At 39.7% G+C, this 144,179-nt stretch overlaps 1 protein-coding gene and 1 pseudogene across 1 annotated transcript; one reads left to right on the top strand and one right to left on the bottom strand.

The window, feature by feature from the left end:
• Nucleotides 1-35,408: 35,408 nt before the first annotated feature.
• On the bottom strand, nucleotides 35,409-38,915 carry LOC149233909 (uncharacterized). The gene has a single exon (XM_089368097.1). It carries the CDS (start codon nucleotides 38,913-38,915, stop codon nucleotides 35,409-35,411), a length of 3,507 nt encoding a protein of 1,168 aa, XP_089224223.1.
• A 17,094-nt stretch (nucleotides 38,916-56,009) lies between these two features.
• On the top strand, nucleotides 56,010-97,524 carry LOC149233910 (boron transporter 1-like; annotated as a pseudogene).
• The last annotated feature ends 46,655 nt before the right edge of the window (nucleotides 97,525-144,179 follow it).

Consider the following 144,179-nt stretch of genomic DNA (forward strand, 5'->3'; position numbering starts at 1 on the left):
TCACCAATTCTTTAAATCATGAGACGATGGTAGAAGCCATCCTTTACATGGGTATCGTAGTTAGCACCTCACTGACATTTGTTGCCCATGCTGCTCCGATTTGAGTAGGCTCAGGAGTCCTCTATAGTCCCACCATGAATTATGCGATGAAGACTCATTACTCTTTGCTTCTTCGCTTCGTTCTGGCCTTATACCCTAGAGGCTCCTTTGTGTTGAGTTGTACTACTGCATTGCATTTTGACTATTTGCACCTTTTCGCCTAGAGCCGGCTTCACTTGGACTCGTGTTTAAGCCAACTTTTGACCATGACGACTGCAAAATCAACCTTGCATACCTTTGACTTCTGCAGCTTGACACGCCTTGACCCGTGGAAGGAACACACCTTTGAGTGTCATTGACCAGTTTTCACCTCCCTGCATTGAGCATAGGAACGTTCCATTCCTAGGAGCTAGATCATCTGTTTCACTGACACTCGTTCTTTCCATTGTACCATAGAATTCTTTTATTCTTTTTCCAGCTTAACAGAAAAAGACAAAAAAAATATATATTCCAAAAAAGAGCGGGAACGGAACAGTATTTCCATTTATTGTTGGTAGCTAGAGTCAGTCGTGTTTCCCTTGAACAAAGCACTCAAAACAAAGTCTCCTCCGTTACGGCGGGATTTAGTTTGACTTAGGTATGCCTTAACCTTATTATTGAGTCAGTTCTCCCCCGATTGGTTACCTCTTCCAATCATATGGAGGGTTCGTTCGTGCCTCCTACATGACGAACTTATATAGAGTCATCATATGCTGCCACATAGTCACATTGAGTCGTGCTTTTTGTTCAAGGGAAGTTAGCTTGAGTCGGCCTCTCTACCATGTCTCTTGACTCATTTTTCAGTCGGCCATCCCTGGTTGTCAGTATCATGTCTATCATCACATCAGTTATATTGGTCCTTTACTCATGCCAGTTTGAGAAGGTCTCCATTGACTTCTTGCTGGCAGGTCTTGTCCTTATCGACAACAACATCTTCCTCCGAGGATAGGCCTAGAGCTACACCTTGGCCCTATTTTCATTATTGATAGGTCACCTTGTGCTCAGCATCGATCAGTATCATGGGTCTTTGACTGAGTGGATTCCCTTGTGTTCAACGTTAGCTTACATTATCACACATTGGGATTCATGCAGTGCCTTGGTTTCCATTTGAACCTATTGGTGGATACCTCGCCTCTGTGTCAGCTTCCATTATTGGTTGGTTCAGAGGTTTTCTATTGTGCGCTAGCCACATCTTGTGTACGCCGGAAACGCACTTCGGTTGGGTTACTACATCTCTTTCATTCGATTCCTTCTACATTATTGGCCTACGGGTTACACTCGTGCTAGATTGATGAAGGATGCCTTAATGTCTTCCTTCTAGTGGATCTTTCCCTATCGACTCCGACTCATTGCTCTGGGGCAAAGATCTAGAGTCCATTTGGCAGTACCTTGGGGTTTGCAGTCATTAGTGGCAGATCCTTCACTATCAACAGTGGGAAACCATCATTGTCTCCTGATCGATAGATTCTTACAGGTGTTCGACTCCAGCTCATCTATTCACACTTGTTAGATTGTACTAGGTACCTTGACACTCATTATCATTATCAGTGAGTAGTCTCGCGTTTGTTAACGGTATACATCAATGACCGGTAATCAAACGATTTCTCACATGGTCGACTTTAGATCATTTATTCCCATGGTGTAGAAATGTACCACGGTGGTCAGTGAAGACCTCAGGTTGTATCAACATTCATTGGTTCACATGATAGTTGCTCCTGTTGCTGCTAGTTGATACCATTCCACCTTATATGTTGCAGTCAATCATGGCGACATTCTATATGCCGGCACCTGAGTTTGCATTGTAGTACCATCCTATTCCATCATGTTCAGTTGGTACCTTTTATGATCAATTCTTGATATTAGTGATCCGGTTCATCCTTCAGCATCATTGACATTCTTATAAGTGATATTCAGACATGTACTTGTTCGATCATGATCATATGATCCATTATGCATTTTCCAGTCATTTATACTTGTATACTTAGTGGATCCGCTTGTACATGATATGCGGACATGCTTTACTTTTTCTGAGCATGGGTATGCCTGCCTCAGATAGTGTTTCTCTCTGATCTCCTTTTGTGGCTTGGTAGGCTGAACTCTGGTGAAGTCCTTCTCATTTTTTGACAGATTGCCTTTCCATGTACTTGATTAATACATTTTGGCCATCATGTACCCCTTCTGACCTCATATATTAAGGGGCATCTGTTATAGCTCCAAATCTCACTCTTATGGTTTGTAATGCTGCACTCATGGCCTAGGGCAACCCCTCCTTCCAGACCTGGTCCAAAAATTTAAAAAACAGTGTTTTATCCCGTATACACGACATTACCCTGAGTTAAACGCGTGTATATGTGGGTAGGTGTATACCCAACCCGCATATATGTATTAAAACACTTAAAAAAATATAAAACTCCTTAATTTCGGGTGGAGATCACGGGTTTTACCTACTGATCACCTGTTAGTGCCTGTGGCCCAACTGTTCCCAACCAATTCCCAACTAAAAAACTACTTTTGGAGAAGTATAAAAAGGCTTCCATGGGAAGGCCTAAGGGGGGAGAGAAGAGAGAGAAAGGTTATTATGCTGAGATTTCCCTGACCAGGTTTGAATATCCTTGTGCCTCCTGCACTTCCCCCATTTTTACAGGAAACCCTTGTTTCCTTGTGTGATGATGTCCATTTGCTACTTGTGATATCATGGAGTAAGTCATGGAAGGAGTTTGTTAAAGGCTTGAGACTGGACGAATCCGGAGGACGGTTCCGCTTGGAGCCTGTGAAAGGACGACTCAGGTGAAATTATTCCTTTTTGTACTTTATTTGTCTATAATAAAAGAAACACATGTCTTTGTTCGTGATATAAATCTTCTTCATGTTTATGATATTCATGTTAGAATTCATATGTGAATGGTTGTTTAATTTCATAACTAACTACCTTTCTTCATAATATGAAGATGGTTTCTTTATAATGTTTGGTCCATATACTGCTGTACTTTCTTGAATTGGTTGTTTTACAGGTTAAAGGAGCAAAGGGAACTCCAAGAAGGGTTTGGACCCTGGAAGGACCTTCTCAAACGTAGGACCTCAGGTATGTCCCTTATCGTAGAATTTGCTTATATTATCATAATGGCTGTGTGGAATACGTGTTTCTCTGTATAGACAACTTTCAGTCTGCTAGCGTATCAGCCCAAGACCCTAAGGGGAATTTTCCCTCAACAACCTTGTAATTTAATCAGCTCACCATTAGGGTCATAGAGTACCCATGCTGTGGAAGAGAGGTTTTGTGTGCTATGATAAGCACCATTAGCAAAACCAACGTAATGACCTGATGACATCTGCAAATAGAGTGGAACACAGGGTAAGTAGAAAAACATATGTCTGCAAAGCAAACAAACACACCAAAAATAAAAAAACACACACTAATTAATTAACACACTAATGTACAAAAGTTATTACACAAATTTTATGCATAATAATTTTTGAGATACAACCCACTACAGGGTTGTGACAATGCATTTCCCTCATAATCACATATCTCATAGGCACCTTTATGTAAGACATGCTTGATGATGTAGGGCCCATGCCACACATGGGTTCAAACTTGCATGCCCCCAATTTATTGTTGGCTTGATCATAAAGAAGGGACAAGTCACCTTCAACAAAAGTACGAGGAGACACAGTTTGGTCAAAATGAGCTTTGACTCACTTCTTTTGAGCTTCGATGACCATAGTAGCAACGCAACAAGTCCTATCAAGTCTCTTAAGATACAGTAAACGCTCCTCTTCAAGCGAGGTATTCAAAAGAAGTTCAATAGCTATCTTAAGCAAAGGGATTTTGCATTCGATTAGAAGAGTTGCCTCTAAATTGTACACCAGCTGAAATGGAGTGAATCTAGGGGTTGTCATAGCAGAAGTTCTGTAAGCCCAAAGAGCTGAGAATAACATTAAATGTCAATCCTTTCTGTTCTTCCCAACGGTAGGCTGAAGCATAGTAATCAAAACTTTATTGATTACCTCAACCTAGCCATTGGCCTGTGGATAATAAGGAGTTGAGCTGTCATGTCGAAGGCCCAACTGCGTTGTTAGCTCTACCATCATCTGCTAACAAAAATGTGATCCATGGTTAGTCACGATAGCTTGAGGGACACCAAAAAGTGCTATGACATGGTTAAAAAGGAACTGAGAAGTAGTAATACTGTCAGCATTATGTGTAGGCATTGCCTTAACCCACTTTGTAAAATAGCCAACGACGATGATGATATAACCATGCCCCCCGGCTGAGCGAGGGTTACATGTCATGAAATCAATGCCCCATTTGGAAAATGGGCCAATGGTAATTACGGGCTGTAGGGCTGTTGGTAGGGTGCACTGCTTATGGTTGAAAATCTGGCATTCATGGCATTTTTGGACAACTAGAATGCAATCTTTGAAAATAGATGGCCAAAAATAATCAGTGTGAAGGATTTTCTGAGAAGTAGAAAATCCATACATATGAAAACCAAAGGCAGAAGAGTGGAAATCATTTAAGACCCACTCAGCCTTTACAAGGGTGAGACATCTGCGAAGAATAGATTCCACACGACCCGAGACAATGTATCACCAAGGATCTGATAGGGTTGGGACTGATGTAGGATGCGACGTCGGTTGGATTGGGAGAACTTAGATCGAAAAGTTTGGGTTTGGAGACAAAAAATAATGTCTCCATACAATAGGCCAAGAGTGCTGATCAAAAATAGAGTTTCACAGTAAAATCAGTTGAGGTGCTTGCAGACAGAAGAGCACAGATTAACTGAGAAAAGATGAGCGATTTCTTTGATTTGGCAGTAGTAAATTCCAAATCAAAATCCTGCAGGATCATGATACATTTGGAATATTTCCCCCCAATAATTTGTGAGTCAGAATATATGTCATGGGGTTGCAATCTGAAATCATGCTGGTTTTCCATAAAAGGATATAGTGTCAAAATCTTTGGATGTCATGAATTGTTGCCATTCCAAGCTTCTCAACATGAGCATATCGAGACTCAATATCAAGAATGTTTTAGCTTAGATTATATACCACATGCTCGTTGTTGTCGTCATCATCCTAAACTAACACAATAGAAATAGTGGTATCATTTGCAGCCAAATACAGGAAGTAATTGTGGTGGTAATTGGGGGGATGAAGTAAAGGATCACTAATCAATGCTTTATTTAAAGCATTGAAGGATTCTTGGGAAACTTCATCCCAAATAAAAGGGATCCCCTTCCTATGTAAGCGAGTAAAACCTTTGGAAATTTCGGCGTAATTAGGGACAAATCGACAGAGAAAATTAGCTTTTCCCTGCAAGCTTTGTAATTGCAGCAATGAAGTGGGGGGGGGGGGGTAGATTGACTATGTGTTACAGGGAAAAGTGTCTACATAGAACTGCTTATCCCACTAAGGTGTGATAGCTGCCTTAGAAACAAACAAAGTAAAGCTACTTTCGTTTTTCCTTTATGAAATATAGATGAGAGAAGAACAAGGAAGACCAACCTCTATCTTGTGCTAATCTCCTAGTTCGATTCCTCTCTCTCTTGATAGTCTTTCGCTACTTGTTCCCTTGCATGCCCGGTTTCACAGAGTACCTGTAAGATCACGGTAGCATAGCACTATACAAGATCATGGATCTATAATCATAAACAATCTAGGATCAGATGTAAATTGACCATACAAATGCATAAAACATAAATGACACAAGAGTATGGAGGAAAACTTGAATAGCTTTTATTGATAAACAAGAAAGAGCCGAGGGAGTTACAACCAGTTGTTCTGACCCAGCATCATCCTCTCAACAAGGAAGCCCCTCTTCACCTCATACAAAGCTTAGATCACCCAACAATTTGATGTTATCTCAAGAAACCAACAACAATTCCTTACAATATGCAAAATTCCAGCCCCTAACCCCCTGGATCTCTAGGATGAGAGATCTATATATAGATATTTTCAGAGGTGTGAGTCAGCTTTGGGTTTTTGATTAGTGTCTTCTCTCTGATAGTTCTTGCTTCCACTTGGAGATCTCATTGATCTCTTACTCATCCTAGGGCGTTTCTGAGAGGCAAGTGTCACAGGAGAAGTTTCTGGAAGATTCCATGATCATCCACCTCGCAAATTGTCTCCACCACTTGTCTTTTCTCATCCATCACACCCCATAGAAGGACTTTTTGAAATGCATCGCACTTCCCATGTGTACAAGGTGCGATGCATTGCACCGTGGCCATGGAGCAAGTGAGATGATCCAGTTTTGACCAGTTCTGAGTAGTTTTTCATGGAGAACTTCTGGGAGAAGCTGTAATCAGTTGACCTTGTTCCTTTAGGGGTTGGAACAACACTTTTAGGGACTTAGGAGCCCATGGTTTATGGACAAATTATGCTTGGGGTTGTAGTGCCCAAAAATTTCTATAACAGTTGCCCCCTAAAGCATGAGGTCGTTAATCTTTTTTGATGTCGGGTGAAATGCTTTATCATGAGGGTCCGAAGTTCTTTCAAGCTGGGAGGAGACTTGTAATAAGATACAATACAATACATTATCTTCATAATATTTTCATGATCTAGCTGAGGCGGGCATTCCCATGCTCAGCTTTATAAATCCATTTTCATGTACATAGGACAGAAAATCGTCTGAATGTAGACTGATGATTCTGGTAGAGCCATCATCCCTTTGATTGGATGATTATCTGTGCAGCAATGATGTACATTTGATGTATTTATTTCCCTGAATATATATCGCAGCTCGGATGGATGAAACTAGATCCAGGGTCTTCAATCTCGTTCGATCTTCACTCAAAGTACAAGTCGATCCATGTGAGAGATGTTCTGGAGTCGAACATGGAAAGACATCACCTGATTACCAGCCAATGATGTAAGCTGTTAACAGGCGCGAGAGGAATCACCGATAATGATAATGACCCTCAAGGTACTGTGGTACAAGTCACGTGGCATGAATAAAGGACTTGGCATCAAACACCACGCAAAATCTTTCGGTCGAAGGCCATTGATGTAAACCTGTCGCCGGAAGTGAGAAACTTGCCATTGAGGCATGCAAGCTTCAAAGTACTGAAAGGGGTGTCCCTAGATCGACTTCTTGGATAATGAGTTGATGTCGACAAGAAGCGATCCATCATAAGAGGGCCTTAATGAATCCCACATCAATGACACAGAATGGAGCAAATGATTTTAATGGAGGTGAAAACGATCTGATGATATAAGGTTCAGGGTGGCGGTCATGAAAGAATGGAGCGTAAATGTATTGCAGCGGGTGAGACATAGGTGAATTCTCTGAGTGAATTCTCTTGAAAATATCGGCGACACTGACGTGATGGATTGGTAGCATTAACCCCAAATGTGGATGGTGTGATGAGACCATGGTGATGTGACCGGTGAATGAAACAACCCAACCTGACTTGGATGCGGAGTGAAAGTGTCATGTTCAAGAGCGACTTGCTACCAACAAAGTTTCTTCAAGTTTTCTTCCCAATTTTCCCCAGTCATTGCTGACCAGTACCTCTTTATTTTGTCAAGATTGAGGAGGATAACATATGCTTGTTCTATAATTTTCCCTTCGGGCAAACCCATCGCTATGTTTTAACGAGCCTAGCGATAGTGAAACTCGTTCTTGTCTGCTATGGACAAGTTTGTCGCTATTAGGTTTTAACGAGTTTAACAACAAAGATAACTCAGTCCTTTTCAATTTTAGAGAGTCTGAAAAGGGACGTAAAGGAAACTCCAAAATTATTTTTCGTCATCTAATCCCTTAAGTATGAAAAAGTATAAAATAATACAGAAGGGATGAATTTTCGATACTTTTAACGAGCCGAACAAAACAAGCGCTCGATCTTTTTGTGTAATAATCCCTCAGGTCCAAAAAGATTTAAATCTAAAGGAGGGATAGCACTTCTGGCCCCTTTAACGAGCTGGAGAGGCCAATGGCTCGGCAATCTTTTCATATTTTACGAGTCAATCGAAAAGAGCTTAAAGGAGACTCATCTTTGAGGAACGAGTGATAAAATTGGGTAGCAGCTGATTCTAGGTAAGGTTTGGAATTTTCCAATCACGGCAGTGTTACAAGGATGGCTAATAGGATCACTCTTCGCAGCTGTTCCTCAAAAGGGGTAAACAATCAAATGGAGGTGAATGATCGGCCAATATAGAGTGGAGGTGATGATGGGAACACGACCAAGGCTTTAAAGGCTAAGGTACTACATTCGCGATGATTATTTACTGGGAATTGGTTAATTTTTTATTGAGCTTAAACATTGGGGGAAACATTTCCTCATTGCTTATGTTTATTTTTTAATGAGCATGAAGTCCACGTTAAAACTGCTCAATGCGGGTTTATTTTTTAATGAGCTTGAACCCTGCAGTAACACTGCTCGTGATAAGTTTGCATGCCCCCAGCATAATAACGCAAATCGAGGTGCATGGCCCCCAAGCTTCATTTCATTCAACTCGGTGGTTGGAATGAAGGTTTACCTTTGAGATTTGGAAAGGGGATTTGTTTCATTTTTTAATGAGGTTGACATAGTAAAAGAACTATCCTCATGACTCTTTGTTTCATTTTTTAACGAGGTCGACACGAGATAAGAACCATCCTCGAAATCCACCGTATTTACAGTATTTTATAGAAAATCAAAAACTGATGGATGATTAAGGTTGCTGGAATAATCTTCGTGGTAATCCGGAATATGGGAGCGATGGTGGTAATCTTCCCATGGTGCCTCTCCTATCATCATTGATTGAATGATTCCTTCATCTTTAGAATGTACATGAGACCAAGGATCTGAAGAGGTGCCATATTCGTTAGACCTATCTATCCAAACACTCGATGAGGGTTGATTTGGGTTTGCCCCCCAAGCCAAGAAAATTGATTGCTACAATATTTCTAAAATGACGATGATCCATGCTGACAAAATGTTTAGGAATCTTCTGAATCCATTAGATATAGAAGATTTCATATTGCAAGTTTCCACTGTGGCCACTTCCGCCAAATTACTCGTAGGCGGTAGGGCAAAAGTACCCATCAAGGTAGGGTCTTTTAGGAGGCCTACTCCAATATTTTGAAGTGAATGATTGCTTCCATGGATCATTGGAATGATTCCCGTAACTTGTGAACTGTTGGGGAGAAATTTTTGTTGGTCGACGATTGTAATTCCTCCTTGGAAGGGAAATGCAATCTTTCTTAAGTAGGTTGACACAACTACGGCCATGGCATATATCCAAGGCCTTCCCAGTAGGATGTTGTAATCGAGGTTTCCATCGATTACTTCAACATCAATTTCTACTGTTTTGCCCCCTAGTTCAACTCGCAAGTTACTTAAAATCCCGTATGGAGTGTATGATCGTCCATCAAATGCTTTTAACATTGTTGATGATCGCGGCAAGGGTGGTGAGCCTAAATTTTTCCAGCAACTCATCGACATAATACATGTAGATGCCCCCTCATCAATAATTGTTCGATGAACAGTTTTGTTGAGGGCTTTCACTTGAATAAGGAAAGCTAGTTGAGCTGGTAACTAAGGGTCATATCCTTTATGACCAAAGGCCATAAGATTGGAATCCATTGGATCAATCCCACCTATTGCTGATAATAAAGCTTGCTTTTGGGAGGGGCAATTTTGCGTTACCTCAAGTGTCGACATAGCGGACGGTGATTGGGCCAAGTCCCCTACTATATTATAATGCTGTGCTGCTTTGGCACGAGGATTAAATGTCGATTTGTGTACTACTCCCTTTGTCAGCTTTATCGTTAGTTCAGGAATGATGGGTGGCACAGCTTCGGTCGAAGTTGTTGTTGAACTACTAGGTTGATCTTTATCCTTGTCATTCGACAGCTGTGGATTCCCGTAATCTTTATTCCTTGTCAATGCATCATGTTGCTACTTTGAGATAGACAACATAAGCACTTGGGATCGGGAAGCATTTTGATTAGCAACCATTCTGGTTCTCGGGTTTGGAAATGGATCAGTCAATACCGCTGAGGTTTTTGAACTCTTAAAGAGTTTCTTAACTTCAGCTTTATGTGGACAATCTCTCGTCTGATGATCCTCATCGCATATTTGACACCCCACAGGGGTTTCCTTTGCCCAGAAAGGTTTGCAGAAGGTTTTTCAGGAGATGACTCATCCTGCTTCCTTTTTATCCCTTTCTTTTTCTTCTTTCCCCCTTGTTGCTTCAATTGTTTGCCCTTGTCAGTCGACACAACATTTACTTCCGAGGCAAGAAGTTCCTCATTTGCATTTTGACTAGAAATCTTATGGGCCTTTTTAGATGTAGCCTTTGTTGATTTCGTGTTTGTAGTACCAATCACGCCATTGCTGGCATGAGAATCATTGTTCGATTTAGGAGGAGGAGGAACGGAAAATTCTGGTCTGGGCGCGTCAGGTATTTTATCGTAGAGTGTGCCAGACTGAGTGTAAATCAAGTCCAAATATTGCGCACGAGCAATAACTTGCTCTTCGGTGACGACTCCCCCTTTTGCCACATCTTCTGTAATGGAAGGTAACAAAGACTTAATAAACCATTCAGCTAAAAGCTGATCAGGAACATACATTTTTACCATTCTACGATGACGTCGCCACTCATGTATATGATCAGATATGTAAGTGGCCGTTGTTTGCTTGAAATTGGTAAGAAGTTCTGTTCCCATTTTGTACCTTATCGGTAACTGAAAATGGGTTAAAAAGGTTGTGGCTAGGGTACTGAAGTTTTCAAATGAAGCTCTGGGTAACTCGATATACCATTTTGTTGCCGGACCAGTTAACGTCCTCTGAAAAACGCGAAGCCTAATCGAATCATCGTTTAGGGTGTTTGATGAACACCACAGATGAAATGTCATCACATGATTCGACGGGTCTTCACCCGGATTTCCATTAAATTTAGGAATATCTGAAGGAAGTTTATGCGGAATCGCTGGCCACCAAGGGGCATAAGCAATTGGATCATTCGTCAGCCGGTATAGATCTGGTAATTCTAGAGTTGCTACAAAGGGAAACTGTTGATTCAGGTTAGACGAAGCATACCTAGGATAAGATGGAATCGCCTGAGCAGTGGGTCTTTGCATACCAGCATAATGTATTTGATGCTGGCAACTTTGACAAGGTTGATGGGCATAACCATTATAATATGGTTGTTGATAACCGCTTTGGAAATGCGGTTGCCCATTACTTGCAAAGACTTGTTTCTCAGTTCCTTGATATGATTGCTGGAATGGCGGTTGTTGAGATTGAATCAGCCATGGTTGTTGTACCATTTGCTATTGCCCAATACTGGATGATTGACCAAGATGAGAAATCATAGTACTTGTTTGAGCCTGAGTCGCTTCGGATAAGGAGGTACTAACCTGAGGTTGTGATTGAGTCGTTGAGACAAGAGGATGTTGTATTGCAACTTGAGAAACTTGGGGTTGACATACAACAGGTAGCGCTTGTACTTGCGACACCGTCACCATAGCAGGTATAGTGGGAATATTCGACACAGGGTGGACTGGTTGCATTGAATATACAACCCTTGGTTGTTGAGGCAGTATTGGTACCCAACTGCTGGATGTAATTCCAGTTTGACCTGAAATTTGTTGTAAACTCCCATATGGTTGTTCTCCGGGAGGGAACAAGGAAAAGGCATACTGTCCTCCATATGGTGGCAATCCAGTACTTAAAGGGTAGATTGGCCTTTGAAGACACATTGGATCAATTTTTTGAGTTTCAACATAAGAAATACTAGATGATAATCCAGATGAAGAAATAGGAACTGACCATGTCGTCGAAACAGTCCCTAATTGGACTCCAGCTTGTTGTTGATAACTTGCCGGGTCTGATGGTATACCAACGAACATCGTTGGAGTAGCAGCAGGAGGCTCTGCCACTGCTGCGTGAGATGACACAGTCCTGGATGTCGACGGTTGTTCAGACATATCTAGTCTATCCAAAATATTTTCTAGCGATTTCGATTGACTTTCTTCCACGATTGTGGATTACTCGATCAACTCAAAATAAAGGGGAAATATGTTTCCGAATTAGATGAATTCTAGACGCTTTGACACAACTTGTTTTTTCAGTTTTAAAGAGTCGAGAAAAAACAAAAGATGACTCTCGTCGCCTTCAATTTTTAATGAGCCTGAAGTGACAAGTGCTCAGATGGACCTTTTCCGTTAAGGAGTCTGAAAAGGAATGAAAGGGACTACTCTGGAAATCTAGGTAGAGGGATTACCAAACCAATCGCAAAACTGCAAAATACTTTTTACAGTAAGGCAGTCAATCTTCCCGAATGCTGTGTTCAATGCATTGCGATCGATAGGGCGGCATACATGGCTTCCTATGGATAAAGGATTAAGCCTATTGTGGTCTCCCAAAATATACTCGACGGTACGTGGGAGCACAAGTCCATACTGGCACTTATCGTCTCAAAGTGGAGGAATCACCCAACCATCAGTGACAACAACAGTTACCAGGCTTTATGACGCCAGAATACGTCTCTAGCCTAGACTTCTAAATGTTGTGCATTAGGTTCCAAAGCGTTGTTAGATTCATTGAATTTATTTTATAGTTGATCTTGTTTAAGAAATTTGCCTTTCAGGTTCACCGCGAGATGTAGATGTATAATTCCTAAAATGCAATCTAAGATGATAAACAGTCTTTTATCTTCTTTGTGCAATGAAAATCCTAGCTACTAAGGAAAGAGAGACAGTATTCTTTCACAAAGAGAAAAGAGCACACACTAAATGCACAATCCTAAATCAAACCAATCAAACAGTCTAAATGCAAATGCACATGCATGTATTTGTTTTCGGCTTTCTTAGTATGTGAATGGTAAGAAAGCTAATGCACAAATCTGAATTATTTTCCAAGCGACAATTACTAACAAAATTCTTTTCGAAATCAAAAATGGAGACAATCACAACACTTTACGATTTGGAAATGAATACTTGCTTTCGACACTAGAAAAATTACAAATTCAAACCAAATACAATAGTAACAGGATAATCGACTATCTACAGCAACCAAATTCTTTCCTATGACTGAAAACGACACTTGCGACACTTTCAAATCAAAGGACGACAGTACGATTACGTTACTTTTTGCAAAGGAGAACTGAAAATGACTCAACAAATACACAAAAACATTTACAGCTCTTTTGCACAAAGGAGGTGGAATAACAGCAAGGAAAAGGGGTTTGAAACAGAGATATACTGATTACAGGCAGCAAAATTCATGAATATAACTGAAAAGAATGAATCACAGAAACCAAAACTGAAAAATGCCTAGTCTGATCAGCGCACCTGTAACACAGGGAATTTGAAATGCAGCGCACCTACTACACTCGGGAAGTGCACTGAATTTCAGATTCACAGAACAGTACCTGTGTTGGGCCAGAGACTAGACTTTGCTTGGGTTCTGGGTCACAGTTGGCAGTTCAGTTCATGGGTTTTGTCTGAGCAAATGGTAATCAGTAATGAAACAATCAGGGGTAGATCTAAGGAGGTTATAAGAGCTACCACAAGGGGTAATCAGAGAGTTTGTCAATCAGTTGTTTAATTTATAAACAAATCCTGGAGATTGACTGAAGCGGCATTTATCTACTTTACATTTGCATAGCAAATGCAGTTCGAAAGCTACCTGGCTCGACTTCAGACTCCGTCTGTAAGTTTATAAAATAAGCAACAAGGAAGATAAACAAACAAACTAATTCGTCCCCAGCGGAGTCGCCATTTTGTTACAGGGAAAAGTGTCTACACAGAATTGCTTATCCCACTAAGGTGTGATAGTTGCCTTAGAAACAAACAAAGTAAAGCTACTTTCGTTTTTCCTTTATGAAATATAGATGAGAGAAGAACAAAGAAGACCAACCTCTGTCTTGTGCTAATCTCCTAGTTCAATTCCTCTCTCTCTTGATAGTCTTTCGCTACTTGTTCCCTTGCACGCCCAGCTTAACAGAGTACCTCTAAGATCACGGTAGCATAGCACTATACAAGAACATGGATCTATAATCATAAAAAATCTAGGATCAGATGTAAATTGACCATACAAATGCATAAAACATAAATGACACAAGAGTATGGAGGAAAACTTGAATAGCTTTTATTGATAAACAAGAAAGAGCCAAGGGAGTTACAACCAGTTGTTCTGACCCAACATCATCCTCTCAGCAAGGAAGCCCCTCTTCACCTCATACAAAGCTTAGATCACCCAACAATCTGATGTTATCTCAAGAAACCAACAACAATTCCTTACAATATGCAAAATTCCAGCCCCTAACCCCCTGGATCTCTAGGATGAGAGATCTATATATAGATATTTTCAGAGGTGTGAGTCAGCTCTGGGTTTTTGATTAGTGTCTTCTCTCTGATAGTTCTTGCTTCCACTTGGAGATCTCATTGATCTCTTACTCATCCTCGGGCGTTTCTGAGAGGCAAGTGTCAGAGGAGAAGTTTCTGGAAGATTCCATGATCATCCACCTCGCAAACTGTCTCCGCCACTTGTCTTTTCTCATCCATCGCACCCCATAGAAGGGCTTTTTGAAATGCATCACACTTCCCGTGTGTACAAGGTGTGATGCATCACACCCTGGCCATGGAGCAAGTGAGATGATCCAGTTTTGACCAGTTCTAAGTAGTTTTTCATGGAGAACTTCTAGGAGAAGCTGTAATCAGTTGACCTTGTTCCTTTAGGGGTTGGAACAACACTTTTAGGGACTTAGGAGCCCTTGGTGTATGGACATTTTATGCTTGGGGTTGCAGTGCCCAAAAATGTCTATAACACTTGGCCTCAATTTTCAAAGGATCAATCCTGATACCTTCATGAGACACCACAAAACCTAAGAGCCAGCCAGAATCGATGCAAAACACACAATTGTTTGGATTGAGATGGATATTGTAATGCCGACATCGTAAAAAGGCGGCCCTTAATTGGTCTGGATGGTCACGACGTTTAGATCAATGAGCTAGTAAGTTATCAAGTTATGGCTGAAAAATGTGTCAAATGTCATGAAATGCATAAGAAATTGCTCGTTGGAAGGTGTTGGGTGCTAATAGGTGTCTTTTAAAACTCCTAATTGCTTCACCTTAATTATCAACCTGGGTAAGTCTTTTTGTTTCAAGAGTGTAACCAATATGTGCAAGCTATAAATATAGAGAGTAATGCTTTTTAAGTTGAACTATAAAACATGATACAAGAGTAAACAGATGCATTTATAAAACTCAAGATGCAATTGTTAGTGGAAATATTACATCCAAGCATCAAGACTTAATCTTCAACTGAAATCATAATCAAATCTGAAGGAAGCAATTCAATTGAAAATAGCATCAACCGAGAGCATAGTAGCATTAACCAATCTATTTGAGTTGATTCTATATGAATCACACTCTATCTCAATTAAGCAATTCGAATGGAAATGATGTCAACCGAGAGTTTAGTAGTATTAACCAATCTCTTTCAGCTGATTCTATACTAACCACACTCTTATCGCAATCAACCAAAAATCAATGTCTTAATTGATAATTGATTCAACCTGCAGTGAGCATAAATGAAATCAAATGGCAAAGTTGCGAAGTACATGAGATCTAAATAAAGGAAAGTAAACTAACTGCAATGTAAACTCATAGGAAATCAGAGGATATCAAATAGGGTAAACTTAGCAAAAAATGGAAAAAACATCAAACCAATTAGACTCGCATGAATTAGAAAGATATAACGCAGAGGATAGAAATTTGATCCACTAGAGTCCGAGCCCTCGCCACCAGTGAATACTGCTGAGATACTTCAAAGAATACGAATGAACAACAATGTAGATTATGTATTAACCATTGAATTCAATCCTCATTACAATACGGTCGTGGTCTTCAAAAGCACAATTTTGTAAATTAAAATTAAAATTTGAGATAAACAATGATTGATCCCCTTTCTTCCTATAGTTTTCACTTTTATAGTGGAAAGGTAAAAGATAAATGTGATCCCTCAAGATCGAAAGGTCCCGAGGGATTCACAACTAAATGCTATCTTCTGACATTCTTCTTATTTAGTGTTGATCCTCCTGATTCGTTCTCCAACCTGACTGCACCCGACGCACCTCATTCTCCTTTGTTGGTTTATGTTGTTCCGTCTCTAGAGGACAGAAGTTATTCCTTTTATCATTTTTCTGCATAACAAGGAATTAGAGTTAGTTAGGATGGCTAAATCTTAATCGAGAGTAGTTCATTCATTTCTTATCACAATCCATCAATATGTTAGCATATCAAGGTACGAAAGAGATAAGAAAAGAGGAAAAAGGCAATGTAATTGAGAGTAAATACATACCCATTGCATAACTCAACATACTACCCTGCTTACCTTGTTTCATGTCCTCATGAAAAATGAATGGTTCCTATGCAATATAGTTAAAGAGTAAGCTGGAGAGAAAGCTTCGAAAATTGGCCTAAAGCCATGATGTTGAGCCAGGAGTGCAAAGGCAGCCTTTTCTTGCCCTTCAGGCAACTCATAGTCAGCCTGATACCCTTCAGGAGGATACCAAATAATGGGACTCCGAAACTGGCATCCAATCCAATAAGGCCCTTCCCTCAAAATAAGATTGTTGTATGTGATCATCCGGGTTGCAACAACTTTAAAATTCCTATAATTAAATGGTTCCCTTTCCTTCACACTGTTAGTGGAGATCATCCATCTGAGCTTAGATGCAGTCAGGGATCTTTCTTGGATGGAGAGGAAATATGATATTCCTTTCTGCACAATCTCCCTATGTATGGGCCCTAAAGTTTTAATCACACCCTCTTGTGTCATCAGCTTTTTATGTTTGGAAAATAGTTGCAAAGGGTGTTTAGGCTCACTCCTCACCCAGAGATCCAATCCATGTTCCTGTTTTTGGAATGCATTATAAGCTTTAAACCACTTGAGTTGGTTAACTGCAAAAGAGATAAAAGCCTGGAATTGAATGTCTCCAACAAAAGGATTAGGATTCTTTTCCACCTCGTTTTCTAATATGAAATTATGCAGATAGAATTCACAAAGAAGCCGCTGGACCTTTGCCCCATGTTCCTTACAACAATTTATAAAATCTTCAATTGTCTTTAATTCGATTGGTTTACCAGCTCTTACGGCCTTGATTTTTAATAACAGGTACCGTTCTAATAAGAACAAGGCATAATTGGTGGCGGGAGACCTACATGTCAGGACATCTAAATATAGCGAGTAGAGGGTGTTTATCTGACTCATGACTCTGTCTAGCTTGAGTTTCACCTTCTCCAACTTTTCTTCCTCCTTTCTAAACCTGTCAAAGGTCTCATTCTCCGTTATAGTTAGTTCCCTAAACTGTTTTTGCAGCTCTTGATATTTCTGCAGGGGAACTGTCTCATGTTCATACCATTCTAAAGTGAGTCGGGCTTGTGTCAATTCCTCCTGAAGATTTAGTAAAATAGGGTCATGGTGTGTCAGGATGTCCTTGGCTTGTATGTCTGTTTGAGTACCTGTGCTACAAGAGGGGATATCCTCTGTCTGCACTTCTTTATTGTGGGAGGTCCAACCCTCCGTCTGAGCAGATACATCTACTAAGTCTGCATGCAATATTTCCTGAGTGGCTATTGTTCGAGTAGGTATGAGCTCAGTTTGGGTCCCTGTAGCCTTACTCTCACATAATTCTATTTGCACGACCACAGTGGCTACCTCAGGGGTAGTGCTCGGAGCTTTCCCCATTGTAATTTCCTTCATCTTTTATTGGAGCCTTGTGACTGTCTTACGAAGCTTTTGATGTTCTTTTCTTAGCTTCCTTAATTTCATTCTGGCTCCATGCCTCTTCTGAGGAGTAACTTTTCTGCTAATGGTCTCGTTAATAGCCTCTGTTTCTAAAGAGCCTGGTTGTTCATCCTGGCTTTGCTCCAATAGGACTGTGTCTCCAGATTGGTTGTCAGATTCATGAATAACCTCTGTGTCTACTTCCGCTTCTTGGCCTTCTTGCTATTGATCATGACTATTTTCCAATGGGAGCGTGTCACCAGATTGGTTACCTGATTCCTGAATAGCCTCTGTATCTACTTCCTCTTCTCGGTTTGTATCTTTTGGGGAAGGCAGAATTCTGGTCTGGCCAGAATTCCCTGGAGATTGGGCTTCTCCTAAGTTAGGGTTAAATGGTTCTTCAGGCTGCATGTAGATGTTCATATTGGCCAGGACCTAGGCCATCCTTGCCTCGAAATCCTACAAAATATCGTCTTGAGAGCTCATATTTGGTGTTGGAGGAGGCCCTACTTTGTTTTCCCGTTCATCATCGTAATGTCATGCTCCTTCCTACACTGAGTTTGGTCTGTCTCCTCCCTCAGGTTCTGACTCAGGATTGCCTTGTCCTTCTATCTCTAGTTCCGAGTCCTGTATATTTACTGGGCTGGATGATTCTGTTGGTTGATTAGTGCTGCCTTGAGGATTCTCAGGCGTCCCATGGACTGAATTCAACCTTGTAGACCGTCTAAGCTTGTGAGGTCTGCTTCCTGAAGGGGAATTCCTTTTTATTTTTGGAATAGGGTTAGGTGTTGGAAGGTTTTCACCTCTTGCAAGGGCCGTTATGAGATCATCCCATGTTAAATGTTGTTGAGCAAGGTTATGAATAACTATTAACCTGATCAAACAATGGTGGCTAACTATAGTGTCTGGATGTTGAGCCCGTCTCAGCCTATCGGCAGTGTCATGCAATAATAAATTCAAAAGTGCAGGAAAATTAACAGAGCATTTTTATTTTAAGACTGCTAAAAGTTTGAGTTGACGCAGCCTTACCACGTCTCGATGACCATCACAGGTAATATAGTTCTGGACAATTCTTTCCAATTCTCCCCATGGCTCTCTGAGAGAGGATGGTTGAATGCCTTTGCCCTTCTTGATTAGTTCTTGTCCTTCGTCCCTAAAAATCTCCATGGCATTGTGCAACATTACTTGCTTGTCAGACCATATTGCTCCTTCTACTGGCAGCCCAGACACCTCTACTATCACAACATCTGATACTGTGATTTTTCTACCTCTCACCAAGGATTTCCCATTTTGTAGATGTTGTAGAAATTCAATGGCGATTTCCTCATTGGGAGGCTGAAATCTTGTAAAATATGTTGTCCATCCTGCGTGGGCTAGAATTTCCCTGGCTCCATCGGAGACAACCAATATTAAAGGTTCTCGGCACACTGTTTTACCTCCCATGATGCTTGAGTTCTTCCTACTCTTGCAAACGATTAGTGCAGTGGAGGAAATGCAGCAATGAGCAACAGCCGAGAGATAGAACAATGAGCAGTTGTAACAACACTGTCAGGTGATATTCTATGAAAATTAATACAGTTAACTCGGGGATTGTTATAATGCCACACGCTGCGTGATTATGGGATGTCATATTAACCTATAAAATCCAATAAAATGATGACAACGCATGCATGGGTGTACTGGAGGTCCCCGCCCCCTCTCGAAATGAGAGGTCACCTATGACCGAGTGGACGGAAAGATGACGTTCTGGCGGCAAAGTATAGGGGTGATAGATTGGGTAGTAAAGGCAGCAAAGTACGTATATTAATGAAAGGATCGTAAAAAGGTATGGGAGTAATGAAAGTGAGGCGTGTAATGATAATTATTAATAAGTGATAAGATGCCATGAGGTGATGCGATAAGTAAAAAAAACAGGACAATAATACGTAAGAAATGATACCTTACCGCCGTTATTCCATTTGAAAATGATATGATTGATTTAGAGAACATTAACTCATGCATAAAGGTTCAAAGTAAGGTAAGTTAGGGAAATAATTTCTCCGTAGAAAAACAGAAAAATAAGAAGAGGGTATTGTAATAATTATTGATGTAGAAAATAAAACTTCAATACCATAAGCAGAGCTTCTACTGCTAGCAGGCGTCCATAGCCTCGACAGAGTTGCTTTCGAACCCTTGTGAGCCAGTATCCTCTATTTATAGTTGGGGAAGTGCATTATGATGTCCATAGTAGAGATCAATGTGTTGGCATGGTAACCAGATGAACACACTGCCATTCACTGGGAAGTAGCGAAAGTGGTCAAGCTGGCTCGTGATGAGACGTCCCGTTCCAAGGATTTTCTTTCTTGAGGCATCCATTGGATCATAACCTTGGTGTGGTGGCCATAGTGGGAATGCCACTTCGCTACATCCCCATGAACATGGTAGGCTGGCTCGTGATGAGACCCCCTATCCTCCATCTGTAGATCAAAAAATTGTTAGTAAGAAAAATTATATATATATATATATATATATATATATATATATATATATATATATCTATATATATATATATATATATATATATATATATATATATATATATATATATTTTTTTTTTTTTTTTTTTTTTTTGAACACTCCCTGTTTTATATATAGAGGGTGGCTCAGTACTCCTTAAGAGTAGGGATGGCGGAAGAAGTTTGAACATATCAATAGAAAAAATATACCCATAATCTTATTTATAATAGGAAGAGAGAATTATAACTAAAGGGAGTAGAACCAGCATGGTGAAGATAATCAATCAATATCATCTACAGTAGAAATGAGGACAGTAAAGTGATATAGATAATTGTGTCCCTTTTTTTTTTCATCACAAAGCAGTCTTGTTAACGATAATAATGTTAAGGATATTTGCTCGCTTCAATAGACTCCATACTTGTTGTCCTTATAGATGTATTGTACTTTATGCCATAAAGGGAATTAGAGAAATGGGATGGGATTGGCTAGGGATGATTGTGCAAGGGGAAGAAACTATTGTTCTTGAAAATACTCACAAAGTGTTGTTCCCTTGAGGGAACAACAAAAAAAATTACAGAGAGAAAAAAACACGGACAAGCAATCATCCTTACTGCTCTAAACAACAGAAGCGAAATCATAAAAGAAAGAAAAGCAATAGAGAAAAATAGTTAAAAAAACAATTGTATTTACAATTCTCAAAAAAATATCTTTTTACAGAATTGGGGTTGCTGAAGAGTTGCCTTCTAGAGCAAGAATTTGTATCGTAGAATCTTCACGTATCTATTGGTAAAAGGATTCCCTTGTAAGCAGTTTGTGGTAGAGGTGTACCTGATGCCCATTTGCTTTAAAGGAATAGCCAGACCCATCAATGGTGTCCAATGTGAGGGTGCCATTATCGTGCATTTCTTTTATCTCGTAGGGACCTAACCACCTAGTTTGGAGTTTGCCCGGGAAGTCTTGGAACCTGGAATCATAGAGAAGTTCCAATTTTCCCTCATGGAATTTCTTTTTCTTGATGAGGGTGTCATGCCATTTTTCTCTTTGTTGTTGAATAATTGTCGTATCCTGAAGAGCCAATAGCCGGATTTCATCTAATTCATTTATTTGTTGTAGTATGTTAATCTGTGCTTCATTCAAATCTAGCCCCACTTCTTGGGCTATCCTTAATGTATGAATTTCAAATTCTATGGGAAATATAGGTTCCTTACCAAGCACCAGCTGATATGGGGAGTATCTTGTTGTATTCCTCCAAATCATGCGATATGCCCACAGTGGTTCCAGCAGTCAGGTAGCCTAGTCTTGTCTGTGTGAGGCGAATGTCTTCATTAGAATGGATTCGATTACTTAGTTGGCACTCTCTACCTAGCCATTTGCTTGTGAGTGGTATGGCGAGGTGATTCTGTGAAAAATGTGATGATTTTTTATTGTAATAGCAATCTTATGGCCTACAAATTGTGGCCCCCCATCCATAATTATTTCTCTAGGTAAACCATATTGCACGAAAATTTCAAAGATGATGGATTTATTGGGTTGACGAAATCTAACGCCCAACATTCAAAGGGTTCGATGACTAGCTGTGGATGTAGGGGCATCTCATCAGACTAGCCAGGGCGGTGCATTCTTTAGTGGCTATCACATGCCTGGATGAATTTCTTAGCATCCTTAAAAATTGTGGGTCAAAAATAGCCCATTTGTAAAATTTTATGTCCACTACAAGGTCCATCTTAGTAGGCTTTTAAGATATCATAAATTTGGTCTTGCCTGACACACCTGCGGATATGCATATAGTCCCATGTGTGAAAGAGGTATCCTCCGATCCAGGAGAACCGAGTTCTATGCTACACTATCAATTTCCTTCCTCTGGGTGTCAGAAGTTTGGGTAGTTTTCACACTGCTAAATAATTCGCCACATCCGCATACCACAGTGTTTTCACAATCACAATGAATAGGTGTTCATCGGGGAATTGGTCTTCTACTGCCACTGCATCGTCTGTTCTTGGCACTCAGGAGAGGAAGTCTGCCACTATATTTTCCTTTCTTAGTCAATCCTTTATCATTATGTCAAATTCCTGCAAAAGTATTAACCAACGTGCCACTCTTCCATTCATAATGGGCCTATTAGCTAAATAGTCGATAGCAGAGTGATCTGTATATAGAACTATAGGGTATCCCGTTATATAGTGTCGAAATTTATTAATAGCATAAACCAAGGCTAGAAACTCCTTCTTTCTTTTTGTATAATTCAATTCAGCAGGAGTTAAATTTTTGTTGATGTAGTATATAGCATAGGGTTTCTTATCTTCCTCTTGGCCAAGAATTTCTCCAGTGGTTGTATCTAATGCATCTGATGAAATTTGAAATGGTATATCCCAATTCGGGCCTCATAATACTGGTGTTGTTGATACCAGTCGTTTTAATTCTGCAAAGGCAATGTCACACTTGTCAGTCCATATAAAATCAATATTTCTTGTCAAAGCATATAACAGTGTAGCAATTTGTGAATTTTTTTTATAAATCTTCGATAATATCCAGAAATCCCAAAAAACTACGTACCTCTGTTTGAGTGCAAGGGGTAGCTAGTAAGAGAATTACCTGTATTTTTGCTAGATCTACCTGAATTCCAGCTGCTGAGATTTAATGGCCTAGGATCAGGCCTTCTGTCATCATCATATGCCATTTCTTATGGCTCAAACAAAGCCTAGTAGTAATGTATCTTTCCAGGACTTTCTCCAATGTCTTTAATGCTTGCTCGAAGTCATCTCCATATGGTGCGAATTTGTCCATGTATACCTCTAATCCATCATTTATCAAGTCTGAAAAAATACTGAGTATGGCTCTTTGGAATGTAGCGGGTGCATTGCACAATCCAAAATGCAATACCCTGTAAGCAAACATCCCCCAGGGGTAGGTGAAAGTAGTATTATCTTGGTCTTCGAGGGTTATTTGGATTCGGTTGTAGCCACTGAAGGCATCTAGGAAAGAGAAGATTTTTTTCCTGCCAATGTATCTAGAACCTAATCGATAAACGGAAGGGGAAAGTGGTCTTTTTGCATTTATTTATTGAGCTCTCTGTAATCGATGCATATACGCCATTTCCCATTCTTTTTGGGAACCACAACTAATGGAGAGACCCATTTACTATCAAATATAAGATAGATAAATTCACATCTAACAGTTTCTGCAATTCGTCTTTAACAATATCTTTTATGTGAGGGTTTAATCTATGCTGAGGTTGTCGAATGGGTCTTGCATATTTTTTAGTGTAGATGTGGTGCATAAATAGTTGAGGGTCAATCCCTTTCATATCTAGGTAATCCCAAGTGAAAGCCCCTTTATATTTCCTAAGGATTTGAATAAGCTTCTGCTGCTGGTCATCACTTAGGTTTTTGTTAATGTTGAGGACTTTCCCTGGCTCAATTTCAATAGGTTTGCTATTATAGACAATGGTCATTGGTATTGTTTGGTCATTGATATCTCTTAAAGGATCTTCTTCAGTTTCATTATCAAGGACTACTTCAATCATGTGACATTTTAGATTAGATACTGTAGCAGGGTGGTTAATGTAAGTGTTAATAATATCATCTTCTGTTTGGTTTTTAAATTCAAGAGCATCTGCCACAGTCAATGGTGATCGAATATTTTTTGTTAAATATGTTACAGGCTACTTCCTAGTTCTTATTACGGCTAGTCTTGGCTGAGCCGGAGGGTATAAAACTAGGTTCTTTACATCATTCCCTCTAGTTATGGTCATATTTCCTGTTCAGAAGCTTATGTAAGCATCTGCTGTCGCTAGCCAAGGTCTTCCTAATATTAAAGGATGTCCATCTAGCCAGTTTCTAGGATTAATAATCAAAAAATCTGTCAGATATTCCCAAGAGTCTACAGACACCATCACATCCTGTAATGTTCCTTCTGGCTTAATAACTGAATGGTCGGCAAGTTCCAGCAAGGTCGTAGTTGGATCTAAGGTTGTGATGCCAAGCCTTTCGCAGGTTGTTGTTGTGAGAATATTAATGGCTACCCCTAAATCGACTAACGCATTGGGAAAGGAGCATCCATTTATTTGTACTGTGACAATGGGGTTTCCCGGATCTTCATATTTCACAGGTTTCTCTTTGCCTAATAATAGATCAGACAAAGTTCCGACTACATGGACAGTTGGTGTTATCTTTATTTTCCTCGTAGACTTTTTGGCACACAATTCCTTAATGGTTTTTGCATAGATTGGAATGTCTTGAATAGCCTGGAGGAGGGGTATTTTTATGCAAAGATTTTTTAGTTCACCCAGTAGATCGAAGTCGGGATATTCAATTGGGCGAGGTATCATCAATCTTTCTGGGAATGGTGGGGAAGAGGTAATGATCTGGTCGTGACTTTTCTGCTTGACTGTATTTTCCCCTTGTGGTGTTTGTTCATCATCTATAGTCAACGGCTTATTTGGATATGGTTCTTCAAGTTGCATATTTTTATCATCCTCTGGGGTGATTATTCATCCAGACCTCAATTTGAGTTCATTACATTCTCTCAACTTAGTTTCTGGGTCCAGACCCTCAATGATTTGTACCGACTGGACTGGTCTGTTGTTAGGATTTGGGTTGGGTTGGGCTGGGAGTTGCGGTCGTATATTGGATTGAGGATTCTGCTGCAACGTATAAGGTGCTGGTAGCATGGGTTGAGGTAGGGGGACTGTCCCTACTGGCTAGTTTGTGGGTCTTTTCTAGCCTGATTGCCAGTTTTGATTTTGTGAGGTGGAGGGGGACCATTGAGATGAATATGGGTTGTTCTGCCAGAATGATGGAAGGTAAGAGGGATTTGGCCAACTATTGTTCGGATTTGACTGGTTGGACCAAGGTGGCATAGAGAATGCTTGTGGTGGCCAATTAGGAAAAGGTGGCTGGTTCTGCCATGCTGCTCCTGAATATTGTTGGGAATTATATTGCGAAGGCTGAAAGAATGAAGATGGGTCGGTAGGCATACCTATTTTCCGTGCTTGCCATTAACAACACTAGTTCAACAGATATACTAGTTCTACTTCTTCCTCTGCCTCCTTGAAGACTGCTTTTAATCTTGGGAGCGATGGGAAATTTTCTGTGGTATGTTCCTTGGTGCGTATAGCACAGGTTTTTACCATATCCGGTGGGCATTCTTTATGGCTATGTTTTCTTCTACATTGAGGGCAAAAAATAACTAGGTTCTGCTATGCTTCGACCTACTTCTGCTTGGCTTGCATGATATCTAACTGTGTTGTAAGGGTCCCTAGGATACCCATCTTGAAATCCTCTAGCAGATTGCCAATTTTAGCATGAGTAACGCTTCCTCCTGAGACTTTGTTGTCCCTAGTGATCACATCACGTCTGGCTAGTTTCAGTCTTGTACTGCCCCTCGAGCACTTGATGCACAAATCAATAATATTTTCATAGTCTTCTTGATAAATATCACCTTTACCCATTATATTTAGTGTTTCTATCCATTGATCTTTCATAGCTTTGATCATCGTGGTTTTTAGAACATTATCAGTTAGATTTTCATAAGGAGACCTTTGGAGATTATATTGGAAACACTCCACATATTCTTCCAGAGTCTCACTAGGCTTTGCTACCATTTGGAATATCTCATCTTTTAGTTCTCTAGATCTGCAATAATCTTGATATTTTTTAAGGAAGGATGTTTTCATTTGGTCCCAACTGTTGATGGTACCTCCACCAAGTCCCATAAACCAACGCAGGGCTGCTCCCTTTAAAGTGGAGGGAAACAATTTTAGTTTCTGGGGGTCACTAGTGTAATCATAACCCCTACATAGGACATCGAATTCAAACAGAAATGCATTTGGATCTTCTGAAGTGAGCCCATGAAAGGTGGGAATGTTTTTTAATGGGATGGATTTCATGGGGGCATTGAAAGTTGTGTCAACAATACGATATTGTAGTGTATAAGTCTGGGGTGGTGGTGGATTATTGGCCATTTGGTCAAAAATATGCTAGTATCCATCTAGGATCTCCGGAGCTAGAGAGTTGTTGCTAGGATGTCCAGAAGAGGTGGGGATGATTCTAACAACACTACCTTGATCTGGGACACTAGGTGTCCTCTGCTCAATCACTACCTCAGGAGATCTTGGTTCTATTGATTTAATCTCAGATTTACCTATTTCTCCTTCTCCTTCACAGAGGTTGCAAGAATTCCCTTCTTGTGAGGGACGTGATTGTGAATTTTCAATATCTTGAAAACTTTTTTTACTCCCCTCAGTTTTACTATGAACCTCAATAAGCTACAGATGGTGATCCCGTGGCGCGAAGGGAGATAGTAGGGTGTCTAGAAGCAATGGTTTAGGTTCCTACTGATGTCTGAGACTTAGTGATTTCATCGATAAAGGTTGATCGTCCAAGGGTCACCGGTCCCTTAGACTTTTCAAGTTTGGGATGTGGGATTATATCATTTTCTGGTCTTTTCTTCTTAATCATTCATGCAAAAATACCAATGTTTATTTCTATCTCAAATTCCTAGCAATTCTGCTGGAGAGCGGGTGGGGGAGAAAGCATTTTACTTGCTCCTTACGCAGGTTCTTACCTCTCATTTTTAATACTCAGTTCTCCCTTAGCAGACAAACATCAAACACCTACTTCAACTTTTATGCAATTGTGCTAAAAAGCGGGCGGGGGAGCAAGCACTTTACTTGCTCGTTACGCAGGTTCTTACCTCTAGTTTTTAATACCCAATTCTTTTCCAATAGCAAATATCAATCATACATCACTCTTTATGAAATGGCAACACTCTCCCCAAAAATGACGCCAAAATTTTGGGTGCTAATAGGTGTCTTTTAAAACTCCTAATTTCCTCACATTAATTAACAACCTAGTTAATTCTTTTTGTTTCAAGAGTGTACACAATATGTGCAAGCTATAAATCTAGAGAGTAATGATTTTTAAGTTGAACTATAAAAATTGATACAAGAGTAAACGGATGCATTTATAAAACTCAAGCTGCAATTGTTAATGGAAATATTACATTCAAGCATCAAGACTTAATCTTCTACTAAAATCATAATCAAATATGAAGCAAGCAATTCAATTGAAAATAACATCAACTGAGAGCATAGTAGCATTAACCAATCTCTTTGAGCTGATTCTATATGAATCACACTCTATCTCAATTAAGAAATTCGAATGGAAATGATGTCACCGAGATTTTAGTAGTATTAACCAATCTCTTTCAGTTGATTCTAACCACACTCTTATCATAATCAACCAAAAATAAATGTCTTAACTGATAATTGATTCAACTTGCAGTGAGCATAAGTGAATTCAAATGGCAAAGTTGCGAAGTACATGAGATCAGGATAAAGGAAAGTAAACTAACTGCATTGTAAACTCACAGGAAATCAGAAGATATCAAATAGTTTAAACTTAGCAGAAAATGGAAAAACATCAAACCAATTAGACTTGCGTGAAATAGAAAGATATAACACAGAGGATAGCAGTTTGATCCATCAGAGGTCGGGTGCTAGCCACCAGTGAATACTGCTAAGATACTTTAGAGAATACTAATGAACAACAACGTAGATTATGTATTAACCATTGAATTCAATCCTCATTAAAATACGGTTGTGGTCTTCAAAAGCACAATTCTGTAAATTAATATTACAATTTGAGATAAATAGTGATCGATCGCCTTTCTTCCTATAGTTTTCACTTATATAGTCAAAAGGTAAAAGATAAATGTGTTCCCTCAGGATCGGAAGATCCTGAGGGATTCACAACTAAATGCTATCTTCTAACATTCTTCTTATTTAGCGTTGATCCTCTTGATTCGTTCTCCAACCTGACCGCACCTGATGCACCTCATTCTCCTTCGTTGGTTTATGATGTTCCATCTCTACGGGACATCAGTTGTTCCTTTCATCATTTTTTTGCATAAAAAGGAGAAAGAGTTCGTTAGGATGGCTAAATCTTAATCGAGAGTAGTTCATTCATTTCTTATCACGATCCATCAAATATGTTAGCATATCAAGGTATGAAAGAGATAAGAAAAGAGGAAAAAGGCAATATAATTGAGAGTAGATACATACCCATTGCATAACTCAGCAGAAGGTAGTGCCAACATTCTTCAAACTGAAAGGAATATTTTTGTAAGTGAAAGTAACATAGGGACAGATAAAGGTCATTTTATGCTGGTCGGTGGGTGAAATGTTAATCTGGTTATAGCCAGAAAAACTGTCCATGAACGAAGAAGTCTCACTCCTAGCACATTCGTCGATGGTTTGGTCAATAAAGGGAGTAGGATAATTTTCCTTAGGACATGCGCATGGTCTTTGAATTAAGTTTAGAACAAATTGTAACTAAAAAACCCAAATCAGACTTTGGATTAACGCTGAACTGTTGGTGGTCAGATAAAAGCACGGAGGAGTTAAATTGTTAGCATGTGAACAGTTAGGGTTTAACCACTGTCATACACCTGGTGGCTATCCTTAATGGCGCGGTAATCATGCTACTCACATGGCACATCATCCACTCATCAGTTTTGTTCCCTGCGTAGTTTAGTTGCTACGGTTACCACCCTCCCTATTCACATGTCACAACCAGACATGATTACAACTGTTAGCTATTGCGGTCAAAACTGCAAACTCTGCCCGGTTAACGTTAACCTTTTGCCTGCTCACATGACTATAGTCCCCACTGTCTTCTCCCCGTGCGGTTCACTGCGGTTAGGACTGTGGGTTGTAATTATAATTTTTTTTCAATGTATTACATAGGTCGAGAGGGGTATAACATAGAGTTTACGTATTTTAATACATTTTTGAATAATGGGTTTAGGTTTGTAGTTTTAGGTGTCAATAGGTATTTTAATACAATGTTTTTAATACAAGTTTTCCATGACTTGGAACATCAAGTTACCAAAACCCTTTTACAACAAATTGTCACTATGTGACATCAAACCCAACGACCACATCACTGGCCCACACATTACTGACGACGACAGAACGATGCTGACGATGAACTGAACTTGTGCAACTGATCTGACAAGATCCTCTTGGATCAATTGTAGCAGTAATGTTTCCCATATTACCCTCTGACAAGAATTCATGCACTTGGATAGGTGTCTGAAGTAGAGGTGTAAGAAAATGAGTAACAAACGCTTCAAGACAGGAAGGCATCTCATCGAGGCTAGGAAGAAAAGAAGAACAGTGATGTAGACCATTCCATGGAATTTCATCAGAGACATGACCTCAACGATACTCTAGTCGGTGGGGAATGTCTTGTTCAGAGGATCCAGGGAATCCCAATAACGAAGCCAAGGAGATGGAATGTAAGTGTACAGGTCCATACTAAAGACAGTATGACTTTCTGAAGCGACCATCGAACCTAGGACAATTTATTAATAATTTATCTCTAATGGAATTAAAGGCATAAAATCGAAAAAATGAGTCAATTTGATCGTCAGAAGGGATAATCCAAGGATTTGTATAATCCAAGATCATATTGATCGAATGAACATTTGGGGGTGGGAGAGAAAAAGTACCCATTAAAGTAGAGTCTTTAAAGAGACATGCTCCCACACTTTCGTAAGGAATATCAATATTTCCCACGTAAGGAACATTGTCATTCGATGAACCGGAACAAAAGAAGGACATTTGATCAACTATGACAATTTTTCCTTCATGAGGAAAACAAAGTACGTGGAACAAAGAAGACACCACATAAAACATGGCATGCATCTTCTCCCACAAAAAAGGTTGTATTTGAGATTGGCATATACAACTTCTACTTCTAATTCAACAGTATTTCCTTCTAATGTAATCAGAAATTTTGTGAGAATACTGTATGGTTGTGAACCTCTGCCATCAAAGGCTTCCAAGGTGTTCGTAGAAAGGTTAAGAGGAGGAGAGCCAATGGCTTTCCAACAAGAAACTGACATGATGTAGGTCGAGGCACCTTCATCAACAACCATTTGATGGATCATCTTTCCTTTGATAAGGACCTATATTAGAAATTCAATCTGATGAGGAAGACGAGGCACATGATTCTCTAGATCGAAAGTAATCAGACTCAAATAAGAAGGATCGATAGCACCTATAGCAGAAAATAGTGACTTCTACTACGTTGGACAAGATTGAAGAACCTCCAAGGCAGACATTGCTGAAGGTGCCTGAGCTAAATCCTCAACAATATTGTAATGTTGTGCAGCTCTAGCATTCAAATTAAAAGATTCCTTCCGAAGAACACCTTTCGGAGGTGGCCGAATGACGGACTCACTGTTAAGGTACTCGATATGGAGCGGACTAGAACTAGATGGAGTAGAAGTAGGAGTATTAGTGGCTTCTTTCTCCATCATCTTCTTAGACGTAGCTTGATAGTCCTTAGTTCGAGTAGCAATCGAGATAGGTGATGAAACTTACATCGTGAACACTTGGGAACCTGAGGAAGAAGAAGACTGAGGTTGGTCTACCAACTGGGTCTTCTGTGATGGAAAGGGTTCTTTTAAGATAGTCAGAGTCCCTTTCAACAAGCGAATAACTTCAGATCGTTGGGGACAATCCTTCGTGTAACGATCCTCCTCACAAATGAGGCAAGGATATTTCATCTTTCTTCGAGAAGTATCATCAGAAGAAGATTTAGGAGGGTCATGTTTTGGGGCATCGAATTTGGCCTTACCTTTGCCCTTATTTTTACCTTTAGAGGTATTACCTGTTGTGGTAGACTAGACAACATGAACCTCATAAGTTTTACCAGGACTGGAAAAGTTTTTGGAGGGATTATTGGAACCATTGTTTGAGACAGATTTCTACTTCGAAGAAGCTTTTGTGGGAGACTGAGATACAGAACCAATCACACCATCAATAGGTTGTGTACCTGGGGAATTCGATGCTATCAGATACCATGATGGTCTGGGAGCATCAGGTAAGATCTCATACAATGTGCCAGATTGTGAATAAACTAAGTCTAAATACTGGGCATGAGAGATAACTTGCTCTTCAATAACAAATCCACCCATTTCTACATCCTTAGCAATTTTTTTGACGAATGATTTTGTGAACCATTCTGTCAACAACTCATATACAATCTCAAACTTGATGAGGCAATGCCGATATCTCCATTCATGGATATGTTCAGAAATGCGGGTCACGATGTCTTGCTTAAGTGATGTAATAAAATGAGTGCAAGTTTCATAGCGAACTGACAGTTGGAAATGAGTGAGGAAAGCCATAGCGAGAGAGCTGAAGTCACCGTAGGTACCTTAAGGCAATTCGATGTACCATTTAGTGGCAAAACCTATGAGATTTCTTTGAAAGAGTCGAAGATGGATAGAATCATCAACATATGAATTGCAAGAACACCAAAGGTGATATGCCATCACGTGGGCTTGTGGATCCTCCTTTGCTTTTCCTTCGAATTTAGGGCAATGGCTTGGAATTTTCATTGGAACTGGAGGCTAGTAAGGCAAATGAAGAATGGGATCATTCGTAAGCCACGAGACATCAGGAAACTCCAAAGTAGCTAAGAAAGGAAATTTCATGTTAAACGACATATAGGGCCTTTGAGGAGACCCAAACTACGGAGTCCATCCTTGTTGGTAAGGATTTTTCCCCCATAGTGGAGGATTTTTTCCATATGGAATCTAATTTTGTCCCCACTAAGGCTTACCTTCATAAGTAGGATTCGGTCCAAGGTAGGTTTGATACTAACCTACTATAGGTCACTGATAAGCATTGTATGTGGTATATGGGTTATAAGGTTAATGAACCTATTGACCCTGGACGTAAGGAGATTGACTAGGTTGATGCAGGGGTTGAACTTGGCCTTGTAAAGGTTGACCCTACTAATACGGATATAAAGCTTGATGCTACCAAAATTGACCTTGTTGCTACAAAGGTTGAATTTGCTGCTGTAAAGGTTGACCTTACTGCTGCAAAGGTTGGCCTTGCAAGGACAAAGGTTGGGAGGACTTCTAAACAAACTGAGTTTGCGGTTGCAAAGTTTGTTGCGACTGTGGCAAAGGTTGCCCTTGCTGTTGTAGCAGTTGTCCTTGTTGCTGCAATGCTTGCCCTTGCTGCTGCAAAGAGCACCTTTGCTATTGTGAAGGTTTCCCTTGCTGTTGAAAAGGTTGTCCTTGTTGCTGCAAGGGTAGCTAGATAGTTCCTGGGGTTATACCCTGAGGGTATTGATAGTTCCCGAATTGGATATGGCCATATCCACCAGGAATAGCGAATTGACCAGGCTGAACATAAGGTCCAGCTTGAGGAATGTAAGGCGGATTAACCAAGGCTTGTGAACCATATGGGACATAAGCCTATTGGAATGGGACCTGAGCCATATATGGCTACTGGTATTGGATGTTACCTGACCCAGATGGACCAGAAGGGTTAGGAATAACACCATAAAAAGGTTGATTCATTCCAACCATGTGAGTTTGTAATCCACTCACATTGGTTTCGCCTGAAATAAGAGGAATAATTAGATATTTCCCCCCATGCCATGGCACAGTCTATCCACTCGATGGAGGGATAGAAGAACTTATTGAGACTTGACCAAAGATAGTAGGTTGAACCAGAAGAGTTGGTTGAAACGATGAAATAGGTTGAGACGGAATGGTAGGTTGAACCAAAACTGAAGTGATTGTAGTTTGTACAATGGTTCGAGAGGTCGTGTTCAGAATGAATGGACCTGATGTGGGCATAGCATTGGAAGACCAGATGGGGTTTTGATACAATGATGAGGCACTAGGAGTGCCTGAAACTAACTGAGCCAAAGTAGTATAGACATGTGGTAACCTGTTGCACAAAATATTGTCACCATAACATTATGTAATTAGTGTGAGTCTATCACCACTCATGCTTTCCTCCTTTGCAAGTCTTAAACCTCAGCTCTTCATGTCAAGCCTTGAAAAATGAGAGAAAGCCCTTAAAAATCTCTAAAACTTTGGTTCCACACTTTCTCTTAGCATTACCTACGGTCCTGCACCTATTGGTCATGTCTCATGCATACCTGATCACTCTGTTTCTGTGTAATGGGTGTGGACCCCTATAAAAGCCAAAAAGGCGCAAGCACATTCTTCAAAACTCACTTTGGGTTATTTCTGGAAGCTTTTAGAGGGAATCTTGAGGTGGCAAGTTCACTCCTTTAAGGTTCATGCATCCCATACCTTAAGGAGATAACCCCTTGATGTGAGGAGCTTATCCCTTGAAGGAGGACTCTATCCCTTCATAGGTGGACCTATAACCTCCTTCCTTTGCACTATAAAATGAGGCATTGGGCTGGTTACTGTAGAGGTTGAAAACTAAATATTTTTGAGGTGAAATGCTGTTGGAATTTAGTCTTCCTAATTGAGCTTGAGAGGAGAGATTACATACCTTTTTGATCTTAGTAGGAAGAGTGTGATGCTTGTCAAAGTAGAGGAGATTCTTGCTTGGACCCTGGAAGGATCTTGTACAACATCAAGGCACCAAAGGTTGTAAAGTTTTTCTATTCTTAAAGTTAATACAATCATGTTTATTTTTCTCAATAAGCTGTGTTTTATGGTTTATTTCATGGATTCCTTGATCACCATGATGAATATGATTTATTTTATTAGCTATGCAAGTGTTATTTGATGTGTGCTTGTTTGTGATTGCAGGTTCTTAAAAGGAAACTCGTTCGGACGGTAGAAGCGTGGCTGCCACAAAATAGCATTGGACTTAAGGTAGGGTCTAAAATACCTCTTGGTTTTTATTTATAAATCGCAATATATTTAGAGAAAGGTAGATTTGCTTGTTCTTCTTGTTGCTAGATATCTATTGATACTAGGGAGATTGGTCTTGCCCGCAAGAACGATTTATCCGACCGCCAAATTGGCAACTCCGCTGGGGACTTGAATTTTGTTTTTTTTGCCTTTCCTTTTACTTTGACTTGAGAAACTTTTTCTTGTTTCTAGTTTTTGCTTGATGTGTGTGGAATTGGGTAGTTTTTTAGGATTTGGAGAATATTTTGTTTTTCTTGAAATTTTGAAGAGGACCACACGTTTTGTTTGTAACACAGTGTGGACATCCCCACACTGTTACTTTACTACACAGAGCAGTACCGCATCTGGTTGTACCGGAAGCCTGCGGACCCTGTCAAACTTTTTGAAAAACCTAAATTGTTTTCATCTAGTTAACCTTAGGATTTATTTATGCTTTTTAGTCTCTGCCCAGATTTGCATGTGTCCTGTCAGAAATTTCTTGTAAGTGAGTTCCATTGGCATTTTGGTTTTAGGTGATTTTCTAGAAGTTTTGCGTGCCTGGTTTGATTTTCGCTTGGTCTTTGTAGTAACTCAGAGATTAGAAGCCTAAGAAACCTCATATTACCCTGGTCTTTTTGGTCTTCTTGATGAGTCTGACTGATTTGTGAAATCTCCCCTTGGTGAGAAATAGATCTCGTTTTCTCTTAGCAAAGCTTTGAATGAACTTGTTGGAAAGTTTTGAATTTCATTTTTAAAAAAGAAAACATAGCTCGATGTTTTTTGATTAATTTGTTATTCTGAACGAATTAGTCCTTAGTTTGTTGAATAATTAAGTAAAATGTCCTCAAAAAGAATTTTTTAAAGCTTTTACTTCAATTAGGTTTTTAGAAACTTTTAGATCTCAAGCTTAGTTTTTTATAGTTTTGAGTTTTTTCTAGAAATTGTAGAATCTCTTTTGAAAGAAATTGTTTTCTATAGTTTTTTTTTTTTGTGTAAATTTGACTACTACTATTATATTATACAAAAATTGTTACAAAAGAGTACATCCGCCATGCTAAGATGGCCGCCACTGAACATTTGAGCGCGCTATGACTGAACATAAACCTGAAAACTGTGGAGCTAAGGAGCTGTCCACTGACTCTAGACCCGGACACATGACAAACTAGTTACACGCAGATAACAAACTAGTTACACGCAGATTGCTTTCTGTCCCTGCCAAAACGACACGGAACTTCCCAACGATCCAAAGACAAGACACGTAACAGACATTGAGCTATCCTACCCACTCCCATTAAAGACTCAGAGCTACCATTCATACCCGTCCCAAGACACTTGACCGACATTACATACGATGATAAGTATCGTGCAAAAACCATGAAGCCACCATTCTGGAACTGAAAGCACAGCCAAGCAGAGGACTTACTCATCCATGGAGGTGGACGGTTGTTCCTCCACCACTCGGCAGGCGTAGGGATCAGAGGCGCTCGAATCCGTGTGGGGAGGTTCATTGCGTGCAGGCTCGCTTGTTCCAGCCGTTGCTCCCGCAGCCGCACCCGAGGCCTCCGCAGCCGGGGGTAGAAGGTCCTGATTTGCCAGAGAAAGGCAATCCTGTTGAAGTTGAGTGTCCTTTGATTCATTGAGATGACCTGAGAAGGGTGAGCTATTCAGATTAACTCCTTGGTTGGCCAGGCGATCTGCTACCTTGTTGGCGGATCTCTTAACATGTTGGAAGATAATGCTATTGGGGCTCCTGAGCCTATCCTCCAGTGCTTCAAGTCTGCTGTGCAATCTCCAACTGGAAGCTACTTTGGCAGCAGGTGATCCTGCCTGAATTCGAATGGCTGCGTTGATGAGGATCAATGAGTCGCCTTCAGCTACCAGCGGATAGTATCCTTGTTGATTGGCTATACATATGCCTTTCCATAGGCCTTCCAGTTCTGCAACATTGTTGGTGTCATTGCCTATGGAGCCAAAGATAATGTGCTGAATGATACCTTGATCGTTTCGAATGACACTTCCGTATCCAGTTGGTCCTGGATTTCCTTTTGCTGCACCGTCGAAATTAAGTTTGAAGACTGATGATACTAGGGGTGTCCAATGAACAGGGGAGCCAATCTTGGGAGGGGATGAAGAGGGGGCAGAAGGTGGGCAAGCAATGTGGAGATCCCATAATTTCCAGACATGTAGCTCTTGTGGAGAAGAGGGCCAGTCTGTTTCTTGCCATGTTCTTATCACCAAAGTTTCTTGGATACTTTGTTTGAATAGTAGCCAAAGGATGTCAGGAGGGGGCTTTTTATTGTTGAATACTCTGTTATTCCGTTCCTTCCATAGGTACCAATAGAGGAATCCTGGGATGAGAGCCCATAAAGAGTTTAACAGCGGACTTTTATATGGCGATTTGTGCCAGGTTCTCAACAGGTTTGCGATATCTCCCTGACGGTGTACTCTTCGATGATTATATCGTTCTATTTGATTCCAGAGATGGGCTGCGAGGGGGCATGTATCCATGAGGTGCAGTATGGTTTTCGACTGGAGAGCGCAATTTGGACATATTGATGGCCCAATGAATCCTCTTCTCTGCAAGTTGTCCCAAGTAAGGATGCGTTTTTTGCTCAACAACCATAGGAAGGTTGAAACTTTGGGCCAAAGTTTGGGCTGCCATATATTATTCCATAGCGGATCTCTGTTGTTTTGACTTGGAGCATATCGCAGTATATAAGCCTCCTTCGTGGTGAAGGTTCCCTTTGTTGTGTTCCCCCATCTCAGCTTATCCTGCTTATTTGACTGCTTGATTTTCCTATGGTTTAATTCTTCCTCAATATCTGCATGGGTCTCTTCTTCCCATCCCGGTTGCCATGAGCAAGCTGGCTTCCATTGTTGGTAATCGTTGTTTGCCTGTTGTTTCCAGAATTGGGAGATGCGAACCAAACTGTGGCTTTGCATGTAAGTCTGCCAAAGTGGTTTGTGGAAAATCGTGGCAAGCTTTGGAAGTTGTTGCCACGAATCTTCCCAGAAACGCGCTGAGTTACCGGAATGAACTTCCCAAAAACTGTACTCCTGTATGAATGCACTGTGTAGCTTAGCCGCATTCCAGATCATGGAGCCAGAGATGCTTGGACTTATTCTGATGAGATCCTCCCATTGACTGCCAGGTGCATACTTGGCTTGCCAGAGTTTTGCCCATGGAATTAGAGGTTTGACCAGCCAGTTCCACCAAACTTTCGCGCCCATGGTATGATTACTTTGCATTGGATCCCGCAGGCCTAATCCTCCTTTTGATTTAAGTTGGCATACTTCTGACCATTTAACAAGGGCCCATTTCCTGTTGAGACCTGTGGATCCCCATAGAAAGTTCCGCTGAAGATTTCGAATGGCTTTGAGTACCCACTTGGGAGCAGCTAATATGGAAAAGAGGTAAAGAGGCATAGCCTGGAGCACGGACTTGATCATTACAAGTCGACTGGCTGTGTTTAGCGATCGGTATGTCCAGGATGAGAGTCTAACTTCCAGCTTGTCCAGGAGCGTGCGCCAGGATGCATGCTTGAGAGCAGAGACCATAAGAGGAGCACCCAAGTATTTGGACGGGAGCACTGCAATGGTGAAGCCAAGGATGCGCGCTATATTCCTTTGAATGGAGACAGGGGTATTGAAAAAGAAGAGCTGAGATTTAGAAGCATTGATGGAGGTCCCTGAGGCTTCAGAGAACAGCTCGAGCAAGGCTTTGAAGGATTTAGCTTCAGAAGAAGAAGGATGGCCAAAGAGCATGGTATCGTCGACAAACTGTTGATGAGATAAGGGGGAGAGGCCATGAAGCGTTATGCCTCTGATTTCTTGAGAGGAGATAGCATGGTGTATAAGGCGGCTGAGCCCTTCCGCCATCAGAACGAAAATGAAAGGCGAGAGGGGGTCCCCTTGCCGGATGCCTCGTGAGGAGCGGAAAGGCAAAGATGGGGAGCCATTGAGAAGAACCGAGAAACAGGGAGATGAGATAAGGCTCATGATCCATCTAGTCCATGTTGCATTAAAGCCAAAGGCTAGCAGCATCTTCTGAATATACTCCCAACTAAGCTTGTCAAAGGCTTTAGATAGATCAAGCTTCATAATCATAACAGGTTTCTTTAGGATTTTTAGGGAGTGGAGCACCTCATTAGAAAGGATGATGCCATCCATGATTTGGCGACCTTCGACATAACCCGTTTGTTCCGGAAGGACAAGAAGGGGCAGGAGGAGTTTGAGCCGATTGGCCACTACCTTGGAGATGAGTTTATAAATAACATTACAGAGGGCTATGGGCCTGAATTTGTCAGGCGTATTGGCTTCTTCCCCCTTGGGAACCAGAGCAATGAATGTGGAGTTGAGAGAGGGGAGGAGCCAGTGCATGGAGCGAGATTCTTCCACTAGTTCCCAGACCTCTGCGTGTATTAGTTCCCAGAAATCATGAAAAAAATTTGCAGTAAAGCCATCAGGTCCAGGAGCCTTACCATCTTTTAACTGCGCCATTGCTTCCTCTACCTCTTGCTTTGTGACTGGTTGCAGCAAATTTTTGTTGTGTTCTTCTGTGATGAGCTTGGGGATGTGCCTAGTGACCTCTTGTATTGCTGCTGTTCTGCTTCTGGTTTGTTCCTTGAGTGCTTCCTGAAAGTAATCCCTTAGCTCTTTTTCCATATCTTCATGCGTTTCTAATTTCTCCCCTTGGTTATTGTTGATGAAGGTAATGTTATTGTGCATTCGCCGTTGAATGGTAGATCGATGAAAGAATTTTGTATTTTTCTCACCTTCTTTTAACCATTTTATTCTGGATTTTTGGCGCCAGAGGATTTCCTCTTGAGATCTCCGAGCTTCTAACGCTGTCCATGTGGCTTGCTCCTTGTCTGCCAATTCCTCTGTTCTGCCTTCTAGGATGATTGTTTGCTGTATTATGCTCATTTCCTGTTCCAGTTTTTGCCTGGATTCCGTGATGTTCCCGAATTGAGGTTTTCTATAGTTTTTGAGTGTTGAAAAAGAAAAGGAATTTTTCGTGAGCATAATTAGTAGTCTCATTTTGAGTTTATTGAAAAAGACAAAAAATATTTTCTTTTCATTTATATGTTGAAGAAAAGATTTGTTTTTCAAAGAATTACATTCTTAACTCTTTATTTAGCTAGAAATTCATTGAAGAAAAGAATTGTTTATCATCTTATTTGCATTTTTAGTGTTTTGGAGTCGAATCTTCACACCATAAAGTTTCATCTCCATACCTTCTGACTTAAGAAACAACCTATAAAAATAACGCTTAAAATAAAATTGATCTAGCAATCTTTCTAGGGCTCTTATCATCAACATAGCTTAGGCTAGTATCTTGGAGTAGGGAGTAATTAACTCTCCAAGATAGTTAAAACAAACAAGTAGCTATATCTTGCAGTAGGAAATAAATTCCAATTGTTACATGTATGCTCTGGGAAGCTAATCTTGAAGGAGTAAATCACAAGATCATATCTGAACCAGTGAGGTAATCAATCCTTCCTCATTGGGAACGATAGCAAATATACACGTATTAAAAACGGGAAACCTTGGACTGACCATTGTCGAGGAGCCTGGGGTCACTTGTTGGTAAACCTTGGATTATGTCAAGGAGCCTTCAAGAGGATTGAGCTTTGTTACTCTACCCTTGCGTGTGTATCGGATCGTAGACTATTCCCCCAGGTATATTTGTTTCTGTTGGTAACCATAGTGACCATAATCTATAGGATTCTTTCCTAAGGTGATAGTGGAGAGAAGATCCCACTGTACCTGGAGCAGACGTCGACTAGCTCACTTGGACTCTCTGGGGGGTTCTCTTAAATCGAGACGGTTTTGTGAAGAAACTTGTGTCAGTCTATTTCATTAAGCAAGTTGTTGGGGTAACTGTTCCAACCACCCTTTCTATATTGAATTCTGCGACGTTGGATTTCATCACCAACTAGTGTTTTTGGTACGGAAAGTGACTATTTGTGTGTGGTTTGAACTCCTAGATTTTTTAGGCGTGTGATTCAATTGTTTGTTTCTTTAGATACTTTAGGTGGTTTTATTGAGATTTTCTTTGTTTGCGTGTAAAGTAATTAAAATATTTAATCATGGTTGAATTACCGAGACAATTCCGTAGACTTCAAGGGCAACCTCTCGAGTATTCATCAAGCCAGCTTGAAGGGCTACAAGCTCTTGTAACTCTTAGTGATAGTAGAGTTGGGTCACCAGAAGATAGAGAATCTTCTTTAGTTGTTCATCCTGATTATCAAGTTCAAGCAACAGAGTATATTTCTGAACCAATTTCATTTTCTGAAGTTACTGGTAGTATATCTTCTACTAGTGAATTAGCCGAAGAACCTGAAATTTTTGAGCCTGAAACTGAACCTGTTGCTACTCCATCCTCAGGATTTGCTTCTCCAACTTCCAGTGGTCCTGGTTCACCCAGGGTAGGAAGAATCATTACCCAAAATATTTCTTCGAGACTTATTTCTATCGAAGAACTTGTTAGTCGAGAAGAAGATATAAGTATCCCTGAAAATCAACCAACTTTAGAACTTAGGGAGCGTGAATCAATTTTCGACAGTCCACCTAGGAGGGACGCTTGGTACCTCTCATTGACCAACTTTTTAGAAAATCGGGGTATTAGTTTTTCACCACCTCGAATTCCTTTTCATCCAACACCTAGAGGTTATTATCCTCCTTTGAATATGTTGAGACAGTGATCCATGTTTTCCCAATCACCGGAAACATTTTTATATGGCGGTCCTTCTGTTCCTTCTAGGTATCAGTCACTCATTGGTACTTTTTAAGGAGCATCTCCTCAACCCATTGAACATGGGATAACAACTGGTAATAACGGAACTCAACCGTTGAGCGTGTTAGTGCTCAAATCTGCCTCAGGTTGAGGAAGGAAAAACTCGAGGCAACATCATACTACGCTCAGCCTCATTGCTAGCCCTACGAGGACAGGAGAGGGCTCTCTCCGGGTCTATCTCGGAAAAAGGTTTTCAAAGGGGTTGAGATGACCAATAAGGAATACTGATCTTAGGCTAGGTATTAAGTACAGAGGTTTAAGGGTGATTTTTGGGGTTTTTGTCGAATCAAAGGAAAAGGAAATTTTGGGTACGGGGATGAGACACAGTTTCTGCAAAGGTCTGATTGGAGCAAGGTAGGCAGTTGTTTTGATGCTTTTAAAGTGATGAGGTGAATAGATCAGACAGGTGAGGAGCTAAGGAGAGCAAGGAAGTCTCAAGGATTCTCCTTAAACTGAAGAAAACATGGAAAATTAAACAAATTTAAAGGCAGAGCATAGCAAATTTATGGATTCTACCTTAACACTTCATTTGTTCAATTGTAGAAGATGAGAGAGGGAAAATGATACACATAAAAAACTTAAAAGTACTGAAAGAAGCACACCATAAAGACATAAAGCCACAAGAATTCCAAATAGTGCTGCAAATCCCTGGTCTTCCCTTTGCCAAAATGCTGAAGTGAAATGTACAATAAAGTCTCAAAGCCTCTTCCCAAAGAGTCAAACCCTAAAAATGACTAAGAAAATACATAATATAGGCAAGCTAACCCATTCCCTTGCCTCTAGGGGTCGATCTCATCATCCTAGGAGCTGTTTCAACCAATTCTAAACAAAGCACTACAATCTAGGCAGCCAAAACAACTTGCCTCTATAAGCTAGGACACCAATTCATTCATTAAATTTTTGCTATTTTATGAATGAATCATCTAGAATAGGTAAATAAGTGTCAATTCAACATAAAGTTACATTAATTACATCAATGAGGGTGAAAAATCCCATCACAAGTCAAAACTGGGCGAATTCCTTAGCTGGAAGGTGAAAAATGTGCAAAAAATCCTGATGCGTAGCGCGCATGAGCCCTACGCGTAGCGCGTCTTTCCACCTGCTTTTGGGGCACTTACTGATATCCAAATTGAGCTCAGGTTGGCTTGTTGGAAAGCCCTGGATGTCTACTTTCCAACCCAAGTAGAATTTTCCAATTTGATGTCCATTTGCACCTCCAAACGTGCATTCTCCCAAGGCTGCTACCTGTGTGTCCAAAAAGGGGCAGTGAGGTCATTTTTTGCATGTTTTTTGACCTTTTGGGGACCCAAACCTTGATGAAATGCCTTGGCAGTGGCTGGGCAAGTGTATTTCATCATAGCAAATCCAAAAATGCAAACCTTTTGTGATTTGGACCTCCCAATTTTAAGGGTAGTGCGCGGCGCGCTACGCGTTGAGGCCCAAAACCTGTTTTTTACACAAAAATTTCAAAATTGACAAAATTTTCCCCAAAATTATTGAAATTTGGGCTGGGGGTCCCCAAGCAAGTACTATGATTAGTCAAAGAGGCTTCAGCAAAAATTTGGAGTGGATCGGGCCTTTTCTACCGTTTTAGTGCCTTGCTCAATCGCCTCTTAAGGATCTTCATTTTCGCTTTGCAAACATGCATGCGGGCCCAGTAATGATTCTTCATGTGACGAAGCAAGTCTTTGTCTCTATTGGCTTTCGCCAAAAACCCCTCCAAGTGTCGGTTGACCTTCTCAAGCACAAATTTCCGCGCAACAGGTTTCGAATCACCCGGTCTTTTACGGGCCAACCTACGGTCTTCACAGATTCGTTGCAGCTCTATAAGTGTGTGCTCGTCCTCTAACTGTTTATTGCACTGCTCTAGATACCTGATATATGAAGCTGTCTCATCATGACTAGTAACAAAACCTGATGGCTCACCTGAAGGCCTCTCCTCATGCTTGGGCTTCTTGCCCTTATCCTGTACCTGCGGTGCTGCTGTCGAAAAAGAGGCCCCTTCCACACGAGGTGGAGATAACACTCGCTGTGCTGATGAAGTCAACGAGACCCCTTCCACCCTGGGTGGAGATAGTACTCGTCGTGTAGATGCAAATAAGGCCCTGTGTCCTCGCTGATATGTCACACATGCTGGAGCGCTGACATGCTCTATCTTAGGAATTTCAAACTGATGTGAAGGCCCTCCCTCATCATGAACAATCTCAGGAGGTGGCTGTGGCGCTGTGAAAAGGTCACGAGAAATAAAATCCTCCCAAGTAATGCCCTGCTGTGCCAACTGATGCATCACTATGATTTTGATCAATGCATAATGATAGATGCTTTTATGCTGATGTGCTGGGCTCTTCCTTTGTACTAAAGGAACCATCCTCTCTATGTTGCGACACATGAAAAATGGAATGTTCATCATACGTACCCTTGTAAAATGCATCAACAAATGGACATGGTACGCGTAGAGACGTGAGAATCTGCCCTCGCAACTGAAATATCGAATGATTAGTTTCATCAATGGTGCATACTCATCCCTTAGGAATCTGAAAGGAAGAACTGCAGTCAAGTGTCTTACACATCCGGGCTTAATATATGGCTCATAGTGAAATCTGTCTAACTGCTGGTGTTTACTCCATTCCTCCCCTACATTTGGTATCCCAGTGGCCTGAGAAATAGTCTCAGGTGACAAGGTGAAATTCACTCCGGCAAGGTTTACATGACCATCCTGCAAATGTAGAACAAATAAACGGACTAGTTCCCGATGATGCTGGATTTGTGAGATCCGCTCACAGTATTCAAAACATGATTGATACCGAAAACAGTTCATTGCAAGTGGACAAGCTTGCAATCGAGCCAAAGAGGTAGGCTCCTCCCTGACATGCCGACCACCTTTGCCACCTTTGTGATACCTCCTTGGCACACTTACCTCTGGTGTAGAATCACTATCATAATCCTGCTCATAAGCTGACTTGGTCTATGACATGTTATATATGCTGATATACAACTGTGTGCAAAATTTGACTGTAGACTTTTTCTTTTTCTCGAAATGCTGTGACCAAGGGAACACAAATATACAAGGGAAATGTTAGGAAAGGGGAAACATTAGGGAAATGGGGACAATGGAAATAAAACAAGGAATTTAGGGAAGGGAAGGGACATGAAAATCTTGAAGTTTTAGGGTTTGGGATGAGGTAGGGTAGGAAAAATATGTTTGTAGTAGAAGGGAGGGGTTAGGATTTGAGGGAGAATAGTGTAGGGTTTTATGAGGAATTATTGGGGAAAATATTGGTGAATATAGGGGATAGGGAATCAAAAGGAAATAGGAAAATGAGAACCTTGGTTAAAATTTATTTTTGAAACCCTACAGCAATCTTGGCATTTGAATCCTTACAGCAAATTAATGGACAAGGAGGGTTTTTACACTTGGTTTTCCATGGAAAATATATCATAATCTCTTACATAAACCATCCAAAAACCAAGAACAAGCCGTGAATGTAAGCCTACCTGTGATTTGATGCTTGAGAAGAGGCGTTTTAGTGATTTCTGGCAAAGTTCTGGGCATAAACTTCAATGCGTAGCGCGCCTCACCCAACGCACCGCGCGCTCCTGATGCGTAGCGCCCGTGCAAAATTACACTGAAAATTGCGGCCTGATGCATAGCGCGCCATCGATTCGTAGTGCACCCAACTTGATGCGTAGCGCACCCTGGAAACGGCCTGATTTTCCCACAAACTCACAAAATCACCTTAACACAATGCTCTTTGCTTTTGGAATGTAGAATGGGTTGCAAATGAGGAGAAATATCTTCATATAGACTCCTTGTTGATTTTTGCTTAACCCAAAACCCATTTTCTTATGTTCGGCTGTTGACACTTTTTGAAAATTAATAGGCTTTGACCTTTTTGGTTTCCCCTTTAAAATTGGTTGAAATAATGATTTTCTCTGATAATTTTTTGCAGGGGTAACTCTGATATGCTCTGGCAAAGGAGACCAAGGCTGCACTTGAACGATTGAAGAACTGAAAATTTTGACAATTTTTACAAAAATGAGATGGCGACTTATCTTCAAAACAGAGTTTTGAAGAGAAGTCCTAATTCAGCTGTACAATGATGAAAATTATTGAAGTGATGATCTATCAAAGTCATCCCTCTGGCCTGCTGGTCTTCTAGGACTTTTCAAGACAAAATTGACTCAACCCTAGACCTAAGACCTCAAAATTTAAAACATGATTGTAAATGTCCTTTGAAGACTTATTTTAATAAACAGGCCTGAACCAGCAGTGCCAAGCACGAGGGGAATGAATGACACAACCCACTTCATCAGAGTATTGGCATGCCTAACGAAATGCAACTGACTAAAACTGATGGGACACCTAATCATGAAATGCAAAAGAGCTTTGATCTCTGACGGAGGGATAACTAGACCGACTCTAACATTGGCTCCAATGGGGATGGTAGCTCCTTGGAGATGCCAAGAACCACAGATATCTATAAGAGCTAGACAGTGCCTTCATCCATTGGGCGATGGAGTCATTATTTGAAACGGATAACACAAAACCTTTGACACATTTATTGAATGAAAACTTGACTGAAAACTGACTGAAACTTGACTCAAACCGACTTGATGGCAAACTGAAATAACTTGAAAAAACTGACTCAACAGACTCATGACTGACTTAAAACAAGACTTTACAAATCTTATTGAAGGGCAGCAGTCCATCAAGATTTGAAATCATGATGACAACCACCTGTGTTTCTTACAAGACAATATACCATCAAACTATATCAAAATGCCAATGCAACCAATCAAGAAGATGGCTTCTTGACTGATTCTTCTTATCAGATCTTCTGGTCAACAATGAATACTGGTAATTGGGCATCCAAAAATATAGTCGACCATAATCTCCTTCATCACTGAATATTGCAATAATCACCTTCACTGCTGACTGCAACAGATCTGCCATTGGATCCTGAAAAACATGAAGTCTTTCCTCCTGCCAGAAGAGCAAGGTGTCTTTTTCTCTTGATTCTGATCTTCCTTCATCATGTACTCCAGAAAGAGTATGTTCCTGGTCCTCAAAAAATTCTGAACAAGTAGATGAGCAGATCTCCTCTTGAAATAACATTTCAAAACATGAGACATATGAGGAAGAATCTGAAATGAAATCCTGAATGGTCTGATATTTTGTAGTTTGAATATATGGTAGGTCATCCTCATATGATATGACAGCCAGATTCTCATTACATTCATCAATCATGAGAAAAGAAATTTCAGATGTTTCGTGAAACCCAACACTAACATTTCTATCAGCTACCATAGATTCATCCAGAGAAACCTTTTCACTTACTTGAACGAAGATCTTGTCTTGTTTTTCACAGAGGAAATGAACTACCTCATCATGAAGATCTAGTGCTGGTGAGATGAGAGCATTTAAGTCTGCTACTCCGTTTTCTTCATTGGAGGCAGCCGCGACAATACAACTCTCTTTTATGAGATCCGGAACAACATGTTTTGCCTCATCACAATTTATCTCTCGATCTGATTTATCATCATCACTTTCTGAGATTGGAACATTACTTTCCTGCGTTACCTGCATGTTGTCTTCTTCTATGGACAGATCTGAAACGATATTTTCTCTTTCATTATTTTCAGCCATATGACCATCTTCAGCCTGCTGATCTTGATTCTGCTACAAAATGTCTTGATCATTTTGACAAGTATCCTCTAAGTTTTCTTTATGCTGCTGAAACGGATTTTCGTACAGGGCCTCCATGATTTCATCATCCATAAAATTATCATCTTCATAATATTTCTCAAGGCTTTCAATAAAAGTAGAAGCATGTTTGCAACAGTCATGAACCAAATTCAATGATGGATAAGATGCTTGATATCTTTCAATAAACAAGGCATGAAAATCCTTTAAACAGTAAATATAGGCCAACAGCAAATTTTCATACCAAGATTGGGCTTTACCTTCCAGAGTGGCCAAGAATATCTTCATCAAGCAATCTTCAGGAAAATCAATCTTCAACTTGCGAATATGCATGTGAAATCTAACTAGATGTAAAGCAGCATCCTTCTTACCATCATCATTAAATATAGGCAGCTTCCTTGACCAATCTACCTTGGGCATCTTATTTGGAAAACTTGGAATGTGATCTCGGCTCAAGAGAGCATAACTTCTTGCAACCCGATCCATCTTGAAAAGCTCAAAGCTACTAATCTTCCTGCAGTGAAGTCACCATGAAGCATTGATCTCTAGATTTTCCAATGAATGAAGTCGCCAGGTGAATGATTTCAGCGTTCTTATGCCTGATCATTGTCCACCATCAACAATCAGATCTGAACTTGATGCAGGTACTGGGGTAATAAACAAGTTAAATGTCATGGTTACAAGCTAGAGCGGAGATTGACTGAAGCAACGTTTATCTACTTCTGCTAATGCAAAACAAAAGTGTTTCGAAGGCTACTTGGCATAACTTCAGGCTCCGTCTATAGCTTATAAAACAAATGACATCAACAAGTCAACCATTTTTTCTATCCCCAGTATGGTCGCCACTATGTTAGCGCTCAAATCTGCCTCAGGCTGAGGAAGGCAAAACTCGAGGCAACATCATACCACACTCAGCCTCGTAGCTAGCCCTACGAGGACAGGAGAGGGCTCTCTCCAGGTCTATCTCGGCAAAAGGTTTTCAAAGGGGCTGAGATGACCAATAAGGAATATTGATCTTAGGCTAGGTATTAATTACAGAGGTTTAAGGGTGATTTTTTTGGGTTTTTGTCGAATCAAAGGAAAAGGCAATTTTGAGTGCAGGGATGAGACACAGTTTCTGCAGAGGTCTGATTAGATCAAGGTAGGCAGTTGTTTTGATGCTTTTAAAGTGATGAGGTGAATAAATCAGATAGGTGAGGAGCTAAGGAGAGCAAGTAAGTCTCAAGGATTCTCCTTAAACTGAAGAAAACATGGAAAATTAAACAAATTTAAAGGCAGAGCATAGCAAATTTATGGATTCTACCTTAACACTTCATTTGTTTAATTGCAGAAGATGAGAGAGGGAAAATGATACACATAAAAAACTTACAAGTACTGAAAGAAGCACACCATCAAGACATAAAGCCACAAGAATTCCAAATAGTGCTGCAAATCACTGGTCTTCCCTTTGCCAAAATGCTGAAGTGAAATGTACAATAAAGTCTCAAAGCCTCTTCCCAAAGAGTCCAACCCTGAAAATGAATAAAAAATACATAATATAGGCAATCTAACCCATTCCATTACCTCTAGGGGTCGAGATCATCATCCTAGGAGCTATTTCAACCAATTCTGAACAAAGCACTACAATCTAGGTAGTCAAAACAACTTGCCTCTATAAGCTAGGAAACCAATTCATTCATTAAATTTTTGCTATTTTATGAATGAATCATCTAGAATAGGTAAATAAGTGTTAATTCAACATAAATTTACATTAATTACATCAAGGAGGGTGAAAAATCCCATCACAAGTCAAAATTGGTCAAAACTTGGCGAATTCCTGAGCTGGAAGGTGAAAAATGTGCAAAAAATCCTAATGCGTAGCGCGCCTTTCCACCTGCTTTTGGGGCACTTCCGGGTATCCAAATTGAGCTCAGGTTGGCTTGTTGGAAAGCCCTGGATGTCAAATTTCCAACCCAAGTGGAATTTTCCAATTTGATGTTCATTTACCCCTCCAAAAGTGCATTCTCCCAAGGCTGCTACCTGTGTGTCCAAAAAGGGGCAGTGAGGTCATTGTTTGCATGTTTTTTGACCTTTTGGGGACCCAAACCTTGATGAAATGCCTTGGCAGTGGCTGAGCAGGTGTATTTCATCATAAAAAATCCAAAAATGTAAACCTTTCGTGATTTGGACCTCCAAAGTTTAAGGGTAGCACGCGGCGCGCTACCCGTTGAGGCCAAAAACCTGTTTTTTACACAAAAATTTCAAAATTGACAAAATTTTCCCCAAACTTGTTGAAATTTGGGCCGGGGGTCCCCAATCAAGTACTATGCTCAGTCAAAAGAGGCTTCGGCCAAAATTTGGAGTGGATTGGGCCTTTTCTGCCGTTTTAGTGCCTTGCTCAATCGCCTCTTAAGGATCTTCATTTTCGCTTTGCAAACATGCATGCGGGCCCAGTAATGATTCTTCATGTCACGAAGCAAGTCTTTGTCTCTATTGGCTTTCACCAACAACCCCTCCAAGTGTCGGTTGACCTTCTCAAGCACAAATTTCCGCACAACAGGTGTCAAATCACCCGGTCTTTTACGGGCCAACCTACGGTCTTCACATATTCGTTGCAACTCTATAAGTGTGTGCTCGTCCTCTAACTGTTTATTGCGCTGCTCTAGATACCTGATATATGAAGCTATCTCATCATGACTAGTAACAAAACTTGATGGCTCACCTGAAGGCCTCTCCTCATGCTTGGGCTTCTTTCCCTTATCCTGTACCTGTGGTGCTGCTGTCGAAAGCGAGGCCCCTTCCACACGAGGTGGAGATAACACTCGCTGTGCTGATGAAGTCAACGAGACCCCTTCCACCCCGGGTGGAGATAGTACTCGTCGTGTAGATGCAAATAAGGCCCTGTGTCCTCACTGATATGTCACACATGCTGGAGCACTGACATGCTCTATCTCAGGAATGTCAAACTGATGTGAAGGCCCTCCCTCATCATGAACAATCTCAGGAGGTGGCTGTGGCCCTGTGAAAAGGTCACGAGAAATAAAATCCTCCCAAGTAATGCCCTGCTGTGCCAACTGATGCATCACTATGATTTTGATCAATGCATAATGATAGATGCTTTTATGCTAATGTGCTGGGCTCTTCCTTTGTACTAAAGGCACCATCCTCTCTATGTTGTGACACATGAAAAAGGGAATGTTCATCATACGTACCCTTGTTAAATGCATCAACAAACGGACATGGTACGCATAGAGATGTGAGAATATACCCTCACAACTGAAATATCGAATGATGAGTTTCATCAATGGTGCATACTCATCCCTTAGGAATCTGAAAGGAAAAACTGCAGTCAAGTGTCTTACACATCTAGGCTTAATATATGGCTCATAGTGAAATCTGTCTAACTGCTGGCGTTTACTCCATTCCTCCCCTACATTTGGTAACCCAGTGGCCTGAGAAATAGTCTCAGGTGACAAGGTGAAATTCACTCCAACAAGGTTTACCTGACCATCCTGCAAATGTAGAACAAATAAACGGACTAGTTCCCGATGATGCTGGATTTGTGAGATCCGCTCACAGTATTCAAAACATGATTGATACCGAAAACAATCCATTGCAAGTGGACAAGCTTGCAATTGAGCCAAAGAGGTAGGCTCCTCCCTGACATGCCGACCACCTTTGCCACCTTTGTGATACCTCCTTGGCACACTTACCTCTGGTGTAGAATCACTATCATAATCCTGCTCATAAGCTGACTCGGTCTCTGACATGTTATATATGCTGATATACAACTGTGTGCAAAATTTGACTGTAGACTTTTTCTTTTTCTCAAAATGCTGTGACCAAGGGGACACAAATATACAAGGGAAATGTTAGGAAAGGGGAAACATTAGGGAAATGGGGACAATGGAAATAAAACAAGGAATTTAGGGAAGGGAAGGGACATGAAAATCTTGAAGTTTTAGGGTTTGGGATGAGGTAGGGTAGGAAAAATATGTTTGTAGTAGAAGGGAGGGGTTAGGATTTGAGGGAGAATAGTGTAGGGTTTTATGAGGAATTATTGGGGAAAATATTGGTGAATATAGGGGATAGGGAATCAAAAGGAAATAGGAAAATGAGAACCTTGGTTAACATTTATTTTTGAAACCCTACAACAATCTTGGCATTTAAATCCTTACAGCAAATTAATGGACAAGGAGGGTTTTTACACTTGGTTTTCCATGGCAAATATATCATAATCTCTTACATAAACCATCCAAAAACCAAGAACAAGCCGTGAATGTAAGCCTACCTGTGATTTGATGCTTGAGAAGAGGCGTTTTAGTGATTTCTGGCAAAGTTCTGGGCATAAACTTCAATGCGTAGCGCGCCTCACCCAACGCGCCGCGCGCTCCTGATGCGTAGCGCCCGTGCAAAATTACACTGAAAATTGCGGCCTGATGCGTAGCGCGCCACCGATGCGTAGCGCGCCCAACCTGATGCGTAGCGCGCCCTGGAAACGGCCCGATTTTCCCACAAACTCACAAAATCGCCTTAACACAATGCTCTTTGCTTTTGGAATGTAGAATGGGTTGCAAATGAGGAGAAATATCTTCATATAGACTCCTTGTTGATTTTTGCTTAACCCAAAACCCATTTTCTTATGTTCGGCTGTTGACACTTTTTGAAAATTAATAGGCTTTGACCTTTTTGGTTTCCCCTTTAAAATTGGTTGAAATAATGATTTTCTCTGATAATTTTTTGCAGGGATAGCTCTGATATGCTCTGGCAAAGGAGACCAAGGCTGCACTTGAACGATTGAAGAACTGAAAATTTTGACAATTTTTACAAAAATGAGATGGCGACTTATCTTCAAAACAGAGTTTTGAAGAGAAGTCCTAATTCAGCTGTACAATGATGAAAATTATTGAAGTGATGATCTATCAAAGTCATCCCTCTGGCCTGCTGGTCTTCTAGGACTTTTCAAGACAAAATTGACTCAACCCTAGACCTAAGACCTCAAAATTTAAAACATGATTGTAAATGTCCTTTGAAGACTTATTTTAATAAACAGGCCTGAACCAGTAGTGCCAAGCACGAGGGGATTGAATTACACAACCCACTTCATCAGAGTATTGGCATGCCTAACGAAATGCAACTGACTAAAACTGATGGGACACCTAATCATGAAATGCAAAAGAGCTTTGATCTCTGACGGAGGGATAACTAGACCGACTCTAACAGAGCGTAGAAGAAATTTTTATGATGTCTGGTACTACTCTAAATCTGCAACCTCAAGGTAGTCAGTTACCGCCTGGGGGGCAACCTCAAGGTACTCAATTATCGCCTGGGGGGCAACCTTAAGGTAGTTAGTTACTGCCTGGGGGGAAACCTCAAGGACAGTACATTCATTCGGGACAATACATTCCTCAAGGTCAACCCTAGACTCAGTACATACCTCAAGGTCAACCCTAGTATCAATATATACCTCAAGGTCAACCCCAGTTTCAGTACATGCCTCAAGGTTATCAACCTCAAGTTCAGTACCCAACCCAAGGTTTCCAACCACCTTCTGGTCAATCATTTGTACAAGGAGCTGGAAATGTACCTTTGAATTATCAGCCCTATGCTCAACCCGGTTATGGCCCTCAATATGATCAACCTTCTATGGGTCCATACCCCGGAATGAACATGGTGTGGGATCCATCTCAATCTCAACAGATCTTGCAACCTAATGTACAGTTGTCATCTCAATCTGGACAGCCTTTGGTTTCTGGTTCAACCCAGCAACCTGTCCAGCCTACTATTCAAACTTCTGCATCTGGTGTAGCTCATCAGTGTGGGCCTAGTTCACCTCGAACTCCGCCTCAAATGACTGCTGCAACTACTGCAGCTTCTGTTCAATCTACCCCACCTACTTCTGGAGTATCAATGGCTCCGGTTTCTACTGTTCCTGCATCAACTCCTCAAGCCTCTTTACCTCAGTCCAGACCTACAATTCAGACTTCAGTTCAGATGCCTATAGGACAACCTGGTCCAAGTACGGTTGTCACAAGTCAACCACAGTTCACTTATCAACCGTAATAGGGATAGTACCAATTCGGTCCTGCTGTTCAAAGCCCAGTTTACCAGTATTAACTGTACCTTGGATATACTTATTAGCAACCTCATAAACCCTAGTTTGGTCCAGTTAATCCTGGTTTTTCGGGAGGATATAATATTCCAAATGTGATTTCAATTCCACGTTATCCTAGATATCCTCCTCCTGGGGCTGGTCTTATGACCCAGGGTTTTTGTGACCCTAAATATCAGTTACCGTTTATTGCAACTTTGGACTTGCCTGATTTGTCGCGCCTTACGAACGATCTGATTAATTATCTTCCATTTTGACCGCCAATGCCGAATAAGTTGCCCAATGATATCCCAAAGTTTGAAGGTAAATCAAGAGAGGATCTGTCAAACCATGTGATGACTTATCATCTCTGGTGCCCATCTAATTCCATTATAGATGATTCAATTTGCTTACGTCTTCTTCAACGTACTCTGATTGGTCTTGCGGCCAAGTGGTACATTGAGTTACCACGAGCCTCTTTTTATAATTTTAGTCAGTTAGCCACTTTGTTCTTAACTCATTTTCAGTTGCCTATTAGATATGACAATGGCAAGGAATTATTAACTTCATTAAAATAGTCAACGTCCACATATATTTCAAATCATATTCATGAATGGCGATGTCGACGACATTTAGTGAAGGTTTTTATTCCAGATCAAATTTTAGCAGAATGGTTTGTTAAATCATTATTACCTAAACTCACTGAGGATGTAGCTAAGGCAGGAGTTGTTACCAAAGAGCAAGTAATTTCTCAAGCTCAGTACCTTGACCCCGTTTATACGCAGTTGGGTACTTTACACGAAAAAATCCCCGACCTTCTGAAACAAAATCAAATAACTACAACTCTTTTAGGGTCTCATGCCACTGATGGTATGATTGGTTCAGTTAACACCAAAAGTAAGAAGAAATCTTCAAAGAATTCTTCTCCTATTATAACTTCACTAGATTCCCCGACAGGAGACTCTTCCGCTGAAATTCCTGTTGATATTCATGTCGTAGAATCATCTACGGCCAAATCAAAATCCGACTGTAAAAATAAAGGGAAGAAGAAAAATAAACAAAATTCGAAAGAGAAATCAGATAAAACTGAATCTACTTACGAGAAACGTAAACCTCGCTATCCTTATCTCATTTGTGACGAATAGCATTTTACAAGAGACTTCCCAAATCGTGCAGAGGTTGCAAAAATCATCAAAGGTTCTCAAACGCCTGTTGTCTTGAAGGATATTTTTCCTAGTCAAGATAATAATATGATCGGTTCTTCCTCAAATGCCTCACAAGAACCCATAATGATGATGTCCCATGTTAGGATTGCGACGCGATTGCAAGATTATGGCAATAAAAGTCCTATTGGTGGTAAGGAAGCAGAATCTTCTAATTCAAACCCCTCAAATTCAACTCCTTCTGGTTCTGATCCGCTACAGATCAAGAAACCTAACCCAGAATTAGTAATGAAACCACCTGCTAAAGGTATACTTCGGAATTCAGCTTTCAATCTGCATGCGAGAGCTGCTCAAAATTATAACATTGTTGAAGATTTAGCTATTTCCCCTTCAGCAATGTCGGCTTTGGAGGTTCTACAATCATGGTTAGCACAGCGTAAATTACTTTTGTCGGCTATAGGATCTATTGATATTCAGGACTCGAACCTTATAATCTTCGATTTAGAGAATAGTACACCTCGCTTACCTCATCAAATGGCTTTCCAGATTCCAGTGTTAGTAAAAAACATACCTTGCTTTAGGACTGTAATTTATGAGGGAGCTTCTACGTGTATTATGTTGATCCAGTGTTGGAGATCGCTTGGTTTTCCTACACTCAATCAATCCCCAACGATTCTAAATGCTTTTCATAGTCGTGGGTTCCATCCTTTTAGCATTCTACAGGATTTACCTATAGGGGTTGAAGGCAAAACTATTAATCTAGATGTGGAAGTGGTTGATGCCCCTCTAGATTACAACCTTCTTTTGGGTCGCAGCTGGTTGTACACTATGACTGTTGTTGTTTCATTAGTCTTTCGACTTATAAAGTTTCTTCATAATGGAAAGATCGTCACAATAGACCAGCTGACTTATTTTTCATCCAACCCAACCTCTTTTGAAAGTATCCAGCATGTCGGTAAAACAACTATCCCTTACGAGGATGTTGGGGTAGGATTGGTTAAAGATTCTGGTTTACTAGGAACTTTTTCCTTTCCTCCTCCTAACGTATTGCCCTCTACTGCAACCATTCATATGATTTCATCAAACACTATTGTTTTGGATGATCCTTGGATTGTACCTTCCGAATCTGAGGTGGATTCATTTGGTGATGCGATGCCTTTGAGTCCCTATGAAATTGCATATCAGGCTGTACAGTCGTTTTCTGACCCTTCTTCAACCGAAATTGATCTAATGAATGTGGTCCATGGAGAATCACTTTCAATATCAACCTCAAATTCAACAACTTTTTTGAGCTTGTTCATACGGATGAGCAGATTCGTGAAATTTTGTCTGTTGATGATTTACCATGGGAAGATCTTCATCATCGATCTTTGTTCTTACTTGAGCTTGATCATTTTGAAAATGATTTTTCATCTATTTTTGCTACTGAATATGTCAAAGAACCACAGAATCCATTGCAACATCCAGATTCTGAGTTAAAATTGTGAAATATTTCTCGAACAATTCCTCTTAACATTTCAGTTAAACCTGGAATTGTTGAAAACATTCATATAGGTGCTTCCTATATGGACAATGAACTCCAAACTTATAAAGCCCTATTTCAAGAATTCTGTGACGTGTTTGCCTGGTCATATGAAGAAATGCTAGGAATCGATCCAGAAATTGTTGTTCATGAAATCAAAACTTACCCAGATGCTAAACCTGTCTGGCAACATTTGCGTCAGATACATCCGTGAAAAGCTGCTGTTATTAAAGCAGAAGTTGAGAAATTACTTCGAGTAGGTTTCATTTATCCAATTCCCTTAACGGATTGGGTATCGAATATTGTTCCTGTTAACAAAAAGCAAGGGATGATAAGAATATGTATCGATTATAGGGATATTAATCAAGCTTGTCCCAAATACAATTATCCAACCCCTATATCGATCAAATCATTGATGGTTGTGCCGACAGTGAAATTTTCTCCTTTATGGATGGCTTTTCCGGTTATAATCAAATCAACATACTCCCTGCTGATCAACCAAAAATGGCTTTCATTTGCCCATGGGGTACTTTTTCTTATTGCAAATTACCTTTTGGATTAAAGAACGTCGGAGCAACTTTTCAAAGAGCTATGTCTTACGCGTTTCATGACATCAAGCACATTGTGTAACCTTATCTCGATGATTTACCTACCCATTCATTACGTAGAGCCGATCATCTCACTCATTTACGAGCAATCTTTATGAGATGTAGGCATTATTGAATTAGGCTAAATCCACACAAATGTGTTTTCTGTATAGAAATGGGTCGTTTACTAGGATTCGTTGTTTCAAAAGCTGACATTTGTGTTGATCCCTCGAAGGTTGAAGCTATTGTCAAATTACCTCCTCCTTCGAATCTTCGCCAACTCCAAAGTTTGCAAGGGAAAGCAAACTTTTTATGTCATTTCATTCCTAACTATGCCGAGATAACAGAGGGTTTCACCAGGCTGTTGAAACAGAATACTCCATTCTTTTGGGATGAGATAGTTGACAAATATTTTGATGCACTTAAACACGCGTTGACCCATGCATCGTTATTGCATCCTCCCAATTACAACTAGGATTACTTCTTGTACCTCGCCGCTTCTCATTCCACCATTGGGATGGTTTTAGTTCAGGAAAATGAATTCAATAGTGAACATGTGATTTACTATCTTAGTCAAACTTTGAATCTGACTAAACTTAAATATTCGCATGTGGAGAAATTTGCCTTGGCAGCTGTTCACACTGTCCGAAGATTTCGTCATTACATCTTACTACGCAAAACTACCGTAATTTCTGACTGTAACCCTATGATCTATATTTTGACCAAACAATTGCTAGGGGGCAAGTATTCCAAATGGATTGTTATCTTGTAGGATTTTGACTTGGAATTTGAAAAATCCAAGGCAAAGAAATCTTGGTATTTGTGGAACTGATGTGTGATTTCCCGCGTGCTGATACTGAAACTGTGGCGGAAGAGCCCATTGTGGACAAATCCTTGTTTCTTATCAATACTCTTGATCCATGGTATGGAGATATCATTGTTTATCTCCAAACCCAATCTTTTGGGCCTGAAATTTCACGATCTCAGTGATGGAAAATACGTTTCCAATCCCAAAAATACAAAATGATTAGAGATACACTCTATCGTCGTGGGGCGGATTCTATTTTCCGACGTTGTTTAACTCATGAAGAAGCTGAAAAGTGTTGAAAATAATACTGAGAGGGGGGGGTGAATCAGTATTATCAATTTTTTTTCAATATACCTTCCAGATTTATAATTTAATTTATTCTTCAGATGTTGACCATTAATTTGTATTTCAGTACCATATAATAATGAACAAGAACAAGAAAAATAGACAGTCACACCAAAGAACACCAGATATAAGGTGGAAATCCAATGTGGGTGAAAACCACCTGCTGCAATATGTCTTTATCTTCTTTCAATTAGAAATTTCTTTTTACAATGATTCTGTACTAGTGCAGTCCTTTACCAGTACGCAGGGTGCAACCTGCAGAGAGCTACAACCCTCTCTCATTTTCCAGACTCTCCTGGAAGGGAGCTACAACCCACTTAGCTCTTGTACTAGCTGAGCTACTAGTACGTAGGTGTTCACCTACTGAAGGCTTCAACCTTCTCTTTTCTTCCAGGGACCATGTTTCATAAATTTTTAGACTAGATCCATGAACATCAAACAAACATCAAGTACATGTGTATCAACCGATCTCCTTTCCACAATCAACTACTGAATCAACCACTTATCTTCTCAGAATGTAGTAACCAAAAAATAATACCAGTAACAAGACACCTATTCTAAACCTAGAACACTGCAGTAATAGACAAAAGCAGCTAAAATAAGTTTCAAGAAAAGTCCGCAACTTCACCAATATAAACCTGTGGATATCCGCACATTGTCTGTGTCTATCCTGCGGACCTCTGCACCTGCACCTGCTACTAAACTGCGCACCGTCGCACTTGAACTGTGGTTCGCCTGCGGACCTCCACACTTGTACCCGTCGCTGAACTGTGCACCGCCGCACCTAAACCCGTGTCTAAACTACGCACCTAGGCACTAAACCCATGTCTGAACTGCGTACCTCTGCACCTGCACTGTGGTTGACCTGCGGACCTCTGAATAGAGCCAAATTATCAGTCCTCCAATATGCCCCAGACTGTTAGATCCATAGATCTGATCATGCGTCAAAGTAGATCTTCCTTCTAATGCTCAGGTCTCTCCTTGATTTAGCTATCACTCTCCAAACGATTACCTGAATTTCAGATCTTGATTTTCTTTAGATATTTCACATGCAAGAGTACCCAACCAAATGATCTCCTTTAATTTTTATAGACTAGCCCTTACTCAAACCATGGACCAAAACCATAGAATTCCAATACAAGGGACCAAAAACCCGGGTTCAATACTTTAGAAGCAAAAACCAGGGACCAAAACCATAGGATCAAAAGCATCGGACTAAATACTATGGATCACCCATAAGATTTCCCACGTGCGTGCACTTTTCTCCACATGGAGTCTGTGAGCTTTAGGTCCGCACCTTTTGTTTGGAAAACCTATGAACGTGTCCTCACCTTTTGAACGGCGCGCTTGCGGACCCAGCCTAAGGCCGCATCTTTGTGAATAGGAACCTGCGGGCCTTTCATTTTCTACATTCTTTGTAGTCTGATCATCAACCTTTTGCTACTGCCCTGCTGCACTATGATCTGTTATCTGTGTGAGTTGCCATCAAGGACAATACTTGTATCATAATGCCAACAATCTCAAGGAAAATACTTGTATCATAATGCCAACAATCTCAAGGAAAATACTTGTATCATAATGCCAACAATCTCAAGGACAATACTTGTATCATAATGCCAACAATTTCCCCCTTTGGACTTGATGGCAACAACACCAAATCACTCTCTGTTGTGGGGAAAAATGCCTATGCAGGACGATCCTATCCACCTAAGGTGTGACAGTGCCTTAGCAAGAAACAGAGACAGCTATTCTAGTATTCTTCCTTTATGAATTAAGAATGAAGAGAGATCGAAGGACTAACCGGTGTCTTCCGTTTGTCCCTCGATTTAGTTTCTCTTATCTTTGGGAGTTCCCAGCTACTTGCCTTCTCGCTCGCCCGGCTTCAAGAGGTTTCTGCAAGATCACAAGAAGAGAACACTACACAAAGACATAGATTCATATTCATAACTAGTTCAGGATTAGAAATAAACTAAACATACTAATGCAATCATACATCAAAGATACACCAGTATATAGGAGAAATCAAGATAGCTTCATTGATGAATAACAAGGTTCAGGAAGATATACAACCCAGAGGGCTCCAATCCAGCATCTCCTTCCCAGCAAATGAAATTCCTATCTTCACCTTCCCTCAAAGCATTAAGCACCCAATGATTCCAGTCTCAAACCAAAAACAATTCTTTGCAATAACAAAATTCCAGCCCCCAGATCTCATGGAGGAGAGATCCATATATAGATGTTTGGAGAGAGGATGAGTCAGCTTGAGATATGACTAGTGTCCTCTCCCTCTGTCAGTTCTTGCTTCCACTTGGAGGTTCTTGCTTCCACTTGGAGATTGAGAACCTCTTACTCATCACTAGTCGAATTCACTGAGGCAAGTGTCATTGAGGAAGATTCTGGAAGCTTCCAGGGTCTTGACACCTTGTTGAATGAACTTGCCATTTGTCAATTCCCGCTCAGCGCACCCTAGTAGTGCTTCTACCTGCGTTGCAGTGTAGGTAGCCAGTGCAGACTTTGCATTTCAGCGCAGACAACTAGTGGAGCCTTTGAATTGATCCTGAATTGACTTGTTTTCGAGCAGTTTCTGGTGGAGAACTTCTGTGAATTGCTGTGGTTTGTTAGCCATGTTCCTCTAGGGGTAGGAACAACATGTTTAGGGACTTTGGATCCCTTAGATTATGGACATTTCATGCTTATAGCTGTAAGGCACAAAAATGTCTATAACAGTTGCCCCCTAAAGTATGAGGCCGTTTATCGGGTGAAATGCTTTATCAGGAGGATCAGAAGTTCATTCATTGCTGGGAGGAGACCTGTAATACAATACATTATTTTTCATACTGCTTTCATGATCTAGCTGAGGCGGGCATTCCCATGCTCAGCTTTATAAATTCATTTTTCTGTACATAGAACAGACAATCGTCTGATGGTAGACTGATAATTTTGATGAAATTATCATCCTTTGGATAGGATGATTATCGGCTGCAATGATGTACATGTTAATGTATTTATCTTTCCTGAATATATATCGCAGCCCGGATGGATGAAACTAGATCCGGGGTCTTCAAACTCGTTCGATCTTCACTCTAAATACAAGTCGATCCATGTGAGAAATGTTCTGAAGTCGAACATGGAAAGACATCGCTTGATTACCGGTCAATGAGGTAAACCGTTAACAAGCGCGAGAGGAATCACCGATAATGATAATGACCCTCAAGGTACTGCAGTACAATTCACGTGGTGTGAATAAAGGACTTGGCGTCGAACACCACGCAAAATCTTTCGGTCGAAGGTCATTGATGTATACCTGTCGCCGGAAGTGAGAAACTTGCCATTGAGGCATGCAAGCTTCAAAGTACTGAAGGGGTTGTTCCTAGATCAACTTCTTGGATAATGAGCTGATGTCGACAAGAAGCGATCCATCAAAGGAGGGCCTTAATGAATCCCACATCAGTGACACAGAACGGAGCAAATGATTTTGATGGAGGTGAAAACGATCTGATGACATATGATTCAGGGTGGCGGTCATGAAAGAATGAAGGATAATGTATAGCAGTGGATGGGACACGGTTGACTTCTTTGAACGACTTCTCTTGAACATATGGCGACACTTATGCGATGGATCGGTAGCATTACCCGAAATATGGATGGTATGGCGAGACCATGGTGATGTGACTGGTGAATGAAACAACCCAACCCGATTGTGGTACAGAGGAAAAGTGTCATGTTCAAGAGCGACTTGCTACCATCAAAGTTTTCTTGAGTTTCTCCCAATTTTTCCCCAGTCATTGCTGACCAGTACCTCTTTATTTTTGTCAAGCTTGAGGATGATAACATATGCTTGTTCTATAACTTGCCCTTCGGGCAAGCCCATCGCTATGTTTTAACGAGCCTAGCGATAGTGAAACTCGTTCTCATCTAAAGACAAGTTTGTCGCTATTTAATGATTTTAATGAGTCTAGCGACAAAGATAACTCGGTCCTTTTCATTTTTAGAGAGTTTGAAAAGGTACGTAAATTCAACTCCGAAAGTCCTTTTTCGTCATCTAATCCCTTAAGTCCGAAAAAGTATAAAACAATACAGAAGGGATGAGTTTTCGATAGTTTTAACGAGCTGAACAAAACAAGCGCTCGATCTTTTTGTGCAATAATCCCTCAGGTCCAAAAAGATTAAAATCTAGAGGAGGGATAGCACTTCCGGTCGCTTTAACGAGCTGGAAGGCCAAAACTTGGCAATCTTTTCATATTTTACGAGTCAGATGAAAAGAGCTTAAAGAAGACTCGTCTTTTGAGGAACGAGTGATGAAACGGGCTAGCAGCTGATTCCAGGTACGGGTTGGAATTTTCCAATCACAGCAGTGTCACAAGGATGGCTAGTGAAATCACTCTTCGCAGCTGTTCCTCAAAATGGGTAAACAATCATATGGAGGTGAATGATCGGCCAATGGAAAAGTGGAGGTGACGGTGCAAACACGACCAAGGCTTTAGTGGCTGATGATATTACATTCACTGTGGTTATTTACCGGGTAGTTCATTTTTTAACGAGCTTAAACGCGGATTGAAACACTTGCTCGATCTTATGTTTATTTTTTAACGAGCATGAACTGTGTGCTAAAACTACTCGATTAATCCAGTCATATGATAAGAATGTCTCATTAAGATTCTATTTTTTATGGAGCTTCATCTCACAAACCTTTGCTCCGGATCCTTTCGTTATGCAAGCTCGGAAATGACCAATCCTACGAGTTTAAAGGGTTAGACCTACAGGTTTAAAGGGAAGGACCTAAAAATTCAAAAAATAAATAGCCGCCCCTTGCTTGCACTCCAAAAGGTTTGCATGCCCCCAGGCATAAAGTACGATTTCAAGGTTACCCCTTCTTAGTCCAATAAAACATTTGTTTTACCGGGAGAGGTCTACCTCTTTCAGGCTACCCAAAGATTGTTTTGTTATTCTTTCAACAAAACATTTCTTCGGCGGTGTCTACCGAGATAGACAAAGGTGAAGGACCTCAGTGCCAAACACGTAACTTTGACAAGAGAATCTTATTCCAGAACAACCCCTCTTCCAACCACGGATGGGGTACGGACTAGTCATATTCTCCCGCGGAAACCTACCCTATACCCAAAGTTTTCCTGCCGAAGCAGACCAGGATACATGCCCCCTGGGTTCCAGTCACATCCTCCTGGATTACTCGCGCTCATCAGGAGGACGGACCGTGGGTTGAGACATTTCTTGCGTGAAGAGACCATTTAGGGATGGTATATGACTATTTGCGATGCGTGATCCGGGAAATGAAAGCTGGTCCACGAGCTTGACCACTCTTCCTTCGTGCGGAAAACACATTACTCTAAAGAGTGAGGAGACGATGGCTCCCATGAAATATATATAGTCTCGTCCAAGGGGAAGGTTATAATCCAAGGGTCCTTGAACGACCATCACGTTCATTTGAACGGTCTTCCCTTTCAATGTGATAGGCACATTGGGGAGGATCCCTAAAGGTCGACTGGTTCCTTTATCAAAGCCTGTCAGATTTCTCATTTCAGGCAAAAGCGCTGGTGAACCAAGCACTTTCCAAGCAATAGAGGAAAGGATACTCACAGATGCCCCCTCATCAAAGATGGTGCCAGCCATTACCATTCTGTATATTTGAACGATAATTCTGAATGGTATGCTTACTGGCAAACGGGGTCTGCCTAGTTGGTTCCAGTCGAATGAGACAACTAGGTTGCTTGGTGGTGGGACCGAATAGACGGCCGGGTATGACTCTGACGAAGTTCCTTCCTGCGATAAAGGAATGGGAAAATCGCCCCCTTGTTCGTCGGAGTCTGTGTTGATGAAGAGAATTTGGACGGTGTTGTCTTTATTCTCCTCTATGATGGTATCATTCGAAGATAGAGCCTCTGAAGGCAAAACCGGGTCAACTGCCACCTCAACCTTTTGACTTTCGTCAGGTATGGATTCAGACGGTTCGTCCTCAATGATAGGTGCTTCGGTTGACCACCTGAGCGGGCCAGCCAGGTTCTCAACTGGTGAAGGACTTGGCAGGAGTTTTTGATATCCAGGAGGAAGTTGCACTCGTAAAATCGGGCGATCTTCCAAAACTCTTTTAGCCTCGTCTAAGAAGGGACAACGGTGAATGGCATGGTCGCCTTCACACAGTTTGCAGGGAAATCTAGCTTTCCCTCTCTGTCCTGTGACTTCACTTTCACTAGTTGACGGTGAGCTGTCAACATGGCTATCAGAGGTTGACGCCACCGAATTGTGAAAACGGGGAGACCAGTCCCTTAGTATCCGAGGGATGCAGGGACAATCTCTGTGGAAGTGGTCTCCCTTGCATATGACACATGGCGATTTAGGCCTAGTCAGTGCTGTGTGTGGATTTTTTTCAGACGCCACTTGTTTGCCCCCAGTCGCTTTTGGCTCCTTCTTCTTCTTCTCTTTCTTCTTCTTTTCCTTCTTCTCCTTAGGAACTTGGTTTTTTGTTTTACCAGTTCCGTCAAGCGAAGAGGAAGGAGGAGAGGGAGAATTAGATGAAGTAGAAGGCTGGTGGGTAACTCTGGTCTGGTCTAACTGTTGATTCGACTGTTCAGGAATAGTGGTGTTCTGAACGACATTGGTTGAAAAGAGCCAGACCGGCAGGCCAATTGTCAGTCCTGGAAGCGACAATGTGGCCATATGGGGCGCACCAACATCTCCCCAAGAGGAGAAGGGACTAGGATTTCCACCAAGGGGAATTCCTTGGTTGGTGTGCTCCATTGTCTCAACCTAAAGATCAACGCAGGAATAGGGGTGATTGTTCCGTTTAAAATAAATTTTAACGACGCTTTAGACACAACTTGCTTTTTCACTTTTAAAGAGTCGAGAAAAAGCTAAAGATGACTCTAGTCTCCTTCGATGTTTTAATGAGCCCGAAGTGACAAATTCTCGGATGGACTTTTTCCGTTATAGAGTCTGAAAAAGGCTAAAAGGAACTGCTCTGGAGTTCTAGGTAGAGGGTGTTCCAAACTTTTCGCAAAACCGCAGAATACCTTTTAGGGTACGGGCGGTCGATCTTCCTGAATGCTGTGTTCAGTGGATTGCGATCAGTAGGGCGGCCGACACAGCTTCCTAAGGATAAAGGTTTTATGCCTATAGGGGTCTCCCAATATATACGCGACGGTACGTGGGAGCACAATCCGTACTGGCGCTATCGTCCCTCAGGAGGAATCACCCACCATCAGCGAGATCGACAGTCACCAGGCTTTACGACGCCGGAACACGTCTCTAGCCTAGACCTCTATGTTGTGCGTTATGTTGCAAAGCGTTGTTAAGTGCATTCAATTTATTTTAGGTTAATCTTTTTAGAAGTTTGCCTTTTGAGGTTCACCACGAGATGTATGATACAATTCCTAAATGCAGTCTAAAGATGATAAGCAAGATTTTTATATCTTTTCAACCATGAAAATCCTAGCTACAAAGGGAAAAGAAAGACGCCATCTTTTCTCAAAGAGCAATCAACACACTCTAATGCACTTTCCTTAAATCAAGCATGCAAACTATCAAGATGCAAATGCACAATGCAGGTGTTTGTTTTCCGCTTTCTTAGTATTGATGCCTAAAAAGAAATCTTTTTGTACAACTTTGAATTTGCTTTTAAATGACAAATACAAACAAGTTTACTTTTTCGAAACCAGAAAGGGTAGAAGAGAATACAACACTTTACGACTTTCGAAATGAACACTTGTTTCGACACTTAAAAGAGACAAACTCAAACCAAAAGCAAAAGTAAATGTATAATCAACTGTAAACAGCCAATGAACTCTCTCCTAAGATCACAATCAATAGATCTGAATCAAGGGCTACATGATGACTATTTCACTCTTGCAAAGGAAAACTGTAAATGACGCCACAAACACATAAAAACACTCACAGTATTTTTGTACAAAAGGAGGCGGAATTTAAGCAGAGAAAAGGAGTTATCAGACAGGTACCTATCCTGGTTATAGGCTGCAAAAAATCAGAGATCAAAACAAGGAAAAACAGAGCAGAGAACCCCAGCTGCACAAGGCCTAACTGGATCAGCGCACCCTCAACACAGGGGTTTTGACATTCAGCGTAGGTAGCCTTCACGGGACCTGCGTTGAAATGCAGAACCTCTTCACAGGGTTTGCACTGAAGGAGAAACGAGAGTTTCTCACTGGGTTCTGGGTCACAGTTTGCTATTTAATCTACAATTTCAGGCCAAATCAAAGCAACAAGCAAGGTACAATCAAAGGGATGCTTTGAGGAAGGGCTAAGATCTATCACAAAGGATCATCAAATCATTTGTGAATCCATTGTTCAGATCATAGACAAATCCAGTGATTGGATCAAAGCAGCAGCTGTCTACTTTGCATCTGAGAATAACAGATGCAGTTCGATTGTTGCTGTTGAGTCTATGAAACAAACAATGATGGAAACACAAATAAAATGACTAAAAAGATCTCCCCAGTGGAGTCACCAATTTGTTGTGGGGAAAAATGCCTATGCAGGACGATCCTATCCACCTAAGGTGTGACAGTGCCTTAGCAACAAATAGAGAAAGCTATTCTAGTATTCTTCCTTTATGAATTAAGAATGAAGAGAGATGGAAGGACTAACCGGTGTCTTCCGTTTATCCCTCGATTTAGTTTCTCTTCTCTTTGGGAGTTCCCAGTTACTTGCCTTCTCGCTCACCCAGCTTCAAGAGGTTTCTGCAAGATCACAAGAAGAGAACACTACACAAAGACATAGATTCATATTCATAACTAGTTCAAGATTAGAAATAAACTAAACATACTAATGCAATCATACATCAAAGATACACCAGTATATAGGAGAAATCAAGATAGCTTCATTGATGAATAACAAGGTTCAGGAAGAGATACAACCCAGAGGGCTCCAATCCAGCATCTCCTTCCCAGCAAATGAAATTCATATCTTCACCTTCCCTCAAAGCATTAAGCACCCAATGATTCCAGTCTCAAACCAACAGCAATTCTTTGCAATAACAAAATTCCAGCCCCCAGGTCTCATGGAGGAGAGATCCATATATAGATGTTTAGAGAGAGGATGAGTCAACTTGAGATCTGACTAGTGTCCTCTTCCTCTGTCAGTTCTTGCTTCCACTTGGAGGTTCTTGCTTCCACTTGGAGATTGAGAACCTCTTACTCATCACTAGTCGAATTCACTGAGGCAAGTGTCATTGAGGAAGATTCTGGAAGCTTCCAGGGTCTTGACACCTTGTCGAATGAACTTGCCATTTGTCAATTCCCGCTCAGCGCACCTTGGTAGTGCTTCTACCTGCGTTGCAGTGCAGGTAGCCAGTGCAGACTTTGCATTTCAGCGCAGACAGCTAGTGGAGCCTTTGAATTGATCCTGAATTGACTTGTTTTTGAGCAGTTTCTGGTGGAGAACTTGTTTGAATTGCTGTGGTTTGTTAGCCATGTTCCTCTAGGGGTAGGAACAACATGTTTAGGGACTTTGGATCCCTTAGATTATGGACATTTCATGATTATAGCTGTAAGGCACAAAAATGTCTATAACACTCTCCCCCTTTGGCATCAAGGGCAAAGGGCAGACCAAGATATTCTCTTTCCTTGATAACCATCCCATTGACCATACTCCCTCTGAGAACCTGTTGATACCTCTTCTTCTACTGAAGTGTGCTGAACATGCTCCCCCTGACTGTAAGCAAGGTCTGCAAAAAGATTCTCTACAAGAAAGAACATGACTTCATACATGATAAGAGACCTTCCTATCACCCAAGACTTGTACATACAATTCCCAATCAAGTAGGAATACATAATAAGCACATTACATTATCCATCCCAGGCATAGTGGGGCAACCAAGATAAGCCATTACATAACCTTGACAAAAGAAATATAAGACAAAGAGACAAAACATTAGCAACATTATTCAGATCAACATCCATGTTCTTCTTCTGTACTTGCTCCTCCAAGATCTTCTACCATAATGCCAACAATGCATATTTAGAAGAATATATGCTCCCCCTGAACCTGTGCCAGCTGATCTCTGACCAATCCATGTACGCAAATTCACATACAACAGATAAGATTCAACAGGAATATGATGCATCAACTACTCCCAGTTTTTGTTTGAGGTATTCAAATGTTTCCTTGGGCAGTGGTTTGGTGAGTATATCAGCAACTTGTTCCTTAGAGGGAACATACTCCAACTTGACCTTTTGTTTAAGCACTTGTTCCTGAAGAAAATGATATTTGATAGGTATATGCTTGGTCTTTGAATGCATGACTGGGTTCTTTGAAATGCTGATTGCACTTGTATTATCACATAGGATGGAGATAGGTGGAGCACAAGTGATTTTAAAATCCTGCAAAGTTTTCATCATCCAAAGAATTTGTGTGCAACAAGATGCAGCAGCCACATACTCTGTTTCAGCTGTAGATAATGCTATTGAACTCTGTTTCTCACTGAACCAAGATACTAATCTAGAACCCATAAAGAATGCACCACCACTAGTGCTTTTTCTGTCATCCACGCTTCTGGCCCAATCTGCATCTGTATAAGCATGAAGTGTGAGATTTCTATCTCTAGGATACAATAAGCCACAGTTTTGAGTTCCTTGAAGATACTTGAAGATTCTCTTAACTGCCTGAAGATGAGTTTCCTTTGGATTTGCCTGAAATCTTCCAACTATTCCCACTGCATGCATGATGTCTGGTCGGGTACCTGTCAAATAAAGCAGACTTCCAATCATGGATCTATAGGTTGGTTGATGCACTACTGCTGATTAATAATTTGCACTGAGGCTGCATCCTGTAACCATAAGGGTACATACTGGTTTCGAATCTTCCATGCCATATTTCTTCAAGATCTGCCTGAGGTACTTGGTTTGAGATAAAAAGATATCGCCTTCATTTTGTTGGATTTGTAGTCCAAGAAAATATGTCAGTTCTCCAAGCAATGAAATTTCAAATTCTTTCTGCATTACCAAGGCAAAGTTTTGACTCATAGCTTCTTCATTGCTGCCAAAGATAATATCATCTACATACACAACAAGTATTAGCAATTTGTCATTTTCAACTTTTATATAAAGATTTCTATCTGCTAATCCTTTTGAAAAACCTTGTTGATGAAGGTATTTGTCCAAACGATAGTACCAAGCCCTTGGAGCCTGTTTAAGACCATAGAGAGCCTTTTTTAGTCTGCATACAAGATTTGGATCATTCCCAAGGATGAAACCATCTGGTTGCTCAATGTACACTTCTTCTTCTAAGTCTCCATTCAGAAAGGCTGATTTCACATCCATTTGAAATACTTTGAATTTTTGGAAGCTAGAGAGAGCAAGGAACATTCTGATGGCCTCAAGTCTAGCAACGGGAGCAAACATTTCTTCAAAGTCAATTCCTTCTTGTTGAGCATACCCTTTACAAACCAGTCTGGCTTTATTTCTAATAACTTCCCCATTTTCATTCAACTTGTTTTTGAATATCCATTTTGTCCCTATGACATTCTTATCTTTTGGTCTATGAACCAACTCCCAAGTGTTATTTTTCTCGATCTGCTCAAGTTCTTCATCCATTTCCTTGACCCAACATTCATCTTTGCATGCCTCTCTTACATTTTGTGGCTCAGTGGAGGAGAGTAATGCCAAGTAGCTTGAAGCTTCTGCAATTGTTCTTCTTGTTTGTATACCAGCCTCTTTCTGCCCCAAAATTTGAGATTCTGGATTATTCTTCTGAACGTACCTGGATGGAATATTTTCTTCTATCCTTATCTGTTCTTCTGGCGTCTCATGGGTTTCTTCTTCATCATGAATCTGATTTAATGTTGATGGATAGTCCTCATCATCTTTGAAATATTCAAATCTTACCTGCCTAGGAGTGCTTTCTTCTTCATCAACCACTACATCAATACTTTCAACAATTTTTCCAAGCCTTTTATTGTAACACTTGCATGCTTTGCTCTGGGGAGAGTAACAAAGGAGAATGCCTTCATCTGCTCTAGGTTCAAACTTGCCAAGATTTTCATCAGTATTTTTGATGTAGAATTCACTTCCAAAAATTTTGAAGTATTTTACCTAAGGAGTCTTACCATACCATAGTTCGTGAGGCGTCTAAGTGTTGTTCACCTGGACATTTGTCTTGTTGAGAATAACAACTGCAGCAAATGCAGCTTCCCCCTAGAAAGTTGCAGGAGTTCTAGACTCATCCGTCATAGCATGAGCCATTTGTTGAACTGTTCTGTTCATCCTTTCCACTACTCCATTTTGTTGAGGAGTCCTTGCAGTAGAGAATTCTCTTCTTATTCCATGTTCTTCACAAAAATCGAAATATTCATCTGAGGTAAACTCCCCACCTCTACTAGACCTGATGCATTTAATTTTCTGATCTGATTCGTTTTCAACCAAGGCTTTAAAAGATTTGAACTTTTCGAAGGCTTCATCTTTGTGCTTCATAAGTCTTGTCCAACACATCCTGGAAAAGTCGTCAATGATTAATATAAAGTATTCTTCTCCTCAAGGTGACATTTTCCTAGATGGACCACATACATCAATATGGACTAGTTCAAGCGGCCTACTATCTGATCCTTCCTTCTCAGGGAAGTTAGTTCTGGTTTGCTTACCAAACTGACATGATTTGCATATTGTATTGTCTGCAATTTTGATGTACAGAAGACCATGAACTGCCTGGTATTTGCATGCTTTCCTTATCTGTGAGAATCTTAGATGCCCCAATCTTCTGTGCCATAGCCAATGTTCATCATTCTTGCTTAGATAGCATTGATGTTGAACTTCTTTGAATATGTATAAATTATTTGGAGTTCTTATGCCTTTGATCACTATTTTTCCTGTATCAAGATCACGAACATTACATCCATTTGATTGAAATATTACCTCAGTTCCTTGATCGCACATCTGACTGACACTCAATAGATTATGCTTTAAGCCATCAACATACATGACATTTCCAGCTTTGACCTTTTCCTTTAACTGAACAGAACCTTTACCTTTTATGAGAGCAGAGGTGTCATTTCCAAAAGAGACCTTCTTCTCCTTCTCTAAGGCACTATATGACTGAAGTTTTTCTTTATCACCCATCATATGTTTCAAACATCCACTATCGATGTACCATTGATTTTCTTGCCCTTCCGCATATAAAGCTATAGCACATCTCTCTAGTTGTGGTTCCTTCATTCTCCATGTTTTGGCACTTGAGGCTTGCTCCTTTTGAGTTGTCTACCGAAACCTGCTCCTGCATTCAGAATCTTCATGACCGAAATTGTTACAAATAGAACATTCTATTTCATTTTCAAGAGCAGAAAAGTTATTGTAGGTTATTTTCGTGACCCCATTCATACTCCTCTGTTTTTGAGCTTCTCTAGTCATGATTGTGTTATAGGCAACACATTGAGCTACTTTGTGACCAAAGTTATGACAAGAGAAACATTGGCCATTGAAGAAACTCCTGCGATTATAAAATCTACGAACCAACTGATTATAGTTTCTACTGACATCCATTCTTGAGGCAAATTGGGAAGGTTTTACCTTGTGGCTGGTTGTAGCTTCTGTTCATCCTTAAGGTGGATTGTCCCTGATTTACCTGGTATTCTTTGTTCATTCTTGAGGTAAATTGTCCCTGATTTACCTGGTGATTTCCATTGGACCTTTGCTCACTCCTCCTTGCTGCATCAAGATAAATTTTGGAGGTGGATGGTTTCTGCACTTGAGATGCTTCTTCATTATATCCCAGAACTGTCTTGATTAGTGGAGAACGCTGCACATTGATAATCTCATCTAGAGTTTCAGATCCTTTAAGAAATCTAAGATTAAGAGCTTTTGTTTTCTAAATCTCTTTTCTAAGACCCACAATTTCACATTCTAACTTTTCATGAAGTTTTTCTTTTTCTGCCAGTTGGAATTGCAGAGTATCAATAATCATATTTTTCTCTTCTAAACAAATTTTTAGTTTAGAAATCTATTCATACATACCTTCTTCATCTATAGCATCCATGAAATCATCATCTTCAAAAGCCATTAAAAGTCTATAATTGTTACCTTGTTCATCTTCATCACTATTTGAAAGTCCATCATTGTCTTCATGAGTGTAATAGCTTTTCTTATTTACATTCTATTTCTTGTTCCATCTAACAGGTTCCTTACCTTTGTCAAGCTTATCTTTATGAGGACACTTGGCAGCATAGTGACTGACTCTTCCACAAGCAAAGCATTTGAAAGGCAACTTACCTCTGAATCTTCCAGCACCCCATTGAAGGTTCTTAACAAAATTTGATTCTTCCTCTTCTTCTGACATATGTCCTGACTCATAGTAATCTCCTTTCCCTGAAGCCTTGAATGCAGCTTCTCTCCTGTTTGATGGTACTCCTTTCCTCATTTCGTAAGCAGTTAGAATTTCGTGCAGCTGTGACATGGTAAGGTTTTGTAGATTCTGTTTTTCTTCTATTACAAAATTTTTTGATTCAAACTTAAAGGACAAAGATCTTAAAACCTTTTCAACCACAACAGTCTCTTTTATTTCTTCACCCAAGTTTTTCAGACAATTAACAATCTTGTCTATACGTAGGAAATAGTTAGCCACACTTTCATCATTGTACATTCTGAGATTTTCATACTGAATTCTGAGGGTTTGAAGTTTTTCTCGTTTTACCTGCTCATCTCCTTCGTAGCTCAGAACGATCTTATCCCATATTTCTTTTGCGGATTTGTACTACATAACCTTGATGAATTCTGATTGAGATAGAGATCCTAATAGAGTATTGATAGCCTTTGCATTTGTTTAATATTGATTCTTACCAGTCGGATCTGTAGGAGTTGCTGAAGGAAAAGTGTACCCTGTATCTATGATATCCCAGACTTCTGTACCAAGAGATTGAAGATAGGCTGTTGTTATAGGGAAAAGTGTCTACTCAGAACTGCTTATCCCACTAAGGTGTGATAGCTGCCTTAGAAACAAACAGAGTAAAGCTACTTTCGTTTTTCCTTTATGAATTATAGATAGAGAGGAACAGAAAGACCAACCTCTGTCTTGCGCTAATCTCCTGATTTGATTCCTCTCTTCCTCGATAGTCTTTCGCTACTTGTTCCCTTGCACGCCCAGCTTCACAAAGTACCTGTAAGATCACAGTAGCATAGCACTATACAAAGACATGGATCTATAATCATAAACAATCTAAGATCAGATGTAAATTGACCATACAAATGTAACAAATATCAATGGCACAAGAATATGGAGGAAAACTTGAATAGCTTTTATTGATAAACAAGAAAGAGCCGAGAGGAGTTACAACCTGTTGTTCTGACCCAGCATCAACCTCTCAGCAAGGAAGCCCCTCTTCACCTCATACAAAGCTTAGATCACCCAACAATCTGATGTTTGTCTCAAGAAACCAACAACAATTCCTTACAATATGCAAAATTCCAGCCTCTGGATCTCTGGGATGAGGGATCCATATATAGATATCTGTAATGGAGATGAGTCAGCTTATAATTTGATTAGTGTCTTCCCTCTGATATTTATTTCTTCCACTTGGATATTGATGATCTCTTACTCATCCTTGATCGAATTCATAGAGGCAAGTGTCACAGGAGAAGTTTATGGAAGCTTCCATTGCCTCTCCACCTCGCGAAATGACCCTGCCATTTGTCATTTCTCGCCCATCGCACCCCATAGAAGGGATTTTTGAAATGCAACACACCCACACAGTGTACTTAGGTGAGATGCAATGCACTTGGCCAGTGGAGCAGTTGAAATGATCTTGTTTTGACCAATTATGAGTAGTTTTTCATGGAGAACTTCTGGGAGAAGCTGTAATCTGTTGACCTTGTTCCTTTAGGGGTTAGAACATCACTTTTAGGGACTTAGGAGCCCTTGGTTTATGGACATTTCATGATTTGGGTTGTAGTGCCCAAAAATGTCTATAACAGTTGCCCCCTAAAGCATGAGGTCGTTAATCTTTTAATGTCGGGTGAAATGCTTTATTATGAGGATCTGAAGTTCTTTCAAGCTGGGAGGAGACCTGTAATAAGATACAATACAATACATTATCTTCATAATATTTTCATGATCTAGCTGAGGTGGGAATTCCCATGCTTAGCTTTATAAATTCATTTTTATGTACATAGGACAGACAATCATCTGAGTGTAGACTGATGATTCTGATAGAGCCATCATCCCTTTGATTAGATGATTATCTGTGTAGAAATGATGTACATTTGATGTTTTTATTTTCCTGAATGTATATCGCAGCTCGGATGGATGAAACTAGATCCGGGGTCTTCAATCTCGTTCGATCTTTACTCGAAGTACAAGTCTATCCATGTGAGAAATGTTCTGAAGTCGAACATGGAAAGACATCGCTTGATTACCAGCCAATGATGTAAGCTATTAACAAGCACGAGAGGAATCACCGATAATGATAATGACCCTCAAGGTATTGCAGTACAATTCACATGGTGTGAATAAAGGACTTGGCGTCGAACACCATGCAAAATATTTAAGTCGAAGGTCATTGATGTAAACATGTCGCCGGAAGTGAGAAACTTGCCATTGAGGCATGCAAGCTTCAAAGTACTGAATGTGGTGTTCCTAGATCACCTTCTTGGATAATGAGCTGATGTCGACAAGAAGTGATCTGTCATAGGAGGGCCTTAATGAATCCCACATCAATGACACAGAATGGAGCAAATGACTTTAATGGAGGTGAAAACGATTTGGTGATATAAGGTTCAGGGTGGCGGTCATGAAAGAATGGAGTATAAATGTATTGTAGTGGGTGAGACACAGGTGAATTCTCTGAATGACTTCTCTTGAAAATATCGGCGACACTGACGTGATGGATTGGTAGCATTAACCCCAAATTTGGATGGTATGATGGGACCATGGTGATGTGACCAGTGAATGAAACAACCCAACCTGACTTGGATGCAGAGTGAAAGTGTCATGTTCAAGAGCGACTTGCTACCAACAAAGTTTCTTCAAGTTTTCTTCCCAAATTTTCCCCAGTCATTGCTGACCAGTACCTCTTTATTTTTATCAAGCTTGAGGAGGATAACATATGCTTGTTCTATAATTTTCTCTTCAGGCAAACCCATCGCTATGTTTTAACGAGCCTAGCGATAGTGAAACTCATTCTCGTCTATAGACAAGTTTGTCGCTATTAAAATTTTAACGAGTTTAGCGACAAAGATAACTCAGTCCTTTTCAATTTTAGAGAGTCTGAAAAGGAACGTAAAGGAAAATCCAAAATTCCTTTTTCGTCATCTAATCCCTTAAGTCCGAAAAAGTATAAAACAATACAAAAGGGTTGAATTTTCGATACTTTTAACGAGCCGAACAAAACAAGCGCTCGATCTTTTTGTGTAATGATCCCTCAGGTCCAAAAAGATTAAAATATAAAGGAGGGATAGCACTTCCGGTCCCTTTAACGAGCTGGAGAGGCCAATGGCTTGGCAATCTTTTCATATTTTATGAGTCAGTTGAAAAGAGCTTAAAGGAGACTCGTCTTTTGACGAACGAGTGATGAAATGGGTAGCAACTGATTCCAGGTAAGGTTTGGAATTTTCCAATAACGGCAGTGTTACAAGGATGGCTAGTGAGATCACTCTTCACAGCTGTTCCTCAAAATGGGTAAAAAATCAAATGAAGGTGAATGATCGGCCAATGCAAAAGTGGAGGTGACGGTACAAACACGACCAAGGATTTAATGGCTGAAGTACTACATTCACGATGGTTATTTACCGGGGAATAGTTCATTTTTTAATGAGCATAAATGCGGGGGGAAACATTTGCTCATGTCTTATGTTTATTTTTTAACGAGCTTGAACTATGCGCTAAAATTGCTCGATTAATCCAGTCATGTGATAAGAATGTCTCATATAAAAACGACAATTTTTAGAGTTTTGCCCCACATCCTTTCTTTATGTAAGTTAGGAAATGACCAATCCAGAAAACATATAAATGATTGCTCTTTGCTTGCATGCCAAAAGGTTTGCATGCCCCCAGGTATAAAATAGAGTTTCAAGGTTACCTCTTCTTCTTTCCTTTAAAACATTTATTTTACCGGGAGAGGTCTACCTCTTATAGGTTACTAAAGATTGTTCTATTCACGGCGTAAACAAAACACTTCTTCGACGATGTCTACTGAAATAGACAAAGGTGAGTGGAGGAGGCTACTTCACTCACATAACTTTGACAAGAGAATCTTGTTCCAGAATAACTCCCTCTTCCAATCACGAACGGGAGTACAGACTAGTCATATTCTCTCGCTGAAACCTACTCTATACCCGAAGTTTTCCTGCCAAAGCAGACCAAGGTGCATGCCCCCTTGGTTTCAGTGATGTCCCCCGAATCACTCGTGCTCATCGGGTGGGCGGACTGGAGATTGAGACATTTCTTGCATGAAAATACCATTCAGGGATGGTATATGACTATTTGCTATGCGTGATCTGGGAAATGAAAGCTGGTCCACGAGCTTGACCACTCTTCCTTCATGCGGAAAACACATTACTCTAAAGAGTGAGGAGACAATGGCTCCCATGCAATAAATATAGTCTTGTCCAAGGAGTAGATTATAATCTAGAGGTCCTTGAACTACCATTACGTTCATTTGAACAATTTTTCCTCTCAATGTTATGGGCACATTGGGAAGGATCCCTGACGGTCGACTGGTTCCATTGTCAAAGCCTGTTAGATTTCTCATCTCAGGCAAAAGCGATGGCAAACCAAGCGCTTTCCAAGCAGTCGAGGAAAGGATACTCACAGAAGCCCCTTCATCTATGATGGTACCAGCCATAACCATTCTATATATTTGAACAATGATTCGGAATGGTATACTAGCTGGTAAATGGGGTATGCCTAGTTGATTCCAATCAAAGGAGACAACCAGGTTGCTTGGAGGTGGGACCGAATAGACAACCGGGTATGACTCTGACAAACTTCCTTCCTGCGGTAAAGGAATGGGTAAATTTCCCCCATGTTCATTGGAGTTTGTGCTTATGAAAAGAATTTGGACGGTGTCATCCTTGTTCTCTTCGGTGGCTGTATCATCTGAAGATGGAACCTCTGAAAGCAAGACTAGGTCAGCTGCCGCCTCGACCTTTTGACTTTCGTCTGGTATGGGTTCAGATGGTTTAGCTTCAATTATAGATGCTTCAGCCGACCACCTGAGCGGGCCAGCCAGATTTTCAACTAGTGACGGACTTGGAAAGAGTTTTTTATATCCAGGAGGAAGTCGTAACGGTGAAACCAGACGATCATCCAAAACTCTTTTAGCGTCGTCTAAGAAGGGACAACGGTGGACTGCATGATCGCCTTTGCATAGTTTACAAGGAAATCTATATTTTCCTTTTTGTCCTGGGGCTTCACTTTCACTATTCGACGGTGCGTTTTCAACATGATCACCAGAGGTTGACGTCACTTGGTTGTGCAAGCGAGGAGATCAGTCCCTTAAGATCCGAGGGATGCAAGGACAATCTCTATGATAGTGGTCTCCTTTGCAAATGACACATGGCGATTTAGGCCTGGTCGGTGCAGTGTGTGGATTTTAGCTAGACGACGCTCGTTTGCCCCCATTCACTTTTGGCTCCTTCTTCTTCTCTTTCTTCTTCTTTTCCTTCTTCTTATCGGGTACTTGACTTTTGGCTTTACCAGCCCCATCAAGCGAAGAGGAGGGAAGAGAGGAAGAATTAGAGGAAGTAGAAGGTTGGTGGGTAACTCTGGACTTGTCTAGTTGCTGATTCGATTGTTCAGGAATTGTGGTGTTCTGAACGAAAAAGGTTGAGAAGAGCCATACAGGCAAGCCGATTGTCAGTCCTGGAAGTGACAATGTGGCCATATGGGGTGCACCAACATCTCCCCAAGAGGAGAAGGGACTAGGATTTCCTCCAAGGGGAATTCCTTAGTTGGCGGATTCCATTTTCTAACCCCAAGATCAACGTAGGAAAGGGTAATGAATGTTCCGTTTAAAATAAATTTTAGACGCTTTGACACAACTTGTTTCTTCAATTTTTAAGAGTCGAGAAAAAACAAAAGATGACTCTAGTCTCCTTTGATTTTTAATGAGCCTGAAGTGACAAGTGCTCAGATGGACCTTTTCTGTTATAGAGTCTTAAAAGGAACGAAAGGGACTGCTCTGGAAATCTAGGTAGAGGGATTACCAAACCAATCGCAAAACTGCAGAATACTTTTTACGGTACGGCAGTCAATCTTCCCGAATGTTGTGTTTAGTGCATTGCGATCGATAGGGCAGCAGACACGGCTTCCTATGGATAAAGGATTAAGCCTATTGGGGTCTCCCAAAATATACTCGACGGTACGTGGGAGCACAAGTTCATACTGGCACTTATTGTCTCAAAGTGGAGGAATCACCCAACCATCAGTGAGAACAACAGTTACCAGGCTTTACGATGCCAGAATACGTCTCTAGCCTAGACTTCTAAATGTTGTGCTTTAAGTTCCAAAGCGTTGTTAGCTTCATTGAATTTATTTTATAGTTGATCTTGTTTATGAAGTTTTCCTTTCAGGTTCACCGCGATATGTAGATGTAATTCCTAAAATGCAATCTAAGATGATAAACAATCTTTTCATCTTCTTTGTGCAATGAAAATCCTAGCTACTAAGGAAAGAAAGACAAAATCTTTTCACAAAGAGCAAAGAGAACACTCTAAATGCACTTTCCTAAATCAAACCAATCAGACTGTCTATATGCAAATGCACATGCATGTATTTGTTTTCGACTTTCTTAGTATATGAATGATAAAAAGAAATTTGATGCACAAATCTGAATTTCTTCTCAAGCGACAGATATCAACAAGTTTCTTTTCGAAATCAAAAATGGAGACGATCACAACACCTTACGATTTTGAAATGAATACTTGTTTTTGACACTAGAAAATTACAAATTTAGACCAAAAACAATAGTAACAGGATAATCGACTATCAACAGCAATCAAACTCTTTCCTATGATCGAAATCGACACTTGCGACAGTTTCAAATCAAAGGATGACAGTATTATTACGCTACTTTTGCAAAGGAGAACTGAAAATGACTCAACAAACACACAAAAACATTTACAGTTCTTTTGTACAAAGGAGGCGGAATAACAGCAAGGAAAAGGGGTTTCAAACAGACATATACTGATCACAGGCAGCAAAATTCAGGAATAGAACTGGAAAGAATGAATCACAGAAACCAAAAATGCACAAAGCCTAGTCTGATCAGTGCACCTGTAACACAGGGAATTTGAAATGCAACACACTTTATCCACTCAGGAAGTGCGCTGAAGTTCAGATTCTCTGAACAGTACCTGCGTTGGGCCAGAAACGAGACTCTGTTTGGGTTCTGGATCACAATTTGCAGTTCAGTTCATGGGTTTTGGCCGAGCAGAAGGTAATCAGTAACTCAACAATCAGGGGTAGATCTAAGGAGGATCTAAGAGCTATCACAAGGGCAATCAGAGAGTTTGTGAATCAGTTGTTTAAATCATAAACAGTTCCCATAGATGGACTGAAGTAGCATTTATCTACTTTGCATTTGCTATGGCAAATGCAGTTCGAATGCTACCTGTAATTTTATGGAATAGACAACAAGGAAGATAAACAAACAAACTAATTTGTCCCCAGCGGAGTCGCCATTTCGTTACAGGGAAAAGTGTCTACTCAGAACTGCTTATCCCACTAAGGTGTGACAACTGCCTTAGAAACAAACAGAGTAAAGCTACTTTCGTTTTCCCTTTATGAATTATAGATAGAGAGGAACAGAAAGACCAACCTTTGTCTTGCGCTAATCTCCTGATTTGATTCTTCTCTTCCTCGATAGTCTTTCACTACTTGTTCCCTTGCACGCCCAGCTTCACAAAGTACCGGTAAGATCACAATAGCATAGAACTATACAAAGACATGGATCTGTAATCATAAACAATCTAGGATCAGATGTAAATTGACCATACAAATGTAACAAATATCAATGACACAAGAATATGGAGGAAAACTTGAATAGCTTTTATTGATAAACAAGAAAGAGCCAAGAGGAGTTACAACCAGTTGTTCTGACCCAACATCAACCTCTCAGCAAGGAAGCCCCTCTTCACCTCATACAAAGCTTAGATCACCCAACAATCTGATGTTTGTCTCAAGAAACCAACAGTAATTCCTTATAATATGCAAAATTCCAGCCTCTAGATCTCTGGGATGAGGGATCCATATATAGATATATGTAATGGAGATGAGTCAGCTTATGATTTGATTAGTGTCTTCCCTCTGATAGTTCTTGCTTCCACTTGGAGATTGATGATCTCTTACTCATCCTTGATCGAATTCAGAGAGGCAAGTGTCACAGGAGAAGTTTCTGGAAGCTTCCATTGCCTCTCCACCTCGCGGAATGACCCTGCCATTTGTCATTTCTCGCCCATCGCACCCCATAGAAGGGATTTTTGAAATGAAACGCACCCACACAGTGTACTTAGGTGAAATGCAACGCACTTGGCCAGTGGAGCAGCTGAAATGATCCTATTTTGACCAATTCTGAGTAGTTTTTCATGGAGAACTTCTGGGAGAAGCTGTAATTTTTTGACCTTGTTCCTTTAGGGGTTAGAACAACACTTTTAGGGACTTAGGAGCCCTTGGTTTATGGACATTTCATGCTTGGGGTTGTAGTGCCCAAAAATGTCTATAACAGCTGTGACTCTTACCTTCGAATAGATGAAGTTGGTCCCATCAAAAATTGGTGGCCTGATCGATGCTTCTCTCTCGTAGTTGCTCATGATGATAGATCTTCCTTCAAGTAATCAAGCTTCTTCTGAAGGACCTACTCTGATACCAATTGTTGAAAATAATACTAAGAGGGGGGGGGTGAATCAGTATTATCAAATTCTTTTCAATATACCTTCCAGATTTATAATTTAATTTATTCTTCAGATGTTGGCCATTAATTTGTATGTCAGTACCATATAATAATGAATAGGAACAAGAAAAACAGACAGTCACACCAAAGAACACCAAATATAAGGTGGAAACCTAATGTGGGTGAAAAACACCTGCTGCAATATGTCTCTATCTTCTTTCAATTAGAAACTTCTTTTTACAATGATTCTGTACTGGTGCAGTCCTTTACCAGTATGCAGGCTGCAACTTGTAGAGAGCTACAACCCTCTCTTGTTTTCCAGACTCTCCTAGAAGGGAGCTACAACCCCCTTAGCTCTTGTACTAGATGAGCTACTAGTACGTAGGTGTTCACCTACTGAAGGCTTCAACCTTCTCTTTTCTTCCAAGAACCACGTTTCATAAATTTTCAGACTGGATCCATGAACATCAAACAAACATCAAGTACATGTGTATCAACCAATCTCCTTTCCACAATCAACTACTGAATCAACCACTTATCTTCTCAAATACCAGTAACCAGACACCTATTCTAAACCCAGAACACTGGAGTAATAGACAAAAGCAGCTAAAATAAGTTTCAAGAAAAGTCTGCAACGTCACCAATATAAACCTGCGGATATCCGCGAATTGTCTGTGTCTATCCTGCGGACCTCCCCACCTGCACCTGTTGCTGGACTGCGCACTGTCGCACATGAAATGTGGTTCGCCTGTGGACCTATGCACTTGCACCTGTCATTGAATTGCGCACCGCCGCACCTGAATCCCTGTCTGAACTGCGCACCTCGACACTGAACTCATGTCTGAACTGCGTACCTCCGCACCTGCACTGTGGTTCGCCTACGGACCTCCGAATAGAGCCAAATTATCAATCCTCCAATATGCCCCAGACTGTCAGATCCACAGATCTGATCATTCGTCAAAGTAGATCTTCCTTCTAATGCTCAGGTCTCTCCTTGATTTAGCTATCACTCTCCAAACGATTACCAGAATTTCAGATCTTGATTTTCTTTAGATATTTCACATGCAAGAGTACCCAGCCAAATGATCTCCTTTCCTTTATATAGACTAGCCCTTACTAAAACCATGGACCAAAACCATAGAATTCCAATACAAGGGACCCAAAACCTGGGTTCAATACTTTAGAAGAAAAAACCACAGACCAAAACCATAGGATCAAAAGCATCGGACTAAATACTATGGATCACCCATAAGATTTCCCACATGCGTGCGCTTTTCTCTGCATGGAAGTCTGTGAACTTTAGGTTCGCACCTTTTGTTCAGAAAACCTGCGAACATGTCCACACCTTTTGAATGGTGCGCTTGCAGACTCAGCCTAAGGCCGTATCTTTGTGAACAAGAACCTGTGAGCCTTTCATTTTCTACATTCTTTTTAGTCTGATCATCAACTTTTTGCTATTTCCCTACTGCACTATGATCTATTATCTGTGTGATTTGCCATCAAGGACAATACTTGTATCATAATGCCAACAATCTCAAGGATAATACTTGTATCATAATGCCAACAAAAAGGTTCTAAATGACTATCACTCTGGGGCATGTGGCAGTCATATGTCTGGTTTTGCCACAGCCCAAAAGATATTGCGCGCTAGTTATTTCTAGCCATCTTTATTTAAAGATTGTACCTACGCGGTCCGAAAATGCCACAATTGTCAAATTTTTGATCGAAAGATGCATGCTCCACCTGCTCCTCTCCACCCTATAATTTTTGTCGGCCCTTTTGCAAAGTGGGGTATCGACTTTATTACATGTAAGCCTCACTCGGCTGGGGGGCATGCGTATATCATCCTTGCAGTAGATTATTTTACTAAGTGGGTTGAGGCGATGCCTACATTTTTGGTAGACGGCAAAAATTCTGCAATTTTCGTTTCAATCATATAATTAGTAGATTCAGTGTTCCTCAAGCGATTATCACTGATCATGGGAGTCATTTTCGAAACATCATGATGACTGAACTAACAGATCAACTTGGCTTGCGTCACAATAGTTCTACTCCATATTACCCACAGGCTAATGGTCTGGTTGAAGCCATCAACAAAGTTCTATTCATTATGATCCGATGAATCATTGGTATTCATAGGTCGAATTGGCATAACATGTTATTTTCAGTGCTTTGGGCGTATCGAACCTCAGTAAAAACATCAACTGGTTTCACTCCTTTTCAACTAGTTTACGGTTTGGAAGCTGTGTTACCCATTAAATGCGAAATCCTGTCATTGCAAATAGCCATAGAGTTACTCCCAACCACTTCCGAAGAGGAAAAATGTTTTTTGTACTTAGCTCAGCTAGATGAGAATCGACGTGATGCTACATTAGCAATCGAAACTCATGCCAAACAAATTAAAGCTCAGTACGATCAAAATGTTACACCTCGTAGTTTTTCGGAAGGAGGCCTAGTCTTACTATACGATCAAGCAAACGATAAGCTAGGGGCTAGAAAATTTGTACCTATGTGGCATGGTCCTTATGTTGTTAAGTGAAAGCTGGCAAAAGGGGCATATGAATTGGTAGATTTTGACGGTGTCTCTTTGGGTAAACCCAGAAATGGTCTTTATCTGAAGAGATATTATGCTTAAATCTGGGTGTGGAGATTTTAGTTAGATTAGTTTCTTTCTAGCTGGTGTGTTTTAGATTAGAAAAGTGTCCTTAGTTTAGAGAGTGTTTTTTATCATTATTCCTGCTTCTCTTGATTTTACCCTTGATATTGCAGATGTCGACGTCTCTTCAAACATACATTGGTTTCACTGATGGTGCTTGTCGTAATACACGGAACATTTCTTCCGCAGCTTGGGTTATCTATTCACCTTCTGATGAGTTGGTATCTATGCATGGGGTAAGTCTCGGTCAAACAACGAACAACATTGCAGAATATAGTGCAGTGATTGAGTTATTATTTGAATCCATCTCATTCGGGATTCGGATTTTGATTGTTAGGTTAGATTCTGAACTCATTGTATTACAGCTTAATAGTGTTTATGCCATTATAAATCCAGTGTTATTAAGGTTTTTTGAGAGTTCGTCTCTTAGAACGTGAATTTGACTATATTGAATATCAGCATATTCCAAGATATTTAAATACATTAGTAGATGCAATTGCTTCTCGAATGCTAAATAGACATTTGCAATAATCAAATAGTAAATTTAAAAACATTTCATAACATGTTATACAAGATAGCTAGTAATAGTGATATAGCATAGCATAGAAGTGTGTCAAATATACATCGTCTTCAATCATAGGTTGAAAAACACCTTATGATCGGAAAAAATGATAGTACAAAAAGAAAAAATTTCATATGGGTCTACAAAGGCGATCATCCTTCACTGGTGATGATCACGATAAGAAACCACTGCTCGGGCCACCCTACAAAGGAACCTCCTGAAAGGTCCTGGGACCCCAATCACATAGCGCTGTAACCTAAGTGGAATATCATCTATACTAGTCTTTGGAATATCTATTGTCAAATGCTCTAGATGATTTTCCAATTCAGTCAGGGTCTCTGTAGATTCGTCCCATGGGGTCGGTACTGCTGCAGCTGGGTGTCTCCTCTCATAGGCTCGGAGAGTGGCTGGTCGCCGTGGACCCACATCTACATGTGAAACTTTTTACTATCAGTTTTGGACGATTTAAAAACAAAAAAAAATAAAACTTAGAAAATGTTGAAAATGATTTTACCTGAATCATCCTACTACTCTCCTGGTGGAAGAGTCATGTCTAGATCACCACGATAATCCATCCTAGCATAAGGAAAATCCTGAATCATGAAAAGTTGGTTCTCCAACCAACGAAAATACTCAGGTGGAAATCGAACAACCTCTGAACCCTCCTCAGGATGATGGGCTATAACTGTAACCCAGCGCATTAGCTTAGGTTCTCGGGGAAGTCCAACTCCAACGGAAAGATGCTGTGGGACCAACATCAGGACCCTCTCTAGACCAAAGCTCACAACTAAGAAACCATATCCAAAGTTTTCTAATTGTCCATTCTTTGCTCTAGTTAGCTGGCATTTTACATTTGCCAATACAGCTTCACACCAGTTGAAGATGGTGCCTTGATGAGAGTCTACTGCCATTCGCATTTGGGATCTGGTAGCTACATGCAGTGCTGGGCTTCCACAAAGTCTGGTGACAGTAAATGCAATCACTTTGAGTTCAGGATGGGAGATAGTTTTGATATCAATCCCTTTGTCCTTTGTTTGGTCATTACAAAACTCTAGTCGGAGACTATCAACAGACTGGCCACTTGGCCTAGTCCCGAATAGAGATAATCGTTCACCTCTCTTCGGAAAACTAGTCAAGAAGTAAACGTCCTCTAGCTCGATTTTGAGCTAGTGGCCACCAATAATGAAACACTGGTCCTGTATATTCCATCTGTCCACTAGACACTGCAAAACGTCTACTTGGGCCCTCATGCCAGGTATGGCCCAGAATTTATATAGCCCGCATGCTTTTAGTGCCTGCATTGAAGGTGGGTGAATTAATGCAGCTAGGTCCACATCTTCATGTTTCTGTTCCCGCCAAATGAGCATTATGTATATCCTACATTGCAAAAACGACGGATTAGAACATTTTAGTTCAAAAAAATTTTGGGCGGAAATGAAAAAATTGAAGTTTTAAAACCTATTTCACGGGGTCCGCACCCACTAGTTAGGGATAGTGCGTAGGTCCGCACTCTTCCCAAGCAGCAGGTGTGGGCCCCTGGCTCTTTCCTTTGTAGGAAAAAGTCGGGGTCTGTAGGTTTCGCATGTTGCACCTGCGGACCACCGTGAGTGGTCTTTTAAACTAATTTTTCTCTAAAAAATCAAAATGGAAGCCTAAAAACGAAATTCAAACAGTTGAAATGCAAGATTAAAGTGATGTGGATTACCTGGAGCTGATGTTTTTCAGTTCCAACGGACGGATTTTCCGCAATCTTCACAGGAAGTTTCTTACCCAAAAGCTCTCTTTCTCACTCTGAAGTCAAATGGTAAAAATGAATTTACAAAGCCCTTTTTATAAGATTTTTTGAATAAATGAATTTTTAATTTGTTTATTTTTCACTTTAAAAAGGTAACTTTTTGATGTATTTTTATTTATTTTAAACAAGTATGAGTAATGTTTGAGTTTTTGTGCAGAATATTGGATTTTTCAGGAAAAATTGACCATTTTCAACAAAAAACATTGGAGTCCTCTTTAAGCTCTTTTCTGACTCATAAAATATGAAAAGATTGCCGAGTTTTTCTTTTTAAGCTCGTTAAAATGGAATTAAAAGGATGGTCCACTTACAGCTCTTTTCTGATCGTATAAACATAAAAAGATTGCCGGGCTTTTGTCGTTTCAATTTCAATATTGGTTATAAAACGACGTCTCGTTGGTCATTTTTTTACTTTTTCGGATCAGAGACACTCATTATGAAAAGTACTCCTTGATCGTAATGGTCAAGCGGTTCTCTCAAGTATTATTTTATACTTTTTCGGGTTTGGGAGACACAAATTTACGAAAAAGGACGACCATGGAGTTTTCTTAAGTTTTTCTTCTGACTCCCTAAAATTGAAAAACGCCGAGTTTCTCCTATACTGGACTCGTTAAGATGTAACAGTAAAGGAACTGTTCAATTTTAAAACAGGAACAGACCACTCCTTCTTAGGGTTTGAATTTTAAACTAAGTTGGACTCATCCGAAGGATGAGATTATAACCAAGCAAATGTTATCCTCCTCAATCTTGTCAAAAATAAAGAGGTACTTGCTAGAAATGGTGGGGGAAAAGAGAGAAAAATGAACCTGTTTGTTATACTTTGTGTCTTAGAAAAGCATTCAACCACTCTTGAACATGACACTTTTTTTTCACCTAGGTTGGGAAATCCTTTGCCTAACAGTTAATCAAACCATATTGAAAGTCTTCAGCCAGTTTCTGGGTATTAGCTTTGGGTCAATTGTCACCAAACCATCTACAGTGTCATTATGTGTTCAAGAGTTTAGTTCAAATAAACCATTCATCTGCAAAATATCTATCATCCATCTTGACCATCCCTGAGTTAGTCCTTGCCAAATATATTTCTTCAAACTTGATCTATGATTTCGTGTTGTGGGCTTGCCTACAACGGATCGCTTTCTATCGGCTTCAGCTCATTATCTAGAAAGATGATCTAGAAATCGTTAGTACCTTGTAATCTGCATGCCTCAATGGCAGGTTTCTCGCCTTCGACGACAGGTTACATCATTGACCTTCGATCAAAGGATTCTATGACATGTTCGACATCAGCTCATCTGTTCACATTTCATGGATTGTACTGAGTACTTTGAGAGCCATTGACATTACTGGTGGTTTCTCTCACACTTGTCAACAATTCACATCATTAGCTGGTAATCAAGTGGTTTCTACCATGTTCAACTTCGACACATTCATTCACATGGATAGAATTGTACTAGTTCGGGAAGCATAAATCAAGACCCTAGATCTAGTTTCCACCATCCAGGCTGTGAGGAATTTTTTTATTCGTTATACAGTATACTATTCATAAACAGATGGTTGCGTCCATACTGTGTCTACATATGTCTATACTTGTGATGTATTACAAAATCATTCCTATATCAGAGAGTTAGTTCTCTAGTCAATTTTGATCTGAGTATGGGAATGCCTACCTCAGCGATGATATGTTCATATATATATATATATATATATATATATATATATATATATATATATATATATATATATATATATATCTATATATATATATATATATATATATATATATATATATATATATATCTATATATATATATATATATCTATATATATATATATATATATATATATATATATATATATATTGTATTGAATGTTTTTATAGGTTCTGACCAGGGTGTCCACAGGATGATCTTTGAAATGATAAAGTACTTCACTCTTCTTAGATGAAAAATGTTATCCTTATCTATTATAGACTTCAAACTTTAGGGGGCAATCTGTTGCACAAAATATTGTCACCATGACATTTTGCAATTAGTGTGAGTCTATCACCACTCATGCTTTCCTCCTTTGCAAGTCTTAAACCTAAGCTCTTCATGTAAAGCCTTGAAAAATGAGAGAAAGCCCTTAAAAATCTCTAAAACTCTGGTTCTGCACTTTCTCTTAGCATTACCTGCAGTCCCGTACCTATTGATCATGTCTCCTACGTACCTAACCGCTCTGTTTCTGTGTATTGGGTGCAGACCCCTGTAAAAGTCAAAAATGCGCAAGTGCATTCTTAAAAACTCACTTTGGGTTATTTCTGGAAGCTTCTAGAGGGAATCTTGAGGTGGCAAGTTCGCTCCTTTAAGGTTCATGCATCCCATACCTTAAGGAGCTAACCCCTTGATGTGAGGAGCTTATCCCTTTGAAGGAGGACTCTATCCCTTCATAGGTGGACCTGTAACCCTATAAAATGAGGCATTGGGCTGGTTACTGTAGAGGTTGAAAGCTTAATATTTTTGAAGTGAAATGTTGTTGGAATTTAGTCTTCCTAATTGAGCTTGAGAGGAGAGATTACATACCTTTTTGATCTCATTGGGAAGAGTGTGAGGCTTTTCAAAGTAGAGGAGATTCTTGCTTGGACTCTTGGAGGAGCTTGTACAACATCAAGGCACCAAAGGTTGTAAAGTTCTTCTATTCTTAAAGTTAATACAATCAAGTTTATTTTTCTCAATAAGCTGTGTTTTATGGTTTATTTCATGGATTCATTGATCACCATGATGAATATGATTTATTATATTAGCTATGCAGGTGTTATTTGATGTGTTCTTGTTTGTGATTGCAGGTTCTTAAAAGGAAACTCATTCGAACGGTCAAAGCGTGGCTGCCACAAACTAGCGTTGGACTTAAGGTAGGGTCTAAAACACCTCTTGGTTTTTATTTATAAATCGCAATATATTTAGAGAAAGGTAGATTTTCTTGTTCTGCTTGTTGCTAGATATCTGTTGATACTAGGGAGATCGGTCTTGTCCGCAAGAACAATTTATCCGGCTAACATAACCTGGGTCCACTAGTCTCAGTATAAGAGGGAGACGAGACTCTTCCTATATAAGGAAATCCTTCTGGAGGGAACTCATATCATTGGCCATCATCTATGTGAGGAGTATGGGTAGCGGGAACTTTCGAATGATCCAGAGAGGAGACTGGGATCTCGCCTTCTAACTCCATAGATGGAAAAATTTGAGGAACCTAAGATGTATGAGGAGATAACTCCAAAGGAATACTAGGCTGATCGTACGGACTGTAAGGATGCTGAGCAGATATCACAACAAGATTGAACAATGGATTCGATGAATAGACAACCAACCCTTATGGACTTTCAGGATTTTGCGGACTCTCGGGGGTCTAAATAGGTTTATGAAAGGAATTTGGATCAGATTCTTGAGTTGACTAGGAATTTGATGGAGGTGGATGATAAGACAAAGGTTGGATGCTCGAAACAATTCCAAGTTCAAAACCTTGATCCTCAAGTGATTGAGGAAGTTCCAGATGAACTCCTTGGGAGGACACTTCCGTATCAGACAATGAAGGGGAATTATGAGATGCACTCAATGGTTCAGCCATGATGGCTTCCCCTCAACAGCAAGAAAGGAAAGGAAAAATTTGTTTAGGGCTGTAGAAATCTTGAAATTAACAAGAAATTACTCAATTTGGTCTAGGAAGAAACTGTTTGGAATCGACATGTTTATCGTGGGTAGTTATATTTTAGAAACAAAAAAATTTCCTTTTCATATTTTAAGAGTCGAGAAAAGGGTAAAAAGGTGACTCTAGTCACTTTCAATAGTTTTGCGAGCTTGAAAGGACAAGTTGCTCGATGATATTTTCAAATTTGAAGAGTCAGAAAAGATCAAATGAATGCTCAAGTAAATCTAGGTAAAAGGAGTACCAAGTAATCGTGAACTGCAATATACACCTGAAGAAATAAATTTACCAAGGACTTGATGTACATGTAGACAATCTCATCAAATGGTGTGTTCAGTGTACCACGTTTACAGGTTGGTAGACTCGACTTCCTATGGATAAAGGTTTGCAACCTATGGGGGCCTCCCTTTATATATGCGACAGTATAGGGAGCACAAGTCTGTGCTAGTGCTATCTAATGCCGAAGCGAATGACAACTGCTAATTTTTTAAGACACTGGAACATCTCTCTAACCTAGACCGCTAGATATGATTGTTAATGTTTCAAATTATCCTTAGGTTAATTGATAGATTTTAAAGTTGATCTTGTAATTATGTCTCAATTTCAAGGCCTTAATGATGTTACCTGTTCCTAAAATGCAAACTAGATGATGAAATGAAATCCTTCAATTCAATGAAAGCTATCTATGTAGGGAAGAAGATCACTCAAATCATGCATCAAAACAAATGAAAAAATGCATTGATGACAATCTCCAAACTCTAAATGCAAAATATGAAATTTAATCTTTCATATGATAAGAAAATATAGTGCCAAAACAAATCTTAAAGAAAAATTTCCTTAAGATATAATGATTATTTTTTCTCTTTTTCAAAATGTAACTAATGTAATCTAGTGCCAAGTAAAAGAGACTGCAAGCAAGCGAAGAAATATGAAAATCTCTTTCACATAAATGATTTGAATGCAACTCAAAATTCTTCGAAAACTATGAAAATAATAACATTTTCACTTTCACTTTGAAAAACGAAAAACTTCAAAGAAAACACTTCCTTTTGATTCCAATGAGACAATCGATTTGTAATCTACCGTTCATCAAAAGAAGCTCAAGTAACTTTCACAATATCCACTAATGAAAACAACTTAAGGCACAAGAACCAAACAGTGATATGAAAAGTATGTCTGAACACACAAAGACTCTTTAGCACAGGTAATTGATCTCTTATTTCTAATGGGAAGACCAATGAGTCGACGAAGGTTGACCCAGAAGACCTAGAACCCTAAAAGGCTAATCAAACATCAACCATACTCAAGACAAGTTAAAATACAATTGCAATCAGACAATGAGAGAACCAATGAACAACACACTAGTAAATCACAAGAAGAAGACCAATAGAACTAAAAATAAGAAGGAAAACCCTAAATTTCTTAATTTTTTGCAATCATCGCACTTGTTAGGAGGAAAATAGCGATCATCACTATTGTAACTAGAAAACTCGCGATATCATCGTGACTGTCAGGGTAAAACCCGCGATGGTCAAGGAAAGCAAAAATTAAATCCAAAATATTCAAGAACAACTCAAGTTAACAACCTTCATTTATCTACCAGAAATTGACACTGACTACATACAAGTAATGAAGTCTAAAAATCAATGATTGATCAAACTTGTCAAAAGACAAGGTGAAGGAAAGGAAGGAATGGGTCATAGGCTCCCCAGTGGAGTTTCCATTTTGTTGACAAGGTTAATCCTCTCTGTGGATAGAGACGATCCCTCTAGCCCAATGAGTGGGTCTAGCAATTGAAGTGACAATCAACTAGACATATTCCTAGATTATAATTGAAAAGTAGAACGAGAGAGATGACCTACCTTGCTCTGATGCTATTCCAATTTCCTTTGTCAAGATCCTCGAACAGCTTGTGTCACAGACTTGTTCCTACTTCTTTCATCGCTTATGTACCTGCACAAATGATCAAGAGACAATAAAGCATGACAAAACCATGGTAAATTTTAGGGGCGAATAATTGCCCAAAGGCGAAATTTAAGGATTTTTATATTTTAATGGGGTGAATTTTTAATTAAAATAATAAAAACCTTTTTTATATAATTAACCCTCATTTTATTTAAAAAATGATTTATTTTTTAATTTTAGCCCAAGGCAGATAAACTAATCGAATCGTATTCCCTTAAAATCGCCCAATTTTGATATTTGCTCCTGTTTTGGGAGATCAAAATCGCCATTTTTGATTTACAGTTTGGTTTTTCTAAGTTGCGAGTGGTTTGTGAAATTGTGAGGGTCGATTTGGTCCTGGGAGGTTGGGTTTGTTTTGAAATGGAGGGTGGAGGTTAATTTGTTTTCAAATGGAGGGCGGCTCCCTGTTTTCACGGATTCAGCCCCCTGTTTTCATGAATTCCGGATTCATCGTGTATATGGCTCCCTGTTTTCATGGATTCATGGTGTAGATGGCTCCCTGGCTCCCTGTTTTCATGGATTCATCCTGTATAAAATTGTTTTGAAATAAGGTTTTTGATCATAGTTCACAAATCCTAATTTTCTAGTTAGCAGCAATAGTTTCGATGTGATATTCTTGCATTTTCAATCCACTTATTCTTCTCTTGTTTTGGTATCCATGGTTTCTTGGATCTAAATGTCTCATGCCATTGCAGCAGTAGCAACAGCAGCCGGTACTTGACAAAATTGTTGGTTAAGCATGAGAAATTAGGCCCCTTTATGTAGGTCCTACCCATCTATAGCCAGCTTTTGAATCAGGGTAAGTTGGCTTCATATTCCTTGTTTTTCTTCAAGTTTGAAGTAGGGGAGAAGATAGTTTCTAAGTATGATACAGATTATCAGTTGTTTTGGAAGGCCAAATTAGGTGGATTCATGCCTCCTGCAGTTGGAACAGGGATGATAATCACTTTGCCAGCCAAAGCTGAATGCTTCCGCTGGTTTGGAAGCACATATAACCATGGTTTCAAGAGACCATGAATTTTTTTTAAGGGTTGGATATCAAATTTTGTTAAAGATTCTCTCCATTTGCCTGTTACCCCACAAGCAAAAGAGAATCAACTAAAGCTAAACAAACATGTAGAAGTATCATTATGCTGATTTGGATTTCATCTTTTGGAAAGAAGATTTGGCTTCAAAATTAACCTGAATGGTATATCGAATTTTCAGGAAATGGCCCATTCCGATTGTGGCCGAGGCCTTGTACCATGGTGGAAGTATTGAGGAAGTGATGACTGATAATTACCTCTTTACATCTGATAGAAAAGTTGAACAGAGATCATAGTATTTAACACGTGAGTGCGTTTCAACATATGAGAACTTTATAAGGTATGCTCAACTGTATTGAATGTTGCTTTATTTTGCTGCTAAGTTTATCCATGACGACTATTTTTATATTGAACACTGGAGCTGCTCGTAGTATGCATAATATTTGACTAGACCATGTCGGGCATTGAAAAAATTTTCTTTTCTCTTAATTTTACCCATGGCTGAATCTCTGCTTCCACTTATTCTGCTATGTTTTTCATAGCATGGAATGGATTTTTCATATTTAACATTATCTTGCCATTTACCCCGGTCATTTGGACTTTGATAAACCACTGACAATATGTTTTTAACAAGAAAAGTGGCCTACATTGTTGAACCATTCGGGGAATGATCCAAGATATTTAGCAGCAGTGGATTTCTCATCTTAGAAATTTTAAATATCCCTACGGTTGATGTCAATGGCATCTCTAAAACCACTGTCGTAAGGCTTCTCTCAATTTGTATTGGTGTTTTTGAACAATACCCTGTCAATCCCAAGGTTTTGCTCTTCAATTGCCAGAAGATTTCAATGCAAATTCTTTCTTATACAAGTTAGAATTAGTGGCTTGCTTGGTTACAAATTTCTTTCATCAAAAGGTTCAACGATGCACACACTTTAAGCCATGACTTCACTGCCCTTGAATGTGCGGAGGTGGTCTACTCATGTTTGGCAGATGCCTCCCAAGATCATCTAGCTAGGTCCTCTCAGGCATGGGTACTTTTCAGAGCCTAGACAATATCGTTACATAGTGTATTGGATCATTCTCAGTGATTGATTCCATGGTAGATTCTTCTTTTTACCCTTTTCCTCTTCATCCTGTCTTATGTACCTCTAGTTAATCTCTTGCACTCTATCCTCTTTCCACTTTTTGATCTTATATTTAGTTCATGTTCTCTTGTTTGATCCTGTTATATTTTGTTTTATGCTTTTGGGGTAGCATAGGGTGCCCCTACATATTTGCATCACTGGTTGTACTTCTTAGTCCCATTTACCTATCTGTTAGGCTCTATTTAGACTTAAAATAAAATTATCTTGCCTTATGTACAATTCCCCCAATTTTAAATGCAATGTCTAGTTCCACGACAAGATTCTGTTTGAAAAACTCTTACCAGTTTAGCAGTTGTGCCCTTCCACATGCCTTCAAAATCTCCAAGGTGGATAGAATTTTGGAGTGATTTAGCATAAGATAGGTCCAATTCTTCTCTCCACATCATTCTTGAGACATCTTTTTCTTATTTTAAAACAAAGGTTGGTTTTGATTTAGATTTATCCTTAACTGACAACACTACATTTTGGGTTGTATGTGTATTTATGCAAGCATGTAAGAAACAAACAGAGAACTGTGAAAATTATTGCTATTCTAGAGTTGACTGGCTATATCCAAGATAGATGTCATTATGAAGCTATATGTCTAAATAGAGTGTCGACCATCAAACTTGAGCTTTCTTTCGATGACAGAAGCAACAAGGAAGTAGAACACAAATTAATATTTTCTCCAACATCTAAGCCTTTAAACAAGAAAATTTAAACCATAACTAAGTATAGTTTATAGGAATATAGTTTATAGGAAACTAGATACAGAAAAGAAAGAAATTTTAATAACTACAAACTTTAAAATAGTCCATCTGATTGGTTAAAAAAAAGAAAGGAAACAATTAGAAGTGCTGAAAGCATCTCATATCTAAGTTTATTTAAAGGAGAAATACAAAAGAAGAAATCTTCCAAGCTGTAGGTAATGAGATAAAAACTAGTACACAGTTCAGACATGTAGAGCCCATGCCTCCAGGATGACCATTTTCTGTTATGAGGTTTGCTGTGAATAACCTGGGAGACTACCTAAACATATTCATTGGTGCTCAAGACCAAACAGCGATTTTTTTTAGCAAAAAGCTACCAATGTCTCTAGAGTGAACTCTGTTATATGGTCTGTTGTGAATAACTTGCGAAACTACCTAACCTGATTAACTGGTGCTTAAGACCAAGAAGCCATTTTTCGAGAAAGAAGGCAGTATTGAAGATTTTGTTATGAGATATTAGGTGGTAATATATGCTTGATCTACCATGCTAACTCTCTTGTTAGGGATGCCTTCAACAATGCATCTCATTGAATAATCATGCATCAACAGCCAGGTGAATTGTACAGAATTTTTACACAATGACAAAAGGTAAGTCTCAAATGTTGTGTCTTCTATGGTATGATATGGTTTACTAGGGCCTAGTAACATGAATCCTTTATCTCTAAAGGAAGAACCCCTAAGAAAAAGAGACACGGTTAACCTTCAAATAAAACAGATGTCATTATGAGCTTTTTAACTCTTGAAATGTGTTACACTGTTAAACCTAAGCTATTGCATGAAAGAGGGGAAAGCACAGTGATGAACTAAAAGTAGTTAATATCGTATTTAAAAATAAATAAATAATGTTTTGGTAAAGGAGAAATAGGTCCAATTGAATTATGAAAATTGGTGTATTCAAAGCTAGCTCGCTGAGACTGGTTTTGGCCATTTTCAATTGAAACTAGTTGGTCAAACCCCTTTTGTTTTGCACTAATCAAAACTGGACGATCATAGTTGTTTTCCTCTTCAAAAAATTATACAGGATGAAGACAATTGCAAATTGATTAATTTTACAGATCCTTCTTTGAAAGTGACTTCAATTTTTTTGAATATAATGGAGTATTTTGATAAGCACCAGGATAATCAACCTGAAAATATCTTTAGCAAGAAGCCAAGAAGAATTTGAATATTTTTCTTAACCAGACCATATAAGGGTTCCCCTACATATTGGCATCACTGGTTATACTTCTTAGTCCCATTTACCTATCTGTCAGGCTTTGTTTAGACTTAAATAAAATTATCTTGCCTTATATACAGTGTTTCTCAGCCTTATATCTTATGCTACAAAATTAGATAGAACTTTGTAATAAATGGATTGGCTCCATTTCACAATCTTTCTCAATTTTTGAACCATTTTCTGTTTTCATACAATTCTCAAGTGATGAGATGTTTTGACACACCTTATCATCAACTGATGATTCAACAACACCAGACACTTCTAGTAGCTCTACAACAGATGCCAGTCGAATAACAATGTCCCCAATACAATAATTGTAATCTGGGTGCTCAATTAGCTCAATTGTAATCGCAACGCTAAGTTTTTATCTAAATTCAGTGACTGCAAAAAAATAGAATGGGTGTGGATGGTTTCTAAGGTTGAAAAGGAGATGTCAATATGGTGTAATATATGGTTATCATCAAGGGGGGTAAGTTAGTGCTGGCAAAATCCCTACTTGAAGCCATCCCTGTGTACTGAGTGTTTTTTTCCTTTATTCCCAAACAGGTGCTAGAACAGGTAAGAAGACTTAGTTTCTGATTCCTATGGGCTGGGGACAAACAGAAAAATGAATATTCCTCGGGTCTCATGGAAAAAAATTGTTGTTCCTAAAGAGCTGTGAGCATGGGACATTTAAAATCTCCATTGCTTGGAAAGAGCCCTGGCTACTAAATATGTCTATATAATTATAGAAGGGAAGGGCTTATTGAGAAAGGTGGTGAGTTGGAAGTACATATAGCCTTTTTCTGCTGAGGATTGTATAAGATCTCCAAATAAATCCTACAAAACATATTCAGTGATTTGGAAGGCGATGGTGTTGGCCTTTCTGCTGATTGGAAGACAGTTGGTTTGAACTTTGGAAGGTTGGGGGTGGCAACAACACAAGGCAGGGGGATGATCCTTGGCTACTTATAACCCATAATCCTTCTTTATATTCTCCCTTTGACATAAAATGCGTGCTCCCATATCCCAAACATGATAAGGCACTGATCTTGCCTTTCATCCACCACCTCAAAACATAGAATCCATTTTTTTTTCCTTTTTTGCTTTCGTTTCCATGCAATAACAGTACTTATTTTTCCACACAGGAAATGCTTGATGTGCCATTGTTATACATTTTTGGAGCTTTCATTCCAGAAACAATGATTGCAGTGCTTTATTATTTTGATCACAACGTTGCATCCCAACTTTCCCAACAAAAGGAATTCAACTTAAGAAAACCTTCTTCTTACCATTATGACTTCTCTTAGGATTTTTGGTATGCAAATTACCTCAGTATATATATATATATATATTATTTAGAACTATGTTGTAATTTTTGTCAGAGTTCATGTTTAGGTTCAACTGTCACTAGCTACCCTATTCTGGAAGAGCTCTTGCTCTCCTAAATACATCTTGATCTAACTCTTCAATCTTTGTTTCACCTCCATAAAAAATATCTGGTGGATTCATAAATTTTCCTTTTATTGTGGCAGACTATTTTATGTGGTCTTGTTGGCATACCTCCTTCAGATGGTGTTATTCCTCAATCTCCCATCCACACGAAAAGCTTAGCTACCCTCAAACATTAGGTACCAATATATTGGAATTATCAATTGCAACTTCTCAGGGCAAAGACACAATTAAGACATTTTATAGATGAGTAACTCACAAGTAATTTTGTTACAGTTGGTGCTTAGCAAGTTAGTGAAGACAGTCCGGAAAAGTATGCAGAAAAATTCAACCTTAGGGCAATTATACGAAAACATGCAAGAAGCCTATAAGCAAATGCAGACCCCATTGGTTTATCAACCTCCACCTGCCTTAGTAATGGTCTTATTTTTGAGTTTGGGTGTTTCATTTTATCTAATTTTCCTCTCCCTTTATTTATTTGTCTTGTCATGTCCCAACCATTTATGCAGGCACTTAAGGAATTGAAAGAGACCACAATTCAGTTGGCCGCAAGCACTGGGAATATGGATGCCCCAGTTGATGAATCAATTTTTAATGTTGACAAGGACATGGATGACCTGCTTCCTAATGAGTTGAAAGAACAACGATTGAGTAATTTGTTGCAATCTCTGATGGTGGTTCGCTGCATTGCAGCGATTCCCATCATTAGAAAGATCCCAACTTATGTGCTTTGGGGTTACTTTTCCTTCATGGCCATAGAGATTTTTCCAGGAAATCAATTTTGGGAAAGGATATTGTTTCTTTTTACTGCTACAAGCTGTAGATACAAGTATGAACTTTATTCAAACTATAATGTGATTGAATTTAATGCTTGTAATATAGTTTTCAAAGCTGATCAATGTTGAACTGATGGTTATAGGGAACTTTAGGAGTATCATGCTACATTTCTTGAAATAGTGCCTTTCAAGACAATTTCCACTTTCACCATTTTCTAAACATGTTATTTGCTGGCATGTTTTGGTATCACATGGGTGCCTATAGATGGTGTTCTCTTCCCACTACTGATCATGTTGCAACTTGGTAGTCCTAGCGAGGTAGTATATCCTTTCCAAGTTTTTCAAAGGAGAACTTCTTCAAGAATTGGATGCAGTAGAGTATGAAGAAGCCCCTGGAATGCCATGCAATATAACAGTGAGTGCAAGACACATATCAAATTTTAAAAATATTACTCAATTCTATTTTATAAGCCCTATAGCATGAACAGTAATAAATTGAACTGTAACATATATTGATTGCAAGAAGCTGGAATTCAGGGGTTCGGACTAGGAAGCATGGGAATAGGTGCAAATGATGGAGAAGTTTTGGATGAGATGATTACACAAAGCTGCGGTGAGGTCAAACACACATATAGTCCACGGATAACTAGCTTGAGTGATTGCACACCAATTCATGGATCTGAGTCTGCATTAAGTCCCTAAATTGCAGAAGCTAAACAAATATATAGCCCCCATATAAGTGAGATCAGATAGACACATGGCCCTCACAGAGGGCAAAAGAATTCGGGCATTCCCCTAGTTAGTCAAGGAAAAAATATGAGTCCAAGTGCATATGGTTTGAGGCCGCATAAACCAACTTCCAATTAGGTGTTTGGAGTCTAAATCCTTGGCCAATAATCTTCCCTTCAGTGAGCATATCTAATGTTGAATAGTACATATTTTGTTGGCTTATCATTATTTAATCATTGTGCCATAAATCACTCAGTTTTATTTGGTGTGTCTTCACAAAGAACCTCTGTCCATCTTAGAGGATAGGGTAGACCATATAGTGCATGTAAAAAAATTTAATTGAAGTTGAGCTTGAAGTATTTCTGTTTTCTTGGAACATGAAATCTATTATGTCAATCTTGTGGTTCTATAGACCCTGGGCATGCCAAATAAGCATGGTGGTATTAAAGGGTCCTGTGAGTGGTTTGAGCTTCATAGAAAGTCATCCTTCTTCTACCAGTTGGATCTTAACCACGAAGTTTGCAGCCTTTAATGTTTCATTGAAATAAACAATGTGGAAATTAAACTTGACAAATGAAAGGGAAATGGTAAGGCTTACAATATTAGAACTTCTGTAAATGTTTAGCCATTACCTTTAAAAACTAACCAAGGGAAATGTCAAATGATCAAGGATATGTTGAGATGGAAATATCTATTTTTCATGACAGTAAAACATTTAGATAATGGAAATAAAGAATATGTGCATTCAAGTTAAATCAGATTTATCTTGAATGGTTGGGAAGATTTGTTATTTTCTTTAGTAATTTAAGTCTTATAAAGCAAATTCAGCTTCCACATTTTATTTTGACATATTTAATTTTCTTTGCAATCGTAAAACATTACAAATTTTATTCAAAATATGTGCAGTTACTATTTCAATGTTATATATCCATGCTTTCAATGAAGTTCCTCCATGATTTATCTCTAGTATGTGTGGTCAATGGCAACAAACTTGAAGAAAAAAAAGGAATATGAAGCCATATACAAGGAATATGAAGCCTATGTGTTACGTTAATTTATGAGAAGTTTTATGCTCTGCAGTATAATCTATGAGAAAATTGGCTACAATATTCAATAGACAGGACATTATGAGTTTCTCAATTTGTGCTATTATATGCTATGAATTTTCTAACCGATATCTTGAAAATGCAGTCTGCACTTGCCATCTATGCCTGAGTTCTGCAGTGGTTTGTTACTTTCAAGCCATGCCTAATTTCATATTGTTTGTTGCAACTGTAAAGTAGAGAGCTAACTAGGAAGGCGTTGGGTCATTCATAGAGGATGCTTAGGCATGATTCCAGGCTTTTGAAAATAATTGTGATTTCCATCACTAGTCATAGCACTTGATAGAAAGTTGGGATATTCATGAGTGTGAATTTATGTTTGTATGTTTACATACTTTCTTATGAATTAACTAATGCTCAGTAGCAATAGAAATTGGACAAGTATATTTTTATACTTTTGTTTTAAACTGAAACAAATCTAGGGCTAAGAGGAATGGATTGATTGCACTAGTCATCCTTCTATAACTTTCCAACATAGGCTGGAGTAAACAGATTGTAATTTGGGTAATTTTTCTAACTGCAAATAGGAACATACTTGTGTGTTGGCAGGGTGGTTATGAGGTCCCTAGAAGTGATAATATTTGAAATTTTCTTGGTTTTATATATAGTATTAGGTTTTTTCTCATGCTTTCTGTGAATGACACGGGTGAATTTTATCCTACACCCACTAGGTTATCGATATGTAATTTTGGTAATTTTGATTTCAAAAGATATTTTAGAGAAATGCAATGATTTCATTTGTGTATTCAATAAACACAATATTCTAATGGAATTTTGCATTTGTGGTTTACCTATATAGAGTCCATGGAGAAGTATTAGTGGTGTGACATCAATTGTCCTTAAGCAGAGGCTTTAGTTTTACTCTTTTCTGGAAACAAATACTTTCTTTCAACATTTTTGAGTTCCATGAAAAATTTGAAAGTCCTAATAGTATTCAATTATGGGTTCAAGAGAGACATAGTATTCAATTATGGGTTAAAGAGATCCACACCGAATGATCTATCAGCCCTATCCTCACTTAGTTTAAGACTATTCACTTGGAGAGGCTGCATGTGCCCCCACTTCAAGAGCATAGTAAAGTCATGTAGAACTTAGAGAAGCTATCTTTAAGATTTTAGTGAAGATTGGAAAAATGTCTGGGTTCAATAACACTCAATCGAGCATTAAGCTTCCAATAATGCTAGATTTTAACCTGGAGCACTTTTGTGATTTGGAGGAGATGCCCCCTCATATTTGTGACACATCTTCAGTTGTGAATTGGACTATTACTAACTGTCATTTCCTTCGAAAGTTACCTGATGACTTGGGGAACCTCAACTCTTTAAGAATGTTAAGGAAGGAAAGAAAGTACAGTATGCTAAGTTCTCTTATGCTTTTCAAGTTTTTCTTGGATATCTACAACGTTTCAGGTAGGAAAGTACATTCTGTTAATGAAATTTTGTCTTGATAGAAAGGCCCAATTTCAAATTCTAATTCTTTCAAAAAACATTGTATAACTGTAATGTTTCTAAAAGGAAAGCATATTTTTTCAATTTAAGTATCATGATCCCATATTCCAACTTATTTTTCAGTAACCCATTAGGCTTTGTAGCTTTGAATAAATCCATGTCTTTGGGTAAGATCCTCTTCCAAATTAGAATGTAGTTTCCTTTTGGCAATAACCACATACAATGTCTTGATTTTGTTATTGAGAAAATAGAGGTTGTGAAACAAGCTTGTGCCATACAAGGACTTGATTCATTGATTATGTATCAATTATGGCTCTTGATGTAACAATGTCTTGATTTTGTTGCTTGAAAATAGAGGTTATGCTTTACTATTTCACAGAATTTCTTACAATCTTTCCATAAGTATTGATTTGTAATCTCAGTCACTTAGGGATGACAGTAATGAAAAAGGTAATATTCCATGGTTTGTAGTTCCCCTCTTACTAAATATTTAAATATATCACCACAATTTAACTGTTAGTTAAAGGAATTGTATTTGATTTGTAAACAATTCATTGCTTGATTTATAGATTTTGATTTTTTCCCTTTTTTATTTTTTTCTCAGATTTGGTATGAGATATCTTCCAAGATTTGGGTTCCCTAGTTTCCCCACCATAGCTATGAGGTTCAGATGCTATCATTAAATATTCTTGGAATGTTACAACTTTTCCAGTAAGTGTGCTTTGAAACATTGTTGTTGCTTTTCCATGGTGTTAATGCAAATAAGCACTTCAACTAGTGCCATTATTTCAATTAAGTTCCGAAATCTAGGTGGTCTTGTAATGATGGAGTGATTGGTTTCTAGCTACTAAGGCCATATGCATTTTTATCTCTTATGTTGTCCTGAGATATTCAAATTCAAAATAAGAATTGAGGTCTCATTTCCACTATATATTGCAGTCATTTTCTTGAACATAATATATAGTAGATTATCTTTTACTAATCAACTATGGATGTGATCCCTCGCAGGAAAGGAAATTCAAAGTGACTTTGATTTCACATTGATTTGTCAAAACATCCACACAGGAAAGGAGATTCAAAGTGGCACTGATTTCACACTGATTTGTCAAAATGGAGGCAAGAGAAAATGAAACTTTGTATTCAACAATGCTCTTAATTTAATATGTACATGCACAGACATATTAGTAGAAAATATTGAAGGGTTGCCTAAGTAATATTTTCCATTCCACTACATTCTTTACAGCTTGTAAATAAATAACTAAGAATAATTCATTACACTACTTGTTATTCTTTATTAATTAGTGGTTAAGATTTTGATATTGAACTAGCTAAGATTTTTCTTCCTTCTGTCAAATTGTGTGTTCTATAATGCTTCTTTTCCATTCACTATGTATAGCGTATAAAGTGTGTCTAATGGAGTAGGAAGATTGGAAAGTCTTGTGATCCTTGAACTATGTTACAAGGCAGAAACCCAACAGGGCAGGGTAGGTGCATCCCCACAAAGGGGTCACAAATACCAAAGTTGGTATTGGCCAGTGCCTTGAGCTAGAAAATTTCCTTTACCCTTGTATTAATAGTGAATCTGGAGAGGATTCTAATATTATCTTTATAAGATTTATATCAGTTAAGATTGATGATTAAAATTCATGAGACATTAGCTAGGATGTCCTTGCAAGGTGGTTGTTGATTATTGGAAGCTATGATGGCCATTATGTCAGGCCAGGTGATCGCACTCCCTTGATCGTGAGCACGATTGTGATCAATATGGAATACTTCATAGTCTAGATTGATTGTTTAGCAGTGATAGTTAGTGGGCTCATTCACAAAAGCTTATATTTCACTAATCCTTTTTATAGAGTTGTCAGATTCAATTTCCAAAGGCTTTAATTACACTATAGAGTTGAGTTCTGAGAGAGTTGTGATTCACAGTGTTAAGTATAGCAGCTATGACACTTGAATGAAGACAAGCATAGTACAGGTATCAGACTCTGTTATAAGCTTACCTACATATTATAAGGGACTTGGTTGGATTTTTTATAATTTTATAAACAAGTTCCATGTCGTGGAAATGTGAAAAAAAAAAGTGATATTTCCACCATGTGGCTCTTGTCATATATGGTTTTATACTTTTTCAAAAAATTCTCTAAGAGTTCACAATGCTAAGATCTTACAATATTTTATAATTGAATAAAATATTCGCCATGCCTGGTGAGAGATTCACCAAAAAACTATATATACATATTATATTATTGATAAAATCACCTTCCATTTTTCCTATATACCACGGAGATTCGCCCATTTATTATACATATAAATTTGGGGGGGTTCTTAAAATTTTCCCTAACCTATTTACAACAAGTTGATTAAAGAGAAGTGCTTCAAGCATCCAGGGAGGCAAAAAAGAGATGCCCCTACCATTAATGTCATTGGACAATTGTCTGACTTAATGTTGGGGCAGGTAATCTGTCCAAAGTATTTGGACCCCGAAAGCCCTGTAGTAGATGTGCACATCAATGGCACCATTGTCCCACACACATTGATCGATCTTGGGGTTGCCATTAATGTCATGACCAAGTACACCATGCTCAAGATCAACCTCCAAGGTTAATTGAGAAAGACCACAACAATCTTGCAACTTGCAGACCACTCCATAGTGACCCCTGAGGGGATCGTGGAGGATGTGATGGTCTCCATTGACTCTTGGGAGTACCCTATAGATTTCCTAGTTCTCCAACCCAAGGCTAAGCTTACTGGTTACCCTCGCATCCTTGGGAGGCCCCGGTTGGCCACTGCCAATGCTTACATCAACTGCAGAGCTGGGAAAATGACCATCAAGAATGGGCATGTGTCCAAGCAGTTAGTCCTATACCCTCCTACTTAGCCATAACATAATTTACCTTTATGGCCAGAAGAGGAGGAAGAAGATGACGTTTGTTCTACCAAATATATATCTTAGAAACAACCATGGGAGGAGGACAACAGGATGAAGATGATTTGATTGAACACCTACTCTAAATTCCAACTCCCAGTACATTGTACCTAGAAGAAGTAGTAAAGGAAACCTAGAACAACCATCCAATTGATCTGTACTTGGCCGATTCCAACCCTCTTCGTGTTAAAACCATAGAATTTAGCCCTAAGAGAACTTTGAAAATCAATCCATCTCTTTCTATTCTCCAAGAGGAGAATTTGTGTAACATGCTAAAGGAACATCTAGATGCATTCGCTTGGAGTTACAAAGAAATGAAGGGAGTACACCCCTCAGTGTGTACTCACCACATTTACATCAAAGAAGGTTGCAAGCCAGTCCGACAACCCCAAAGGAGGATGAATCCAACTCTTAAAGATATAGTCAAAGAAGAACTGCAAAAATTTCTAGATTGAGTATTCATTTATCCTATCTCTAACAGTGAGTGGGTCTCTCCTTTGGTGTTAGTTCACAAGAAAAATGGTAAGTGGAGGATTTGTGTCAATTACAAGGAATTGAACAAAGCCACAAAGAAGGACCATTTCCCTCTACTTCTCATCGACCAAGTGCTAGATGGCTTGGCAGGGAAAGAGATTTTCTCTTTCCTAGATGGATTAAGCGGGTACAATCAGATCCAGATCTTCCCGCAGGACTAGGATAAAACCACTTTCACTTGTACTTGGGGCACTTTTTCCTATAGGGTCCTTCCTTTTGGCCTATGCAATCCTCCTACCACTTTTCAAAGAGTAGTCCTGAGTATTTTCTCTGAGTTAGTCCATGATGCGATAGAAATCTATATGGATGATTTCACACCTTATGGGGGTGATTTCGAGGAGGCTTTGTCCAACTTAGGTAAGGTACTGCACAAATGCATTAAAATGAACCCGTCTCACAGTCCCAAAAAATTTGAATTATTAATGACTACAGGGACCGTGCTGGATCATCCAATATCTCAACAAGGACTGCAAGTGGACCCAAAAAAAATAGCTATCATCTAAAGGGTCCCACCTCCTCAAAAGCAGAGAGATGTCAGAAGTTTCCTAGGTTTAGCTGGATATTACTGAAGGTTCATAAAGGACTTCATCAAGTCAGCCTCTTCTTTATTTGGGTTGTTGGCCAAAGACTGTGAGTTTATATGGTCAAAAAGTTGTCAAGAGGGCTTGGACATCCTAAAGAACAAGTTAGCCACTGCACCAATTCTCCGAGGCCCAAATTGGGTCCTTCCTTTTCAAACTCATGCTCATGCCTCACACAAAGCCATAGGAGTAGCCCTAGGTCAGATAGATGAAAAATTTCCTTATGCCATTTACTTTATCAGTAAGAATATGTCAAAGGCTGAACTGAACTACACAATGTGATCCCAAAAAACTTTTCCTTGTGATGCATTAAAAAATTACATATTAAGCTTTCATTTAACCATGAAATTACAAATGTATAAAAGAAGAGGAAGAGAAGAATAGAAAGTCACGCATAGAAGACACAGGATTGATATTGGAGTTCGTCCAGGAGGGACTATTGATATTGGAGTTCGTCCAGGAGGGACTATGTCTCTGGGCCCTACTTGAATTAGTGGGGAGGCCCTATTTTCATTAGATTGCAGAATAATGAAAATACATCAAAATCAGAATGACACCCTTATACCTCCAAAATTGAAGAGGCCCGAAAATTGTAGACCTCTGATGGAGAAACGGACAACACCATTGAGTTTGTGGCATCAAGAAATGTTGAAACAATATAAAATTTGTTGAAAATTTACAAAATGAAAATCTTACCCCTTGGAGAAATTGCTCAGATCATGGTTCTGGCCCCCTCTCTGGACTGCTCAGGGTTCCACCTACATAGAAATATGTGCCTGCTCCTACCTCAAACTGCGTGCATGCTCCTCCTCTATGGCGCACTGTGCAAAAAGGTTTAATTATAGGTTTCATTGGGAGATTAAACAACAAGTTAGTTTTGGCATAGTGGCAATGTTGGAAAGTTGTTGAGGAGGGGTCGGGGGATCAACTCCCACCCCTCCCCATTTTAACATGTAATACTAATGCACAATTTATTTGGGGGCAGGTCTGCTTCTTTCGGTGGCCTTCTCTACCCATTTCTTACTTGGTTCCATTTCATATGGTGAGGTGGAGGGGTGGCAGGGTTGACAGCCCGCACCCCCCACCATTTTTGAATGTTGATGTTTAGTGTGAGGGCTTCTGGGGTGGTGGGTTCATGGCAGCCCACCCATAATTAATAATTTAGTAGTTGAGGGAGGACCAGTGGGGGTCATGGACCGTCGGCCCATAATTAATTTATACGTTGGCTTTTTTTTTTCGGGGGGGGGTGGTGGGGTTGGTGGCCCACCACCCCGAAAATTATATTTTTTTTGTTTTTAATAACGACATGGTTAATTTTGAAAAATAAAAAAATAGGTGGAAGGAGACAAATTAAATAGGCCACAAATTCTCCTACAATCTGGCCTAGGTTAGCCGAAATTCGGTGGTCAAATTTTGTCCAAATTACTTCCTCCTTAAGCCTGCCTAGTCACCCAAGTCAACCCTGAACTTTGACTACTCCTAACTTTCGCATACGGACTTGGTTTGACGAACCATTCACACCACCGCGATCACAACGACGAGATATTCAACATGAACCTAGTTTGAGCATAATCCAAGCACTTTTATTTTTGACCCTTCCTGAGCCCTCTTGGACTTCTGCATGTGTCTGGAGCCACCTGGATCACAGTGACCAAAAAGGAGCTCTTGGTTGTTATGCATTCATTGGACAAATTTAGACATTACATTACAGGATATCAAAAATTTGTCCATACTGACCATGCTCCAATAAAATATTTAATGAATAAATCCAATGTGCATGATCATATTATAGGATGGTTACTTTTATTACAATAGTTTGATCTAACTATTGTTGATAAGCCCGGAAAGGAAAATGTTGTTGCAAATGTTTTGTCTAGATTAACTATGCCTGCAGGTGAGGAGGGAATGGTTGATGTCCAGTTACCAGATGAGAACTTGTTCGCCATTTCAGTTCTCTCTCCATGGTTTGTTGACATAGAAAACTATTTGTATCTGCAAGGTTCCCACCGAACTTGTCCTCCAAAGAGAATAGAAAGATTATAAGGAAGAGCACCCCCTTCACTTGGATTAGGGGCAATCTCTTCAAACTTGGCCTAGATCAAACCTTGAGAAGGTGTGTCAGGGAGGAGGGAGTCTTTGACATCCTTCTGACCTGTCATGATGGGCCTTGTGGAGGTCACTTTGCAACAAAGCGGACAACATTCAAATTGTTACAAGTAGGCTATTATTGGCCCACTTGTCATCAGGATGTGAAAAGATATACTAGTCAGTGTGATTGGTGCCAAAGGATGGGGAAGCCTAATCTAAGGGATGAAATGCCTCTGCAGCCTCAAGTGACTTTCAAGCCATTTGACAAGTGGTGCATGGACTTGAATGGACCTATTGACCCTCCTTCAAAGCAGAAAAAATACATCATTGTTTGAAGTGACTATTTGACTACGTGGGCTAAAACCAAGGAAATTAAGGTAGTAATAGAGGAGAAGGTAGCTGAGTTCTTAAGGGAGAGTGTATTTTAAAAATTTGGGTACACTAGAGAGCTGGTCACTGATCAAGGCAGCTAGTTTACCTCCAACATGATCGAAGAGTTGCTCAGCCAGCACAAGATCAAGCATAGGACCTCCACTCCCTATCGCCCACAAGCTAATAGGCAAGTGGAGGTGACCAACAGAGCACTGGAGAGCATCTTGACCAAAGTGGTTAGCATCAGTAGGAAAGATTGGGCAGATAGACTAGTTGAGGCCACCTAGGCCTATAATACCACTTGGAAGACTACCACTAGATTCACACCCTATGAGCTAGTCTATGGGAAAAAGGCCTTGTTGTCCATTGAGTTTGATTCTAACACATTAAGGATGGCAGTCCAACTAGATCTAGATCTCAGCAATGCACAACAAGAGAAATTGCTTTAGTTAAATGGTCTAGATGAGCTCAAAATGCAAGCCTTCCTACACACAGAGGTAACCCAACTTCAAAGGAAGACATGGCATGATAAGAACATCAAGGATAGGCAATTTCAAGAAGGCGATTGGGCCTTGTTATATGATTCCAGATATAAAGACTTTAAGGGAAATTTAAGGACAAGATGGTTAGGTCCTTATGTTATAGAGAAATGTCATGATAATGGTTCAGTGCATATCAGAACCATAGATGCAGAGGCCATTCCTTTACTTGTTAATGGGCATAGACTGAAAGTTTACAAGAGGTCGTTGTCAAAGAAAGAGTTCCTTGATGGTATCAATAAAACAGTGATGGTGGTGGAGCAAGTTTCAGCTCCTGCCTCATCAAATCATTGAGAGAAAAGAAAAAAAGAAAAATAAGGACTCAGGTGAAAACCTCCATAAGGTGCCTGAGTCCCACTATTGGGTTGAAAACCTCTTGGGGTAGCCCATTAGTGTCGAAAAAAAGAAAAAAGGAGAAAATGAAAATATCTTTGGGTGAAAACCTCTCTTGGGGCGCCTAGGGAAAACAACTAGGATGAAAACCTCTTAGAGGTAGACTAGTTGTTTAAAAAAGAAAAAAAATCATGAAAATTTCTGTTTGCAGGTCAGTAGGAGGATAATCAGAGAACAAAGGAGGATAAACAAGGGACCTATTTCACTTGCATTTTTATTTTTCCACCCATCATGATTCATCACTCCAACATTTCTTTCATTCTTTTCACTCCTTTGTGTTAGTTTACAAGGGGACTGTGTTTTCTGTAGGAATTACAGTGGCTTAGGAATCCTACAGGAAGTGACCCTAAGGCGAGAAAATGAACTGCTATGTCAAAAAAAGAATAAAATCCCTACATCACCACTTCATTACCTTTCTCCACCTTGATCTCCCCTGCATTCATCATAAAAAAATCAGTTTCCAAAAAACTTTTCACAGTCCTGAAGAGAAACACACAGAAAAATAAAAATAAAAATGAAACAAGAGGGCAGAAGGGAACAACACCTGAGTATTTCTCATCTTCCACACTCCTAGTATTCCTCTCAATCCATGTCATCATCCTCAAAATTCTAGCAGAAGAAATGATTAGAAATTCTGAGGGAGAAGTAGCTACAGGACATCCTATAGGAAATCCTGTAGCAAGCTATCCCATAGAATAAAAATTATGAGTAGCAGCAAGCTTCCAACATGAAGATCCAAGGGTAGAAGATGTAGCAAAAACACCATCATCTTCAACACCAGGTACCTGCACATCAAAGGAATCATCAGAGAGCAATTAAAAATGAAGGAAAAGTAGAATGCAGCCAACACACAACAAGCGCCTCAGGTCTTCAACAACTACTACAAGGTATTAGCACCACAGATAAGTATCTCACTTCACTCTTTCATTTGCATAATGTAGTCAAAAGATGTAAAGGTTATGAGAAAGTTGGTTTATAAGTGAAAGGTGGCTAGTTAACTTGCCAACCTTCGTTCAGTCGACGAAGACAAAACAATTGGTCCTCCCACACGTGGCAATAGTCAAGTCAAAGAAAGAGAGTAGAGGGAAAAATTCAGTTAAGTGTATGGAGGCATAAACTAGGAGTTGATTACGAGGAGAGGGAATGACAAGGTGGTAGTAAAAATAGAAAACGTACCTCTACTACCAGCACACCACCTCACATAACTCGGCCATAAGAAGAAATAATTATTAGTCCCCATGCACTCATGCATTCATCTCCTCGAGGCTCACTCTAGAAAAGTTGCTCTCATACCTAGGTAACCTAAAGAAGAGAAAATTCCACCTTTCTCCTGCATAGGAATTACTACAGGATTACATAGGAAATCCTATAGGTTTGCATAGGAATCCTACAGGATACAGGCAGAAAGTCTACAGGATTGGCTGAGAGGAGTTTAAGAGGGGAAAACACAGGGGTTGGTTGTAACAAACACTATGAGGAGGTAGGCTCTATAATTACTTCCCTTTTTCACAGTGAATTAAACATAAAATACCGAAGTATTGAGTGAATTTGGCAGCTGTGTAAGGGAATTGTCTCCACAGTTATTTCAGTTATTTACCTCTGCATTCAAAAATTGTATCAACCATCTCAACTCCTCAAAATTCACCAACCAAAATGACAGGGGGATTTAATAGAAGGGAGCGCATTAACATTGTGAGAATCCACCAACACCCTCAGGTGTTAGAAAGCTTTAGAAGGCATAATTGGATGGGGTATTTTGAAAAATTAAGAGGGTATGATGATGAAGTGGCCCGATATTTTTCTCTCTCCCTGATTCCACTGACCAGATGTCGAGCTGTATAAAGGGTCTTTTTCACCTCTAATTACCTCACATTAACTTGTCAATCTAGGAACGATTTGTTCTTTCAAAGAGTGTACTCAATTTGAGTCTGTCATTTGCCAGAGTAATTCTAGTAGTATAGTGCTCATAATACAAGAGTAAACGGATGCTTAAAACAAGATCTACTTACAGCAAAGCACTTTAAAACCTAAATCATGCATTCAGAAAACTAAGCAATTTATCAGTCAGGGGTCCAGTAACAGTAACTCATCCCTCTAGAAACTGATGTAACTGAAGATAAACAGGGAACAGATCATCAATCTGGGAACTAGACAACAAATGTCAACGTCCACTACAGTTTCAGATCGTTCTGCACACCAAAGCAATGAGAACGCAAATAATAGGAAATGGAACAACAACTGATTCTTATAAACAACAACACTTTAATCTACAAGAATAAGTGCAACAATCGTATCCTACAGGAATCAGATAGAAATCTTTACTCTAGGAATAAATCAGACATCACACGGAATAGAACGACAACTGATTAGTAATGAAATATAGAACAACACTTGGAACCGAATGTAAATGCACAATAAACTAAGATAAATAACACACACGGCACACCTTAGTATCGAGAAAAACAGTAATTTGATTTCGGTACTACAAATATCTACCTTAGTTATAAAGAATAACGATTGTAATTCGTAATGGAACAACAATATCAGTAGAACAACAATCGTAGTTAAGTATAAACCATAGATGAATACAATAATACCAACTTAAGAATGTTACAGCCCAGTTACTCTGTAATTGAACAGCAATAGCATTCTGTAAAGAACAATAATGTGTTGGAAATAATACTGAGAGGGGGGTGAATCAGTATTATCTAGCAATTTACCAAATCTTCCTTATTTGATCTTTTGAAATATTCTTGCATATCAGTACCATAAAACAATGAGCATGAATAAAGAAAATAGACAGTCACACCAAAGAACACAAGATGTAAGGTGGAAACCCAATGCGGGAGAAAAACCACCTGCTGCAATATGTCTCTATCTTCTTTCAAGAAATTCTTTTTACAATGATTTTGTACTGGTGCAGTCCTTTACCAGCACGCAGGCTGCAACCTGCAGAGAGCTACAACTCTCTCTCGTTTTCCAGTCTCTCCTGGAAGGGAGCTACAACCCCCTACTTCTTTTCATGAAGAATCAGATGATCAACAAGTATACAACAGATACAGTCTACTACAGATATCAGATCAGTAATTACATAAACAACCCAGAACACCTTATGAACAGAAATATACAGTCAACAGATCATCTTAAGACAGGGACGCATATTTTCTTTCTGTGGCCTGCGACTGGACGCAGTATACCTTATGTTGTTCTGCGTGCAGACGCACTGTTCCCTTTTGCTTTTCTGCGACCGACGCACCCAGAAACACTATCGCGCCGCGTCCTTTGCCTCAGAGACGCACCTGAGTCTTTACTGTACTGCGTCCCGGCGCACTTTCCCTTCACTGAGTCTGCGTCCCTTCAGATATAGAAGATAAGAGGACTTCAGAACCAACCCAAACACTCAGATCCACAGATCTGATCATGCGCCATATAGATCGTAGTCCATAAGAAGATTCGCCCTTATAGATTTGGACTAGATCTCACCAAGAGATATTCAACCAAGATGATGCCTAATCCAAATGAACTCCTTTGCTTTATATAGGCAAGCATCTCCTCAAAGCGAGGAACAATACCACGAGCTGACACCATAGAAACACAAAACCGTCGGCTAGATACCACACAAGAAACCCCCACGTGCTTTTCTCTGCCTTGAAATGAGTGCACAGGGCGGACGCACCTCCTGAACGGCTGGCCTGCGTCCCTGGACGCGGTTTCTGCATGGTCTACCTGTGGGGACGCACTTTCTGAACATATTTTCTGCGTCCTTCTTGATTTATCACCTGAAAGAGTTTGCCATCAAGGACAACACCTGAATCATAATGCCAACAAGCTCCCCCTTTGGACTTGATGGCAACCACATAATCTTCAGCTTCATCATTCTCCCCCTTTGACATCAAGGGCAAAGGGTATGCTCCCCCTTTGGTATGCTCCCCCTAAGCTCATGCTTCTCCAGATCTGTAACCAGAAATCCATCATGAAGGAGACAGAGACATATTGCAGCTATTTCCAAGATCTCCTTCTCCATAATGCCAACAATGCATTATGTGCTCCCCCTGAGCTTATACCATCAATAGGAAGAGGATCAATAGTGAGATGATGCATCAACAACCCCCAGCTTTTGCCTGAGGTATTCAAAAGTGTCCCTGGGCAACGGTTTGGTGAAAATATCAGCAACTTGTTCCTTAGAAGGAACATACTCCAACTTGACCTTCTGTTCAAGTACTTGTTCCCGGAGAAAATGGTACTTGATTGGTATGTGCTTGGTTTTTGAATGCATAACCGGATTCTTTGAGATGCTGATTGCACTTGTGTTGTCACATAAGATAGGAATAGGAGGTGTACAAGTGATTTGATAATCCTGCAAAGTCTGCATCATCCAAAGAAGTTGGGTGCATCAAGATGCAGCAGCAACATATTCCGCTTCAGCTGTAGACAAGGCAATTGAACTCTGTTTCTTGCTGAACCAAGATACCAGTCTGGGACCCATAAAGAATGCACCACCACTTGTGCTTTTCCTGTCATCCACGCTTCCGGCCCAATCTGCATCTGTATAAGCATGAAGAGTGAGATCTGTATCTCTAGGATACCATAGGCCATAATTTTGAGTCCCTTGAAGATATTTGAAGATTCTCTTCACTGCTTGAAGATGAGTCTCCTTTGGATTTGCCTGAAACCTTCCAACTATTCCAACTGCATGCATGATGTCTGGTCGGGTACCTGTCAAATATAGTAAACTTCCAATCATAGATCTGTAGGTTGGTTGATGTACTGCTGCAGATTCATCATTTGCACTGAGACTACATCCTGTGACCATGGGTGTACATACTGGTTTTGCATCTTCCATGCCATATTTCTTCAAAATCTGCTTGAGATACTTGGTTTGAGATAAAAAGATTCCTCCTTTCTTTTGTTGGATTTGCAAACCAAGGAAGTATGTCAGTTCTCCTAGCAAGGACATCTCAAATTCTTTCTGCATGACCGAGGCAAAGCTTTGACTCATAGCTTCTTCATTACTGCCAAAAATAATGTCATCTACATACACAACAAGTATTAGTAATTTGTCATTTTCAACTTTTATATAAAGATTGCTATTTGCTGAACCTTTTGAAAAACCTTGTTGATGAAGATATTTGTCCAACCGGTAGTACCAAGCCCTTGGAGCTTGTTTGAGACCATAGAGAGCCTTTTTTAATCGGCATACAAGATTTGGATCGTTTCCAAGAATGAAACCATCTGGCTGTTCAATGTACACTTCTTCATCCAAGTCTCCATTCAGAAAGGCTGATTTCACATCCATTTGAAATACTTTGAAGTTCTGACAACTTGAGAGAGCAAGAAACATTCGGATGGCCTCAAGTCTTGCAACAGGAGCAAAAGTTTCTTCAAAGTCTATTCCTTCTTGCTGTGCATACCCTTTACAAACAAGTCTGGCTTTGTTTCTAATTACTTCTCCATTTTCATTCAATTTATTTTTGAAAACCCATTTTGTTCCGATAACATTCTTATCCTTTGGTCTAGGAACCAGCTCCCAAGTGTTGTTCTTTTCGATTTGCTCAAGTTCTTCATCCATTGCTTTCACCCAACATTCATCTTTGCATGCCTCTTTCACATTTTGTGGTTCAGTAGAGGAGAGTAATGCCAAATAACTTGAAGCTTCTGCAACTGTTCTTCTAGTTTGTATACCTGCTTCTTTTTGTCCCATGATCTGAGATTCTGGATGGTTCTTTTGAACATATCTGGATGGAGTCTTTTCTTCTATTCTTGTTCTTTCTTCTGCTTCTTCGTGAGGTCCTTCTTGAGATTGTTCTTGCAGTTCTTCTTCTTCATCATTTTGTCTTTGAGGGTAGCTTTCATCTTCTTCAATGTCTTCACGATGTATTTGCCTAGGAATGTATCCCTTCTCATCAACCACTACATCAATGCTGTCAACAATTATGCCAAGTCTTTTATTGTAGCATTTGTATGCTTTGCTATGTGGAGAGTAACCAAGAAGAATTCCTTCATCTGCTCTAGGATCAAGTTTGCCAAGCTGCTCCTCAGTATTCTTGATATATCATTTGCTCCCAAAGATTTTGAAGTGCTTTACCGAAGGAGTTTTACCACTCCAGAGCTCATGAGGAGTTTGAGTGCTGTTCACTCGAACATTTGTCTTGTTGAGAATAATAACTGCCACATGTGCAGCTTCACCCCAGAAGGTTGCAGGAGTTCCTGATTCATCAAGCATAGCACGAGCCATTTGCTGGATTGTTCTGTTCATTCTTTCCACTACTCCATTTTGCTGAGGAGTTCTAGCTGTAGAAAATTCTCTCCTTATCCCATGTTCATCACAGAAATCGAAAAATTCATTTGAAGTAAATTCTCCACCTCTGTCGGATCTGAGGCACTTAATCTTGTGGCCTGATTCATTTTCAACCAAAGCTTTGAAGGATTTGAATTTTTCGAAAGCTTCATCTTTGTGCTTCATAAGTCCTAACCAAACAAACCTGGAGAAATCGTCAATAAATAATATCAAGTATTCCTCTCCTCTAGGTGTTCTTTTTCTGAATGGTCCACATACATCTGTATGTACTAGCTCAAGAGGCATGCTGGCTGATCCTTCTTTCTCTGGAAAGTTAGTTCTGGTCTGTTTTCCAAACTGACATGATCTGCATATGGTGTTGTCAGGAATTTTGATATCTGGAAGATCGCGAACTGCCTGATATTTGCAAGCTTTCCTTATTTGTGAGAAGCTTAGATGTCCCAACCTTCGATGCCATAACCAGTGCTCTTCATCCTTGCTTAGATAGCATTGTTGTTGTCCTTCATCAAATATGTATAGATTATTTGGAGTTCTTTTTCCTTTGAGAACTGTTTTACCTGTATCAAGATCACGAACAAGACATCCATTTGATCTGAATATAACCTCGGTTCTTTGATCACACATCTGGCTTACACTTAGAAGATTATGCTTTAGTCCATCAACAAACAAAACATTTCCAGCCTTAACATCTTCTTTTAAAGGAGCAATACCTTTTCCTTTTATAGTTGCAGGAGTATCATTTCCAAAAGAGACTTTCTTTCCCTTTTCTAAATTAGAATAAGATTCAAGTTTTTCTTTATCACCTGTCATATGCTTTGAACATCCACTGTCAATGTACCATAGATTTTCTTGTCCTTCTGCATAGAATGCTATCCCACATCTTTCTGTTTGAGGTTCCTTTATTTTCCATGTTTTGGTGCCTGAGGTTTGTTCCCTTTTTTGTTCTTGTACCTTTCTTTCCGGAAACCTGCTTCTGCATTCAAAATCTTCATGTCCAAAATTATTGCAAATAGAGCATTCAACTTCATTTTCAAGAGCTGAAAAATTGTTATAGGTCCTTTTTGTAATCCCTGTCATACTTCTTTGTTTTTGAGCTTCCCTAGTCATGATTGTTTTATACGCAACACATTGAGCTGCTTTGTGACCAAAGTTATGGCAAGAAAAGCATTGTCCATTGAAGAAGTTTCTGCGATTATTGAATCTACCAGCCAACTGATTGTAATTTCTATTTTCATCTATTCTTGAACCAAATTGGGAAGATTTTACCTGTGGCTGGTTGTGGCTTTTGTTCACCCTTAAGCTGGATTGCCCCTGATAGTTTCTGTTTGACGTTTGTCCCTGCTTTACCTGATGATCTTCCTTGTGCTCTTGCTCATTTCTTCTTGCTGCATCAAGATAACTTTTTGAAGTGGATGCTTGAGAAGTTTCTCCATTATAGCCCAGACCTGTCTTATTTAGTGGAGACCGCTGCACACTGATAATCTCATTCAAAGTTTCAGATCCTTTGACAAACTTGAGATTAATAGTTTTTGTTTTCTCAATTTCTTTTCTAAGACCAACAATTTCACCTTCTAATTTTTCAAGATGTTTTTCCTTTTCATCAATTTGAAATTGTAGAGTATCAATAATCATGTTCTTTTCTTCTATACATCTCTTGAGTCTAGTAATTTCATCATAAAGGTTATCCACATCAACAGCATCCTCATAATCATCATCTTCAAATGCCATTAACAATCTATATTTGTTACCTTGTTCATCTTCATCACTGTTTGATAAGCCATCACTATCTTCATGGGTGTAGTAGCTTTTCTTATTTGCACTCTGTTTCTTGTTCCATCTAACTGGTTCCTTTCCTTTATCCTTATAAGAGCATTTTGCAGCATAATGACCTACTCTTCCACAAGCAAAACATTTGAAAGGTAGCTTACCTCTGAACCTTCCAGAACCCCTTTGAAGATTTCTGACAAAATTTGATTCTTCATCCTCTTCTTCTGGAACATGACTTGCTTCATAGTGATCTTCTTTGCCTGATGCTTTAAAAGCAGCTTCCCTTCTGTCTGATGGACCCCCCTTTCTCATTTCATAAGCAGTTAGAATTCCATGCAGCTGAGACATAGTGAGAACACGGAGATTTTCCTTTTCTTCTACTGCAGATACTTTAGATTCAAACTTGGGGGATAAAGATCTTAGAATCTTTTGAACTACTATAGTCTCTTTTATTTCTTCACCCAAATTTTTCATACAATTAACAATCTCATCTACCCGAAGAAAATAATTAGCCACACTTTCATCATTATACATCTTGAGAGTCTCATATTGAATCCTGAGAGTTTGAAGTTTAGCTTCTTTTACCTGTTCATCTCCTTCATAGCTAGTGATCATTTTGTCCCATATCTCTTTTGCTGATTTGAAGTGCATGACCTTCATGAACTCTGTTTGAGATATACTTCCTAATAGAGTACTGACTGCTTTTGCATTTGTTTCATACTGCTTTTTCTCAGCTGGATCTGTAGGAGTAGCTGAAGGAAAGGCATAACCTGATTCTACAATGTTCCAAACTTCTGTACCAAGAGATTGAAGATATGCAGTAACTCTTACCTTCCAATAATTGAAGTTTGTCCCATCGAAGACGGGTGGCCTGATTGATGCTTCTTTCTCGTAGTTGCTCATGATGAACGATCTACCTTCAAGCGATCAAGCTTTTCTGAAGGACCTTGCTCTGATACCAATTGTTGGAAATAATACTGAGAGGGGGGTGAATCAGTATTATCTAGCAATTTACCAAATCTTCCTTATTTGATCTTTTGAAATATTCTTGCATATCAGTACCATAAAACAATGAGCATGAATAAAGAAAATAGACAGTCACACCAAAGAACACAAGATGTAAGGTGGAAACCCAATGCGGGAGAAAAACCACCTGCTGCAATATGTCTCTATCTTCTTTCAAGAAATTCTTTTTACAATGATTTTGTACTGGTGCAGTCCTTTACCAGCACGCAGGCTGCAACCTGCATAGAGCTACAACTCTCTCTCGTTTTCCAGTCTCTCCTGGAAGGGAGCTACAACCCCCTACTTCTTTTCATGAAGAATCAGATGATCAACAAGTATACAACAGATACAGTCTACTACAGATATCAGATCAGTAATTACATAAACAACCCAGAACACCTTATGAACAGAAATATACAGTCAACAGATCATCTTAAGACAGGGACACATATTTTCTTTCTGTGGCCTGCGACTGGACGCAGTATACCTTATGTTGTTCTGCGTGCAGACGCACTGTTCCCTTTTGCTTTTCTGCGACCGACGCACCCAGAAACACTATCGCGCTGCATCCTTTGCCTCAGAGACGCACCTGAGTCTTTACTGTACTGCGTCCCGGCGCACTTTCCCTTCACTGAGTCTGCGTCCCTTCAGATATAGAAGATAAGAGGACTTCAGAACCAACCCAAACACTCAGATCCACAGATCTGATCATGCGCCATATAGATCGTAGTCCATAAGAAGATTCGCCCTTATAGATTTGGACTAGATCTCACCAAGAGATATTCAACCAAGATGATGCCTAATCCAAATGAACTCCTTTGCTTTATATAGGCAAGCATCTCCTCAAAGCGAGGAACAATACCACGAGCCGACACCATAGAAACACAAAACCGTCGGCTAGATACCACACAAGAAACCCCCACGTGCTTTTCTCTGCCTTGAAATGAGTGCACAGGGCGGACGCACCTCCTGAACGGCTGGCCTGCGTCCCTGGACGCGGTTTCTGCATGGTCTACCTGCGGGGACGCACTTTCTGAACATATTTTCTGCGTCCTTCTTGATTTATCACCTGAAAGAGTTTGCCATCAAGGACAACACCTGAATCATAATGCCAACATAATGTTACATTAATGATTAAAGGAACATCAATGCGTTATAAAGTCAGAATGAACAATACAACATTCCTGTTATAGAGAACGATATTGTAAATATAACAGAGCTATGATATAAAATAACAAAACACACCAAATTACCGATCAAAGCTGATAATGAAAAGCACACACAAATTAAAGATAATGGTACAAGAGCAAGTGTTCCACCAGGGCCGGGCCCTTAGCCTCCAGGGATATACTACTTGAGATTATTCGAGGATCAAAGATGGAATAGCAACCATATTTATATTAAAGCATTAAAATAGAGTTACAGCGTATCACTTCTCAACGAGAGTCGATGATCAAAGTTTCAAATACAGAGAAAAGTTACATAGAAAAATAAGAGCAGATCATCCCCCGAGATAGCAGTGCTGCCCCTTTTTATAACGGCTAAAGCATAGATATCAAGGATGCAAAAATACTTAAGGCAGTGATCCCTCAGGATCAAAGGATCCTGAGGGATTCACCAAACTATTTATTCCCAGTTATCCGTTTGTTTTCTTGCACCGAGTCGATATTTCCTTTTCCTTTCCTTGGCTGATATGTTTTAATTTAGATCGCCTTGTTTACATATGGTTCCCTGCCAAAGGGACAGTAGTTAACTTGGCGCTGTCTTTTTCTTTGGAACGGCAATCTTTTGTTTTTCCCTTTTTCTGCATAAGAAATAGCAATCATTATTGTTTTCATGTTGCGTATAAATACTATAGATTTTGTCATGATTTCTTATTATCTACCTAGTTCATGATGCAAAGAGGTTATGAGTTTTAAAGAAAAGATGACAAAATAATCAATAAAAACATACCTTCTTCAGTACTCCACACACCCCCCTGCTTACTCTTTTTCATGCCCTCATGAAAACATTTTATTTGACATGTAAGGCAGTGAGAGAGTAAGCTAGAGATAGAATCTCATGTGGTGGTCTACAACCATGATGCCTAACTAGGTGTTTAAAAAGATGGCCTGTCTGGCCCTCAGGCATCTCATACAGGGCTTGGTACCTAGGTGCAGGGTGCCAAATAATCAGACTCCTAAACCTATATCCTAACCAAGATGGCCCTGCCATCAAGATAAATTCACCATAGAGGCTCAAGTGATCAGCAGCTAGCTTAAAGTTTTCATAATTAAATGGTTCCCTGAGTTGGATACTCGGATTAGAGGTCTGATATTGAAATTTAGCAGCTGCAATGGCAAGGTCCTTAATGGTAAAGAAGTATTCTATCCCTTGACGACTGATTGCTATATGAATGAGTCCTAATGCTTCAATCACGCCCAAAGTCCTCATTAGACTCCTATGCTTATTCCATAACTGTAATGGATCTCTAGGCTCAGCTCTTACCCATAAGTCTAATTCATTTTCTTGTCTTTGGAAGGCATTATAGGCTTTAAGCCATTTGATTTGATTAACTCCAAATGAAACAAATGCCTGCAGTTGGATATCCCCAACGAAAGGGCTAGGGTTCTGCTCTGTCTCTTGATCTAACATGAGGTTATGCAGATAGAATTCACATAGTAGTCTTTGAACCTTTACTCCATAGTGCTTACAAAAATTTATAAAATCATCAATAGTATTAATTTGTATAGGGGCTCCTGCTTTGACAGCCTTAATTTTCAATTGCAAATATCGTTCCATTAAAAACAAGGCATAATTCTTAGCAAGGGCTCTACATGCTAGGACGTCAGTGTACAAAGAGCATAAGGTATCCATCTACTTGATAACTACATCTAACCTATGAGTTACCTTTGCGACTTTCTCTTCTTCCTTTTTCCGTCCTTCAAAAGCCTGGCTTTCGGATAGATTGACATTCCTTAGCTATTTTTGTAATTCTTCATATTTTTCTCGAGAAACCGTTCATTTTGTGAGTTTTTCTACTGCTTTTTGAGCTTGCATCAAACCCTCTCGTAGGGTTACTGCCCTCAGATCACTATCCCACGTAGTAGTGGCAAGTGGAATATTTACTTGAATCTTCTTATTGCGTCGCCTTGTGTTTATAGTCTTCATTCCTTCAAAGGACTATGCCTCTGTCTGAACTTCTTTGTCACAAGCCGATATATCATATGTTTGCACTTCAACATGGGCAACAGTTGAATGTTGTTCCTTTTGCTTTTGAACGGCAGTCTGCACTTCAACAGGGTTTTGAATGGCAGACTATTCTTCAACAGTATTTTGAACAACAGACTGTTCTTCAACAGGGTTTTGAACAGCAGGCTGGACATGGGTCCTCCGAACCTTGTTCTTGGGGGTCTCACCAGAGTGGTTGCATGTCTTCCCCCTAAAGTCCTTTTTGCTTTCTTTCTCATTTTCAAAACCTTGATTTATTGTCGAAGTCGTGCTATCACATTCAACAATCTTTGCTATTCTTTTCGTAGTTGTTTAATTTCTTCTATTTTCTTAGAAGGAATAACTATCTGTTTACTCTGGCCTGGACTGTTATCTTGGCCAATTCCTTGGTTTTCTTCTTGGGGTGCTCCTTCACTGTTTGTTCAGGTTGCTCAGGAGTAAAAACCCTAGTTGGCTCTGTTATTTCTTGGGTGACTTCTTTTTCCACCCCTTCTTCCTCCTAGAATTCTTCCCGTGTAGTCTGGCTGGGAATAGATTGTTCCTCCTCTATGTCACTTTTCTCTCCTATCATACCTTCATCATGAACAGGATGATTCTCTTCTTCTACTTCCCTATCACGTAATTCTTCGGGTGCATTCTTGTCCTGAGCAAAATGCTCTTTTGTTTCTTCTTCAATATGGTTGCCTAGTGGGTTGAGAGGTTGGGCATATTCACCCATATTGGCTAGAATTTTGGCCAATTCATCCTCTTACAATGGATTTTGCAATGGGCTATCTTCGCGTTGCTCTGTTTCTACCTCCTCCTGCCCAAGCTTCTTGGCCTCTTCCTCTGTTTCTGCTCCCTCATTTCCTTCCAATCCTTTCTCATTCTCTTCCCCTTCCAATTGCGGGGGTTGCTCATCCCCTGAATCATCTATCTCCGCTGGTTGGCTAGTATCCCCTTGGGAATTTTCTAGCTTCCCTCTAATCCATGCCAATCTGACTAATTTCCTCTGTTTCAATGGTCTATCTGGTGTACTGGTTGCATGGTTACGTTTTTGGGCCGGCATAGTCAGTCCCCCTTCTATCATGGAAATTAGCTCTTTCCAGCTGCTTTGTTGCTGAGAAAGACTGTGGCTAACTATTAGCCGTATCAGCCCATGGTGACTTACTACCGATTCTACATGTTGTGATTTCCTCATACTTCGAGCGACGTCATGAAGTAATGAATTTAAAAATGCAGGTAAATTCACAGAGCATTTCTCTTTTAATACAGCTAATAGTTTAAGGTGTCGTGGTCTTACCACGTCTTTCTTGTCTTCACAGGTGATGTAGCTCTGGATGATCTTCGCCAATTCTGCCCATGGCCCAATGCTGCTGGTAGGACTCCCTTTCCTCTAACTATTAGGTTATGGTCTTCATCTTGGAAAATCTTCATGATCTTCTCAATCTCTCCTTCTTTAGAGTCCACATAGGTCCAGTGGTTGGCAATCCCAAGACCTCTGCAATTACGTCATCGGTGACTGCTATGTGTCTCCCCCTCACTATGGAGTGATATTCTTGCAAGTTTTGCAAGAATTCTATTGCTACAGTCTCATTGGATTCTTGTAAATGATTAAGATAATCTAGCCATCCTACCCTTGCCAGGATTTCCCATGCAGCATCAGAAACTGTTAATACCTGTGGTTCTGTCCGAATTGATCTTCCTCCCATGCTTTAGCTTACTGTAAAAATGCAGAGACGGTAATGGAATAGCAGGCTATTCAAACTATTAAAAATATAGAGGAAATAATGAAACAACAGGACTCGTTCAAATCCTAGGTTACTTACTAATTGCTACATAGCATAATACTGAAATGGCTTAGGAACAGCAAGCCATGCAGATTGAAAAACAATATACCATTGAGCCTTGCTATTCCCAAGTAAAAGTTTGTCGAATAATAGTCTGACACGTATACCAGTAAATTATGAGGTCACCTGCCTCCCCCCTGCAATGTGATAGGCCACCCTCAGTCGTAAAATTAGGGAGCGGCGTGCCAACTTGCCATAGTACAGAGTCATAAAGGAACAACGTATAGCAAAATGCCATGTTTTACAAAAGGAGAAGATTGTTGAAATCTAGGTATATAGTAGGATCGCTTAACAAATAAGATAATGCTATGATATGATGTGAGGTTGGGAGGATAGGACAGCTGACGGGCACAAAAAGTCCGATGCGGTCATTATCAACTTTTTCCATCATGATTGGCTGTAATAGATTTTCATGTGTTTAATGGTTTGGGGAAATGGTATACATAATATCATGTGACATATTACAAAGGTATAAGACAAAGAAGGGTGTTAATGATTACTATTGGTGTATAAAGAATGTGACTTCAATACCATTAACAGAGCTCTGCTGCCGACAGGTGTCCATAACCTTGATAGAGTTGTTTGTTTCACCCATGGAACCATTATCCTTTGAATATGTTTAGGAAGTGTTATACAATGTCAAAATGGAGGCCATTATGCTGGCTTGGTAACTAATTAAACCATAATTCCATTCACCAGGAATGAGTTAAAGGTGGGCAGGTCGGCTTGTGATGAGACCTCCTGTTCCAAGGACTCTTTATTTTTTCTGATGTGCCTCTTGGATCATATCCCTGGTGTGGTGGCCATAGTGGGAATGCCACTTCACTTTCTTCCTTATGATCATGGTAGGCTGGCTCTTGATGAGACCCCCTATCCTGCATTTGACAACCCATAAGTTATATAATCATTTTTCTCTTTCTTTTTTATTTCTTTTTATAAAGTACTTTCCTATGTATACACAAAGGGTGGTTCAGCACTCCTTAAGAGTAGGAATGGTGGAAGAAGTCTTAACATCTCAATAGAAAAATATACCCTTTGTTCTTATTCCTTAATAATTATGAAAGAAGATTATGGGGAAAAAAAAGAACCACCATGATAAAGATAAGCAATCATATCAGTATTAGTAGGATAATGACAGCAAAAGTGATGGATAGTTGTGTCCTTTCCTCTTTCCTCTTATCAATTCAAAGAAATTTCCTGTAAAAATAGTGATTTCATATGATTTACTGATTTCGGTATGCTCTAGTTTTGTATCCATTGCATAAGTGTATAACTGTGCTCCAAAAAGACTCAAAATTATCAACAGTTGTCCTTTAATTGGAACAGTAAGGAGAACAAGCATCAATAAAAGGAATACGAGAATGTTGTTATTTCAAGAAGGAAGAGAAAAAAGTACAAGTGTTGTTCCTTTGGAAAAGGAATAGCAAAAAATGCCATTGTCGTTCCTTTGGAGAAGGAACAAAAAAAAAAATGCAAGTGCTATTCCTTTGGAAAAGGAACAGCAAAAACCAAAAGTGTTGTTCCTTTAGAAAAAGAACAACAAAAATACAAGTGCCATTCCTTTGGAAAAGGAATAACAAAAACCAAATGTGCTGTTCCTTTTGAGAAGGAACAACAAAAAACAAAACTGTTGTTCCTTTGGAAAAGGAACAACAAAAACTGAAAGTGTTGTCCCTTTGGAAAAGGAACCAAAAAAACGCAAAAGTGTTATTCGTTTGGAAAAGGAATAGCAAAAATGCAAGTGTCGTTCCTTTGGAAAGGAAACAACAAAGTGAAAAAGGAACAGCTAATACAAAAAGTGTTTTTCTTTCAGAAGAGGAACAACAAAACAAAAGTGTTGTTCCTTTGGGAAAGGAACAACAGAAAAACAAAAGTGCACACAAATGTTGTTCCTTTGGAAAAGGAACAGCAAAAACAACAATGTTGTCCCTTTTGAAAAAGGAATAGCAGAAAAATACAAGCTGAAGGAAAGGAATCAGCAAGATAGTGAAGGTGTTGTTCCTTCTAAAATGAACAACCAAAACAATAGAATTGCTGATTCTTGGAAAAGGAACTACAAAGTGCAAAAAATATGTATAAATAATAAACTATGCTAACAAAGCAATAGAATTATGTACAAAATGTAAAAACAATTGAATCAATTTAATGAACCAGAGGTTAGGAAGATTCCTCTTCCTCCACCAAAATTTGCATGTCAGAATCTTCGCGGAGTTGCTGGTAGAAGGATTCCCGAGTAAGTGGTTTGCGGTATAGTCAAACTCGATTTCCGTTTGCCTTGAAGGTATGTCCAGGTCCATCAATGGTGATTAGGTTAAGGGTGCCATTATCATGTACCTTTAGGATTTCGTATGGCCCCAGCCAACGAGTCTAAAGCTTCCTGGGAAAATCCTGAAACCTGGAATCATATAAGAGCGCCCAATCTCCTTCACGGAAGACTTTCTTTTTAATGAGAGCGTCATGTGATTTAGATCACTGTTGTTGGATTAATGCAGTGTTTTGAAGGGCAGAGAGCCTGATCTCATCTAGCTCATTGATCTGTTGTAATCTATTAATCTGTGCCTCATTTAGATCTAGACCAAATTCTTGTGTTGTTCGCAATGTTTGGATTTCGAATTCTATGGGAAAAATGGGTTCCTTTCCGAATACCAATTGGTATGGTGAATAGCCAGTAGTGCTTCTCCATGTTGTTCTGTAAGCCCACAAGGCTTCTGGTAGTCTTGCGGCCCAATAGCGTCTATGTGACGCAATGGTTTTTGTTAAGATTGCTTCTATTATTTTATTGCTGCATTCTATTTGATCGTTTTCCTGTGGGTGGTATGGAGTAGTAAGTTTATGCTAGATATGATAGTTTTTTAGTGTTGCGGCAATCTTGCTACCAACAAATTGTGGTCCACCATTAGTAATTCTGTCTCTTGGAAGCGCATATCGCACAAATATATGGAACAGGAACTGTATGACGAAATCCTCTATAGCTCTCGGCAATGCCTCTGCTTCAACCCATTTGGTGACATATTCTGTTGCCACCAAAATATATGTTTTCTAGTTCGAGGATGAATTGGACCAACAAAATCGAGTTCCCATCGCTCGAATGGTTCAATAACTAGCTGTGGATTCAGGGGAATTTCGTCAAACTGACCAGGGCATCTTGTTCTTTGGAAACTGTCACAAGTTTGAACGAACTTCTTTGCATCTTTGAAGATCGTAGGCCAATAATACCCTGTTTGGAGCACCTTATGTCCAGTTCTCCGATCGGCGAAATGTCCACCACATGGTCCATCATGACAAGATTTCAAAATGTCAAAAATTTCATCCTCACAGATGCATCTCCTAATGTGCATATCTGCCCCTGTATGGAATAGGTAGCCCCCAATCCAAGAAAATCGAGCACTTCGCTAGACAATCTGTTTTCATTCATTTGGGGTCAGATGTTTTGGTAATTTACCTACTGCCAAGTAATTCGCAACATCAGCATACCAGGGTGTTTCAATAGTGACAACAAACAAATGCTCATCTGGAAATTGATCTTTAACTGCTGCTGCATCCATTGGTTTTGGCATTCGCAAGAGAAAGTCAGCTACAGGATTTTCTTTTCCAGGTCTATTCTTGATTGTAATATCAAATTCCTGCAATAAAATCAGCCATCTAGTTATTCTACCATTTGTGATTGGTTTATTTGCTAAATACTTTATGGCAGAGTGATATGTATACAAAATAACAGGATATCCAGTAATGTAATGCCTAAACTTATTAATAGCATGTATTACAGCTAGAAATTCCTTTTCAGTAATGGTATAATTCAATTCAGCAGGGGATAAATTCTTGCTAATATAATAAATTGCATATGGTTTTCCATCTTCTTCCTGCCAAAGGACTGCTCCAATAGCTGTATCTGAGGCATCTGATGAAATTTGAAATGGCAGGTCCCAATTTGGTCCTCTAAGGACTGGCGCTGTTGACACAAGCCTCTTCAGATCTTGGAAAGCATGGTCACATTTTTCTGTCCACAGAAAGTCAACATTACCTGTCAATGCATATAGAGGTGCATCAATATGTGAAAAATGTTCTATAAATCTTCTATAGTAACTAGAAAATCCAAGAAAACTACATACCTCTGTTTGAGTGGTGGGAGTGGGAATTAGTAGAATTATTTGAATTTTGGTTGGGTCTACCTGTATGCCAGCTGCTGAGATATAATGGCCTAGAATAAGTCCTTCATTCATCATCATATAACATTTTTCATGGCTCAAACAGAGCCTAGTGGCAATGCAGCGCTGGAGGACTTTTTCCAGTGTGTCCAATGCTAAATCAAAATCGTCTCTGTATGGTGTAAAATCATCCATGTATACTTCGAGTCCTTCATTTATTAAGTTTGAAAAGATGCTGAGGATAGCCCTTTGAAATGTGGCATTGCATAAGCCAAAAGGTAGAACTCTATAGGAAAATGTTCCCCAAGGCCAAGTAAAAGTGGTTTTGCCTTGGTCTTCAGGGGCAATCTGAATCTAATTGTATCCACTGAAGCCATCTAAGAAAGAAAATAATTTCTTTCATGCCAAAGTGTCTAATACTTGGCCAATAAATGGAAGGGGAAAGTGGTTTTTTGTGTTGCTTTATTTAGTTCTCTATAATCTACACAAATCCTCCACTTCCCATTCTTCTTTGGTACCATGACAAGTGGAGAGACCCATTTACTATCAGAGATGGGATAGATGAAGTTCACATCTAAAATTTTTTGAAGTTCATCTTTTACAATGTCTTTTAGGTGAGGATTAAGTCTCCTTTGTGGTTGGCGAACAGGTCTCACATCTTTTTCTATGTAAATGTGGTGTGTACATAACTGGGGATGAATTCCTTTCATATTAGGATAGTCCCATGCAAATGCTTCTTTGTATTTCCTCAGTAGTTGGATGAGCTTCTCTTCTTGTTCGGGAGTCAGGTTGGCATTAATGTTTAAAGTCTTTCCCAGCTCAATTTCTAGAATTTTACTATTTGAAATAGAGGTAGTAGGTGTTGTTTGATCATGTGTATCTTGAAGAGAATCTTCCTGTAATTCATTATCAAATGCTGCTTCTATCATGTGACATTGTATGCGGGATCTGGTTTCAGTTTGGCTAATAAAATTGTTAATGGCATTATCTTTTGTTTGGTCTTTGAAATTGAGGGCCTCTTCTATGGTTAATGGAGATCTAATATTTTCGGTAAGGTATGATACAATAGCTTGTTAGTTTTTATTATTGTGACACTTGGCTACGCTAGGAGATATAAAGCTAGATTCTTGATATTTTCCCCCCTAGCTATGGTCATACTGCCTTGTCAGAAGCCAATATAAGCATCGACAATTGCAAGCCAAGGTCTGCCTAAAATCAATGGATGTCCATGAAGTCAGCTTTTGGGTTTATTATCTGAAAATCAGCCAGATACTCCCAGGAGTCAATGGATACCATGACATCATGTAGTGTGCCTTCTGGCCTAACCACAGATCAGTCAGCCAGTTCTAGTAAAGTAGATGTCGGTTCTACTGATGTAATGCCCAATTTTTGGCAAATGGTGGTTGTTAAGATATTAATTGCAACTCCTAGATCAACTAAGGCATTTGAGAAGGTTTTTCCATTGATTTGTACGGTTACTATTGGATTTCCTGGGTCTTCATATTTAACGGGTGTTTCTTTCCCTGATAATAAGTCAGATAGAGTACCAACTACTTGGACTTTTGGGTTATTTTTTATTTTCCTCCTTGGTTTATTTATACATAATTCTTTGATAGTCCTTGCATATATGGGGATGTCTTGAATGGCTTGGAGGAATGGGATTTTTATGTACAGATTTTTTATTTCTCCCAGAATATCAAAATTAGGGTGTTGTATAGGTCGAGGTATAACTAATCACTCTGGGAATGGGGGAGAGGATGTGGTTGTTGGGTCATGAATTTATTGTCTGGTCACATCCTCTTCTTATAGCGGTTGTTCTGTAGGTAACTGATTTTCAACTTGAGTTGTTTTATCTCCCTCTGTTTCGATGATACGCCTAGATCTTAATTGAAGGTCATTACACTCCCTTAGATCGGTGCCTATTTCTAGTGTCTCAATTATTTGAATGGATTGGACCGGTCTATTATTTGGATTGGGGTTGGGTTGGGCTGGGAGTTGCGGTCTTAAGTTAGGCTGGGGGTTTTGTTGTAATGCTGGCAGTGTAGGTTGAGGGAGCGGGATGGTTCTTGTTAGAGTCAGTCTGGTCATCCCTCCGTCAGAGATCATTTCTCTTATTGCATTTCATTTTTAGGTGTCTCATTCATCTCTTTCATTTGCATTCCATTAGGGTCATACCAATGTCTAACGGAAGGGTCTCTTCACCTGTTTCCCTCATGGTTGCACCTGTTGGGTTGGTCAAAATTTCTCAAAGATCATCAAAGTTGATTTCAGTCATTTACAGTCATAGATGGTGTTTTGGTCAAAAAAGAGTCTTTCAGTTTCTAGGTCTAGGGTTTGGTCTTCAGAATGTCAAATAATTCCCACAGGTCATGAGGATGTCTTCAATAATTTTTCATTTCAAATATTTTCATCATCATATTGTTGGACTATGACTTTTCTTCAAAACTGTGTTTTGAAGAAAATTCGTCATTTCGTTTTGTAATAAATTGCCATGTAATTGTCAAAAGTTTTTCAGTTGTTGAATTCTCTAGGTGCAACCCTGGTCTTCCTTTGTCAAGACATGCCACTATCCCTACAAAAATAGCCAAAAGAAAACATCATTCAAGCCAAAAAATCAAGAAGGAAACAAAAAAGACAGAGTTGTATTAACTGTGAAAAAAGTGCCAAGTCAAAACATTACAAAGTGGGTTTGTGAGAAACAAAAATCAAATCCATCACTATAAGATATTCTCATTGTTTTGAAACATCCATTTGCATCCAAGAGATCAAAGAAGGTTGAAGTTTAGTGGTGAGAGGGTGAAATTGTAATTTTCCAAGTCAAAACTGTGTTTAGAGTGTGCGTGGTGCATTGGGCAGAAGGCACGACACACTAGGAGCAAACACACAGTGTATTTTTTAACGGGCACAACACAATGGGAAGGTGTGGCACATTGGGCGAGCTGTGTGGCGCATAAAGCTGAGCATCCCGAAAAGTTCCAGAACGGCCTCCAAACACCAAAAACGTACAAATTTCCTTTGTTTCATGTAGGTTGAGCTCTAATTCTCCTGTTCATCAAAGTTTGGTAGTTATGCCATGATGGTTGATGTGTTGAGTGTCTAAACAAATGATCAAACCCTATCATCTTAAATTCCTCAAATAAAATTTGTTGCATAGGGTTTGACAACTATTTGCTTCCAAGTCTATTCTCTTCCCATCATTTCCTTTTCTCCCTTATTCCATTTTCCCCTGATTTCATTGTTCCCTACCCCCTAGAATCACTAAATTCCTATCCCAAATTCCCTTTCCCAAATTTCTAAATGTAAAACCCTAAACCCTATTCCTAAACATAAAATCCCAAACCCTCCCATATTTTTGTAACCGAATCTATCCCAATACCCCCTAATCGCTCATTATTTTCATCCCTCCTAACAGTCCCTTGTTCTATTTTCCCCTTGGTGGCAGAGGTTAGGCACATTACTAAAGAGAAGTCCAACACAGTTTTCATACATCAGTAATCCATTTTCTCCAAGGCATTTTTTACAACAGTCACGTCATCCGGTCATTCATCTGATTATGGAACGAAAACCCAAAGTGACTCACCCATGGAGGAACATGCACCCCGGAGGTCTCATAGAGGTGGCAGAAATATCAGAGAAGAACCAATCACCCTCACTGAATTACAGACCTGCCCTCTAACCATCTCCTGTTTTCAGCATCAGTCATGTTATGAGTTTTGTGAGAAGGTGGCTAATGTTCATTTTCATCATGAGTTGGCTTGTCTATTTATGTTGCATTTACATGGAGATCAGGTTACTTTGGCTGGTGTCACCTTCACACTTACACCAGAATCTATCTCACTAGCTATCGGCATACTAAACATCGGAGAACCATGGAACAAGAGGAAGAAGATTGACCGGCAACATTATGAGCCATATATTAAAACTGGTTTCTTGAGGCAGCTCAAGAGAGTGTTTCCATTCAGATATCTTAAAGATGAATATGCTCCACTAATGAAATTAATCATGAAGTATTTCAGCTGTCAGGGACGGTTCTCTCGTTTATATGATTATCACATAAGGTTGCTCATGCATTTCACCTAGGTACGGATGATGAACATTCCTTATTTCATATGCCGGAACATAGAGAGGATGACCACCCTTGTGCAACGCAAAACCCCTCAGCAGCAGCTTAACAATGTTTATCATTTTGCTCTCATCAAGATTGTGGTTGTTCATCAGCTTTGATTGTAGGGCATCACTTGGGATGAATTCAACTCACGTGATTTTTTCAGAGCTTCACAGGGACCATCAGAGGTTAAGCGTGAGATAGGTGGACCTTCTCATCAGTATGAGCACCATGAGACCATTAGTGTGCCAGTATTCATCACATATCAGAGGGGCACTAGACATTTGTTTGCAGTAGCGAAGCGAGTGTTATCTCCACTCGGGGTGGAAGGGGCCTCACTTCCTCCATCAGCATAGCAGGTCTGGATCGAGGCAAGAGGCCTCTACAGGAGGAAGGGCCTTGAGTTGAATGAGAGACCAACTTCATTCTCATTCAGGATGATGATACAGACATGGGCTCGCAAAGTGCCAACCTTAGAGATATCATCCAGAAGCAGCAGACAGAGATCAAAGCCTTGTCCCTCGACTTGGAGATGGCTAAGTGGAATATAAAATACTTGGAGCAAATGAATAAGAAGCTTGAATATCAGCAGGCGATTATGGAATTACAAAACATCAGGGAGAATTGTCAATCTGCCCAAAGGAGGAGGATTGAATTCACTTCGTTAGAGCAAGAGATTAATGATGATCAGGAATCTTGGCTCGAGAGAGTCAACATCCACTTAGAGGGACTACTGGACAAATCCAATAAGGACAAATCATTGTTGAGACATATGGCTTTCCACTACATGGCACGAAACAAGGTTTGTAAGGCACGAATAAGGAATCTAAAGGCAAAATTAAAGAAGGCAATAAGGAAACAAAAGAGGCAAAAGGAGCTTGATCATCTTCAGATATTGGCTAAAGCCTCTTTAGCCTAGTATGATACTTGATAAAGAAGGTCCAGCCCAAATTTCAAGAAATTTGGAGCAATTTTTGACATTTTGAAATTTTTTGCACTAAAAAATAGGTTTTGCCTCCCTATGTGCCACGCCACGTGGCACTCGCTTTTGCTATAGGGCTCCAAATCTAAAAAAACTTTGCATTTATAGATTTTTCATGATAAATTATGGTTCGTGGTGCATGGCCAAGAAATTTGGGCAGGTTTTGAGTCCTCAAGAGACCAAAAACATTCAAAAAATGACCTCACTGCCCCTATTTTGACACACAGGAAGCAGTGTTGGGAGAGCTGACTTTTGGAGGGAAAAATGGAGGCCAAAGTAAACAATTCCACTTGGGTTAGAAATTAGACAGGTAGACCTTTCTAACAAGCTATCTTGGGCTCAATTTGGACTTCGGGAAGGGCATAAAATTCATCTCCAAAGTGGCGCAACGCATAGAGAATCAGGCGCGGTGCATAGAGGATTTTTGCCTATTTTTCACTGTTCAGCTCAGAAATTCGCCCAGTTTTGACCAGTTTTTCTTTTTGATGTTACACTTGACCTTTCATGATGTAATTTGATAACCATGATGTAATATTGGCACATTTTTACTTGTTCTAGAGGATTCATTCACTAAAAAGTGAAAATTAAATTAATCAGTTTCCTAGCATATAGGGGTAAGTTGTTTGACTACCTAGATTTCAGTTCCTTGTTTAGAATTGGTTCAAACAGCTCCTAGAATGGTGAGCTCGACCCCTAGAGGCATGGGAAGAAGTTAGACTTGTTTATATCATGTAATTTCTCAGTCATTTTCAGGGTTGGATACTTGGGATTGCTTGGGCACTTCATTGTACATTTCATTTCTGCAATTTTGGCAAAGGAAAGACCAGGGTTTTGCAGCACTTGTTGGGATCCATGTGGCTCTATGTTTTGATGGTGTTTTTCTCTATGTATTTTTAAGTTCACTGATGTTTATGTGTATCATTTTCCCTTCTATTTTCTTCTGCAATTAAACAAATGAGTGATTAAGGTAGAATTCATTGGACCGCTATGCTCTGCCTTGAAATTTTGTTTAATTATACATGTTTTCATCTATTTTAGGAGGACTCTTGAGACTCCCTTTCCCTCCTTAGCTCCTCACCAGTCTGATCTACCCATTCATTCAATCCAAAGCATCAAAACTACTACCTATCTTGCCCCTACCTGAACTCTGCAAAAATTTGGCCTCATCCCCAGACCCAAAATTTGCCTGACCCTTTTTTCCAACAAAACCCCCAAAAACTCAAATCAAAACTTTGCACTTCATACCTAGCCTAAGATCAGTTGTTAAATTAGTCGTCTCAAGCCCCATCGATTATCTTTCGCTGAGATTGACCCGGAGAGAGCCCTCTCTTGTCCTCATAGGGCTAGCTACAAGGCTGAGCGTGGTTTGATGTGGACCTAGAACCTTGTCTTTTTAGCCTGAGGCAAATCTAGGCTCTAACATACTGGCTAATTCATCGGTCTTTGCCAGTTTTTCTGCTAGGCTTGACTCTGTGAAGTAGGAGGAGCTCATTGTGTTGGATATTCATTGTTTTGCCAATATGGTGGGGTCTAGGGAAAATTTGTCCAATTGGGTTGGCTTGCTTGATTCGGCCATGGAGATGATGAAGGAATTGATTACTGTGACCAATTTGGGAAGGGAGGTTGATTTTGCCACATTGTATTATATTGTTTAACATGATATTTTGGAGCTTGAAAAGAAGAAGCTGGGTCTGAAAACATACCTGAATGTCGTGGCTGCCATTGACGGCGCTGATTGAGTAGATACATCGATTCTAGCTCTTCTTCTACTTCCTTGTATACTGATTTCAATCCAGGAAGTGAGGGGCAGCTCTCTGTGGAGTGGTCTTTTGTACAAATGGCGCAAACTTGGATTGCATCTAATGGACACTCCTTATGGTTGTGTTTCTTTCTGCATCTGGGACAGAAGATTGCCAAATTTTGTTCTGCTTCTGCTTGCTTTTGTTTGGCCTGCATAATATCAAGTTGTGTTTTCAGTGTCCCCAATATGTCAGTTTTAAAATTTTCTAATAAATTTCCAATTTCTGCACGAGTTACTCCTTCTGTCGAAGTTCTGTTATCTCTTACGAATCGATCATGTTCTTCTGGTTTTAGTCTTGTGCTGCCTCTCGAGCTCCTGATACATAAATCAATAATGTCAGCAAAATTTTCCTGATAAATATTTCCTTCCCCCATAATGTTTAGTGTTTCAATCCATTGTTCTTTCATTCCCCTAATTAATGTTGTTTTTGATACATTATCAGGTAAGGGTAATGATGAATAGGGAGATCTTTGAAGATTGTACTGGAAACGCTCTACATATTCTTCTAATGTTTCATTTGGTCTAGCTACCATCTGAAATATTTCATCTTTTAACTCTCTAGACCTGCAATAGTCCTGATATTTTTTTAGAAAAGACTCTTTCATTTGGTCCCAGTTATTTATAACACCACCATCTAATCCCATAAACCATCTTAGAGCAGCCCCTTTTAATGTGGAGGGAAATAATTTCAGTTTCTGGGGGTTGGTGGTATAGTCATATCCTCTACACAGCACATCAAATTCGAATAAAAATGCATCTGGATCTTCTGATGTAAGGCCATGGAATGTAGGGATATGCTGGAGAGGAATTGCTTTCATAGGTGCATTAACTGCAGTATCCACAATGGGGTATTGCAGTGTACAGGTTTGGGTGTTTGGCTGGTTGTGTTTGGCTGGTTCTGGGCCATTTGGTCAAATATATGCCAATAACCTTCTGGGATGTCTAGGAGGGTATTCCGAGGTTGTCGAGGGGGAATGGCTCTAACGGGAATGGCCTTAACAACACTTCCTTTATCTGGGATGATGAGAGTGTCTAATGTCTGGGAGGGTTCAGGTTCTTGAATTTCTTCAACTTCGTTATAAATGATTTTTGCAGCACTTCCCTTATCTGGGCTACTTAATGGCTGTATTACCCGAAGAGGAGATTTTGGTTCTTTAGTTTCTCCTGTTTCTCCTCTTCCTTCACAAATATTGCTAAGGTTCCCTTCTTGTAATGATTTTGGGCTAGAATTTTCAATTTCTTGAAAATCTTGCTCTTCGGTTTGACTGTGCACCTCAGCAAAGGCTACAGATGGTGATCCTATGGCCTGAAGGGAACTAGTAGGTTGTCTAGAAGCAACTTTTCTAGGTCCTACTAAAGTCTGAGATTCTGCTTTTTTAAGGATTTCGTCTATAAAGGTCGATTGGCCAAGGGTCACTGGCCCCTTATCTTTATCAGGCTAGGGTAAAGGGTCACTGGCCCCTTAACTTTGCCCAGATCCTTCAACGGTTGCCCACCTTCGGTGCATCCACATCCAACAACCACTCTGGAGGCTCCACACCTTTTAAGGTACAAGTAAACTTTGACATTCCCATATTTGAGGGCCAAATAGATATAGACATCGTAGATAAATTGTTGAATCTATTAGAAGGATATTTTTTCTATTCATGATTTTTTCTGCCGAGAAAAGATTACTTTTGCTCTTCTCAAAGTTGTCCCCCTGATCCAGATTTAAGCAGGAACGCAACAAATTACAGAGATAACCATATACACAAAGATGCAGCGGAAATAATACTTCATTTCATTAATGGAAAATACTGACATATGCTTACAAACAGAAATGACAATAAACTAGCTAGGGCGATGGTAGCTTATCTCTGAGAAGAGATGTGATGGCTACATGCCTCTGAACTGTTCTCAACTGTATTACAATGAGGCTCGAAGGCCTATTTATTGTTGAGAAACAATGGAAAACCCTTCACATACCGAAACCTAACCCTAGAAGATGAAACGCCAAATTGTGGGCCCCGTTTGGGTAAATTGGTACATCAATTTCCCGGGGTCGTAACTTTGGCATACGATCTCCGTTTGACGTGTACGATAGCTCGTTAGAAAGATCTATCCGAGTACTACCACTTTGGGAGGCAACGTAGGGTTCAGTTGCCCCCGAATTCCAAAAAAACGTCGTTTAGGGCCTCAAAACGGCTCCGGAAGTTCAGGACCCGAAAAACTGCTAAAAATAGTAAACTGTGCTACAATTAAGGAAACTGAAAATGCTGAGAAAGACAATGGTGGGGGTCCAGGTGGACCTGGCAGGTGGCCACCAATATCCACCTGGATCACCCCCATGTCAAGGACTGGTGGGAAACCTATTGTGAGCAGAAGGATGAAAGTACAAACTCACTGTTTTCAGCCGCTCCCACTTGGAATTAAGTTTGAGATGCCATCAAAGAGTAGTACTACCCTGTCGGGAGCTATGGGGATAAATACATAAAGTGGACCACGCTGTGGCAGGGAAGGGACTAAGATGTGTTAGAGTTTACCAATGTTTTTCATACCCTGCGCACGAAATTGGGTATCAAGGATTTTGAGAAAAAATTGGTACCCAAGTATAGTGGATGCCTCCATAGATACACCTAGGATGATATGGATTTCCTGGACATCTCCTCGCTCAACATGGCGTACCAATTCACCGTCAAGATCGAGCAAAAGTTTAAACAGAAGGAGTGAGACTTTGGATCTATGAATTCGAGGAATGGAAAAGGTGACCCCAAACTACATAACAAATGGCAAAGCTAAGGCGAGACGGCCGAGGACAACTTAACAAGGCCACAAGCAAAGGAAAACACTACAAAGCTAAAGAAGGACATGGGAAAGTGGTGTGAGTTCCATCCGAGCTCCACCCACAACACAAGCGAGTGTGAGGCCAAGCAATCACTGGTGGCTGAGCTAAAGGCTTCCGAATTCGATGCATGTTCCCACTGTGAGTGAAAACCCAACAAGGGAAATGACAAAGGGAAGCATATTATTGATGCAGAGCCCAATGCCACCATTGCCACCACAAATATCTAGAAGGAGGAACCCAAGAGGAGGAGGAGCGTCTCTTCCACTCCTAGATGTGGGTGAGGGGTTCCCTACTACAGTTCATTTTCGATAGAAGGATACAAAAGAAAATCATTGCAGAAGAGGTCATGAAGTGGCTGGGCTTACCAACCACAGCACACCCACAAATGTACCCCATCGAGTGGCTTCACCAAGGATAGGTTCTGCGCGTGAGCCAACAATTCTGCTTTCCATAGAACATCAATCCCTTCACAAATGAGGTATTATGTGATGTTTCTCCCCTTTATGTTTGTGATGTATTATTAGGCCAAACATAGTTGTGGAAGTAATGTGATGTATATGAGTCAAGGCCTCACACTATTATTGTTACATTAGGAAATAGGTTGTACAGGATACCGGAGGTAGCCCCACCTATTTCCATCTCTATGGTTACTGTAAAACAATGCAGTAAGCTAATTTCAAAAACCAGTAAAATTGTTTTCCTGATGATATGCCCTCAAGGAAAGAATAAGAAAGTGGTCACAACCTCTAGACAAGGCCCCTCCACATCACAACAACATATGGACAAGGTCATGGAGGAGTACGAGGACATCCTCACCTCCCCCGCAGGGGTGCCTCTGCACTGTCAGGTCAAGCACTCCATTGATCTGACCCCAGTTGCACCGTTACCCAATGGACCAATCTATCGACACTCCATTATGGAGAAAGATGAAATCAAGAGGAAAAATTTAGGAGTTGTTGTAGAAAGGTCACATTCAGCCAAGTTCATTGCCTTGTGGGAGCCCGATCATGTTGGTACAAAGAAGGATGGGACTTGGATACTTTGTATTGACTATCAGGCACTGAATAAGGTCACTGTACAGAATAGGTACCAAATCCCACAGATTGATGACCTTCTGGACCAACTCAAGGGAGAAAAATATTTCAGCAAGTTCAACTTGAGGTTCAGATATCACCAAGTACCAATCGAACCCTTCGATATGTGGAAGACTGCCTTCAAAGCCAATGAGGGCATTTTTGAATGGTTGGTTATGCCTTTTTGGTTGACGAATACTCCTACAACCTTCATGAGGCTCATGGATGACATCTTACGACCATTGACCAACTCATTTGTAGTGGTATACTTGGATGACATCATGATCTTCAACTAGAGTTGGGAAGAGCAGCTCCACCACATCTGGAAGGTTCTCGAAACACTGTGGCAACACAAGTTGTGTGCCAATTTGGAGAAATGCACTTTTGGCATGACCGAGGTTCAGTATCTGAGATACATTATTGATTAACGGGGGGTGAATGTGGATCCAACCAAGATCCAAGTCATTCGGGATTGGCCAACCCAAACCACTCTGACAGAGCTCTACAACTTTCTGGATCTATCCAATTTCTATGCAGGTTCATGTTGGGGTTCTCTCATATCACTTGGCCCTTGAGTGAAGTCACCAAAGGAGGAGCGAAAGAAAAATTATTTTGGTTTGAATCTCAACAGAAGGCATTCGCAGAGTTGAAACATCGCCTCTTCTCTGCACCAATGCTCACATTACTAGACTTGCAACAACCTTTTGAGCTTGAGACAGATGCCTTTGACTATGCTATTGGGGAAGTCCTTACTCAATAGGGGCATCTAGTGGCATATCATAGTGAGACACTTTCAGACATGGTACGGAAGTATCCCACTTATGATAAAGAGATGTATTCTGTTTTTCAGGCTTACTGACAATGGAAGCATTACATTCTGGGGAAGGAAATAGTCATCCACACAGAACACCAGCCCTTGAAATTCATACAAACGCAAGGGATGTTGTAGAGTGATCACCATCAGAAGTGGTCCACATACCTGCAACAGTTCCATTTGAGTATCAAGTACAGGAAGGGTATCACAAATAATGCTACAGATTGCTTCAGTCGACCACCGATCATGGTGTTAACTACCGTGTTCAACTCTTGTGGTCACGAGACTTTTGATTGGCCACTTCTCTACAAAAGTGACCCAGAATTTGGCCACACATACCATATGCTCTTGGAGGGTCAGCAAGTTCCAAGTTTTCACCTCTAGGATGCTCTGTTATGCCATATGGGACACCTTTGTGTTCCTTCAAGTGAGCATGCGAAGATGATTTGGGAAGCACACTACAGTCAGGATGCTAGCCATATCGGGGTAGAAAAAATTGTGGCAGTCCTGCAAAAGTATTTCTATTGGCTGAATATTTGACAGGATGTCAGGAAGTACATCAAATCCTACACTACCTGTGCCATCACCAAATGAACATCAAGATGCAAGGTCTCTATACTCTGCTGCCTACCCGTAGTCGACCTTGGGAATCCATCTCCATGGATTACATGTCAGACCTTCCTTCTACTAAGCATGGCAACGACTATGTTTCTGTGGTCGTCGACAAATTCTTGAAGACGACCATTATGGAAGCCAGCAAGAAGAGTATCACAGGAAAAGCCAATGCTTAGCTCTTCTTTGAACGAGTGTGGGTACACTTTGGGATCCCACAGTCTATCATCTCAGAATGGGATAGCAGGTTCCTTAGTATATTTTGGTCCAGTCTCTAGCTGATGTTGGACATCAAGCTCACTAAGTCCATAGCTTTCTATCCCCAAACTTATGGCCAGACAGAGGTCGTCAATAGGATGATCATACACATTATGTGCATGTACAACTCAAAGCATCCACACACATGGGGTGAGAGCCTCCCCTATTTCCAGCATAGCTACAACCGAGCTCTCCATAGCTCAACTGGCCACAACCCTTTTCAGGGGGTCTTGGGATTCCAACCACTCTGTCCCATTGATGTGGCCATACCAGTTGCAGCGACTCAGGGAGATTTGGGTCATGTCCAGTCTGCAGCCGACAAGGAAAATAGCTTCATTGAGAATATTCAACACATCTATCAATGGGTCCATGACATATTGGACGAAACCAATGCCAAGTACAAGCAGTGGCATGATCAGCATCAGGTTCCACACAAGTTCTAGGTGGGCGACAAATTTTGGCTATATTTGCAGAAGGAGCCGCTCATTGGGCCCCACTGCAATATTCACCCACTTCGATATGAGCCATACAACATCACCAAGGCTGTGGGAGATAATGCTTTTGAGCTCAGCATTCCCCCATTCCTTAGCCTGCACCCAATGTTTAATGTGGATCGCCTTCAGCCATACTTTCCACCATTACTAAACACATCTGACATTGTAGAACAACTCACACCAACAGAGTTAAATCCAGATTGCATGGAACAAGTTGCAAGTGATCAAATCATGGACACATAGATCAAGAAGACTCGTCAGCAGAAGATCCAACTATATCGAGTTGTCAAAGCAGGCCAACTTCTTCACCAAAGCAAGTGGCTCACTAGGGACCAAGTTTAGTAGAAGTTTCCTCATGTCATGGAGGAACTCAATGCAAGGGTACCATTGTTTCTTAAGGGGGGAGGAATGATCCAGGTGGATATTGGTGACCACCTACCAATTCCACAAGAACCCCCACTATTGTTCTTTCAGTTTTCCAGTTTCCTCAATTGTAGTACAATTTACTATTTTTAGCAATTTTTGGGTCCTAAACTTCGTTGTCCTCGGAGATATCTTTCCAACGGGGTATCATGAGCATCAAACGAAGATAATATGACCAAGTCACGACCCCGGAAAGTTGGCTACCCAACTAACCCTAACGGGGCCCATTAACTCTTGTTGTTACATCTCCTTGGGTTAGGGTTTTGGTTGTTTAGGGTTTGATCTTATTGTTCAATAATAAAAAGGCCCTTGAGCCTCATTGTAACGCAGTTCAGAGGCATCTAGCCACCACATCTCTTCTTAAAGATAAGCTACCATCGCCGAACTAGTATCATTTCCATACTGTTTGTAAGCATATTTCATTATTTGACATTAATCAAAGGAAGTGTTATTTTTGTTGCATCTCTGTATTTATGGTTATATATGTAATTTGTTGCATTCCTATGATCAAACGGATGCAGTACCAAGCAGTCGGAATGTAAGGCAAAGACCATACCTTGAACATGGCAGTTGGAGCGATTCTTCTAAGGGTCGTATTACTAATCAGTATGGAGACAAAGAAAAGTATCATGATGTCTAAGGGGGAGAGAATATGGCATAGGTGTTGGCCAAAGAGGAAGGATCAGATAAAGTTTGGCGTCATGATGGATTCTTCAAGTTAGAAGCTAATGAGCCATAAGAAAGATGAAGATTTTCATTTCAAGAAACAAGGGTTGTTAACAAGATGGAGATTCTGGAAGAAACATTGTTGTAGTAGATGACAAACATGATCACTATAAAAAGGTTGGTGATAATATAATATGCAGCGAAATGAAGATGTTGAGAGAGGTCGTTGGCTGGAAAGAGATCTACATAATGATCACTTTCAGTACAGGGGAAGGTTTAACAGCAGTTTAAGAGGTAGAGATAAACCATGCAGGCAATTTGATGGAACTGAAAGAAATCAATTATGGTCTCGTACTTTTAGTGATGAGAAATTCAAGCATGATCTGTTTGACCAAGCCAATAGGAGTCCAATACCAAACACTGAAGAGGATCATATCATGAAAATAGAAGCCCTTAGGTGACTTAAAACCTAAATTATGTTTATCGTGCCTAAAAGAAGGTGATAAATTTCCAAACTAGAAGATACTTGTGTTCATACACTTCGTGGTTTAGTTGAGTGCAAAAATATTTTAGAGGCTATAAAACTTGTTACCAGTTTAAGAAGCTCAAAAGAGCAATCATACTCTTGCAATATTTTATAAGAGGTGCAAAGGTGAGGAGAGAGTATAAAGTCTTCATAAAGAGGCCCCGAGTGGTAATTGTTATTCAAAAATAAGTAAGGTGTATTTAGCTCAAGATCGTAATTCTGAGAAGTATGCAATTTGTGGTTTGTCAGTTGCTGTACCACGAGAAGAGTTTTTTGAGCCATCAGGAAAATACAGTGGTGGCATAAAGAGAAGACTCGGTGTTGCCATTTCCCTCATAGGAGATCTTCAGGTTGTATATATGGATGAGCTCCGTATGGGGTTGGATCCAGCTTCAAGAAGAAAACTATGCAATCGATTTCCAATTCAGAAGCAGGCTTTATTTATATGATAAACAGTGGATCAAAAATCCATGGGAATTTAGTGACAAGGAATTTCGAGCTCCATTCCTGGGCAATTGAAGTCAAATATCAAAAATATGGAACATGGGTTTTGTGCAGAATGGCGTCAACTAGGTGCATCATGGGAATTTCTGGCAGATTTTGAGCGTTTTGGGAGATTTCCTCAGATCTCTGAAGAGTATACATCCAAAATTCGTAATGGAAGAAAAACTCAGTAAAGAGTGTTTTCATGTTTCCTGGAATCGTTTTCTGCATTTTCTTTGTACTGAATGCATTGATTTGGAATGAGAAATTTTACCTTTTGGGACTATGTTTGCTATGGTCTTTTTATGGTTTGGAATTTCCGTACCCTTGGATTTCATTTTCAGCTATTTTGGCTACAAGAAACCTATAGTTTTTGGTCAAAAATGAAAGATCATACATCACTAAAGTCGTACATCTTTTCCAAGAAAATATACCTATAACATATATCCTTGAAATTGTGGAAGTTTTAGATTAAGCCAAAATTCAAAGAAATAAGGGATTATTTTCTAGAAGCTTGTTTCAGTATGAGCAATATTCATTCAAATTATTATGACAACAATTGGAGGCATAGGAAATCAAGGTTTTCATTAAAACCTGAAACAAACAAATTTTTATGTCTGATTATGAAAGTGTTTCCTGGGGAAAGATCTATATACAATTTTCCAACAACAATCCAGGAATGCATTTTACTAGTCGCAAAGGTTCTTAAAAAATTCGAATACCTTCATATGTTGTATGGAGATATCAATCATGAAAATGTTTTGGGAAGGGAGTTATTTATTCCTTTATCATTTTCAATTGAGCTAGAGACAATTATTTGCAAAAAGTGATACGTAATTAACACTGAATAAGCAAGAAAATACACAATTGGAAAGACTCCTTGTAACAGTTGACCATTGTTCAGTATTGATGAAATTGAATATTACATAAATGCCCAGTTTTCAAATCCATGTTAGATTGTTTCAGAAGCTTGGGAATCATAGTCTTTTGGCAAGTTTTAGAAAAGAAACTAGCTTGAAGTCTACTTCAAAAATTGGTACAGGAATCAATGATCAAGTGTCAAGTAAATCCAACGCTCATGTCCCTACAGAAATGAATTTTTAAATAAAGAAAACAATTTTTGATGAGGAAGATTTTATTTATCTTATTAATGAAGAGATTGTTGCAATGTTCAAACTCTGGAACAATAAGGAGCTTCCTTTAATTCCTAACTCTCTTTCACAAGAAGAAAATAATTTTGTGAGACTTTGCTTGCAACAGAATCCAACAAATGTTACTTTGGTGGTTATTCAAGAAGGCCAGCATTTCTTCAAAGTTCAAGGACAAAGTATGGTATAAACTCAGTTCTTAATTATTAAACTAGTTACAGGAAGTTCTTCAATATATTTTATTATTTTAAAAACTTTGCCCATGTAAATGTGAAGGAAGGAAACTATGCGCTCATTAGAAAGGTTGTAAGTAAATAAAGGTCAAAGAAAAAAGTGTTGGCTAATAAAGGTGGCAAAGGTTTGCCTATTCTAAAAGATAGTTGGCAGTTTTTGAGAGACAACTATGAAACAACCCCTGATTTCCAAGCAGGAGAATCAAGATTTGGCATAATTTTCGACAAATAGTTTCTTGTTTTAGATTTGAGAAAAAAAGCATCATTGCAATTCCAAATCTCAAGCAAGAAAAAGAGCAGTCAAAGAATCCAGTTCCCAAATTGGGGGCTGCATATTTTCCAACAGTTCCAAATTTCCTACAGACTATTCAGAGATTTGTTTATTTTTAGTATATAGTTTAGAATTTTATTCCAGAAATATTATAACAATTTAGGAGAAGTTTATTCTATATATTCCCTCATTTCTAACAAATAGAGGTTGTATTTTGATGCCAAAAGCCTGTCTCTTTGTAAAACTTTTATTACAAAATTCATAATTGAAGTATTCTGGAGTTCATGACATAATTCATTTTTCTTGTATTTTTTTCTAGTGCTTTTGTACCTTATTTCTGCATATATTCAAGGTAACATAGGAGATTTGGGTAAGAATAGATTGAGTGTCAATCTCTCTGAAATCCCCTTGCAAATTTATAATCCTGTAAAGAGATTAATTAATTAACTATCTGTCTTGGTTAATTCCTCTACATCTTTTAATTGTTGCCTTCTGTAATCTCTTGAATGTGTTCTATTTGGTTGTAGAAATCTTCTACATGCATCCACTATATCTGGTTGATTAAGTATTGAACATGACTTCTTAATTATCATGTATTCTCTTATATTCTTCTATCAAATTCTCTAAAAATCATTTTATTTTATCAAACTCGATGTTGGCACTTTGACCAAGGAATTTGCAAGAGAGGGATTTATTTAAGAACATATATAGGATAATCATCAGTGACCACCCAAAATAAATCATATATTTCGCCATTGTGCTCCATAGGTTGTTGTCCAATGACAATGAACAACGTTAAAAAAAGGCCTTGTAATATTTGAGGGAGCCCCCTCTAGTTCAAGGGATAGATTGAACCTAAACACTGGTCGAGTTGGTTTCTTGGCATAGTTTCGCAGCCAAGAACTACATTCAAGAAACAAGTACAACAAAGTTGATGAGTCCTTAGAGAAAGAAGTTGACTCAGGAACATCGTAAGATTTGGCTTGCATAGTCATGTTGACATCATCCTTGCACATGAAGATGAATGAATTATGAGGAGGATGGGAAGATGACTCCTCATTGCCCCCTTGCAAAGGTTGAGGAGGTTGAGCAACCATCTATTTTTGGGGTTGTGCAGGGAATGGATGAGTTAAATTGACATGATGTTGAGTAGACGGTGGTAAAAGAAGCCTATGGAATTCATCCATTAGAGGGAATTTGCGAGTAAGGTGGTCACCTTGACAAATTTTATAGGGGAACTTGACTTTATGACAACATTGACTAGTGCTCCTTCCCTAACTCTGAGGGTTTGGTTGGGACTCCCAAGCATTTTGTTTCTTTTGTTTATTTATTTTATTATTATTATTATTACCACCTAATTGCTGGTTGTTCTTAAGTTGAGTGGACTTCACCGTGAGAACATCGATGGACTACTCAGGAGAAGGTGCCTTAGTAGAGCTAGATGCACTTATTGGGCTTGAGATGTAACAATCAATTTCCCAAGTTGGGCAACAAGTTGGCTCATGGAATTGGAAATAGACCTGACCACACTGTCGGCATGTGGTCCAGGAACATGTTTTGGAGGATCAGTGGAAGGCCTAGGGCATTAGGCAACACTTCGTAGAGTGTACCCAATTGTGAATAGATAAGATCCAAGTGTTGGGAAGCTAAAATGGCATGTTCATCGGTAAAAAC

Source organism: Pinus tabuliformis, chromosome 8 (genome assembly GCF_031772625.1).
Source record: "Pinus tabuliformis cultivar Carrire ecotype Pingquan chromosome 8, CPIR1, whole genome shotgun sequence".
In the NCBI taxonomy this organism is placed as follows: domain Eukaryota; kingdom Viridiplantae; phylum Streptophyta; class Pinopsida; order Pinales; family Pinaceae; genus Pinus; species Pinus tabuliformis.

Coding starts and splice junctions, on each gene's coding strand:
- LOC149233909 (XM_089368097.1), bottom strand. CDS start 38,915: ATGAGCATAATACAGCAAACAATCATCCTAGAAGGCAGAACAGAGGAA.